General features: G+C 42.4%; 2 protein-coding genes across 2 annotated transcripts; both read left to right on the forward strand.

The window, feature by feature from the left end:
* Positions 1-13397: 13397 nt before the first annotated feature.
* On the forward strand, positions 13398-103622 carry LOC309569101 (high affinity immunoglobulin gamma Fc receptor I-like; the record flags this gene model as incomplete). The annotated part of the gene is made up of 6 exons (XM_082274865.1): positions 13398-13447; positions 84715-84735; positions 87877-88137; positions 92905-93165; positions 94838-95122; positions 103459-103622. Exons 1-6 carry the CDS (start codon positions 13417-13419, stop codon positions 103620-103622), a joined length of 1023 nt encoding a protein of 340 aa, XP_082130991.1. The 5' UTR covers positions 13398-13416.
* On the forward strand, positions 33271-62861 carry LOC309569740 (high affinity immunoglobulin gamma Fc receptor I-like). Its single transcript, XM_082275726.1, has 6 exons — positions 33271-33563; positions 47395-47655; positions 49608-49892; positions 56798-57079; positions 57229-57391; positions 62733-62861. The coding sequence occupies exons 1-6, from the start codon at positions 33287-33289 to the stop codon at positions 62734-62736; spliced, it is 1272 nt and encodes a 423-aa protein (XP_082131852.1). The 5' UTR covers positions 33271-33286; the 3' UTR covers positions 62737-62861.
* Positions 103623-116747: the final 13125 nt, after the last annotated feature.

A 116747-nucleotide genomic window follows, 5' to 3' on the forward strand; every position in this document is an offset into this window, starting at 1 on the left:
TAGTGATGTTTAGGTAATAAATGGGTACCCTGGTTCTCCAGGATGGTGGTTGAATATTAGGGGGCTAACAAACCCATCCTAAAACAAATTTAAATAGAAATCCCAAATCAAGAAGCCAAAGACATTTATGGGCTGTAGTATTATGAGTAAGATTGTTAGATCTGCAAGTCAACACATATTACTTTGTAGTGGAAAAACAAATGTTCATACAGTGTCATACAAATTATGAGGTGGTGTAATATTCAATACATACAGTAATTCTGTGTTGACAAAAAAAATATTATAATTACAATTTTTCAAACATTAAAATTTTTCATAAATTTGTCTTTTTTTGAATTTTTTTTTAAAATTGTTGTTTTTGGATGTTGAAAAATAACAAACGTATTGGCAGGATCAATTAGAATCAGGTATTAACCACTTTACCACCGGAGGATTTTGCTGTCTTCCGTCCAGGCCACTTTTTGCGATTCGGCGCTGTGCGACTTCAACTGACAATTGCGCGGTCGTGCGATGCCGTACCCAAACGAAATTTACGTCCTTTTTTTCCCACAAACAGAGCTTTCTTTTGGTGGTATTTGATCACCTGTGCGATTTTTACTTTTTGCGCTATAAACAAAAAAAGAGCGTTTATTTTGAAAAAATAACAATATTTTTAACATTTTTTTATATGAAATTCCCCCCAAAAAAGATGTAAAAACCAATTTTTTTAAAAATTTTTGGCCAATTTGTTTTCTGCTACCTATGTTTGGTAAAAAAAATTGCAATAAGCGTATTTTGATTGGTTTGCGCAAAAGTTATTGCGTTTACTAACAAAGGGAAAGATTTCTGTCATTTTTGGTGTTTTTTTTTAACGCGTAATGGCGGCGATCTGCGATTTTTTTTGTGGGACTGCGACATTGCGGCGGACAGATCGGACCCTTGACTGACATTTTTGACACTTTTGGGGGTACCAGTGACATTACTGCAGTAATCAGTGCTATAAATATGCACTGTTACTGTAAAAATGACACTGGCAGGGAAGGGGTTAATTTTATTGGAGAGGGAGGGGTTAATGTATGCCTGGTGCTTACTGACGTGTAGGGGGGGAGGTGACTGTGTGAGTCATGGACAGATCGGATGTCCAGCTATGCTGAACACTCCGATCTGTCAGTCCCTGTCACTATGGAGATCCGCCCGCTGTGTTTACACACAGCGGGCGGATCTCCAGACTCGATCCCCGACGATCGGGTAAGAGCAGCGGCGATCGCTGCTGCTCCTCCCCTGGCCCGACTCCCGCTGTGAATGAAAACAGCGGGAACGAGCCTCCGGCGGCGCGCAAGTGCCGCCCAGAAGGGGGAGTGTCCAACGATGTTAATACTACGTGGCTGGACGATAACGAACCACTCTGCCGCAGTAGTATTACTGTGAGCGGTTGTAGAGTGGTTAACCACTTGCCGACCGATCTGGCGATGTAGACCTACGTTGCCAGATACCTCCCTCTCTCGGCGGCGCGCGCGCCGCCGGAGGCTCGCTCCCGCTGTATTCAGACACAGCGGGAGTCGGGCCAGGGGAGGAGAGGCGGTGATCACCGCTGCTCTTCCCCGATCATCGGGGAAAGACTGAGGAAATCTGCCCGCTTGTGTAAACAAAGTGGGCGGATCTCCTCTGTGACATGCAGGGACAGATCACAGGATTCAGCATAGCTGCACCTGCGATCTGTGTCTGCGTCACACAACCCCCTCCCCCCACACATCAGTAAGCATGAGGCGCACATTTAACCCCTTGATCACCAATAGTGTTAACCCCTTCCCTGCCAGTGTCATTATTACAGTAACAGTGCATATTTATAGCACTGATTACTGTAGTAATGTCACTGGTACCCCCAAAAGTGTCAAAAATGTCAGTTAGGGGTCCGTTCTGTCCACCGCAATGTCGCAGTCCCGCAAAATAAATCGCAGATTGCCGCCATTACTAGTAAAAAAAATAAATAAATAAAAATGACATAAATCTTTCCCGTAGTTAGTAAACGCAATAACTTTTGTGCAAACCAATCAAAATACGCTTATTGCAATTTTTTTTTACCAAACATATGTAGCAGAAAACAAATTGGCCTAAAATGATAAAAAAATTTAAATTTTTAATTTTTTTGGGAATGTTATATAGCAGAATGTGAAAAATATTTTTTTTTTTTTCAAAAATTAAAAATCGCACAGGTGATCAAATACCACCAAAAGAAAGCTCTGTTTGTGGGGGGAAAAAAAGAACACAAATTTAATTTGGATACAGCGTCGCACGTCTGCGTAATTGTCATTTAAAGTAACGCAGTGCCCAATCGCAAAATAGGGCCTGGTCATTAAGGGGGGAAATCTTCCGATCTTAAAGTGGTTACATTTTTTTATAAATTTGTCTTTTTTTTGAAAAACTAAATTGTAAAAATTGTTGTTTTTGGATGTTGAAAAATAACAAACGTATTGGCAGGATCAATTAGAATCAGGTATTAAAACTGTTATAAGGGGACTTAAAAATGGTAGAGAAATGGTCAATATAAGTGTGTGGACCACCTATAGACAACACTTTTAATTTTTTAGAGTCAGCAAGTATAGCTTCCGATTGTTTGCCTGTTGGGGAGACTTCCCTCTCACTTCCTGTTGGTCAAAAATAAACATTTAAACAAACTGAAAGTTATTCTTTAGTATTCTTTGGTTGCAAATTTTTAGAGCGCTCAAAATGTTTTTTTTTTTTTTTTTTTTTTTTAGGTGAATCTAAACCAACAGTGATACAGGATATGATCCAGCTAATACTATCAGGATTTCTGTTGATAATTATTGTTCTTTTCATCTTTTATCACAAAAAAATTATCAAATCTCTTGAACCTGTAAATAAAGGACCCAGGGCTCCAAGACTGTGATACCAACCATGGCTTACTATCTACTGGACTGTCAGATTATGTCTACATACATTAGTGATATCCTCTTGGATCACCAGTCTAGTCAAAGAACAATGTTGAGATAAATGTAAAACTATGCTATAAGCAATGTCTGTTCCTAAAATAAAATAGGGGGATGCGGTGAAAGCATAAACCAATGACAAAAGCTATTATACAATTTTTGTTTCAATTTAATTGCATCTGTTGGCCTGCAATGTATTTCAATTGTAGCTCTGGCAGTCTCTTCTTTCAGGAACAGAGAGGATTGTGAAGTATGCAGCTAACATGTTGGATTCAGGCAGATATGAATTATTAAAAGCTAAATTCTGGGTGTGCCTATTTCTGCATAGTTACATTGGTCCAACTTTGACCAACACATTGCTTTCCCTTTTTTTATATAAACATGCAGCGCTTTTTAAAATGGATGGGGAATCAGGTGTTAACATAAAACTGTGAATCCAGAAGCCACCACCAGCAATCACCAGGTGTTCAAGCCTCTTACCGGATCTGACAGACCCCCTTTACAGAGGTCAGTCTAGCGTGCCCAATAAACCTCCTCTCACGTAGAGCCAGCCTCAGGTCCCAAAATCCTCTTATCATGCAGCCCGGTAAATGCACTTAGCAGACCTCAGACCAGAGATAAAAAGTACAGACTCCTCATGGTGTAGTATATCAAACTAGCAGGTTTAATTTGAATAAAAATTGGCCACTTACACAGTATCCAGCAAGTAACAGTAACTCTGGACTCCAGAAAGATGGCCGCAGAATCCTCCGAAGCACCAAGCGCCACGCCAGCCAAACTCCACCCACATGTTTCGTCATAATCAGACGTCATCAGGGGGCATTTTCCATTTTTTTGCCTTAAAGCGGGAATTTACCCATAAAAACTTGATGAAAAATAATGCTCTTCAGCAAGTGTAGTGCTTTCCCAAAAGAGCCGCTGGTGAATTGAGTCCTCTTTCCCCCTTTAGAGCTCACAAAGCCAGGAACACAGCATTCTCCCCCAAGGTTCAAAGATCAGTCTATGGCAGTGATGGCGAACCTTGGCACCCCAGATATTTTGGAACTACATTTCCCATGATGCTCATGCACTGTGCAGTGTAGTTGAACACAATGGGAAATGTAGTTCCAAAACATCTGGGGTGCCAAGGTTCACCATCACTGGTCTAGGGATTTCTTATTGTGATTTTATTTGGGAACGATGAACTTGGATGGAGATAGGGAGCATGGGATACCCTGGAACTGTACAACTTGAGGACTCTTCAACTTTTGGCTGCTTTAATAAAATCTTCTGGTTGGACAATTTCTGGCTGTACTGCACCAAACTTCTGGCTGCATTTGCACAAAACAATGTCCCACAGGATCTCTAGGCTGACTGTGACCTGTAATACCACAAGAGTTTAAAAGCAACACACTGTCACACTTGCAGCACTAGGTACTCATCGGTGTCCTCCTGGCAATATCCACCAGGCTCTACCTAGTGAGGGAGATGAAGGCTCATACCGCCTCTGGAAAACTTGGACTCTCTCTTGCGGCTTCCTCCTGGCTCTCTCCCATGAGCTTTCTTTTGACCTAACGGGATCCTTGGACTAGAACTTTTAAATAGGCTCCCCAGCTAAGCCTAGATGGAACCTTGGTGTCTCCTGGCTGTCTTCCTCCCAGATTTTCCCCAGGGGGAAGAGCACCCTCAACAAGGGTCTCCTCCTACAGAACTGGACCCGGGAACACTGCCCTGGTGCTCAGACTACTAATGGGCTCTCTCATCACCATCTGGGCACACCTCCCCAGGGATTGGCTGGAGTTATTATTATTATACAGGATTTATATAGCACCAACAGTTTGTGCAGCGCTTTAAAATATGAGGGAAGACAATACAGTTACAATACAATTCAATACAGGAGGAATTGGAGTTCCATAAATATTCAGGCTTCAGACAATGTCCTTCCTCCCACAATGTTCTAGAAATCTCCAGGTGACAGGGGGAAGTAACAGAGCAGCAGTCTGTGAAACACTGAGTAGCCCTAAGCAATCAACCCCTGCACCACTGATTACAGAAGACCCAAACTAAGTTTTCCCAGAAGTCTACTCTAGCTAGGAAAGTGCTACACAAGGAACATACATTCCACAATAATAATTATGCTACCAAAATGAGTGTGTGCTGTAAATTGCCTATAGATTTGCCTCTGTTTCCTCTTCCTGGAGGCTGCCATTTTTCTGAAGCTCATAGCTCCTAAGCAGCAGTAAATCTTTATGCTGCCTGGAGATTGGCCAGTTTTTGGCATAGTGCCAAAAAAATAGAGAGCAACTGAGCATGTGCAGAGCTGGGTGAGACAGTGTGTTACTGGATTTTAACCACCGCTGTACCCAAATAAAATCAATGTCTTTTTTCCCCCCCACAAATAAAGCTTTCTTTTGATGGTATTTGATCACCTCTGTGGTTTTTATTTATTTATTTTTTTTTGACAATTGTGAAAAAAATATATATTTTTTACTTTCTGCTGTAAAACATTCCCAATAAAAAAAAATGTAAAAAATAAAATCAATTGAGGCCAAAACGTATTCTGCTACATATTTTTGGTAAAAAAAAAAAATTCTAATAAGTGTATTTTGATAGGTTTGTGAAAAAGTTATCGCGTCTACTAACTGTGGGATAGATTTGTGGACTCTTATTTATTTTTTAATTGTTTTTACTAGTAATGGCGGTGATCAGCGATTTTTAGCGGGACAGCGACATTGCGGCGGCCAAATCTGACATTAAGTGACACTTTTTGGGGACCAGTGACACCAATACAGTGATCAGTGCTAAAATAAACTGCACTGTCACTGTATAAATGATACTGGTAGGAAAGGGGTTAACACTAGGGGTGATCAAGAGGTTAAGTGTGCTCCTAGGGAGTGTTTTCTAACTGTGTAGGGTGGTGGATGCACTAGAAGAAAAGAGAGATCTGTGTTTCAGCTTAGCTGTAACACAAGATCTCTCTCTGCCTCTGTGACAGAACAGCCGTCTGCCTTGTTTACATATGCAGACAGCTGTTTTGTCATTCCCCTGCACGATTGCGGGAGTGGCGCTCCGGCGGCATGCACGCATGTCCCCAAGAACCTGTGCATAAAATCACATACCTATACATGAGTTTGCGTAGCCGGGCCGTCCTGCCGCAGTATATATGCAGTGGGCGCAGGGGGCACTGATAGGGGGGGACAACCAGCCCTCTTGTAGGGGGCCCGAGCACACAGGGGGGCCCACACAGAGAGGGGGATTAGTGATGGACAACAAATACAGAAACTCTTCCTCCAGCACCTGAATCTGATCTGTCCCTCTCCCTGCTATCAGCTTTTATCTGCTGAGAAAGAGACAGTAGTCCCTTCACTAATCCCCCTTCCTGTGTGGCCCCCCTCCCAGCACTGGCTCTAATGTTATCTCTACTCAGGAGTTTATTTGTAACTTTGTTTCTCTCTCTGTCTCTCTGATCACTGAGCTAAAACTGCCCAGCCTGTATATTTTTCACATCTCATCTTCATTTTTATTTAACATCGTTTTTTTTTTTTTAGATTTAGCAGGAATTATGCGAGTTATATTATATTTGTGTCTGCTAATAGTGATTTTGTTGTAATTTTAGCTAAATATATCTTTAATATTTTCTTGGTGGGGGCCCTGCCAGGTAGTCTGTACAGGGGCCCCGCGATTTCCAACAGCAGCCCTGAGTGGGTGGTCCGGAAGTGGTTAACCAGTTCTGGACTGGAAGGATTTGTCCCCCTTCCTGATCAGGCCATTTTTTGTGATTCAGCACTGCTTTAACAAACAATTGCGCAATCGTGCGACGCTGTACCCAAGTAAAATTGATATCCTTTATTTTTCCTACAAAGAGCTTTCTTTTGGTGGTATTTGATCACCTGGGCGATTTTCATTTTTTGCGCTATAAACAAAAAAATGACCGACAATTCTGAAAAAAAAAAAAAAAACAATATTTTTCTCATTCTGCTATATAACATTCCCAATTTTTAAAAAAAATGTAAAAATCAAATGTTTTCACCATTTTAGGCCAATTTGTGGCCTGCTACATATTTTTGGTAAAACAAAATCCTAATAAGCGTATTTCGATTGGCTTACGCAAACGTTATCGCGTCTACAAACTAGGGGAAATTATTATTTTTTTTTTTTACTAGTAATGGCGGCGATCTGTGATTTTTAGCGGGACTGAGACATTGCGGCGGAAAGATCGGACCACTAACTGACATTGACACTTTTGGGTGGACCAGTGACATTACTACAGTAATCAGTGCTAAAAAAAATGCACTGTTACTGTAAAAATGACACTGGCAGGGAGAGGGATTAACCCAGGGGCGATCAAAGGGTTAAGTGTGAGCCTAGGGGGTGTTTTCTAACTGTAAGGGGGATGGACTTGTGGAATTAACACAGAGACCTGTGATCCTAAATAGGGAGGATCATAGGCGCTCTTTGTTCATTCCAGAGAGAAGAGCGGTCTGGTGTGTTTAGAACGGCAGACCGTTGTTCTCTCTCAGCGAGGAGCGATCACGCGTGCCCGGCGGCAATCATGCCCCGTGGATCGGCTTTCCCAATGCCTAATGGGGGGCGCGCGCGCGCGCCTACAGTGGTGCGCATGCGCTCCCGCGAAGTAGCCGAACCAGCCTGCCGCAGTATATCTGCGGCGGGCGGCCGGCATGTGGCTAAACAGTATAGGCCCTTATGTTTAAGGTTTTACATAGCTATACCTGCAAAAGGGGCCAGCCTGAAGTGATCTAGCAGGACTACGACAAGGATATTTCATTTTCATACTTCCTCATTGTGATCCTTCATACATCTGTGGTGTATTACAACATTGCTGCTCTGCCAGCACACATTACTATTTTTGTTACTTCTTCTTTTTGCTATAAGGCTAGTAATGTACAATTTTGGAATACCTAGCAATGCTAGTTGTCACTATTTCCCTTAATTCTGTGGCTTGATTATGCAGATAGGGAAAACTTGGCTATTGTCACACAGAGATGTGGGAGGTTTTAAAGTGGAGACGTTTTAGGGTCTGTTTGTTACCAAAGGGTTAAAATATTGATAAGGTGAAACTGATAACAGAAGATAGCAAAATGGTGATAGATGCCTGCTTGGCATGTACACTATATTACCAAAAGTATTGGGACGCCTGCCTTTACACACACATAAACTTTAATGGCATCCCAGTCTTAGTCCGTAGGGTTCAACATTGAGTTGGCCCATCCTTTGCAGCTATAACAGCTTCAACTCTTCTGGGAAGGCTGTCCACAAGGTTTAGGAGTGTGTCTATGGGAATGTTTAACCATTCTTCCAGAAGGGCATTTGTGAGGTCAGGCACTGATGTTGAACAAGAAGGCCTGGCTCGCAGTCTCCGCTGTAATTTATCCCAATGAATTAAAAAGAAGGTTGGAACTTTAAATAAAAGACATGACCAGGCTGACAGGAAACATTTGAATACATTTATTGTAATGACAGATATCAAACAAAAGCATGACAATATATGAAATGATAAAAGAACTGGTATACTTCAAGGTAGTAAAAACCCAGTATATAATCCCCAGATCTAGTGCAAATAAAGACCAATATGGCAGTTTGACAAAAGTAAGAAGGTAGTTGTATGAAATCACAAATTGGACTCAAATTTCCAACATAAATAGTATAGTATAATCACAACATCAATGAACTCTACGCGTTTCATGGACTAACTGTACCACTTCAACAGGAGTAGATGTCTGATTCATATCTAAAAATATATATATATATGTATGTAAGAAAACAGCAACAGTGGTAATACATGAAGACTGGGTGGGGGAAAAAAGGGAAAACACAGTCCCCAAATAAGCCAACCTTACGTTGTAATTTATCCCAAAGGTGTCCCCCACCCCAAACTCACTCATCCATGTCTTTATGGACCTTGCTTTGTGCACTGGTCCAAATCATTTGGTGAAGGGGGGATTATGGTGTGGGGCTGTTTTTCAGGGGTTGGGCTTGGCCCCTTAGCTCCAGTGAATGGAACTCTTAAGGCGTTTTGGACAATTTCATGCTCCCAATTTTGTGGGAACAGTTTGAAATTGGCCCCTTCCTGGTCAGCACCAGTGCAGGTCAGGACTCTATGCAGGTCAGTCAAGTTCCTCTACCCAAAACTCACTCACCCATGTCTTTATGGACCTTGCTTTGTGCACTGGTTCAAAACATTTGGTGAAGGGGGATTATGGTGTGGAGTTGTTTTTCAGGGGTTGGGCTTGGCCCCTTACATGACCGAGACATTCTGGACAATTTCATGCTCCCAATTTTGTGGGAACATGACTATGGCTCCTTCCTGTTCCAACAAGACTGCGCACCAGTGCACATACAAGGTCCGAAAAGACATGAATGAGCGAGTTTGGGGTGGAGGAACTTGACTGGCCTGCACAGAGTCCTGATCTCAATCAGATAGAAAATCTTTAGGATGAATTAGACTGAAATCTTTAGATTTAGATCTAAAATCTTTAGAATGAATTAGACTGAATGAGACTGGGAGCCAGGCCTTCTCATTCACATCAATGCCTGACCTCACATATGTGCTTCTGGAAGAACATTCAAACATTCCCATAGACACACTCCTAAACCTTGAAGACCTCCTTCCCAGAAGAGTTGAAGCTGGTATAGCTGCAAAGTGGGGACCAACTTTATATGGAACCCTACGGACTAAGACTGGGATGCCATTAAAGTTCTTGTGCGTGTAAAGGCAGGTGTCCCAATACTTTTGGTAATATAGTGTATTTTGTTGAAAAACCATAAGCATTTAAAGCCAATATTTTTCCTTCTGCATATTCAAACTCTCCAATTCTCTTTTTTTTTTTTAAATTTGCTGCCACTGGTTGATAAATAATACTCATGTTGAGTCATTTGTAGAATGCAATGGCTGCACTGTACTAGGCGACACTCACAAAACTTATTGTCCCTGCAGTGTCTCAGTCAAATAAAATAACACCAACTGCTCCACTACTCAAAGAGCAAAGGACATATTCAAAGGAATATTAAAAACATGTACAGTATTTCCTTTTCTTGTTAATTATTTCTTAACCTATCCACCTACGTAACGCAGCAGCAAAGAGGGGTGGGCTTTAATGCCTACACATGGGCACATATGCACCTATAGGCAGCTGAGGATTCAAAGACAGCTCCCGGTCTCTAGTAATGATCTGGAGATGGTAGAACCAGCTTCCAATCATGTGACCACCGTGACAGCCAATCACAGTGGTCATGTGCGATTTTCGTGCGTTTTTGGTGGATGCAGTTTTGATTTGACCTCAGTGTTTTCCGTATACAGGGATGGAGACCAATAGCATGACCTGCTTGTCTCACATAAAGTCCCAAAAGGAAATTAGGGATTGAAAGGCATTGTGCTTTACAGGCCATGCCCCATACATAAAATCCCTTCCTATCTTTATACTGCATCCACCAAGGGGATGGAGGTGTAATGCTTTTCAGCTGGTCTCTTCCAGTTTGTACCATCATTATAACCTAATTATTTGAGTTTTTGAGACAACAGCCAGTCATGGATGAGGGTGGGTTGGGGGAGGTTGGGCTGTCTCCCTCTCACCTGTTCCCCCATCCATCCATTAGCAGCCATGTGCCTCCAGTGTGAGGACACTAAATTAGGAAGTGTTAGGACTGCAGATTTAACAGGGTGCCGTGAAGTGGCTCTGCAGCTTTCACATGCGTTTGCAAATGTGTGTCAACTAAACCCCTGTTCTTTGTACCAAGAGACATGTCTATTTGGTTGGTGACAGACTGGAGGGTGAGTACATCAGACTGGGGGCTGGCTGACTTTCATGCACCTTTTACAATCCTTCAACCTCATTTTTTTTCTAATCCTGGACTCTAAACTATCCAGCCACACATCCAGTCACTCTCCAAAGCTTGCCGCCTCAACCTTCGCAACATCTACAAGATACGCCCCTTCCTAACCAATGATACCACAAAGCTTCTAATCCACTCCCTGGTTATCTCTCGTCTTGATTACTGCAACTCCCTTCTCATTGGCTTACCTTTAAAAAGACAATCCCCCCTTCAGTCCATCATGAACGCTGCTGCCAGGCTCATCCACCTTGCAAACTGCTCTGTGTCTGCTACCCCTCTTTGCCAATCCCTCCATTGGCTGCCACTCAACCAACTAATTAAATTCAAGTTACTAACCATAACTTACAAAGCCATTCATAACCTGGCGCCCAGCTACATCACTATCCTGGTCTTAAAATACCAACCAACTCGTTCTCTTCATTCCTCCCAGGACCTTCTGCTCTCTAGCTCCCTTGTAACCACTTCCTATGCTCGCCTCCAGGACTTCTCCCGAGCCTCTCCCATCCTTTGGAATGCTCTACCCCAATACGTCCGACTATGTCCTACTTTGTCTACTTTCAGACAATCCCTGAAAACACATCTCTTCAGATAAACCTATCTGGCGTCCACCTAACAACTGTACTTTTATTTTCTCCATATAAAAGTTATTACCCTTGTATCTCTTGACCCTCCCTCTTAGATTGCAAGCTCTAACGAGCAGGGCCCTCTGATTCCTTCTGTATTAAAGTGTATTGTATTTGTACTGTCCACCCTCAAGTTATAAAGCGCTGCGTAAAGGCCCCTTTCACACTTGTGCGAATTTAAAGTCGTGCAGTTTTACAGCGATTTTGCTGCCGCGATTTTGACGCGATTTTGATGCGAGTTTGACTGGGCTTGAGTGTCTTTGGCCTTGAAACGCTTCAAAATCATGCCAAAGTAGTGCAGGGACCAGTTTGAAGTCGGTGCGACTTCAAGTCGCACAGATATGAATGGTACTCATTAGAAATAATGGAGAACGACTTGTCATGCGATTTTGCAGTCCCAAGTCGCACAAGTGTGAAAGGGGCAAAACTGTCAGCGCTATATAAACCCTGTATAATAATAATAGTAATAATAATAATAATAATTAGAAGCTACAGAATTACAAATAATAAAAGTGACTTTCAAAATTGCAGTAACATATTAAAGCTTGCATGAGATTTTAGTGATTTGCTTTAAGTATACTTTGGACACAAAATTTGCCATTCATACATCTTGATAAAACAAAATATAATTTTTGATATTTTTCCTGGCAGTAAACTTGTCTTAATGCTATTGTAAATGAGAATATAAATCATATCCTGAATGTATTTAGATCACTATGAAAAATACAGTTTTCATTCTTTCAAACAATTTGATTTATTATGATAGTTCCATAATCAGGTTGAAAAATGTCCATCTAGTTCACCCAACAGAAAAAAAAAAATAAATAAATAAATAGAAGGCCTTCATATACCGTATCCTATATTCACCGTTGACCCAGAGGAAGGCAAAAAAAAAAAAAAAAACCTATAAGACATTCCAAATTATTCCAGTGGGGGGCCTTCTTGATCGTCTTCTACTTAGGCTAACTAGTGTAGCACTCTCCTACATAGACTGTTAGGTAAATTTAGTTTGGAGCTTCTGCTGTAGCTACAGGAGTCAGAATTGTTTTTATTTGGTCTACTCAAGACTCCACAAAGGTGAGAGTTTTATTACCCTCCTCTGACCCTGGATAAAGCTTCTGGAGATTAGGGCAGAGAGATTCAAATACCTGGCTTGAATATTTTGTAGGGCCTATCGAATCCCTGGGAAGCTGTGCCCAGATGGTGGATAGGTTCCTGTTAAATAGGCTGGAGTCCAGAGGAAAGAAAACATAGAAAACAAGAGAAGGGTGCACCGACCTAGTGCAATATCACCAGAAGAGAGTCTTACCCTGAGTGGGAATGGATCCATGAGCTCCAGGGGTCTGTGTGCCCTAGGAGACCCATGGGCCAGATGCTGGACTGCTTTGTTAGGGCTGCACCTATGGACAATATATGCTCTGGGACCCCTGAGTAAACCTTCCTTTCCTTTGATGAAGGTTTCATGGTCCCAAGCTGTGAAATGTGGACTTCTTCAGTCTTCTATGGCTTCCGCTACATTTTCCGGTGCATGGTCTTCAGCCGTGCAAATATAGACTGTCCTAGCCTACTACCATTACCTTGGTGATTACTAGTGCTACTACCAAGATTGAAGTGTCCTCTATTAGCAATCTGTTCCATTTTGGAGTATCCTGCATCACTCCCAGATCCCTTCCACGTGTTCTATTAGCAATAAATTCATCAAAGACACCCCTAGGCTGTTTATTGAGACAGACTGGATGGATGGCTGCTTTGTGCTTGGCTGCTTTGCACTGACTTGGGAAATCCCTACAGGGGTGAGCGCTACACTAGTAAAAAAATATAATTATATACATGACCTGACGTTAGCTAACCAGCTTCTCCATTTTTACATTTTCTTTTTTTAGTAAAATCAGTCCGCAGATTGCAAAAGTCTCTGAAAAAGAAGTTTCTACATTTTCGCTTAACTCTTCCTTGTTAAATACAGGAAGAACATTATGCTTTTTTTCTTCTCCTTTTATTATTTTCATCATTACTTGTATCCACATTGTTCAATCAACATGAATCCAAAATTCTCTGCGCTGCTGATCTGTAAGTAAATTAAATTTCATTTTTTTGATTATTATTGAGTAAATCTATGTTCTTATAGCAATGAAGGCTTAATTACTGTATATAAGAAAATACTAAAGGACAATGAATCATAAACCATAACTAGGGTTGAGCGAACCCAAACTGTAAGGGTTTTTGGTACCCGAACCCGAACATTTTACTGTATGTTCGGAATTAAGTTCAGTGTTCGGCAATTTAATGGTGCGTTTTAAAAGCTGCAGGGCAGCCAATCAACAGGCGTTTAACTCGTGTGCCCTTAGAAGCCATCACAGCCATGCCTTCTAATGGCATGGCTGTGATTGGCCAGAGCATGTGACCCAGCCTCTATATAAGCTGGAATCACATAGCGCCGCATGTCACTCTCCTGTATCTAGTGTAGGGAAAGGCTGCGGCTGCTGCTTTGAGGGAGAGAATAGGACAGAAACAGAATCTTTACGTAGAAGAACTCAGCGATCTACATAGATTTTGTTGTGTGCACAATCTTTTTACCCTGCCCTGAGCCCAGTGGCAGAGAAAAATAACTTTTATCCATCTGTTAGTTAGGTGGGCAGCAGCGGCCATTTTATGCAAGCTCAGTGCACCAGCACTGCATATGTGCTTTTGTGACATTCAAATCCAAGCTTGAAATACTGCAATAATAATCTGGTTTTTAAAAAACACCCTTTTTTGGCAATATCCTACATCTTTTGCTTTTGTAGCATTAGTTAGTGTTCAATTTAAACTAGAAATACAGGTTTAATTTTCTGTGTTTTAAGAAAAAAAAAAACCTTTTAGGGCAAAATACACAATTTTACAGCTCTTGCTGCATATGTGATAAAAACAAGCTTGAAATACTTCAATCATTTTCAGGCTTTGAAAAAACACCCATTTTTGGCAATACCCATCATCTGGGGCCTCTGCCGCATTAGTCAGTGTGCAATTTAAGCTACAAATACAGCTATAATTTTCTGTCTTTTAAAAAACACCCTTTTTGGGCAAAATACTTAATATTGCAGCCTTTGCTGCATCTGTCATTGTGAGATACACCCTTTACATACTGTTGTTCTATTCTGCTATTCAAAAAGCACCCATTTATGGGGGAAAAAAATAATTTTGCAGCGTTTGCTGCATATGTTACTGTGAGATACACCCTTTAGATACCGTTGTTCTATTCTGCTATTCAAAAAACACCCATTTAGGGCAAAAATAATAATTTTGTAGCATTTGCTGCATATGTTACTGTGAGATAAACCCTTTAGATACTCTTGTTCTATTCTGCTATTCAAAAAACACCCATTTAGGGCAAGATCCTAAATTTGAGAAATATGAGGAGAAGGTCAAATAAGGGACGCGGCCCCGGTCATGGTGCTGCTGGTGGAGCTCCTGTTGCAGGGAGAGGATGTGGTCCATCTTTGCCAGCTACACGCACAAGTGAAACACCTTCCTCAGCTGCGAGTAGGCGACAGAACCTGTATTTGGTCGGACCTAATGCGGCTCTATGAATGTTGAGGCCAGAACAAGTACAGGCGATAGTAGATTGGGTTGCTGACAGTGCCTCCAGTTCCTTCACATTGTCTCCCACCCAGTCTCCTGCTGAAAGATCAGAGTTGGAACCTGCAGCCGATGTCCATCAGTCTTTCACCTCACCTCCTTGCAAATCAGCCAAGCAGTCTGAGCCCCAAGTCATGAAGCAGTCTCTTCTGCTATTTGATGACTCTGTTAGCATGGTTTCCCAGGGCCATCCACCTAACCCTGCCCCAGAAGTGGAAGAGATTGAGTGCACTGATGCCCAACCACTTATGTTTCAAGATGAGTACATGGGAGGACCAATGCAGCACGTCTCGGATGATGACGAAACACAGGTGCCAACTGCTGCGGCTTTCGGAATTGGGCAGACCAACAAGGAGGGCAGGGGTGAAGACTGGGTGGAAGATGCAAAAAGGGTGTGTAATTCTCGCGCTGTCTAATGATTGTAACCACCTAAACCTTTAATGCTGCAGGTACTCTTATTGGTAACCACACAATCCAGATCAATGTAACGGGGGGGGAGTACCGCGCTTTAAAGTTGCATCCGTGCTCAAAACTATCTATATGTTACTTCAATATATAAATTTAAAATAATATATTCTATTTTAAAGCGACTCAGTGCTGTAGTATTTGATTAAATATGTATTAAATCATTAATAATGTTAGTTAATAAGTGTATACAAACCATAAATAAATTCAATAATTCAGTAATTATATTCAATAAATAATAAATAATAATGGTGATAGACAAATATAAATTAAACAAAGTGTTCTGTGCTTATAATCTGTTACTGTGTAAATAAATAAATAAATAATCAACGTCTTTGTACACAGGTGGTTCAAATACTATTATTACATTTAAAGTGCTCAAGTGTCCCAAATAATATTAAATGGTGATCAAAATCTTCCTCTTAAAAAATGCATGCAGGTGCTCTTCAGTGCGGTGACCACTAGGTGTCCTAAGCGCTCACCTCAACACAGAGCCACCAGCACAGCAGAAGAGGGAGCAGGGTGCAAAAGCGGAGCTGCGGTCCCCTAGACAGTATGCCTGCTACTGCCCAACGCAGCAAGGGACGGAGCACACCAAAGCTCCCTAGCGTGGCAGTTCTTCAGACAATGTGCTGATGACAGGACACGAGTGGTTTGCACGCTGTGCAATCAGAGCCTGAAGCAAGGCATAAACCTTCTCAACCTGAGCACAACCTGCATGACCAGGCATCTAAGTGCAGAGCACAAGATGCATTGGAGTAGACACCTCAAAAACCAAGAAAGGTCCTGGCTCCTCCTGCTTCCTCTTCTGCTGCAGTCTCTGCCTCTTCATCCACCTCTGTAGTGATACCGGCACCTGCCACCCCACAAACAGAGTATCTGCCAGCAACACCACCACCTGGGTCACCAACAATCTCCACAATGTCCCATGGAAGCATTCAGCTCTCTATCTCCCAAACACTGGAGCGGAAGAGGAAGTATCCCCCCTACCCACCCGTGATCCTTGGCCCTGAATGCCGGCATTTCAAAATTCCTGGCCTTTGAAATGCTGTCATTCCATCTGGCGGAGACGCAGAGTTTTAAAAGCCTTATGGCGCTGGCTGTTGCACAGTATGTCGTGCCCAGCCGCCACTACTTTTCCAGGCGAGCCATCCCTTCCCTGCACAACCAAGTGGGGGACAAAATTATGTGTGCACTGCGCAATGCCATCTGTGGCAAGGTCCACCTAACTACGGATATGTGGACCAGTAAGCACAGTCAGGGACGTTGTATCTCCCTAACGGCACACTGGGTAAATGCAGTGACGGCTGGGCCTGAGGCGGATAGCAGTTGGCGCATGTCCTTCCACCTCCAAGGATTGCAGGGTGCTTCGGTTTGCCTCCTGTTGCTAACCCCTCCTACTCCGCTTCCTCATCCTCTACTGCCTCCTCATCCGGTCAGCGTAACACCTTCATCACCAACTTCAGCACAGCCAGGGGTAAACAACAGCAGGCAGTTTCAAAACTTGTCTGTTTGGGGGAAAAACCCCACACTCCGCAGGAGTTGTGGAGGGGCATTGAACAGCAGACCGATGAGTGGTTGGTGCCAGTGAGCCTCAAGCCCGGCCTGGTGTTGTGCGATAATGGGCGAAATCTCGTAGCAGCTCTGGGCCTAGCCGGTTTGACGCACATCCCTTGCCTGGCGCATGTGCTGAATTTGGTGGTGCAGAGGTTTCTTAAATATTACCCCGATATGTCAGAGCTCCTGCAGAAAGTGCGGGCCGTCTGTGCGCACTTACGGCATTCTCACCCTGCTGCTGCTCGCCTGTCAGCGCTGCAGCGTAACTTCGGCCTTCCCGCTCACCGCCTCATATGTGACGTGCCCACAAGGTGGAACTCCACCTTGCACATGCTGGCCAGACTGTGCGAGCAGCAGCAGGCGATAGTGGAGATTCAGCTGCAGCACGCATGCGTGAGTCGCTCTGCGGAACAGCACCACTTCACCACCAATAACTGGGCCTCCATGCGAGACCTGTGTGCCTTAATGCGCTGTGTTGAGTAATCCACCAACATGGCCAGTGCCGATTACGCCGTTCTCAGCGTTACTATCCCACTTCTATGCCTCCTTGAAAAAAATGCTTTGGGCGATGATGGAAGAGGATGCGGCAGAGTAGGAGGAGGAAGAGGGATCATTTCCAAGGCTTTCAGGGCAGTCATTCACAAGTGGCTCCGAGGGTGGGTTCCTGCATCCACAAACGCCAGGTACACAATTGTCCAGCAAGGGCACAGTTCTGGAGGATGACAAGGTGGAGGATGAGGAGGAGGAGATAGAGGAGGAGGAACCATGTTCACAGCAGGGTGGCACCCAGACCAGCTCATGGCCATCACTGTTGCCTGGCTGGGGGGATACAGAGGACACAGACGATACACCTCCCACAGAGGACAGCTTTTCGTTGCCTCTGGGCAGCCTGGCACACATGAGTGATTACATGCTGCAGTGTCTCCGCAACGACCGCCGAGTTGCCCACATTCTAGCTTGTGCTGATTACTGTGTGGCCACGCTGCTGAATCCCCGTTACAAGGACAACGTATAGTCCTTAATTACCTCACTCACTGGAGCGTGATCGTAAGATGCGCGAGTACAAGCGCATGCTGGTAGACGCGCTGCTGGGGGCATTCCCACCTGACAGCAGGGGCACAGTGGAAGCACAAGGCAAAGGCAGAGGGAGAGGAAGAGGTCGCCAACGCAGCCGGGGCACCGCCAGCACCTCAGAAGGCAGGGTTAGCATGGCTAGAAATGGGTTAGAAATGTGGAAAAGCTTTGTCAGCACACCACAACAACCAGCACCACCAGCTGATATGAAACGTCTTAGCAGGAGGCAGCATTTCACCAACATAGTGGAGCAGTATGTGTGCACACGCCTACATGTAGTGAATGACAGGTCTGCCCAATTCAACTTCTGGGTCTCCAAATTGGGCACATAGCCTGAGCTTGCCCTTTACGCCTTGGAGGTGCTGGCCTGCCCTGCAGCCAGTGTATTATCTGAACGTGTATTTAGCACGGCAGGGGGCGTTATCACAGACAAGCGCAGCCGCCTGTACAGAGCCAATGTGGACAAGCTCACGTTCATTAAAATGAACCAGGCATGGATCCCACAGGACTTGTCCGTACCTTGTGCAGAATAGACATGTATACCGGCCTTACCCAGCCATTGTTGTATTTTTGATCTTTCTCACTCTTTTGGGGTGTACCCTAATTTAAAAAAAATAAAATTAAAAACAAAAACCAGTGTTGGCTACCTCCTCCTCCACCGCCACTTCCACCTACGCCGCCACATCCACTGCCACCTCAACCTCCTACTCCATATGGACTTCGTCCTCCTAGATCAAGATTATTCTTTTTTATTTTTATGTATTTTATGTTATTTTAAGTTATTTTCCTATCCACATTTGTTTTCAGAGCACTTGCCATGCTCTTAACTACATTTTGCTGCCATTTGCAGCCCTCTAGCCCTTTCCATTACTTTTTAAGAGCCATTTTAGTGCTCAAAAGTTCGGGTCCCCATTGACTTCAATGGTGTTTGGGGTCAAGTTCGGGTTAAGTTCGGGTCCCGAACTCAAACTTTTTTGCGCAGTTCGGCCGAACCCGTCGAACCCGAACATCCAGGTGTCCGCTCAACAGTAGTGGCTACCTCTCCCGCTGCCCATAAAAGTGACCCCATGGCAAATCCGCCGCTGGGACCACTGTTATGTTAACGTGGACCGCCTGCTGTGTAAAAAAATACCAGGCTTTCTGCTGCCTCAACCTCGGTATTTAACATCAAAGTAGAGATGTAAATGCACGGTGGGTGGCCAAATAAAGTTCAGCTGTTCTAGTAGGTCTTTCCTGACATTTTTTTAGTTGCATCCTACAGCAAAAGCCATGCTCCGCAGAGAGCTTCCAAAGCATCAGAGGGATCTCATTGTTAAAAGGTATCAGTCAGGAGAAGGGTACAAAAGAATTTCCAAGGCATTAGATATACCATGGAGCACAGTGAAGACGGTCATCATCAAGTGGATAAAATATGGCACAACAGTGACATTACCAAGAACTGGACGTCCCTCCAAATATAATGAAAATACGAGAAGAAGGCCGGTCAGGGAGGTTGCCAACATTAAAGGAGCTGCAGGAATATCTGGCAAGTACTGGCTGTGTGTTCATGTGACCACAATCTCCCGTATTCTTCATAAGTCTGGGCTATGGAGTAGAGTGGCAAGATGAAAGCCTTCTCTTACAAAGAAAAACATCCAAGCCCGGCTAAATTTTGCAAAAACACATCTGAACTCTCCCAAAAGCACGTAGGAAAATATGTAGTGGTCTGATGAAACCAAGATTAAAAAAGAAGGGGGGTCACAACACAATAAACATAATATATAAAATATCACATTAAATTTGTGTGAAAGACACATGACATACAATACAGTAATGAGAGTAATCATGATAAAAACAGATTATTACATATAATACATGAATATCAACATATTGGTACAAAGCATAACATGATTGCACATATTAATGTCAATACTGACCTAAATGTCTCTCTAATCAAACAACAACGTAGGGAATAAAAAAAGCTTAAAAAAAAATACATTTCATAGAGTTATACTGGTAATAAATGTATGATGGTAAGGCGTTACATCTATAATATCTCTACGCGTTTCGTGAATATGTTCACTCAGGAGCAGATGCAAAGTGTATAAATGTACATATCTACAATAGGATACAAATTGGTTAGGTTAATATGCCAGTGGGCCAGAGAAAAAAGTGGGTAAGAAGGAACAAAAAAATAAGGAGAACAAAGGAAATCCCCTAATGATACTTACAGAACTACCAGGGGTATCATATGTAAAAACATAGAAAATATATTATGGAGAAATAGAAGGTGCATGGGGAGCGTCCTTTCCGGGAGCTGTGGCAGTAGGGTTTGTGGAAGCTACTCAATATTGGCAGCACTGGGTGGACAATAAAAATATATAGTAGTAATCCCTAGTAGTGAAAATAAAAATATAAATAATATATCAAAAGAGAGACTTGGAAAAGGTAAAAGAGTATAAAGAAATGTGGTAACAAATATACTCAATTAGAAACAGTGAGCAAGGAAATATGAGTGTAATGGTGACTCAAGATGAAAACAGAAAAATCTACTAAGAAGGAAAAGACATGGATCCCCAGAATTAAGAAATTAAATGATAAGAGAAAGAGAAGAAAAGACGAAATAAATGGAAGAAAACAGTGATAATGTGAGAGGATGATACCTTATGTAGCAATGTGTAGACCATAATCGAGGTAGTGCAAGATTCCAAAAGGAAAAAAAAAGGGGAAATGGAGAAATAAGTTTTTGTTCTAGTGATCGACCGATATCATTTTTTCGTTGCCGATGCCGATACTGATATTTTGCCGATCACATATCGGTATCCGCCGATATTTTCACACATGTAAAAATTACCCAAAAAAGCACAAAATTCAACAGAAATCTCTTAATAAACATCTTAATCTCTATTTATTAACATTTTAACATTAAGTGCTCGTTCATCACACCTTAACTGCATGGTCACCCCTGTTGTGTGGGTGGTTGGCTTGGTGTCACTCACTCACCCTGGCCTGTTGTGGTGGGTAGCTGGCTTGCTGGAACACTGGTCACTGTGGCGGGTGGCTGGCTTGATGTCATCTGGGTGGCTGGTTGTTTGCTCGCTGGGCTGGCACCCTGTTGTGGTGGGTGGCTGAGGCCAGGGCCTGTGGGTGGATGGATGGCTAGCAGCGTGACCGGACCGGACTGCAGCTGGCTGTAACACGAGGCTGTGCGAGGCGTGGGAGGCGGTCTTAGGTGCAGTGCGCGCGGTGAAATGGTGTCACGTACGGGCCGCGCAGGCATGGGAGGTGGTGTTAGAAGGCAGAATGTGTGCGCGCAACATACGGAATGACGTCACGAAAAAATCGGCAATATCATATGTAAAAACATAGAAAAATGAAACCAAGGTTGAATTTTTTGGCCATAATTCCAAAAGATAGGTTTACCGCAAAAATTGCACATCACTAAAAGAACACCATACCCACAGTGAAGCATGGTGGTGGCAGCATCATGCTTTGGGGCTGTTTTTCCTCGGCTGTAACCGAGGCCTTAGTCAAGATAGAGGGAATTATGAACAGTTCCAAATACCAGTCAATATTGGCACAAAACCATCAGGCTTCTGCTAGAAAGCTGAACATGAAGAGGAATTTCATCTTTCAGCATGAAAACATCCAAATCAACAATGAAATGGCTTCACCAGAAGAAGATCAAAGTTTTGGAATGGACCAGCCAGAGCCCAGACCTGAATCCCATTGAAAATTGGTGGGGTGATCTGAAGAGGACTTTGCACAGGAGATGCCCTCTCAATCTGACAGATTTGGAGTGTTTGTGCAAAGAAAAACAGGCAAATATTGCCAAGTCAGGATGTGCCATGCTGATAGACTCATCCCCAAAAAGACTGAGTGCTGTAATAAAATCAAAAGGTGCTTCAACAAAGTATTAGTTTAAGGGTGTGCACACTTTTACAACCATTTTATTTTTGTTTTTTATTTTTACTTCCCTCCACCTAAAAGATTTCAGTTCGTTGTACAGTTTATAGGTCACATTAAAGGTGGGAAAAAGCTCTGAAATTATTTATCTTCGCTTGATTTTTTTACAGAAACCTGACATTTTAACAGGGGTGTGTAGACTTTGTAAATTTAATATTTTAGAATGTATTAAAACGTGAACAGTGTCAGTAGTGCAGTGGATGGTGTCAGTAGTTTTTTATCTTTTTTTTTTTTTTTTTTACAGTATTTTTTACCTACAATTCTTTCAGGAACCCCACTGGGGGCTTTGGTGAAATATCAGGGACCTGAACAGACCCCTGATGTCCCACTTTTGTGACAGAGAAAGGGGCTGAGGACAGAGATTCACCAGCCCCTTTTTTTTGCACCCTCAACTACACTGGACAGTGAATGAATAGGATATTCTCTGTACTGAGCGGCTTCCTGTTCATTCACAAACTGGAGCATAGTTAACATAGTTTACTAGGCTTCTGTCAGGGATCCACTGCCATGCGCAGGCTTACTGGCACAGCAAACCGGCGAATGCCTATGCGCATGCGCGTACGAAGAGGCGCCTTGAATAGCTAGAGGCTACCTTAGAATAGCTCGAGGCTACTTTGCCATAGTTCGAGGCTACCTTGCAATAGTTTGAGGCTACCTTGCAATAGTTTGAGGCTACCTTGGAATAGTCAGAGGCTACCTCGGAATAGTTTGAGGCTACCTTAGAATAGTTTGAGGCTAGCCTCTGAGTATTCCAAGGTAGCCTCAAACTATTGCAAGGTAGCCTCTAACTATTGCACGGTAGCCTCAAGCTATTGCAAGGTAGCCTCGAGCTATTGTAAGATAGCCTCAAGCTATTCTAAGGTAGCCTCTAGCTATTCAAGGCACCTCTTCGTACGCGCATGCGCATAGGCATTCGCCAATTTGCGGCGCCAGTGCAATGGATCCCTGACAGCTTCAGTTATGAATGAACACAGTGAGCAATCTGTACCAATCACTCACTGTGCCCCATTCAGAAAAGAAAGAAGCAGGTAAAGAACACAGGCCTGGGCAGCAGGGGGAATCTATGACACACGGGGGGTGATGAGGGTGTGCCCAGGCACACCTCCTGTGCATGCCTATGCCCTACACCCTTCCCAACCCCCTACTCTTTACCCGCTGTCCTGGGACAAGGACAAGGGGAGGGTGTAGGGCAGCCTTTCTCAACCTTTTCAATACAGAGGAACCCTTGAAATAAATTTCTGGTCTCAGGGAACCCCTGCAAAAAATTTTAAATCTACAACTCATGATACATTAGTGTGACAGTCAGTGGGAAGAATGCTCCTTACTCTTGTCCTCATTGGGAAGAATTACCCCTATACAGATAGCTAAAAGAAACAATGGTGTCATTGGAAACTTATCTGAGAGGCAGAAATTGCCCATTGCTCAAGGAACCCCTAGCAACCTCAGGAGGAACCCTAGGGTCCCACAGAACCCTGGCGGAGAAACCCTGGTGTAGGGTGTTAGTAAAATTATTTCTGAAATGGGGAATTTACATTTTCACTTGTCACCAATACAAAAGGCCATGGGAAATCCACCAGAACAGAAATAATAGAAAAATGTTCCAATAGGGACACCTGTGAGATGACAACTGTCTAGAAGTGGATCCCTTTGGGGATGTTTTACCTTATTTGCTGTCATGTCTCAGAAATTGAAGGGAAATGTTCCCAACCTGACAATTTTGGCTCTAAATAAAGGGAAAACATTTTTTTTTTTTTATTCTTTCTACAAGTTATTTACTTCCTTCCTTGTTATTAACTTCCCCAAACATGCACTTTCTTTTCTTTTCCGAGAATCAGAGAATCAGATTGTACAAAATATGCGGTCTGACCTTGTACTATGAGTGTGGAGTAGGGTTCAGAGTAGGGAGTTGGGCTTGCTCAGTTTCTCAACAGTTACCTGGTCACTTGATCTCTGTTGAAGGAGGAGATTGGAGTTCAGGCTGGTATAAGACTTTTTAACCACTTTACCATCGGAGGATTTTGCTGTCTTACGTCCAGGCCACTTTTTGCGATTCGGCGCTGTGCGACTTTAACTGACAATTGCGCGGTCGTGCGATGCCGTACCCAAACAAAATTTCTGTCCTTTTTTCTCACAAACAGAGCTTTTTTTTGGTGGTATTTGATCACCTGTGCGCTTTTTACTTTTTGCGCTATAAACAAAAAAGGAGCGTTTATTTTGAAAAAAATAACAATATTTTTAAAATTTTTTTATATGAAATTCCCCCCCAAAAAAATGTAAAAATCAATATTTTTTTTAATTTTTGGCCAATTTGTTTTCTGCTACCTATGTTTGGTAAAAAAAAATCATGATAAGCGCATTTTGATTGGTTTGCGCAAAAGTTATTGCATTTACTAACTACGGGAAAGATTTCTGTCATTTTTGGTGTTTTTTTTTTTTAACGCGTAATGTCGGCGATCTGCGATTTTTTTTGCGGGACTGCGACATTGCGGCGGACAGATCGGACCCTTGACTGACATTTTTGACACTTTTGGGGGTACCAGTGACATTACTGCAGTAATCAGTGCTATAAATATGCACTGTTACTGCAAAAATGACACTGGCAGGGAAGGGGTTAATTTTATTGGAGAGGGAGGGGTTAATGTATGCCTGGTGCTTACTAACGTGTGGGGGGGGGGGGGAGGTGACTGAGTGACACAGGGACAGATCGCAGGTTCAGCTATGCTGAACACTCCGATCTGTCACTCCCTGTCACTTAGGAGATTCGCCCGCTCTCTTTACACAGGTGGGCGGATCTCCTCACTCGATTCCCCGACGATCGGGGAAGAGCGGCGGCGATCGCCGCTGCTCCTCCCCTGGCCCAACTCCCGCTGTGACTGAAAACAGCGGGAGCGTGCCTCCGGCAGCGCGCAAGCGCTGCCTACAGGGGGAGGAGTCCAGCGACGTAGGTCTACGTCGCTGGACGGGAACGAGCCACATTGCTGCAGTAGCAGCAATGTGACTGGAGGTAAAGTGGTTAAGGGAACACATGGCCAATGCCTAGGCTCCAATGGAATCCTGGACCAGGAATCTGACTTAGATAAGGCCTGTGTGGTCTCCACTACTGCTTATGGGTTGATATGCTGAGCAAGCGATTAGGAGACTATTTTGATAGGCCTGTTGTAAAACTTGTTTTGTTTAGTTTTGAAGAACATGAGGAAATACTCAAACTAAATATTTTTTTTTTATTATTATTATTATACAGGATTTATATAGCGCCAACAGTTTGCGCAGCGCTTTACAATGTGAAGGAAGACAATACAGTTCAAAACAGGAGGAATTAGTGGGCCCTGCTCATTAGAGCTTACAATCTAGACGGGAGGGTCAAGTGAAACAAAAGGCAATAACCGTGGGGGGTGGGTTGATGGAGAAAATGGAGGTACATTTGTTAGGTGTTGGTAGGATAGGCTTCTCTGAAGAAGAGGGTTTTCAGAGATCACCTAAAAGCTAATAGAGTAGGAGATAATCGGACAGATAAGGGTAAGGAGCTCCATAGGATTGGAGAGGCTCTGGAAAAGTCCTGGAGGCGAGCATGGGAGGAGGTGACGAGGGGGCTAGAGAGCAGGAGGTTTTGAGAGGAACGAAGAGAGTGATTAGGTTGGTATTTTGAGACTAGGCTAGTGATGTAGTTGGGGGCTAAGCTGTGGATGGCTTTGTACGATGTTGTTAGTATTTTGAATTTAATTTGTTGGGTGAGCGGAAGCCAGTGGAGGGCTTGACAGAGAGGAGCGGCGGACACTGAGTGATTGGTAAGATGGATGAGTCTGGCGGCAGCATTCATGATGGATTGAAGGGGGGATAGCCTATGTAGAGGTAAGCCAACGAGAACCTAATCAGGTTTTATTTCTGTCCAGGACCCCATAAGGGAGGTTTCTTCTCACTTTCTGTGTAATCAATAGGACCATAATTAATAAGAATCTCTCCTTAACACAGACAGCAGTCAAATATTTTTAGATGTGGGAAATGGCTATGTTTTATGATATGTCCATGAATGTTTGAGTGAATTCCCAACACATGTGTAGCAGTAAAACACTTTCTATTTATGTAGGGGACTTTTAGCATGTTGTGTTAACATACAGAAAATTATACTCTACTCGTCAAAATAATTAAAGGAACACTTTGAAAACACATCAGATCTCAACTGTGAAAAATATCATGCTGGATATCTGTACTGATATGGACTGGGTAATGTGTTAGGATCTATACTGGTATGGACTGGGTAATGTGTTAGGATCTATACTGGTATGGACTGGGTAATGTGTTAGGATCTATACTGGTATGGACTGGGTAATGTGTTAGGATCTATACTGGTATGGACTGGGTAATGTGTTAGGATCTATACTGGTATGGACTGGGTAATGTGTTAGGATCTATACTGGTATGGACTGGGTAATGTGTTAGGATCTATACTGGTATGGACTGGGTAATGTGTTAGGATCTATACTGGTATGGACTGGGTAATGTGTTAGGATCTATACTGGTATGGACTGGGTAATGTGTTAGGATCTATACTGGTATGGACTGGGAAATGTGTTAGGATCTATACTAATATGGACTGGGTAATGTGTTAGGATGTATACTGGTATGGACTGAGTTATGTGTTAGGATCTATACTGGTATGGACTGGGAAATGTGTTAGGATCTATACTGATATGGACTGGGTAATGTGTTAGGATCTATACAGATATGGACTGGGTAATGTGTTAGGATCTATACTGATATGGACTGGGTAATGTGTTAGGATCTGTACTGGTATGGACTGCGTAGTGTATTAGGAATGAAAGGATGATTAATTGCTTGATGTCACCCTACAGAGGGCTGAATTTAAAGACACCCCAAAAATCAAAGCGAAAAAAATTATGCAGCAGGCTAGTCTATTTTGCTGAAATTTCATTGCAGCAACTCAAAATGGTCCTCAGTAATTTGTATGGCCCCCACATGCTTGTATGCATGCCTGACAATGTCGGGGCATGCTCCTAATGAAACGACAGATGGAGTCCTGAGGTATTTCCTCCCAGATCTGGACCAGGGCATCACTCAGCTCCTGAACAGACTCAGGTGCAACCTGACAGCGTCGGGTGGATGGAAACATAATGTCCCAGAGGTGTTCTATCGGATTTAGGCCAGGCGAGCGTGGGGGTCATTAGCTGGTATCAATTCCTTCATCCTCCAGAAACTGGCTGCATACTCTCACCACATGAGGCCGGGCATTATCGTGCACCAAGAGGAACCCAGGACCCACTGCACTAACGTAGGGTCTGACAATGGATTCAGGGATTTCATCCTAATACCTAATGGCAGTCAAGGTGCCATTGTCCAGCCTGTAGCGGTCTGTGTGTCCCTCCATGGATACGCCTCCCAAGACCATCACTGACCCACCACCAAACCAGTCATGCTGAACGATGTTACAGGCAGCAAAATGTTCTCCACGGCTTCTCCAGACCCTTTCACGTTTGTTACATGTGCTCAGGGTGAACCTGCTTTCATCTGCGAAAAGCACAGGGTGCCAGTGGCGAACCTGACAATTCTGGTGTTCAATGGCAAATGCCAATCGAGTTCCACAGTGCCGGGCAGTGAGCACAGGGTCCACTAGAGAACGTTGGGCCCTCAGGCCACCCTCATGAAGTCTGTTTCTGATTGTTTGGTCAGAGACATTCACACCAGTGGCCTGCTGGAGGTCATTTTGTAGGGCTCTGGAAGTGCTCACCTTGTTCCTCCTTGATCAAAGGAGCAGATACCGGTCCTGCTGATGGGTTAATGATCTTCTACAGCACTATCCAGCTCTCCTAAAGTAACTGACAATCTTCTGGAATATCCTTCATGCTCTTGAGACTGTGCTGGGAAACACAGCAAACATTTTAGCTATGGCACGTATTGATGTGCCATCCTGGAGGAGTTGGGCTGCCTGTGCAACCTCTATAGGGTCCAGGTATCGCCTAATATTACCAGTAGTGACACTGACCCTAGCCAAATGCAAAACTAGTGAAAAACACTGAGAAAAGATGAGTAGGAAAAAAAATGTCAGTGCCCATCACCTACAAAACCATTCCTGCTTTCGAGGCCTTATCATTGTTGCCCATCTAGTGCACCTGTTGTTAATTTTATAAACACTAAAGCAGCTGAAACTGATTAACAACCCCCTTAACTGACCAGATCAATACCCCCGGAGTTTTATTGACTTGATGCTATACTCTAATTAAAAAGTGTTCTTTTAATTTTTTTGAGCAGTGTATAATATTAAATCTCTTTTATTTTCTTATTATTTGTTTAACCACTTGCCGTCTGCTTACGTTGACACTACTGCGGCAAAGTGGTCTGTTATCGTCTGGCGACGTAGACCTACGTCGCCAGACACTCCCCTTTCTCGGCGGCGCACGCGCACCGCCGGAGGCTCGCTCCTGCTGTATTCAGTCACAGCGGGAGTCGGGCCAGGGGAGGAGCAACGGCGATCGCCGCTGCTCTTCCCCGATCGTCGGGGATCTAGTGTGGAGAGCCACCTGCTTGTGTAAACACAAGAGGGCGGATCTCCTAAGTGACAGGCAGTGACAGATTGCAGGGTTCAGCATAGCTGAACATGCGATCTGTCCCTGTGTCACTCAGTCACCTCCCCCCACACACGTCAGTAAGCACCAGGCATACATTAACCCCTCCCTCTCCAATAAAATTAACCCCTTCCCTGCCAGTGTCATTTTTAAAGTAACAGTGCATATATATAGCACTGATTACTGCAGTAATGTCACTGGTACCCCCAAAAGTGTCAAAAATGTCAGTCAAGGGTCCGATCTGTCCGCCGCAATGTCACAGTCCCGCAAAAAAAATCACAGATCGCCGCCATTACTCGTTAAAAAAAAAAAAAACACCAAAAATGACAGAAATCTTTGCCTTAGTTAGTAAACGCAATAACTTTTGCGCAAACCAATCAAAATATGCTTATTGTGATTGTGGCCATCCCCAAAATGTTTCCACAAAGTTGGGAGCATGAAAATGTCCATACTGACTTGGTATGCTGGTACATTAAGAGTTCCCTTCACTGGAACCAAGGGGCCAAGCCCAACCCCTGAAAAACAACCCCTCACAATAATCCCCCCTCGACCGCTGTAACTCCACCCGACACATTTCGTCCAAAAGGACATCATTCAGCGGTTTAGGAGTCATCCCAAGTCTTATACCCCTGGATGACGTCCTATTGGATGAAACACAAGTCTCCTCAGTCTCCTAACTCTTCCCATCGGCTGCAGGGTAAGAGTCTTCTCAGTCTCCTAGCTCTTCCAATCAGTTGCAGGATAACAAGTCTCCTCAGTCTCCTATCTGATCCCATCAGCTGCAGGTAAACAAGTCTCCTCAGTCTCTAGCTCTTCCCATCAGCTGAAGGATAATGAGTCTCTTCAGTCTCTAGCTCTTCCCATCAACTGCAGGGTAACGAGTCTACTCAGTCTCCTAGCTGTTCCTGTCAGCAGCAGGGTAATGAGTCTCCTCAGTCTCTTAACTGTTCCCATCAGCTGCAGGGTAACAAGTCCCCTAGCTATTCCCATTAACTGTGAGGTAGCAAGTCTGATCACACACTCCCTAGCCTGACTGGTGCTCAGCGCAAGAGACGCCTTTTTTTAAACCTCATCTGCCTATGCCTCTGTAAGATAAAATTTTGCATTGACTTTCTCTTTTATTTTTTTTTAGTGGTCATTTTGGACAAAACAGGTAAGTGATGCTCCTTTACCAGATAATGAAAGCTGTAATGATTTAAAATACGTCAATAATGACATAACTGACAGACATCTTTTAAACATGACAACCATATAATTTTATTGAGTCTCCTATGTTAGAAAATTCACTGTGTTTTAGGAGTTCAAAGGGTCCCCATTTATTAGGGCTTGCTCACCATCATCGGGAGCAATCATACTAACTACCCTTCAGGATTCCAACAATGTTATCAGTCCAGTGCCTGTTTTGTTCATAAGTACTAAGCACTTAGTGATGAAAGAACATTGGCTTTTGATGACCTATGAGTCTGAAAAAAATGTAATCTCAACTTTATATGTTCTGTTTTGACTCTTGCCTTCTTGCACACCCAGTTCCTTTCTCAAGCTTAGAGCTCACGTTTGGCCACCGCTCCTTGAAGAGCTGCCTAAGGATATTCATATTCTTTACACTTCTTAAAGCGGTAGTATCCCGCTTTTTTTTCACTTTTAACTACAGGTAAGCCTATAACAAGGCTTTCCTGTAGGAACAATTAATTTATTTGCAGTGCATGCAGCCGCTCATGCGAGCGGCGCATGCAATCTGAAGGTCCGGCGGACCTTCAGCTTCCCTTGCCGGGAGCTTGCCGGAAAATGACTCCCGCGTGCATGCGCGGGAGTGACATCATCAAACCCGGAAGAGACGCCGTGGGATCATGTCAGCTCCCGTAGCGGTGCCTGGGGGTCCATGTCAGGACTTCGTTCTAAGGTAAGTAATTCATAATGAGCTAGTATGCGACGCATACTAGCTCATTATGCCTTTGTCTTGCAGGTTTTTTTATTTTTTTATTTTAGGTTTACAACCGCTTTAACCACTTGCCGACTGCCTAACGACGATTTACGTCGGCAGTCAGCCCCTCACAGGCAAAGTGACGTAGATCTACGTCGCTAGCCTGTGAGGGTCTAGGGAGCGAGCGCGCGCCGCCGGATGTCCGCCGGTCACTCCGCGATCGTCGGGGGAGAGGGAGAAAGTCAGGCGGCTAGTGTAAACAAGCCGCCTGTCATTCTCCCCGGTGTATGAATGATGATCATACGGTTCTACTATGTAGAACCGCTGATCACTGTTCATACATCTCAAGCCACAGCCAATCACAGTTAGAATCACGCCCCTAGGGACACACATAGCCCCTCCCTCTCAAAAAAAGTTAACCCCTTCACTACCAGTGTATTTTTACAGTAACAGTGCATATGTATAGCACTGATTACTGTAGAAATGTCACTGGTAACCCCAAAAGTGTCAAAAATGTCAGTCAAGGGTCCGATCTGTCCGCCGCAATGTCGCAGTACCGCAAAAAAAAAATCGCAGACCTTCAGCTTCCCTTCCCGGGAGCTTGCCGGAAAATGACTCCCGCGCGCATGCGCGGGAGTGACGTCATCGCGGCTCCGGCCAATCACAGCGCCGGAGCCGCCGAACCCGGAAAAGACGCCGTGGGATCATGTCAGCGCCCGTAGCCATTACGCGTTAAAAAAAAAAAACGACAAAAATGACAAAAATCTTTCCCTTAGTTAGTAAACGCGATAACTTTTGCGCAAACCAATCAAAATACGCTTTTTGCGATTTTTTTTACCAAACATAGGTAGCGTAAAACAAATTGGCCGAAAATGTAAAAAAATTTTGATTTTTACATTTTTTTGGGGGGAATTTCATATAAAAAAAATGTGAAAAATATTGCTATTTTTGCAAAATTTACGCTCTTTTTTTGTTTATAGCGCATGATCAAAAAATCACACAGGTGATCAAATACCACCAAAAGAAAGCTCTGTTTGTGGGAAAAAAGGATGCCAAATTCGTTTAGATACAGCGGCGCACGACCGCGCAATTGTCAGTTAAAGTCACGCAGTGCCGAATCGCAAAATACCCCCTGGTCAGGAAGGGGGTAAAATCTTCCGGGGCTTAAGTGGTTAAGACTTGACCGAGAACCATTTCTGGTCAAGATCCTTAAATTATTTTCCGTATCCACGTAGAAATAGATGATTTTAGTGCAAAGCGGACATTGCTTCTGCTTATATCTGCTGCAAAGGTTCTATCTACATGTTTCTCCCACTTTTGTAAATAAGGCAATTTGAAGTCATCTGGTGGTGAAACCAGGAGGAAATCAATTTTATAGAGTGTGTGTCATAGTGCCCTGAACAGTCCCAAATTGTACAAAACTAGTTAACAGACGTCGAAAGTGGTTCAGAGGATCCAAAGAACTGAAGAAGTGTTAAAGCTGTAAGGCCTTCCAGAAGTCCAGGCCATAGCGTCCCGTTGGAGGCATGTCTGTATCATGGGCCATGTAGCCAAGGAACCAGATGGAGCTCTTAAATGAAGGGAAGACCTGGGAATAAAGAAAATTTTTACCCCTTTTTTTAATACACTGGTAAAGAGGAATAGCTTTTTGCTTACAGTTGAGAGGAAGAAACATTGTACCCATCCCAGCTGCATTTTCACCTAAACTTTATGGGAGCTGGTGCTGTGCAAGTGCACTGTGTCCCTCAGGACCAGACTGGTGTTTTGAGAGGGGGGCCCCATATATTTTTCCCCAAAGCAGTGCCAGAAAAAGGACCTCTGGTGCCCAGAAAGAGGACTCTAACAGTGCCCCCACTCCCCCTCCCCAGCTCTCTAATGCTTTAGTGTTTTAAAAAATAAAAGATACATACAAACATGAGGGAAAGGGATGAAGTAATTAAGACTGATAGCTCATTCCTGCATAGTGCAGGATACGACTAGGTGGATGCAAAAGCAGCAGGAGCTCTTGCCTCAGCTGTGCCCCCCACCCAGCACAGCAACCAAGGCTCCTTTTCCTCAGCCCGGTGCTTGGCAGAGCCTCGGCAGTTCTAAACTTTAACCCAATATTTAAGGACATTATAAGAAATTTAAGGACATTATAAGAAATAAAGGAGAAATTTCCACCATGTAAAAATTTAAACATTATTTTTATCAGTCAAAATCTAATTAGAAAAATTGATTTTTGCAGGGTAGTTACACATTACCAGGAAAATATATCCCTGATTTTGTTTCCTTTGCCAAAGCAAGCGGGGTGAACACAAATGAGATAAATAGAGGACAAGTGGCCACATTTTAATTTATTCCAATTCTGATGCCCAAATCCCATGTGGATGCAACAGGCAAAGATTCAGCAGTTGCTCAAGCTTGCACATTTTCTCATGCCTCCAGCACAATCCTACTGGCTGGTGAGGCTGCCCATCACATTGATGAGCCAATAGCAATGTGTGGGGACAGGGCTTAGTGGCAAATCCCAGCGTTATCCATTAGTGTCTAAGCTTTGTGAGTCAGAACTGGCTGACAGGAGGGAGTGTTTGGGAGGGTACTGCAGGTAAGTGCACCTCTAGGTGCCTGCTGTCTTCTTTGTTTTTTCCAAGTCCCTTTATGGAAGTGATGTAGCATGAGGGTTACCTATACAGAAAATTAAATAATTTATAGGCAAAATTTTTATCTGCTGCAAAATAATTAGGTTCCGACTAATAACTCTCATGTACAATGTTCTGTCTTGTAGGGTCTTTGGTGAGACCACCTATAGTGACCTTCAACCCAAACTGGGACAAGATCTTCACAACTGAGTCTCTAACAATGACCTGTAATGTGAGTTCACCTATTCCAGCAGATATGAGCTACACCTGGTACAAGAACAATAACCCAATACACAGAGGACAAAGCTTTGTAATCCAAAATGCAAAAGAAGATAACAGTGGAAATTACCAGTGTAAAGGCACCAACACGAACAAAAGTGACCCTGTCAGACTGGATGTTAGTAATAGTGAGTAAATACTGAGATTTACCCTCCATAGGATTACCCATAGAAACATAAAATATTAACCACTTACGGACCGCCCGCCGAGTATTTACGTTGGTACTTTGGTGTTAAATACCGAGGTTATGGCAGCAGATAGCTGCCATAACCCTGTTATTTTTGTAAATGGCGGGCGGTCCGCTTTTTTTTTTTCTTTCTCTTTGGTGGAGTGGTGGTGGGGGTGGTGGGGGTGGGGTGGGGTGGTGGTGGTGGTGTGGTGGAGGGCAGTCCGCTTTAATATAAGGGTGGTCTTAGTGGCAGGTGCCCCCTCCTCCTGCCGCTTCCTGGTCGTTTTCCCCACTTCACGGACCCGTTGGTCGGGAAGAACGATCCGGTCCGCTGTCCTCTCAGGCAGGAAGTCGAGTGAGGGCAAGATTACCCTCACTCGACTCTATGGCCTTGGAGGACTGGACATCGCTTCCTAGCAACGGATTTAAAGAGCCCATTTTTTTTCATCATGAAAATAGATGACTTTTGTTTTTTTCTTTTTTTAGACTAAATGTAAAATGTGAGGTCTTTTTGACCCCAGATCTCACATTAAAGAGGTCTTGTAAAGCTTATTTCTATTACAAGGGATGTTTTCATTCCTTGTAATAGGAATAAAAATGATCAAAACATTAAAAAGAAAAAAAACAGTGTAAAAATAAAAAATAAGATAAAAAAAATAGGAAAAATAAATTAAAGCGTTCCATCTCTGTTAGCTCGTGCGCAGAAGTGAACGCATACGCAAGTCGCGCCCACATATGTAAACGGTGTTCAAACCACACATGTGATGTATCGCCACGATCGTTAGAGTGAGAGCAATAATCTGAGCCTTAGACCTCCTCCTCCTCTGTAACTCTAAACTATGGGGATTTTTAAGTACCAATGTTTGTCGCTATTCCACGAGCGTGCACAATTTTGAAGCATGACATGTTGGGTATCTATTTACCTGGCTTAACATTATCTTTCACATTATAGAAAAAAATTGGGATAACTTTTCTTATGTTTTTAAATAAAAAAAATATTTTTTTTTCCAAAACAATTGCATTTGTAAGACCGCTGCGCAAATACAGTGTCTCTATTTTATTCTCTAGGGTCTCTGATAAAAAAAAAATCTATATAATGTTTGGGGGTTCTAAGTAGTTTTCTAGCAAAAAAAACTGATTTGAACTTGTAAACAACAATTGTCAGAAAAAGGCCCGGTCCAGAAGTGGTTAAAGGAGAAATAGAGCTAAAGCTTGTTTTTCTGTACTTCTCCTAATAGGAATCTCTGGCTCATTTTTCTTTATTTTCTTAACCTATTAAACATTAATTTTGAACATAGTGTAGCGAAATTCTGTGACAAATGTTTGTAATGTGGGCAGTATGTATGTAGATGGGACTTTACATGGAAGTGGCTTGAGAGTGGGCAGGGACAAAGGGGGCCCCATGATCTCCTCTTGCCCAGGGGCCCCATGAGTTATCAGTCCACCCCTGGTCCTTCCATTGAGTGCTTAGATGGTTTACTTAGGTGGAGGTTCCTATACCTCATGGGTCTGGGGTGTGGTGGTAGATTGTGGACCAAAGGAGCCTGAGAAGCTGGCCAAGGATTTCTGGTAGCTCAGATTTTCCACCAAAAAAGAGAGGAGACAGGAGAGTCCTTATAGTATAGTAGATTAATAACAAGAATGTAGTGCTTCCACAATGAAAGGAAAAAGGTCAAAATGAACATACAACTGTAGAGGCTGCAGTCACTCAACTATGGGGGAACACCTGGCCTTCCTAGTGAAAAAAATCTGTCTCCACTCATGGTCAGTGTGGTGGCTCTCTATGCCTCAGGCATTCCTATCTCGGGAGCTCTTAATGGGTTCTCAGGTGGGTAAACAAAGTAGTAGAAAGAGTCAGCGCAAAAAGGGCCCCTGGGTAGTTTGATTGACAGAGGCGTCAGATGTAGTTATTCAAAGGATAGACACCGGTCATCTGCTTCAGTAAAACTTCCAATTACTTTATTACACCAAATAAAATGCATTTTGTGACTTTAAATTGCCATTTATTCAGTTTAAGGTTATAAAACTGGATCACCTTGAACTGTGAGTGCAGGGATCAGGAGAATGTAATGTACAACACATAATTTACCGGTTTCAGCGCGGTGGTCATGATTATGTAACATACAACATAGTGTATTGGGTGCAGAAAACAAGAATATGTTATATCACTGTACAGTAAGAGTGCAGGGGTCAAGGCTACGTAAAGTACAACAATGCATATACGGTGCAATGGTATGGACTGTGTCATGTACAACACAGTGTCTCCAGTTGGACTGTGCGATGTATAGCATAGCATATACCTTGCAGCGATTAGGGCAATGTAAATACACTATAGCATTTATGGTGCAGGGGTCAGAACTATGTAATGTACAACCCAGTGTGTGAAAAGCTGCAGTCAGGTCTCTGTAATGTATACAGTGGTGATCGAAAGCTTGGGCACCCCAGGGTGCCCAAACTTTTGCAGACGCCATTTTTTTTTGTTTTCTGTTTTTTGAAAGTGTAAATAATGGAAATAAAATCTAACTTTTGTTGACATATAAGAATGTCTAATCTGTAATTTGATGCATTTTGGAGATTTTTCCATCTTTCCTTGGCTTCTTTATGCACATTAATACAAATTTTTACCTGGGGTGCCCAAACTTTCGATCACCACTGTAACACGGCAAATGGAGTGCAGTGGGCAGGACTATGTAACAGACAACACGGCATTTAGAGTACAAGTGTCAGGACTATGTAACATAAAATGAAGGATATAGAGTATGGGGGTTCAGACAACATCCATATAATATATACGGTGCAGGGGTAAGGACTATGGAATGTAGTGGAGGAGTAAGTGTAGCTATACACTGCTGTTTTAGTGGTTTGTGACCCTTATTACATTGGTACTCTGTACTCCTTATTACATTGGTGCTAAGTGGCAATTTAAATGGTGACCAGTGGTTTGGGCCCTTATTGTTGCAGGTCATTACACCTTGTGTTGATGGTCAATAGATTGAGGTGTGTCTAAAAGTAATTTAGAAAATTCAAAAATTTAACACCACAGTACCAACGTCCCCAGATTACATTTTAAATGGGGCATATCTCTGAAATCACAGAGCTCCCGCCTAGGCGAGATGGATGAGGGCTTGGAAAACCAAAGAGTGTGACTTTAACGGTACCAGTAAACATTAAGTATTCACAAAGAGATAAAAAAATATTAGAGCTTTATTCATTTTACATATAAAATCATGAGCTTAGCATAAGCTGGATGAGGGAGATAAAAGATGCAAAAAACAGAAAACAAGAAACAAGACCAAAGAACAGACGTAGTTGGTAGGATAAGTCACATAGGTAGATATAACAATATAAACAAGACCATATATAGGTTATATGCAAGTGGCTACTCCGGTGAACAATCCGGTTCTAGTCCACAGAGCAGCGCCCCAACATGTTTCGCCGGAGGCTTCTTCAGGGCCGTTAATATGTTAGATCAATGGTCATGATACTTAATAGGCAGCTAGTAAGGTTTATCCTTCATATACAGTATATCCTGATACCAATTAGAAATCTTGAATAGATATCATGGGGGTGTGAGCGGGGACACATCAAAGGGTTAGCCTTGGCGATTAGATAAAATGCCACTCTGGACTGATACTTTCAACCCAAATGGCTAGGTCGGTCTTAAGACATAGCATATTCATGGGGACCTGATGCGGGATCACACATCCAGTACGGACTTCATCCCTTACCATCGGCTATGCTTAGGCAACACTCACTAGCATGTGAGTCTCTCTGGCTTTGAGTATGCTATGTCTTAAGCTACACTTACTCCTCCACTACATTCCATAATCCTTACCATTGATGGATGAAGCACCCCAAATATTGCAGAAAAAACATCTTTTAATTGATTCAAATAAACAAGTTGCGCTCAACGTTGAATTATATGTCCATACACCTAAGTGATAGGTGAAACAAAAATTTGCGATAAAACATATATTAATTGAAATAAAAATGTGAGATCAAATAAATGACCATTATAGTCCAAATAAATGTTGATATGTAAAAAACAGTTGATATCAATCCAGACTCCCTATGGTAATGCGCTTACCAGAACATGATATGAATGGAGCAAAGGTTCAAATCAAGGATCCTGACAACTTGTTTGTAGGTATCCGTGCTTAGACTCCCGGACGTGAATAACGTGGAATCATAAAAGAAAAAAGAGGAACGCCATAGCGTAAAACCCCACAAAACATGTATACTAGTATTATTGGTGTGCAAAAAGAAAAAATCATCAGTGAACTTGACCCCAATGTGATTAAACGTGATCAAATCCAAAAACGGAAAAGAAAGTAAATCCTTATAGAGCCAGGGTGATTAGGTGAGTAAGTATCCACCACCAATAATAATGCTGCTTACCAGAACTAAGGATCAATGGGTAGATATAGATAAAGGAATCCCCAATAGAAAAAAAAAAAACCTTCTAGATACTCCTTACCAGAATAAGAGAAAGGTAGACTTGTAGATGTACCAATATACAGGCATGCAATCCACCACCGATATGTACGCCCCTTACGAGACTACAATCTCATCACTAGTATGATATCAAGAAGAAGAGAATGGTAGGCTTGTGAAGAATCCCCCAGGCAGGCCAAGCAATCACCACCGATAAAATAAGCCCCTTACCAGACTGTATTGTTGTCTCACATATGGTATCCTGAGGTCAGATGGATGTTAAGTATTCCCACCAAATGCTCCAGGAAATGTGGCCCCAGTATTCAAAGACATAAAAGGGGAAGAGGCGCCATAGTGTAAAACGTAACAAATGTATTAAAATGAAAGGTAAACAACTCACATGTATAGGAAATATCGTATCGTATGTATCAGCCGCCGGCCGGACGGCTGCGCACATCCGCACAGGCCGGACACTCCAGGAAATGACGTCAGCACAACGTGACCTTACGCCGTTTCGTCACAGATGAAGCTTTCAAAGGTGCGGACGGCGTGCTGACGCCATCTATTTAAGCAACATCTAGCAGGATATCCGGGGGTGAGCGAAGCCAGCTCGGCCATCTTACATGAGGGAGATGACAAACTAATCTGATGCTGGAATATCGCAAAACACCAGGAACCCCCAAAAAACATATTAATGAAGGCAAATTAATAGATTATATACATTGAAGATCGATTTACCCTCAACAAAAATAATCATAAAAAATATATTAAATAAGTGGCCAAAATGGTATTATAAAAATTACATAGTAAGTATAAATGTCCCATAGGTTGTACGACACCATCTAGTGGCCAAGGATCGAATTACAATTATATTGCATACAATTTACAAAAATAGACCAAGGCCCAAAACTAAGTTAGATGATGTGAATGAATATAAATAAATCGAATTAAATGAAATAAATTATATCAAAAACCGATAAGTAAATATAAACCGAAGGACTAACCACTTATATTTGGAATAAATAAATAAATAAAATCAAGTAAATGTATATATCAAATAAGGATCACTGAATCAGTGATTCCAATTAAATGATATCATGCATTATCAATAAAAGCATTTAATTCTACGTCGATATTGAGACCGAACGGCACATAGGTCTTTGCACGATAAATCCATGACATCTCTAACCTAGAGATGCCTCTAATAAGGGGTTCACCCCTCCAGTGTGGTACGAACTTGTGAATTCCTAGAAATAAAGTATTTCTAGGGTCCTTATCATGAACAGCAGCATAGTGCTTTGAGACTGAATGTTTAAGAAAACCCTTCTTTATATTGGATACGTGTTCGTTTAACACATAAGGGGCGCTTGGTCCTCCCAATATATTGATACCCGCATGGGCACTGGAGCAAATAGACCACTCCATTGCTCATGCAGGAAATGAAGGGTTCATTGGTGTGTACCCTACCTGTGCTCTTTGCAACAGATTCTTAACCCTCCTGAGTTTGTTGGAATTTAAGCTGCATATCTGACATCTGTTGCACCTATAAAAACCTGTCAATTGTTGTAAAAAACTAGGTTTAGGGATAGGTGGTTCAAAAACATTTGGTGCCATTTTATCTCTAAGGTTAGGGGCTCCTTTAAAGACCACCCGTGGTCGATCAGGAAGACTTCTACGGAGAATGGGGTCATTATTCAAGATATGCCAATGATGGCCAATAAGATTTTTAATAGACATATGTTGACTAGAAAATGATGTTATAAAAGGCAAATTAGGAGAAGATTTCTCATGATCTGTTCGTTTCTGGTTTTTTAATAATTGGGATCTGTCCATCTGACCAACCTCAGTTAAGGTTTGTTGGAGAAATTCTCTATTGTATCCCTTGTCCAAAAACCTTTCAGTCAGAATCGGGGCTTGAGCCATAAATTCATGGAAGTCAGTGCAATTGCATCTGATACGAAGATATTGACCTTTTGGGATTGCTTGCAATCAGGGAGCATAATGACAACTGTCGACAGGAATATAAGAATTCCTGTCCGTTGGCTTAAAAAACATAGAGGTGATAAATTAACCATCCCTTATAGATATTACCAAGTTCAAAAAATTTATGACAGTTTGACTACATTCATAATTCAACTGTATACCTCTATTGTTAGAGTTTAGTTCGTCTAAAAATGTAATTAACTCCTGGTGTGGGCCATCCCATAGGAGGAGGACATCATCTATATATCTGGCCCAAAGCAATATCTGCGTCCTCCTCCCATTGGGCCATGTCCAAAATAAGTTTTATCCCCTTAGGGACAGTGAGGGCCCTATTAATATTCAACCAATACAGAAACACAACACTCAGCCTCTACAAAAATACACTGTTTCCCAGCGTCCCAGAGAAATTGCACCTGAAAGCTCAAATTGTCTACCTCCCAATAACCCAAGTTTTCCGGGTTGGGGTTTTCCCAGGGGCTACGCAGGGAACCAAACGACCCGCCGACCCTCAAGAGGAAATAGAGGAGGTAGGCGTATTAAATTCAAAAAAGTAAAAACTTAGCAGGCACAGGTGTATTCAATTTACCTTCCGCCCGCTCAGGGATCCCAATGGCTCTGATGTTGCTCCGTCTCATCCTATTCTCCAGGTCATCTAGACGTGCAGCTTGTTGGGCCGAGAGCAGGGCAGTATGTTTCACTTCCCTTTGCAAGGTCACCACATCATCTTCCAGGGAGCTAACCCTGCCCTCCACCACAGCTGTCCTGTGGTGCAGGTGGTTACTGCAGCTATAATATCCCGCAACGTGGGCTCTGTGTCTGGGGTTGGAGATGACTGCCTCAGGGCCTGGTCCACATCTGCAGCCTCCCAATCAGCAATCTGGCGGGAGATATACCCCAGCGGTACAGTGTCATCCGTATCAGAATGGGACCCCGGAGAGCCGGATCAATGGTCCCCAGACTGTATTTGGGGGTCCCGGGAAGCAGGCTTAGCAAACAGCTTCTGTGCAGCTTCCAGATAAGTGGCCTTCTGTGCCGTGCGCTGCGAGGCACCTCCATCTTGGATCGGGCTGGCCTGTGCAGATTTCCCTTCTTTACCCCTCTTAGACATCGTTTTTAGGAAGATTGGGGACTCACCGGGTGATCACAGCACTTCAGGGGACACAAGGCACTGGCGGATGGCAGAAAACGAAGCAGGATACGCTGTTACACAGGATAATGGCAAGGATCAGCAGCGGAGCTCGCAGCATGCACGTCCTCTCACATCCGCAGTTTGGCCACGCCCCCTGGGTGTATTCAATTTAAGTAAGGCAGTGCTGACGGATTCTGAAAAACTTATTTTGGACAATGGCCTAAAATATGCCCCCCCTAAACATTTGGATACATTCCAGACGTATATGGATATCCATGAGTTTATAAGAAAAATAAATTTTGAAAGATATGTTTTGAGCAACCCAATTAAAGATGATCGTGTGGTTAGCACTGAATTCCAACATTCAGGGTTGGCCAACGTATCTTTGTTCAATCCGCCAGGGACTCTGGCCCCATCCCTTAGGGTGTTTAGGGACGTTTTACTTAGGGATTTGGATAAAATCCAGGTGCATAAAACCTCCATGTCTGCTGACCAACAGAAGGGGCTTGATTCCTTGTGTGCTAACAGGGACCTGGTCATTAGGCCAGCGGACAAGGGGGGAGGCATCGTGGTACTTGACAAAAAAGACTATGATATGGAGATGCAACGTATTTTGGGAGATAGGCAAACCTATTTTCAGTTGCCCAAGGATCCTAAAAATTCATATAAAAGGACTTTGGAGGATATTGTTGACAGGGGTTACAAATTTAACATTCTTAATAAAAAAGAAAAGGCATTTATGATTCCCAAATGCCCTCGCACTCCTGTCATCTACTACCTTCCTAAATTGCATAAGAGTCTGACTTCCCCCCGGGTCGCCCCATTGTCAGTGGCATCGACTCTGTGACGTCCCAGGTGGGGAAGTATATAGACTCTTATTTGCAACCCTTGGTTCAAACCACACCTTCATTCATTAAGGACACCAGACATGTGATCAACCTTTTGTCTGGTTTGACTCCAACGGATCATCTCTGGTTAGTTACAGAAAATGTTTCTTCGCTGTACACAGTGATACCCCATGATGTGGGCTTGAGTGCTGTGAATATGTTTTTGGTTCGTGATTCAAACTAACCTAGAGCCCAAATATCCTTTATTATGGAATTGCTGGAATATGCAACACACCATAACTATTTTTGGTACAATGGGCAATTTTTTCGCCAGGTTACTGGCGTGGCCATGGGTGCCAAATATGCCCCGTCTTTGGCCAACCTTTTAATGGCCCAATGGGAGGAGGACGTCATCTATGCTCATCGCAGACCGCAGATATTGCTTTGGGACAGATATATAGATGACGTCCTCCTCCTATGGGATGGCCCACACCAGGAGTTAATTACATTTTTAGACAAGCTAAACTCTAACAATAGAGGTATACAGTTGAATCATGAATGTAGTCAAACTGTCATACATTTTTTGGACTTGGTAATATCTATAAGGGATGGTCAATTTATCAGCTCTACGTTTTTTAAGCCAACGGACAGGAATTCTTTATATTCCTGTCGACAGTTGTCATTATGCTCCCTGGTTGCAAGCAATCCCAAAAGGTCAATATCTTCGTATCAGACGCAATTGCGCTGACATCCATGAATTTATGGCTCAAGCCCAGATTCTGACTGAAAGGTTTTTGGACAAGGGATACAATAGAGAATTTCTCCAACAAACCTTAACTGAGGTTGGTCAGATGGACAGATCCCAACTATTAAAAAACCAGAAACGAACAGATCATGAGAATTCTTCTCCTAATTTGCCTTTTATAACATCATTTTCTAGTCAACATAGGTCTATTACAAATCTTATTGGCCGTCATTGGCATATCTTGAATAATGACCCCATTCTCCGTAGAAGTCTTCCTGATCGATCACGGGTGGTCTTTTTTTTAAATCTCTTTTTATTCAATTTTACAAACCAACAAACCATACAGAATAAATAGAAAACAATCGCAATATCAAAGTCCATTATTCTATAATAGAAGAAAAGAAGAAGAGGAAAAGAAAAAAAAAGAAAAAGAGAGAAAAAAAAGAATATATAGAATATAATTTCTCAACATCCTAGCATAGGCTGGTCCATTTAAGTGATAGTATTAGCACGTCACCCTTATATATATATGGACATAGAGCCTAGATATGAAACAAATATAGATTAATTTGAAGGAAAAAGTGATAACTGTAACAGTAATCAGACCTACAAAACATTTATTTTTAATCTACCCAAAGTTTGTGCTACTTCCGCCTTTAAGTACCAATCCGTATGTCTGAAGGGCTTCATAAAATGTTGAATGTCCTCAACCGTAAGTTCCTGCTCTATAAAGAATTTCCATTTGTCAAATAACTTTTTGGTAAAGATATGGTGTTGTAAGACTGTCCATACGTTCTTTGTACATTAACAACCTGAGCTCCGTCTTAAGGGCAGATAAGGTAGGAGGGTTAGGTTGGATCCGTGATTTTAAGATAGTTCTTTTGACTGCCAAGAAGCATAAATGTGACCACAGGGGGACAGTGGCCAATGGGCTCAAATGATCTATGGTGCTCACGTGGTTAATTCCAAATAGCATAAGATGCAGAGACTTCCGTAAGCGGGTATTCATTACCGTATTGGCATAATGGACCAGCTTGTCCCAAAATGGGATCACTCTGGGACAGGACCAAAATCTATGGGCCAATGTAGGCCTAGTTGACATACATAGGGGGCATACTGCTCTAGTTTTGTTGTCCCTAGTGGTCTTTAAAGGAGCCCCTAACCTTAGAGATAAAGTGGCAACAAATGTTTTGGAACCACCTATCCCTAAACCTAGTTTTTTACAACAATTGACAGGTTTTTATAGGTGCAACAGATGTCAGATATGCAGCTTAAATTCCACCAAACTCAGGAGGGTAAAATAATTTGCTGCAAAGAGCACAGGTAGGGTACACACCATTGAACCCTTCATTTCCTGCATGAGCACTGGAGTGGTCTATTTGCTCCAGTGCCCGTGCGGGTATCAATATATTGGGAGGACAAAGCGCCCCTTATGTGTTAGAATAAACACGTATCCAATATAAAGAAGGGTTTTCTTAAACATTCGGTCTCAAAGCACTATGCTGCTGTTCATGATAAGGACCCTAGAAATACTTTATTTCTAGGAATTGATAAGTTTGTACCACACTGGAGGGGTGAACCCCTTATTAGAGGCATCTCTAGGTTAGAGATGTCATGGATTTATCGTGCAAAGACCTATGTGCCATTCGGTCTCAATATCGACGTAGCATTAAATGCTTTTATTGATAATGCATGATATCATTTAATTGGAATCACTGATTCAGTGATCCTTATTTGATTTATACATTTACTTGATTTTATTTATTTATTTATTCCAAATATAAGTGGTTAGTCCTTCGGTTTATATTTACTTATCGGTTTTTGATATAATTTATTTCATTTAATTTGATTTATTTATATTCATTCACATCATCTAACTTAGTTTTGGGCCTTGGTCTAATTTTGTAAATTGTATGCATTATAATTGCAATTCGATTCTTGGCCACTAGATGGTGTCGTACAACCTATGGGACATTTATACTTACTTTGTAATTTCTATAAGAATACCATTTTGGCCACCTATTTTAAATATTTTTTATGATTATTTTTGTTGAGGGTAAATCGATCTTCAATGTATACAATCTATTAATTTGCCTTCATTATTATGTTTTTTTGGGGGTTCCTGGTGTTTTGCGATATTCCAGCATCAGATTAGTTTGTCATCTCCCTCATGTAAGATGGCCGAGCTGGTTTCGCTCACCCCCGGATATCCTGTTAGTTGTTGCTTAAATAGATGGCGTCTGCACGCCGACCGCACCTTTGAAAACGTCATCTGTGATGAAACGGCGTAAGGTCACGGCGTGCTGACGTCATTTCCTGGAGTGTCCGGTCTGTGCGGACGTGCGCAGCCGTCCGGCCGGCGGCTGATACATACGATACGATATTTCCTATACATGTGAGTTGTTTACCTTTCATTTTAATAAATTTTGTTACGTTTTACACTATGGCGCCTCTTCCCCTTTTATGTCTTTGAATACTGGGGCCACATTTCCTGGAGCATTTCGTGGGAATATTTACCATCCATCTGACCTCAGGATACCATATGTGAGACAACAATACAGTCTGGTAAGGGGCTTACTTTATTGGTGGTGATTGTTTGGCCTGCCTGGTGGATTCTTCACAGGCCTACCATTCTCTTCTTCTTGATATCATACTAGTAATGAGATTGTAGTCTGGTAAGGGGCGTAAATATCGGTGGTGGATTGCATGCCTATATATTGGTGCATCTACAAGTCTACCTTTCTCTTATTCTGGTAAGGAGTATCTAGAAGGTTTTTCCTATTGGGGATTCCTTTATCTATATCTATCCATTGATCCTTAGTTCTGGTAAGCAGCATTATTATTGGTGGTGGATACTTACTCACCCAATCACCCTGGCTCTATAAGGATTCGCTTTCTTTTCCGTTTTTGGATTTGATCACATTTATTCACATTGGTGTCAAGTTCACTGATGATTTTTTTGTTGGGGTTTTATGCTATGGCGTTCCTCTTTTTTCTTTTATGATTCCACGTTATTCACTTCCGGGAGTCTAAGCACAGATATCTACAAACATATCATGTTCTGGTAAGCGCATTACCATAGGGAGTCCGGATTGATATCAACTGTTTTTACATATCAACATTTATTTGGACTATTATGGACATTTATTTGATCTCACATTTTTATTTCAATTGATATATGTTTTATCACTAATTTTTGTTTCACCTATCACTTAGGTGTATGGACATATAATTTAACGTTGAGCGCTTGTTTATTTGTATTTTTGTAAGGGTGTGGTTACACTTGAAGTTGCAGCCTATTTTTGTGATAATTTTCCATTGGCGCGGTTATTTCCATATTATCCCATCTTTTAATTGATAACTAAACACAACTTGTAAGCGCAATTTATCTTTATTTCATCAATTAAAGGATACTTTATCTATACTGTCCTGTGTAGAGTTGAGCGGACACCTGGATGTCCGTGTTCGGCGGGTTCGGCCGAACTTGAAAAAAAAGTCCGGGTCTGCGACCCAGACTTTTTCCGAACTTTACCCGGACACCGAACCCTATTGAAGTCAATGGGGACCCAAACTTTTAGGCACTAAAATGGCTCTAAAAAACCAATGTAAAGGGCTAGAGTGCTGCAAATGACAGCAAAATGTAGTTAAGAGCATGGCAAGTACTCTTAAAAAAAATTCCCCTTTAAATTTGTAATTTTTAAATAGCAGATTAGAACTGCACTCTGTAGTAAAATATAGCTGAATGCTGCACACAACAGACTGATAAAAATATTTTTTTTCTCCCTCCTCCTCCTCCTCCTCAGTGGTCTCAAGTGAGGGCAAAAAGATTGTTCACTGCACCACCCCCCACACAGCAAAATCGATGTAGATCGCTAATGGACGATTGTTCTGTCCTGTGTCTCCTAATCTCTCCCTGGCTAATCTCTCCAGCCTGTCCCTAAAATGCTCAAATATCTTTCCCTGCCTACACTCCGACCTGTCCCTGCATTCATTTCGGGCACAATTTTTCCCTGTCTGTCCCTAATCAGCAGCAGCCAGCACGTATGATGTGTGCTCTCTCCCTACAGCAGAATGACGCACCGCGCTGTGTCTCTCGAGCTTATAAAGACATGGGTCACATGCTTCAGATGGCCAATCACAGCTACTAATACATTAGTAGGCATGGCTGTGATGGCGCACACCAGTTAAACGCTTGTTGATTGGCTGTTGAAAGCCCGCCATTAAAAGCGCGCCATTACATAAAATACAGGAAATAAAATTACTGAACACGGATTTTAAACCCGAACATACAGTAAAGTTTTCGGGTCCGTGTCCGGGTAACAAAAATCCAATTATCCGGTACGGACCCGAACAATACAGTCCGTGTTCGCTCAACACTAGTCCTGTGGGCTCTGTTTTGTTTTACTTCTGCCAGTTAAACATGCCTCTGGATATACATTGAACTTGCAAGGAAGAGATGTCTGCTTTGGTTTCCCTAAGGAGCTCTACATCTCAAGATTTTACCTTTGGTCCAGCAATGTCTACGCACAGCATTATACCATGTCATGGGCAAGGCTGGTACAACATGATAGTCTGAGTGATTTATATAAAGGTTGGGAACAGCTTGAAGGGGTAGAACATTCTTTATGTATATTTGCTCTAATACAGATTGCCTATGGTTCTCTTTTTTTAGACTGGGTGATCCTGCAGGCTCCTCTCTATGTTCATGAAGGTGACGATGCGACTCTGAGATGTCACCATTATCCCGGATATTCTGGAAGACGGACTATATTTTACAAAGATAATGCTGTCATAGAAAATTGGCAATCTGATCCTGAGTTACATATTAATAACATAAATCTGGGAGTATCTCCTGGATATATGTGTAAGAAAGAGGTTTATCACAACCAACTGTATTATAAGCACAGTGGAGGAACTTCTGTATCCGTGATGGGTAAGCCCTGCAAATTTATTGGGGTGGAGTGGAGCAGATTTGTCCTTCTCAAGTGTTAATTATTCGCAGAGATTTGCTCTACTCCTCTAGCTTTGGATCCGGTTAGTGTCTCACTTTGATTCCCCACACAGTCCTGGAGAAAAGTCAGAAAAATTAAGATGACAACACAATATTTATAATGTACTATATGTATATTTGATTATTAAAATTGCAGAACTTGGGAGATAGAGAGGTTGATTTACTAATGACTAATAGGCCTTTCACTTTGCAAGGGAATTTTCCCCAGAGCTTTGTCAATGTGGTGTCATGTCAGTTTGCTTGCACATGATTGGATGATGCAAATGATCAGAACTTTCCCTCATTCACCCAGCTCTGTGTCAAATTTCCTTGCAAAGTGCAACTTTCTTTGCAAAGTGAACAGCCTATTTACCTTTAGTAAATCAACCCTAGGGACTCTGGGATTGTGATTGTGTTTAACTAGCTGGCTCGTCAACTGAGCACCTTGTTCTGGATTACCTCTATTTGTCTGATCCCACATGTCTATATAACAGATTACACTACTGATTGCTGCCTGCCTTGACCCTTACCTGAATAGCAACAGGTTGTTCTACTAATTGTGGCCTGCCCTGGTCCTTGCCTGGATAATGGATTATGCTTCTGCATGCTGCCTGCCTTTACACTTGCATGGATATTGAATTATACTATTGTCTGCTGTCAGCACAGACCACTGCTAACTGGACATCCAGCCAGCCACTAGTCCTGGTCACTCCTGCACGCAACACCTTTGAACCTTTCCCCCGTGAAGCCATCTGGCACAGTACATGAACTATTTCTGTTGTCAAGAGTTGCTGGGAAGCATCTTGGTTCTGCAAATAGAGCATCATGCTTTAAGTCCTGGGGGGCATCCAAGGACTGTTAGAGCATTTTGCCTTCAGGGAAAGACGCCTTGCTATTTTCGCAGAACGGAATGCAAACCAGCAATCCTTACACCATGACCTCAAATGATTGGAGTAAAGACCCTTTGATAAAAGACATAAATAGCAGTTTTGGGGTGGAGTGTCCAGGCCAGGAGGGCAGAACTAGGGTGAGCACTTTATTTGAAGGTACATTTTAAGAAATTATTTTACTTCCCCAGCAAATAATCAATCTGAAGAATGTTTGGAATTAACTCATTGTTGTAAGAAACTGCACAATGTTGTTGACAGGCAGCATAGCTATGGGCAATACTGGGACAGGGTCGTCCAGAGCCCAGGGCAAGGATCCAGAATTGCCTCCCTCCCTCTTCCCCCACTATTAATGAATGCCATAGAATGGGTGTAGTACCCTGCGTCCATTTGTTGCTACTTTGCTTTGCAGTTGCCCCTCTTCGCCATCCCTTGTCCCATCCCTGGCTATTTTCTTGTTTATTATGTATTCAGTCTGACCAGACTTCTGAGGTTGAGCACCCTACCCCCCCACACACACACCTGTCCACAGTATATTATAGGATAGTGGACACTGTGTATATCCACAGTGTCCACTATCAAGTAGATATAGGAGGAGTCCCTTGTAGTGCATTAGCACATCTCTCCCAGCAAGGAGTGTTGTCTCCAAGGGTTAGAGAGGTTGGATTCATCCATTTTTTTATGGATAGTGTAGGACCCACTGACAATGGGGTACTTTGACGTAGTGGTGGGCTTGAGCACGATATGGCCATATGGTGGGACCAAATACACATTTTTATTTATGGATTGTCTTCATATTTGATAGTCATTTCTGTTGCATGTGTGCACTATTCTTTTTTAATATGGGCAATGTGTTCACCACCTGTAAGACAAAGTCAAATTTTAAAAATGCAAAGAAAGTTACATTAATTATCTGAAAAAGATCCTACTAATCTGGTAAAATCTAATGGTTCCTTCATGTCCTGGTGAAAAAAGGGAGGTATACTGTTTATTATTTGTGTTTTATAGAAATCTTCACAACTCCAGAAATAAAAGTGACCCCATTTCCGGTAATGGAAGGAGATAATGTTACTGTGACATGTCACACAAATGTGTCTCCATACAGACCAGAGACAGAACTGCAGTTTGCTTTCTACAAAGATGGAGGAAATATTCTGAGTTTTGGTTCATCTGACAAATATGGATTCCAGTTCGCTAAGGTGAAGAATTCTGGGAAATATTACTGTGAAGCGAAAACAGTTTCAGGCAAAATAATAATGAAGGGGAGTAAAACGTTGAACATCGAATTAAATGGTAAGCATAGATTATGGATTCACAGATATGGTGAAATTTTCAGGCAACTGGTAAGGTTGACCAGGGAGAAATACTTTCTGGGAGCGGCATACAGGCAGCTTGTAAGTAAATAGCAAATATGCAGGAAGCTGACCACTGGGCAGGAATCAATAATGAACACAAATTATGGAAATAAATTTAATAGAAGGAAATCGAAAAATGAATTACTGTATGTGGGTTACTGTTGCTGACCTCCTTCTGACAATGCCAGTCACCTGGCTATCATACCAAGTGAAGCCAGAACTCCCAACCTGTATAATTGTTCTGGGTCAATGACTCCTAGCTAATTAAATAAAGAAGATCTACTGTACCTGAATCAGGCAATGTGTATTTTCCAAGAAAGTTACAATGGCAGTTACACACCTCTATTACATTTAGTTTTATTGAAACTAGGGATGAGATGATCGCAGGGTTCTGCAAACTTTCTTAGGAACCAGTGACAGTGGGAAGCTTATATATATATATATATATATATATATATATATATATATATATATATATACTGCCTGGCCAAAGAAAAAGTTGCCCGTCACACACTAATATTTTGTTGGCCACGCATTCGCTGTGGCATTGTTTCGATAAGCTTCTGCAATGTCACAAGATTTATTTCCGTCCAGTGTTGCGTTCATTTTTCACCAAGATCTTGTATTGATGATGGGAGAGTCGGACCACTAAGCAAAGCCTTCTCCAGTACATCCCAAAGATTCTCAATGGGGATAAGGTCTGGAATCTGTGGTGGCAAATCCATGTGTGAAAATGATGTCTCATGCTCCCTGAACCACTCTTTCCCAATTTGAGACCAATGAATCCTGGCATTGACATCTTGGAATATGCCCGTGCCATCAGGGAAGAAAAAATCCATTGTTGGAATAACCTGGTCATTCCATATATTTAGGTAGTCAGGTTTGCATTGTGTGTGTGGAAATGCTCTTACTTTCACTATTAAACATAGCCCTGAGTTCTACTGTTGTTTTTCTACAATTTGATTTCACCAAACATTTAAGCGATTGCCGATCATGATCAGTCAGGATTTTTTTTACGACCACAATTTTACCTCGAAGACGAAGGTTCCCCACTATCCTTCCAGTTTTTAATAATGCGTTGGACAGTTCTTAATCATAACTCAATTTTAGTCGTTTCTGCAATCTCCTTAGAGGTTTTCTCTGCTTGATGCATGCCAATGATTAGACCCTTCTCAAACAGACTAACATCTTTTCCACGACCACGGGATGTGTTTTTTGACATGGTTGTTTAAGAAATGAGAAGCTACCCATTGCATCAGTTGGGGGTTAAATAACTTATTGCCAGCTGAAAGATAATCGCCCATGCAGTAACTATCCAATAGGAGACTCTTATCTATTTGCTTAGTTAATTCTAGGTGGCGACTTTTTTTTTGGCCAGGCAGTGTATATGGAAAAAATGATACAAATTTAATTTGGATACAGCGTTGCATGACCGCGCATTTACCAGTTCAAGTAGCACAGTGTTAAATAGCAAAAAATGGCCTGGTCATGCAGGGGGTAAAATCTTCTGGAGCTGAATAGGAGAAAATAGGAGTAGTCAAGCACCATCATGATGTTGATTTTTCGAGACAAGAAGCATAATATGCCCAAGTAATAAGCAAATGGTTGACCCATGTTCTTAAGTTATTTATTAATAAAAACCGTGTTCCTAAAACCTCAACATATACTGTGTGTAAGTGAGACTATCACATTCACTCAGGTCGCATTATACCACTAATGCATTTTCGCTACTTTTATTTTCAGCGATCTTCACACAACCAGAAATCATGGTGACCCCAAATCAAATGACAGAAGGGGACAGTATGACCCTCACCTGTCACACAATACGTAGTGAACCCAATAATAAAACAGAACCGGAGTTTGCTTTTTACAGAGATGGACAAAATGTTCAGAAATTCAGTTTATCTAACCGATATGAAGTCCAGTCCGCTGAGCCAAAGCATTCTGGGAATTATTCCTGTAAAGTGAGGGCTTCAACCAGAAATATCACAAGGAGCAGTGAAGAGTTATACATCCAGATACAAGGTGAGCAGAACAGGTGCCATTGTCTTATCATATAAGAGGAAAAATAAGTTTACTATTCACCATACTATCCATTTCTGAATTGTACTTTTTTTTTTTTAAGAAACTTTTTTAAAGTCAATGTGCGATACAAGAGAAAAGGGTATAACATTGTACAATGCATTTTAACATTTTTCGGGGTCGGAAGCTGAGCAATGGAAAGAGCTCATATCTGACCCGGGGGTTTAACAAGTATAACAATCCAGATTCAGAAAAACAAGTATACTAGAACCCTAGTTGGATGGATTTTATGCACCTAAATGGGATTAGCGTCACAGGGGAGAAATTGTGACAAAGGGGGAAAATCGGGGCGGATGAAGGTGAGGGGGAAGGAATATGGAAAGGGGGGGGGGGGTACCTGTGAGATAGAAAAACTTAAGATAAGACACTTAATCTACAGCAGAGAGTTCTCTACCCAGTAACAGCATATACAAATGTATCCGCTACCATTGCAGAGCCGACACTTTTGGGTAGTGAATCCAGGAAATCCTGCCATTTGCAAGAGAAACGATCAGTTGAGGACGAAGAGTTGGAATCCGTATTGAGCCGGTCTTTAGTCATAAGGCTTAAAAGTTTGCGGTGTACTTTTGACACAGTAGGGCCCTCATTTGTAATCCAATTGGCGAGAATAACTCTGTGAGCAGGTAAGGATCCAAATACGAGGGTGAGGTAGAGGACGGCTAGTCCATATTTGCAGATGCTTGTCCCAATATCCAAAGACAAGTAATAGGGGGTCCTTCGGTAGCTGAAGGAGCGTGACTCGTTTGATTAGCACCTGGTCCCAGAATGTACAGATAAAAGAACACGACCAGAATCTGTGGTGTAACGATGGACGGTTAGTTTTGCAAAGAGTGCACAGACGTGTGAAAGGAGCCTGTACGTTGGACGTGAAGGGGATGTAGGCTCTGTGCAGAATGTGAATTGTACTTTATATAATTCTGTATACTGATCCTGTGTGATATGCTTACAGTTATATTAATTTCCTCTACAGAGCTCTTCTCCCAGCCGGAAATTGAGACGGTCCTAGACGTGGACATAGAACGCAATCAAATGATCCTAACATGTAATACAATTGCAACGAGAAATGACATTGAACTGCAGTTCATTTTCTACAAGAATGGACAGAAAATCCAGGAATTCAGTTCATCTCACCAGTATGTAATCCCACCGGCTCAGGTGGACCATTCTGGGAAATATTGTTGTGAAGTAAGAACTTCAAGCAACAGTGTGAAAAAAAGAAGTGAGGAATTAACTGTAGGCGAACAAGGTGATCAAATTGTATTTTTAAATGGCGGCCTCAATAGCAGTTTACTATGTACATGCTGTGCTTACCATCTAGAAGCAAAACATGCTTGGATGTGCTAAAATTTATTATTTATAGGGTTGGCCAAATCTGTTGAGGGTAGAAGGAGGTATGAGCCATTCTTTGAAGCAGCACAAGAAGTTACATTTCTGACAAAGCTCAACATCCAATGCAGTATATTGGTAAATACGGGATATCTATGTATAATATTCCATACTTTCAAGCAAAAATAGAATTCCATATATCTTGGGTTGTAATGATATTCCCAAACCTAAGTCTCCTTCTTGGGAATCCGAGTAATTCTCAATACCCTAACAGATGAGCCATCAGTATGTAATCCCATCAACTCTGCTGGACAATTCTGGAAATTATTACCAACTCTGGTAATTCTGGAACTTCAACCAACAGTGTAAAAAAGAGGAGCGAGGAATTTAAATGTGGGCAAACGAGGTGATCATACTGTACAGGATTATTGAATGAGGCCTCAATAACAATTGGCTATATACAGGTGCATCTCATAAAATTAGAATATCATCAAAAAGTTATTTTATTTCAGTAATTAAATTCAAAAAGTGAAACTCATATATTTTATATAGATGCGTTACACACAGAGTGATATATTTCAAGCATTTCTTTATTTTAATGTTGATTATGGCTTTCAGCTAGAGAAAACCCAAAATTCAGTATCTCAGAAAATGAAAAAATGACATAAGACCAATAAAAAGAAAAAAAAAAAGGATTTTTAATACAGAAATGTTGGCTTACTGAAAAGTATGTCCATTTACATTGTAGTGAGCACTCAATACTTGGTCAGGGCTCCTTTTGCATGAATTACTGCATCAATGCGGCGTGGCATGGATTTTTTTTTAATCAAGGGATATCCCTTCACTGACCGGTGGAAGTAGCAGCCACTACAGATCTAAAAGCTATAGAAAGTTTACCCTAAAAAAATAAAGCTAAAACCCTCAACGTCATACAAATTTGTCAGTGGCATAACAGTATAATAGTATTGGAAAAAAACAGAAATTATGGGGCAACAAGAGGGATTTTGATGGTACTGTCACCAAACAGGTAATCAGACCCAAGAGGCATATATAGAAAATATAACAGAATTTTATTGCATACAAAAGCAGTACATTATACACAAAACACATATATATTTTTGAAAAAATGTTAAAACCCAAATGAAGTTATACACAGTCCAGGAGGGAGGTGATTCTTCTAAAGACTTACCCAATGCAGAAAGAGTCAGTTTAGAAGTTACCAGAAATTCACAACATGTTTCACGATAAACCGCTTCCTCGGGGGAATGGCAAAAAACTAGGAAGAAAAAAACAATCATAAGTAAAATATACAAAAAGTGTGGAAGATAATATGTGAAGACATGTCCGTAAGGGACCAAATGGTTGGAAAGTCATAACCAGTTCTAAACAGCAGTGTTACCTTGTAGGGCAGGGGTAATGAATTAAAATTCAAGGAGGTCCGGTCGCCAAAATTTTCTTTGGGCCGAGGTCCAAATCTGAAGTCTGTGCTATGACTCAGAAAGATGGGCAAAACAAAACGTGTCCATCAGCGTTGCTCTTAACATAAAATATGCCCATTAGAGTGCCCCTTAACATAAAATGTGTCCATCAGCGTGACCCTTAACATAAAATAAGGGGCACTCTGATGAGCACATTTTATGTTAGGGGGCACTCTGATGGGCACATTTTGTTAGGGGGCACTCTGATGGGCACATTTTATGTTAAGGGGCACTCTGATGGGCACATTTTACACATTTTATGTTAGGGGGCACTCTGATGGGCACATTTTATGTTAGGGGCACTCTGATGGGCAAAACAAAACGTGTAAATCAGCGTTGCTCTTAACATAAAATATGCCCATTAGAGTGCCCCTTAACATTAAATATGCCCATTAGACTGCCCCTTAACATAAAATATGCCCATCAGTGTCACCCTTAACATAAAATAAGGGGCACTCTGATGAGCACATTTTATGTTAGGGGGCACTCTGATGGGCACATTTTGTTAGGGGGCACTCTGACGGGCACATTTTATGTTAAGGGGCACTCTGATGGGCACATTTTACACATTTTATGTTAGGGGGCACTCTATTGGGCACATTTTATGTTAGGGGCACTCTGATGGGCAAAACAAAACGTGTAAATCAGCGTTGCTCTTAACATAAAATATGCCCATTAGAGTGCCCCGTTAACATAAAATATGCCCATTAGAGTGCCCCCTAAATTACCAAAAGTGGTAACCCCGAGCCACACTCGGGGTACCGCCAGAAGCATCGCTGGATCCTGTAAAAGAGGTCTCTTACCTTGTCACCGGTATCCAGCGATGTGTCTCGGCAGTGTCTCGCGGCGGATCTTCCTCCCGATCCTCTCCGTGCCCCGGCTTCCGTCTCCTGCGACGTGAAGTTCGCAGGGGGGGTGGAACCGGCGGCAAATTCAAATGTAAAAACTCACTGATGCAATTCAAAATAAAAAAAAAATCAGATTAGTTTGCCCCCCAGTGCCCTTTCCTGCAGTTTTACTGTACTTTTTATGTAAATATATATAGAGTATATATATATATATATATATATATATATATATATATATATATATAGTATATATAAATATATATATACATATATATATATATATATATATATATATACACATATACATATACACATATATATTTTTATATATATATATATATATATATATATATATATACACGTCATTCTTGTGAGTGAGCAGCCCAAACCAACTGTATACATTATATATATATATATATATATATATATATATATATACATAATATATGCATACATACATATATATATATATATATATATAATATATATAATTAATTTATACAGTTGGTTTGGGCTGCTCATTCACAAGAATTACATGCAAAATAATGGTACCGCTTTCAGCACCTAAAATCCAAAAGAATCATACCGCCAGGGAGGTTAAGAAATGAGAAGCTACCCATTGCATCAGTTGGGGTTAAATAACTTGTAGCCAGCTGAAAGATAATCGCTCATGCAGTAACTATCCAATAGGAGGCTCTTACCTATTTGCTTAGTTAATTCCAGGTGGCAACTTTTTTTGGCCAGGCAGAGTATGTGGAAAAAATGATATAAATGTAATTTGGGTGCAGCGTTGCATGACCGCGCAATTACCAGTTAAAGTAGCACAGTGTTAAACGGCAAAAAATGGCCTGGTAATGAAGGGGGTAAAACCTTCTGGAGCTGATGTGGTTAAAATAGGAGGAGTCAAGCACCATCATGATGTTCATTTTTCTAGACAAGAAGCACAACATGCCCAAGTAGTAAGCAAATGGTTGACCCGTGTTCTTAAGTTATTTACTAATAAAAACCGTGTTCCTAAAACCTCAACACATACTGTGTGTAATGGAGACTATCACATTCACTCAGGTCGCATTATACCACTAATGCATTTTCGCTACTTTTATTTTCAGCGATCTTCACACAACCAGAAATCATGGTGACCCCAAATCAAATGACAGAAGGAGACAATATGACCCTGACCTGTCACACAATACGTAGTGAACCCAATAATAAAACAGAACCGGAGTTTGCTTTTTACAGAGATGGACAAAATATTCAGAAATTCAGTTTATCTAACCGATATGAAGTCCAGTCCGCTGAGCCAAAGCATTCTGGGAATTATTCCTGTAAAGTGAGGGCTTCAACCAGAAATATCACAAGGAGCAGTGAAGAGTTATACATCCAGATACAAGGTGAGCAGAACCAGTGCCATTGTCTTATCATATAAGAGGAAAAATAAGTTTACTATTCACCATACTATCCATTTCTGAATTGTACTTTATATAATTCTGTATACTGATCCTGTGTGATATGCTTACAGTTATATTATTTTTCTATACAGAGCTCTTCTCCCAGCCGGAAATTGAGATGGTCCTAGACGTGGACATAGAACGCAATCAAATGATCCTAACATGTAATACAATTGCAATGAGAAATGACATTGAATTGCAGTTCGCTTTCTACAAGAATGGACAGAAAATTCAGGAATTCAGTTCATCTCACCAGTATGTAATCCCACCGTCTCAGGTGGACCATTCTGAGAAATATTATTGTGAAATAACAACTTCAACCAACAGTGTGAAAAAAAGAAGTGATGAATTAACTGTAGATGAACAAGGTGATCAAATTGTATTTTTAAATGGCGGCCTCAATAGCAGTTTACTATGTACATGCTGTGCTTACCATCTAGAAGCAAGACATGCTTGGATGTGCTAAAATGAATTATTTATATGGTTGGCCAAATCTGTTGAGGGTAGAAGGAGGTATGAGACATTCTTTGAAGCAGCACAAGAAGTTACATTTCTGACAAAGCTCATCGTCCAATGCAGTATATTGGTAAATACAGATATCTATGTATAATATTCCATACTTTCAAGCAAAAATAGAATTCCATATATCTTGGGTTGTAATGATATTCCCAAACCTAAGTCTCCTTCTTGGGAATCCGAGTAGTTCTCAATAGCCTAACAGATGAGCCATCAGTATGTAATCCCATCAACTCCGCTGGGCAATTCTGGAAATTATTACCAACTCTGGTAATTCTGGAACTTCAACCAACAGTTTAAAAAACAGGAGTGAGGAACAAATGTGGGCAAACGAGGTGATCATACTGTACAGGATTTTTGAATGAGGCCTCAATAACAATTGGCTATATACAGATGCATCTCATAAAATTAGAATATTATCAAAAAGTTAATTTATTTCAGTAATTAAATTCAAAAAGTGAAACTCATATATTTTATTTAGATTTGTTACACACAGAATGATATATTTCAAGCATTTATTTATTTTAATGTTGATGATTATGGCTTACAGCTAGTGAAAACCCAAAATTCAGTTTCTCAGATAATTAGAATATTGCATAAGGCTAATTTAAAAAAAAAAAAAAGGATTTTTAACCACCTTAGCGGTATCCCCGAGCGTGACTCGGGGTAGATTTTTCAGGCTAGGATCGGTATCCCCGAGTCACGCTCGGGGTAGATGAGCAGAGCGCGCAGCGGTGTCCCTTACCTTCTCCTGGCGATCCAGCGATGATCTCCCATTGCTGTGATCGCCAGCCGAGATCCCCGCCGCTCGTCCATCGGTCTGATGACTTCCTAGTTCCGTTCCCTGCAGCAGCAATGCTGCATGGGAGCGGAACTGGGAGGGAAATTCAAACGTTGCACAAAACACAAACACATAACATTCATATTACATATACATATATATATATATATATATATATATATATATATATATATATTTATATATATATGTGTGTGTGTGTGTATATATATATATATATATATATATGTGTACACATGTATATATATATATATATATATATATATATATATATACACACACACACACACACACATATATATATATAATATATAAAGCATGAATTATAATCTAATCAATAAATCAATAATATAATTTTATAATATAATATAATATATATATATATATATATATATATATATATATATATATGTATTATATTATATTTTATATAATAAAATTATATTATTGATTAGATTATAATTCATGCGTTTGTGTTTCCAATTTATCACATCTGGGATGTCTACTAGAGTCTTGTTTTGGTCAGGTTTAAGTCAGTAATTACTAAGAATTGTAGGCCTATAATACATAACGCCAAATTTCCATGAAAAAAATTGTACCGCTTTCCTGACATAATCATACCACCAGGGAGGTTAATACAGAAATTTGGCTTACTGAAAAGTCTGTCCATGTACAGTATAGTCTGCACTCAATACTTGGTCAAGGCTCATTTTGCATGAATTACTGCATCAATGCGGAGTGGCATGGAGGCGATCAGCCTTTGGCACTGCTGAGGTGTTACCGAAGCCCAGGTTGCTTTGATAGTGACCTTCAGCTTATCTGCATTGTTGGGTCTGGTGTCTCTCATCTTCCTCTTGAAAATACCCCACATATTCTCTATGGGGTTTAGGTCAGAAAAGTTTGCTGGCCAATTAAGCACAGTGATACCATGATCATTAAACCAGGTATTGGTACTTTCGGCAGTGTGGGCGGTGCCAAGTCCTGCTGGAAAATGAAATTAACACCTCCATAAAGCTGGTCAGCAGAGGGAAGCATGAAGTGCTCTAGAATTTCCTGGTAGAGGACTGCGCTGACTTTGGACTTGCTAAAACACAGCGGACCAACACCAGCAGATGACATGGCTCCCCAAATCTTCACTGACTGTGGAAAATTTTGCATTTCATTTGGAATTCAAGGTCCCGAATCTGGAGGAAGAGTGGAGGGGCACAGAATCCAAGTTGCATGAGGTCCAGTTTGAAGTTTCCACAGTCAGTGATGATTTGGGGAGCCGTGTCATCTGCTGGTGTTGGTGTTGGTCCAAAGTCAGCGCAGCCCTCTACCAGGAAATTCTAGAGCACTTCATGCTTCCCTCTGCTGACCAGCTTTATGGAGATGCTGATTTCAATTTCCAACAGTACTTGGCACCGCCCACACTGCCAAAACTATCAATACCTGGTTTAATGATCATGGGATTACTGTGCTTGATTGGCCAGCAAACTCGTCTGACCTAAACCCTTTTGAGAATCTGTGGGGTATTGTCAAGAAGAAGATGAGAGACACCAGACTCAACAATACAGACGAGCTGAAAGCCGCTATCAAAGCACCCTGGGCTTCCATAACACCTCAGCAGTGCCACAGACTGATCACCTCCATGCCACGCCACATTGATGCAGTAATTCATGCAAAAGAAACCCCGACCAAGTATTGAGTGCATACTATACTGTACATGGACATACTTTTCGATAAGCCAACATTTCTGTATTAAAAATCCTTTTTTTTTTATTGGTATTATATAATATTCTAGCTTTATGAGATCCAGAATTTTGGGTTCTCACCGGCTGTAAGTCATTATCCTCAAAATTAAAAGAAAGAAATGCTTAAAATATAGTACTCTGTGTGTAACGCATAAAATATATGAGTTTTACTTTTAGAATTGAAATAAATACTGAAATAAATTAACTTTTTGATATTATTCTAATTTTATGAGATACACTTGTACATGCTGTGCTTACTATCCAGAAAACAAAACATGCTTAGGTATGCTAACACTAATAAATGATTTGATTGGCCACGTCTGTTGAAGGGAGAAGGAGGTACGAGCCATTCTCTGAGGCAGCACAAAACACTGAATTTCTATTAAAGCTCATTCCAAGTAGGGGTATGTTGGTAAATATGGGATATCTACAGTATATATCATATTCATAGAAATACATATTTCCTAAGATGTAAAAAAAAAAAAACCCATACCCAAGACACCTCCATGGAAATAAGACAATGAGACAATCTGCCCGAGTTTGATTCACATAGGATGGGGGGAACTCTGCTTGAAATAAGCGGCTCCCCCCCCCCCCCCCGTACGCAGTGGACTGGGAAAGAGTCAATGGGCAGAGTAAACCTTGGCAAACACGTCATCGAAGCACCTGGTTTGGATAGTCAACCTGCCTGAGTTTGATTCACATAGGATGGGGGGATACTCTGCTTGAAATCAGCGAAGGCCAAACTTCATTGTAAACCCTATTGAAGTCTATAACAGGTAAATCTAGATACTGAATTTTGGCCAATTTCAAAGTGAATAGGCAAGCTATTGTCTAAAAAAGGCACGGGTGTTGGGGTCAGATTGAATACAGTTGTGCGCCTCCATCCCCCCAAACACACACATAATTGTCACTATGTGTCCCCACCAGTGGCACCCAATCTCCCCTCTAACTCCTTTTCTTTTCTCCCTGTTTCTTCTTCCCACCCTTTCTTTGTATCCACTCGTAGTGATCAGATGCCTACTTGGGCACGTTGGGGCCTCCTAGAAAACCTACAAAGAGGTTCCCAATAAGTTCTTGGAATCACCTCTGCTTCAAACTAGCTCCGGGATCCCCTGACGCCCAGACTTTTTACTCTGGAAATACTTCAATTGATGCTGATCACCCCACACCCTCCCACCCCCTTCCTACGATGTTGCTTGGGCTTTGTCGTAGCAGAAGGTCTTCTGAACTGTTTTTTGTAGACCAGAGGTGTAACTAGAACCTTCAGGAATCCAGTGCAAGAAACCATGAAGGGCCCCCCGGACCCCTGGCCGGGGCCTTTCCCTTCAAGCCTGATGTTCTTCCCACTAATACTGGGACCCTTTACTCTCGTTGCGGGGCCCTTTATTACAGTCCTGCAGCGGGACCCATTCACAAGTTCTGCAGTGGGCCCCCTTCCTGCCATCTTGGGGACTCCCCACTGTGGTGGAATGCCAGGGCCCTGTCGCAAGTGTGACCTTTGCGATCCTGGAAGTTCACCCACTGGTGTCAGTCGTTTTTATTTTTTGGTATTTCAATTGTATTATTTTTTATCATTTTATTTAATTTCTTTTTACAATGTCACTGACTATGACTCTGTCCATTCAGAAAAGGAAGGAGCTGGTAAATTACATATTTACCGACCCCTTCCTGGTTCTCTATTGTGACACATCCCCTGCAGCAGCCGGCAGGAGAGGGGAGGGAGCACAGTGGGGGGGGGACAGGGGAGCACACAGGGGCCCAGAGACAGCCAGGGGAGGACTGGGCCATGGGGCAGGGGGGCAATTGCCCCCTGGGCTGCTCTGATGCCCCGTAAAAAGGCTGCACTGCTTCTGCCACAGACTTGCTAAAGTATTCCTGGAGAAGATAAGTAAAACGTCCCTGCCGCTGACCTACTGAGTGCGGTTTGAAGACAAGGACAAAGAGCAGCCCTCGCCCCCCCCAGCATGGATGGTGTAAACTATTTCTGAGCAGAAGCCAATTCCATGACCCACTGGAGACTCTTCTGCCCTTGCCCCAACTGAGCGGTCCCAGCTCCCCCCAACCGCCCCCTGCTGGCCAGGTCGGGAACCCAGATTCAGCCGGTAAGTAGAGAGTCTCTGGTGCAGGGCTTCAGCTTGGAATGGGGGTCAGGAGGAGGATTGGGAGAGTGGGAGGGGGGTGAGGGAAATTGGGAGGGGGGTCGAGTCGCTGCACCATGGGCCTCTGGCTTGTACTTGCCCCCTGGGCCGAAAGCTGCCAGTCTGCCCCTGGAGACAGCAGAACACAAGTGAACTGGATAGGAGGAGAGGCGGGGGCAGCATACAAAGGAACCAATCTCCATTATTAATTTTTATTTTATTTTTTATTATTTTATATTTATTTTTTTAGAGTCGGCAAGTATTACAGCTTCAGATTGGTTGCCTGTTTGGGAGACTTCCCTCTCACTTCCTGTCACTCAAAAACAACAACACATTCAAAGTTAATTATTTGGTATTCTTTGGTTGCAAATTTTTGGAGTGCTCAAAATGTTTTTTTTTTTCCTTAGGTGAATCTAATCCAACAGTGATACAGAACATGATTCAGCTAATACTATCAGGATTTCTGTTGATAATTATTTTTCTTTTCATCTTTTATCACATAAAATTCATCAAATTTCTTGAAGTTGTAAATAAAGAAGCCTATCCAAAGAACAATGTTGAGCTAAATTAGAAACTTTGCTATAAGCAATGTCTGTACTTAAAATAAAATAGGGGGATGCGGTGAAAGCATGAAGAAATGACAAAAGCTATGACAATCTTTGTGTTAATTTCATTACATCTGATGGCCTGTAATGTATTTCATTTGCAGCTCTTGCAGTCCCTTTTTTCAGGAACAGAGAGGATGGGGAAGTAGTATGCAGATAACATGTTGGGTTCAGACAGATATGAATTATTAAAAGCTAAATTCTGGGTATGCATATTTCCGTACAGTTACCTTGGTCCAACTTTGACCAACACATTGCTTTCCCATTATTTTGTCTTAAAGCGGGACTTTACCCATAAAAACTTGATGAAAAATAATATCCTTCAGCAAGTGTAGCGCATCCCCAAAAGAGCCGCTGGTGAATTGAGTCCTATTTCCCCCTTTAGAGCACACAGCCAGGAACACAGCATTCTCCCTCTGGCTCAAAGATCAGTCTAGGGCAGTGATGGCGAACCTTGGTACCCCAGATGTTTTGGGACTACATGTCTTGTACTCTGCAGTGTAGTTGAACACCATGGGAAACGTAGTTCCAAAACATCTGGGGTGCCAAGGTTCACCATCACTGGTCTAGGGGTTTCTTTGTGTGATTGTATTTGGGAACGATGAACTTGGATGGGGAGCATGGGATACCCTGGCACCGTACAACTTGAGGACTCTTCAACTTTTGGCTGCTCTGAACAAACATCTGGTTGTGCAATTTCTGGCTGTACTGCACCAAACTTCTGTATTTTGCACAAACGAATGTCCCACAGGGTTTTTAGGCTGACTGTGACCTGTGCTCCTACAAGAGTTTAAAAGCAACACACTTCCACTTTGTGGCAGCACTAGGTACTCATCGGTGGCCTCCTGGCAATATCCACCAGGCTCTACCTAGTGAGGGAGATGTAGGCTCACACCGCCTCTGGAAACTTGGACTCTCTCCCACGGCTTCCTCCTGGCTCTCTCCCATGAGCTTTCTCCTGACCTAACGGGATCCTTGGACTAGAACTTGTAAATAGACCCTCCAGCTAAACCTAGATGGAACCTTGGTGTCTCCTGGCTGTCTTCCTCCCAGGCCTTTTTCCCCAGGGGGGCAGAGCACCCTCAACAGGGGTCTCCTCCTGCAGAACTGGACCCAGGAACACTGCCCTGCTGCTCAGACTACTAATGGGCTCTCTCATCACCATCTGGGCACACCTCCCCAGGGATTGGCTGGAGTTATTATTATTATACAGGCTTTATATAGCGCCAACAGTTTGCACAGCGCTTTAAAATATAAGGACAAAGACCGACAGAGGCGCCTCTAAGTGTAGACTTTTTTATAACAAGTTTAATGAATAAAATTATACACTCACATTTGTAAGGATATATTCATGCCCATAAACAAGGTTCCAGTGTGGGGAGGTGAACATCATCCGGTCCTAGACATCCATCCTAGCTGGAGCCAAGATCTCCTCGCCGTGGCCGTCTTGTACGGCGGGATGAAAACCAGAAAGTAGGCTCAATGTATTAGCTGAGAGCGAGGCTTGGTAGCTAGTCCAACGAAGATGACGTCATCTGCATGCAACGCGTTTCCGAGCGTGCGGGAGGGGCAGCCGCGCTCCTTCTTCACGGCAAATAGAGTAGCAAATGACAATGGTGTTCATTTAAATAATGGAATGGGAGAGGAGGGGAGGGGGGAAGATGCAAATGAACCAACGAAGGGGGATATATCTATTCAATAATATAGATGGACTGATGATCATATATCAATTATATTAAAAGTCACAAAATTAAGCTAGATTAAAATTCAGCTTAACCATCTGATAAAACAGAGTTGGAGAAATAATACACCAATATTTATATATATATATATAAAATATGTGTATATGACACTAGTAATATTAAGATGTACCAGCTAGCTATGTGTAGCAAACTACCGATGTAAAAATTATAAAATTTTGAATTAAAAGGAATTATTGATTTATAATGTAGAAATGCATAAGAGGAAAAAACATAAGAATGAAATGAATATTAATAAAAGTAAAATAAAAATAAAAATTGGCAAGAAATATATAAATTATAACAAAATATATGTATAAATTGGAATCGCTGTCAGCTAATACATCGAGCCTACTTCCTGGTTTTCATCCCGCCATACAAGCTGGCCACGGCGAGGAGATCTCAGCTCCAGCTAGGATGGATGTCTAGGACCGGATGATGTTCACCTCCCCACACTGGAACCTTGTTTATGGGCATGAATCTATGCTTACATATGTGAGTGTATAATTTTATTCATTAAACTTGTTATAAAAAAGTCTACACTTAAGCCCCGTACACACGTACTGATCGTCGGCCGTGAATATTCGGCCGAGGACCGATTGGCCGATTGTAGGCTTGTTAGTATGAAGCTTCCGACAGCCGACAGCGCATTTTCGGCCGAACAGAATCTGTCGTGCAGGCATTAAAATTTTTGTTGGCCAACACCAGAACGGCCGATTGTTCGCCAGTCAGTACAGAATTCGGCCGACAATCAGCAGATTTGCAAGACTGGGCATGCTCAGAAAAGAAAAAACACGCGGAAAGTTAACCATCACATGACATCACTTCTGCAGTCGGCTGTTGTTGGCCAACAAAATTCGTGTGCAGTCTTTTGCAGTTTTCAACAGACACGACAGCCCTGGACAAAAGACGGCCAATCGTTCGGCCGACGATCGGTACGTGTGTACGGGGCTTTAGAGGCGCCTCTGTCTGTCTTTGTTTTTAGCCCTGTGGAACCCCTGGCTTTTGGTTTCTGGATGGCTGCCCTATATGGTGGACTTTTCCTTCCCCTATGCCATTAATGACTTTTGTACTCCTATGGACTCTTTTCTAATATGTGACTTAAGTGCCTGTTACCATTGTGTCTTTAAAATATGAGAGAAGACAATACAGATACAATACAATTCAATACAGGAGGAATTGGAGTTCCATAAATATTCAGGCTTCAGACTCTGTCCTTCCTCCCACAATGTTCTAGAAATCTCCAGGTGATAGGGGGAAGTAACAGAGCAGCAGTCTGTGAAACACTGAGCAGCCCTAAGCAATCAACCCCTGCACCACTGATTACAAAAAACCCAAACTAAGTTTTCCCAGCAGTCTACTCTAGCTAGGAGAGTGCTACACAAGGAACATACATTCCACAATAATAATTATGCTACAAAAATGAGTGTGTGCTGTAAATTGCCTACAGCATTGCCTCTGTTTCTTCTTGCTGGAGGCTGACATTTTTCTGAAGCCCAGAGCCCCTGAGCAGCAGTAAATCTTTAAGCTGCCAGCAGATTGGCCAGATTTTGGCATATTGCCGAAAAATAGAAAGCAACTGAGCATGTGCAGAGCTGGGTGAGAAAGTGTATTACTGGATTCTAATCGGTATAGGAATTTATTTTTAATGTTTTACATAGCTATACATGCAAAAGTGGCCAGCCTGAAGTGATCTAGCAGGACTACTACAGGGATATTACATTTTTATACTTCCTCATTGTTATCCTCAGTACATCTGTGGTGTATTACAACATTGCTGCTCTGTGTGCACAACGATTCACACGATGTCAAAGTTCCCACACTCATTGTCTGTAATATTGCAATGTACCACTGCAGCAGACATTACTATTTGTGTTAGTTCTTCTTTTTGCTATAAGGCCAGTAATGTACAAATTTGGAATAACTACCAATGCTAGTTGTCACTATTTCCCTTAATTTTCAATAAATGTGGCTTGATTATGCAGATAGGGAAAACTTGGCTATTGTCACACAGAGATGTAGGAGGTTTTAAAGTTGAGAAGGTTTAGAGTCTGTTTGTTACCAAAGGGTCAAAATATTGATAAAGTGAAACTGATAACAGAAGATAGCAAAATGGTGATAGATGCCTGCTTGGCATGTACACTATATTACCAAAAGTATTGGGACGCCTGCCTTTACACGCACATAAAATTTAATGGCATTCCATTCCATGGAGTTGGTCCACCCTAGGGCAGCTATAACCGCTTCAACTCTTCTGGGAAGGCTGTTCACAAGGTTTAGGTTTAGTGTCTATGGGAATGTTTGACCATTTTTCCAGAAGCGCATTTGTGAGGTCAGGCACTGATGTTGAACGAGAAGGCCTGGCTCGCAGTATCTGCTCTAATTTATCCCAAAGGTGTCCTCCACCCCAAATGCGCTCATCCTTGTCTTTATGGCCCTTGGTTTGTGCACTGGTCCAAATCATTTGGTGAAGGGGGGATTATGGTGTGGGGTTGTTTTTCAGGGGTTGGGCTTGGCCACTTAGTTCCAGTGAAGGGAACATCAGCCGCTAGCAATAATTGCAAGTGAATCCGGCAGGCTGGTTGTACCCAAGTTGAACGATCAATCAACTTGGTACATTTAGCCTGCCTACACACGGTTCAAAAACTCAACCTGTTCCTGCTGAACTGGCCTAGATTTAAACCATCTATGGCTGTCCTAACTTACTCCAGCTTGTCCCTGGATATCCTTATTTTCTGTCTGCTGATCCTCTGACCTTTCCCCTTGTTTCTGACTACAATGTGGAAGCTTCTAAGCAGTGGGGAAAGGTGGGCATTTCTTGGTGAAAGCTTCTACCTACCAAGGGTAACAGGAGATTCGCCAAAACCCATGACAACTACCACTAAGTAATAGAAAACATTAATAAAAAATAATTGCTCTTCTATTATTGTTGATCCATGAAGGCCCAGAAGGTAACGCTACTTGATTTAGTGATGAGATGGGTGAGGTCCAATCATCTGGAGACCTATACCAGAAAGAACAAAGCTATCAGAAGGGCCACCAAAGGTTTGCAGTGATGTTTAGACCTAAAATGGGTACCCTGGTTCTCCAGGATGGTGGCTGAATATTGGGGGCTAACAAACCCATCCTGATACAAATTTTAAAAAAGGTTAAATCAAGAGACTAAACCCCTTTATGGGTTGTAGCAATATGAGTAAGATTGTTACTGTAGAATTGGACATCAACACACATTACTTTGTATTGACAAAGCAAATGCAGTATCCCAGTCAAGTTGTAGGGTAGTATGATATTCCATACATTAGTCTGCATTGACAAAAAATATTATTTATACAATGTTTAAAACAATTACAATTTTCGAGTCCGCAGATACAGCCATGTCCTATTGGGACCAGGGGCGGACTGACCATTAGGGCACTCGGGCACTGCCCGAGGGCCCAGGGCTAGTAGGGGGCCCCATGAAAGGCTCCTGGCACCTACCTTCCAAAGCATCTGTGATGATCCCGGAGCCCAGTGCCAGAACAAGTTCCAGCGCTGAGCTCCGGTAACTGGCCTGACAGAGACACACTAGCGTGGGCACTCAGGACACCTTCCCTGCATCTCTTTGAGGGTGCCTGGGCTCCCTCACGCAGCGATCGTCCCTCTGCAGCAGCTGACACTTACATCTGTCCCCCAACTGATGCCTGCACAGTACACAGAGCTCACCAAGGATCCTCCTCCACGGCTCTGAAGTACACAGACAGGAGGAGGAGGAGTAGCCGGGGAGGAGGGACATTAACTTCAAGAGCTGCACTGATTATCTGAGGTATATACTGTACATAGTTTATGGATACGGAAGGGGGACAGATAACAAGGATGCACATATGGAGAAGTGATGGGGGCGGGGGCATATGCTAGGGGGATGCTTTTGGAGGGGGGATGACTTGTGCTAGAAGGTGAGGAGGTGGTGTGAGGGGATTTCAACTCTGACCTCTCCCCTCCAAATGCACCCCCCAGCACATGTTCTCTTACTGCCCCTTCTCCCCAAATCAAAGAGGTGCAGATTGCCACTCATCCCAGGACCCCCTCTCTCCTCATCCCAGGACCCCTCTCTCCTCATCCCAGGACCCCCTCTCTCCTCATCCCAGGACCCCTCTCTCCTCATCCCAGGACCCCCTATCTCCTCATCCCAGGACCCCCTCTCTCCTCATCCCAGGACCCCTCTCTGCTATCATCCCAGGACCCCCTCTCTCCTCATCCCAGGGCCCCCTCTCTCCTCATCCCAGGACCCCTCTCTCCTCATCCCAGGACCCCTCTCTCCTCATCCCAGGACCCCTCTCTCCTCATCCCAGGACCCCTCTCTCCTCATCCCAGGACCCCTCTCTCCTCATCCCAGGACCCCCTATCTCCTCATCCCAGGACCCCCTCTCTCCTCATCCCAGGACCCCTCTCTGCTATCATCCCAGGACCCCCTCTCTCCTCATCCCAGGGCCCCCTCTCTCCTCATCCCAAGACCCCCTCTCTCCTCATCCCAGGACCCCTCTCTGCTATCATCCCAGGACCCCCTCTCTCCTCATCCCAGGACCCCCTATCTCCTCATCCCAGGACCCCCTATCTCCTCATCCCAGGACCCCCTCTCTCCTCATCCCAGGACCCCTCTCTCCTCATCCCAGGACCCCCTATCTCCTCATCCCAGGACCCCCTCTCTCCTCATCCCAGGACCCCCTATCTCCTCATCCCAGGACCCCCTATCTCCTCATCCCAGGACCCCCTCTCTCCTCATCCCAGGACCCCCTATCTCCTCATCCCAGGACCCCTCTCTCCTCATCCCAGGACCCCCTATCTCCTCATCCCAGGACCCCTCTCTCCTCATCCCAGGACCCCCTATCTCCTCATCCCAGGACCCCCTATCTCCTCATCCCAGGACCCCCTCTCTCCTCATCCCAGGACCCCCTATCTCCTCATCCCAGGACCCCTCTCTCCTCATCCCAGGACCCCCTATCTCCTCATCCCAGGACCCCCTCTCTCCTCATCCCAGGACCCCCTCTCTCCTCATCCCAGGACCCCCTCTCTCCTCATCCCAGGGCCCCCTCTCTCCTCATCCCAGGGCCCCCTCTCTCCTCATCCCAGGACCCCCTCTCTCTTCATCCCAGGACCCGTATCTCCTCATCCCAGGACCCCTATCTCCTCATCCCAGGACCCCTCTCTCCTCATCCCAGGACCCCCTCTCTCCTCATCCCAGGACCCCCTCTATCCTCATCCCAGGACCCCTCTCTCCTCATCCCAGGACCCCCACTCTCCTCATCCCAGGACCCCTCTCTGCTGTCATCCCAGGACCCCCTCTTTCCTCATCCCAGGACCCCCTCTCTCCTCCTCCCAGGACCCCCTATCTCCTCATCCCAGGACCCCTCTCTGCTCTCATTCCATGGCCCCCTCTCTGCTCTCATCCTATGGCCCCCTCTCTGCTCACATCCCAGGACCCCCTCTCTGCTCTCATCCCAGGACCCCCTCTCTGCTCTCATCCCAGGACCCCCTCTCTGCTCTCATCCCATGGCCCCCTCTCTGCTCTCATCCCAGGACCCCCTCTCTGCTCTCATCCCAGGACCCCCTCTCTGCTCTCATCCCAGGACCCCCCTCTCTGCTCTCATCCCAGGACCCCCTCTCTGCTCTCATCCCATGGCCCCCTCTCTGCTCTCATCCCAGGACCCCCCTCTCTGCTCTCATCCCAGGACCCCCCCTCTCTGCTCTCATCCCAGGACCCCCTCTCTGCTCTCATCCCATGGCCCCCTCTCTGCTCTCATCCCAGGACCCCCTCTCTGCTCTCATCCCATGGCCCCCTCTCTGCTCTCATCCCAGGACCCCCTCTCTGCTCTCATCCCAGGGGTCTCTCTCAGCTCTCATTCCAGTGTCCCCTCTCTGTTCTCATCTCAGGACCTCCTCTCTGTTCTCATCTCAGGACCCCCTCTCTGCTCTCATCTCAGGACCCCCTCTCTGCTCTCATCTCAGGACCCCCTCTCTGCTCTCATCCCAGGGGTCTCTCTCTGCTCTCATCCCAGGACCCCCTCTCTGCTCTCATCCCATGGCCCCCTCTCTGCTCTCATCCCAGGACCCCCTCTCTGCTCTCATCCCAGGACCCCCCTCTCTGCTCTCATCCCTGCACCCCCCTCTCTGCTCTCATCCCAGGACCCCCTCTCTGCTCTCATCCCAGGGGTCTCTCTCTGCTCTCATCCCAGGGGGTCTCTCTCTGCTCTCATCCCAGGACCCCCTCTCTGCTCTCATTCCAGGGGTCTCTCTCAGCTCTCATCCCAGGGGTCTCTCTCAGCTCTCATCCCAAGGCCCCTCTCTGCTCTCATCCCAGGGGTCTCTCTCAGCTCTCATTCCAGTGTCCCCTCTCTGCTCTCATCTCAGGACCCCCTCTCTGCTCTCATCTCAGGAACCCCTCTCTGCTCTCATCCCTGGACCCCCTCTCTGCTCTCATCGCAGGGGTCTCTCTCAGCTCTCATTCCAGTGTCCCCTCTCTGCTCTCATCTCAGGACCCCCTCTCTGTTCTCATCTCAGGACCCCCTCTCTGTTCTCATCTCAGGACCCCCTCTCTGCTCTCATCTCAGGACCCCCTCTCTGCTCTCCTCTCAGGACCCCCTCTCTGTTCTCATCTCAGGACCCCCTCTCTGCTCTCATCTCAGGACCCCCTCTCTGCTCTCCTCTCAGGACCCCCTCTCTGCTCTCATCTCAGGACCCCCTCTCTGCTCTCATCCCTGGACCCCCTCTCTGCTCTCATATTAGGACCCTCTCTCTGTTCTCATTCCAGGACCCTCTCTGCTCTCATCCCTGGGGCCCCTCTCTGTCCTTATCCCAGGGGTCCCTCTCTGTTCTTATCCCAGGGGCTACTCTCTGTCATTATTCCAAGGGTCACTCTCTGTCTTTATCTCAGGGGTCCCTCTCTGTCCTCTTTCAAGGGGTCCCCTAAACACCAACTGGGATAGGTTGTTCAGGACAGCAAGGGCCTGTTTAAATTTGCAGTTTGGGGGCAGGAAAACCTCAGAATTGAGCCCTGTATTTACTCACCCCCACCACACCCCCTTTAACTGCAAGGGCCAGGGGTGTACACATGTTGCATCCGCATCAGGAATTATATGTCCTGTCACGCTTGGCAGATGTAGCACCTGCCAAGCATAACTCATTCAAGTGAATGGGGCTGCATTGCAAAGGCTGTGCAACCTTGTGCAGTACAGCAAAAAAAAAAAAAAAGGGTTAAAGTAGGCAATGAGAAGGCGTTGTATTGCCTCCTCATCACCTGCTTCAACTCCTTGAATCACACACTAGCATGCTGAAACTATGTGCATTGCACATGGTTGCAGGGTGTTTGCCGAGTGGGCCTCATTCACTTGAATGGGTCACGATAACCCACCAAAAGCAACAGGGGGTTTAACTCCTGCTGCAACATGTGTACTCATGGACATGGACACAGGGGGGCCCCATGATCTCATATTGCCCGGGGGCCCCATAGGTTATCAGTCCGCCCCTGATTGGGACTTTAAGATACAAGAGACTACATTAGTTATCCTCTTCAATTGTGTAGATGGAACATGGAAAATTGATGTAGCGTGCAACCACAGAGGCCTAACAGGAGAAATCCTCCTCCTATATTAGCACAATTTGATCCACTGAAGGAACATCTTCTGCTGTTGGATAGGACTTTGCTTTGAGATATTCATGTCTAAAAAAATTGTTGAAAGGAACCCTCTAATGCAGGGGTCCTCAAACTACGGCCCTCCAACTGTTGCAAAACTACACATCCCATGGGGCATTGTAAAACTCTGACATTCACAGACATGACTAGACATGATGGGAATTGTAGTTCCTGAACAACTGGAGGGCCATAGTTTGAAGACCCCTGCTCTAATGTCTCCTGAAATGTGGCCACCAGGCTTCTCCATGATACAGCGTTGCATAACGTATAGAATCTTGTCCAATATATGTTTATGAGTAGAGCACAACAGATTTTTTTGGATGCCACAAATAAATGTAAGGTCGACCTCTTGTTTTTTTGGTTTCTTTTTCAGCAAAAACGTTAATAAAAATAATTTAATAAAAAATAAAAATTTCCAAATTTGTTTTTGTCTTTTATTGTAACATTTTTTTAATAATTGTTGTTGCCAGGACTTTTTTCTCAGAGAATAGGTGCAGGAACTCCCCCTTCTAAGTTACTTTGTTTCTCCGCCCTCTTCCCACCTCCGAGCACTAACCCTTGGTTCCACCCCTTCCAACCTCCGAGCACTGATCCTTGGTTCCACCCCTTCCAACGTCCGAGCACTTACCCTTGGTTCCACCCCCTACCCAGCTTCCAGTACAGCCCCTTTTAGAGAATATAGAGCCAATTATAATTTTGTATTGGAATGTATAGGATTAGGTTATGATAACAAGAAAAGCTATAAAATAGATCCCCCACAGCCAGCAGCAATAAACTCTCATCAGCAGAAAAAGATCTCCTAGCAGCCAGCATCAATAGACTCTCTAGCAGCCAGCAACAGTGGACCCCTCCCTAAACAGTAGATCCCTTCTAGCAACAATTAACCCTCAGTACCAAAAGATCCTCCACCAACAACAATAGATTGCCACGCAAAAATAGATCCCCTCCAGCAACAATAGATCTCCCAGCAGCCAGCATCAGTAGACCGTCCAGCACCCATTGAAGGTGCCGGAACTGTGTTCCCCCAAGTTCCCGCTGAAAAAAAGCCCTGGTTGTTGCTATACAAAAAGTAATATCTACCAGGGTTGTTGCATGTTATTATTATTTCATTGTTCCTGACCTTATTTTAAACATACAAAAAAAGCATTATATCCCAAAGAGCACCTCAAAACAATTGTTATTGTTCTATGGATGTATTATTAAATCATTCAAAAATCCCCAAGCACTCCATCCAGACAGCCCAATTAAATAAATAAAGATTTCAGGGTAGAGGGTTTGTTTCATAAATTTTCTAATATGTGTAAAGCCGCACTGCTGTGACCGGCACCTCTGCAAAATGCGTTCCCAAACTGTAAACTATCTAAGCTCCCAAGATGGAGGGTAGCCCCATCCTTCTGAAGGATGCAATAAGTCATTGGAAACCCAGATGGGTTGAAGGCAACTGAAGAGCCCATGTGTTAGTCTACAACAGTGTTTCTCAACCTTTTTTCAGCCAAGGCACCCTTTAAAAATTATGGGCAGTCTCGAAGTACCCCATTCTAAAATGTAAAAATTATTCTAATTGTTTTATATAATGCAGCATCATCTACATAAGTAGGACACCCAAGGTTGGAGGTGATTTATTCTTCCAAAGCAAATACACTTTTGCCAACTGGTACTGACTAGTATTCCAAGGTTTCTCTTCTCTTCCTTAGTTTTTCTCTATCATCCCAATGTGAAACCAATGCTGATGGAGAGGGGCAGGGGAGGGTAAAACAAGGATGCTGTGCAGGTGACCGACATCCTCCTCATCAACGGAAGATGCCATTGGCCGTTAGGATGCCGGCAGCTAGAAGGTTGTATTTGTGCACAATGAAAACCTGTGGCTTTGTGTAACTTAAAGGCAGGCCTCATCCACATGCTGGCTTGTATACAATTTGTGGGCACTTTTTAGGCAGTTTGCCAAGGCACCCCTGAAGAGACTTCAAGGTGCCCCAGGATGCCTGGGCACCCTGGTTGAAAAAGGCTGGTCTACAAGATATTCCCCCACCCATGTAAGCCTGTAATTGATGGTAATACATTGTGAACTTGACATTTTTCTTTGCAATGATAAAGTAGATGTAATGACTTACATTTTTCTAAAGCAATGTACATCATTTTAAAAATAAAATTCTAATTTTCACATTTTTTTTTTACCCATTGCTGCATAGCATTACCTTCTTGTCTTCATGCTCTCCAACAATGGTTGCATGGCATTTCTCAAGGTGGGTTTCTTGACATTGACAACAGTTGACCATGCCTGTGTAAGTGTAATGTTTGTTGAAATAAGCACTTGTCTCCATCACAAACCCATGTTAAGGAGTGACAAAGCTGGAGCAAAAGCGTTGTCACTCGAATACAGAAAGTGCCTCAAAAAAGATCCTCATGGTAGTGTATTATTTTTATTAGAAGTTAAAGAATTACTAATAATAAAAGCGACTTTCGAAAATTGCATTAACACATTAAAGCTTGCATGAGATTTTAGTGATTTGCTTTAAGTAAACTGTAACGGATCAACCGTCACCCCGGACTGGGTACCTCCATTGACGGATGCTCCTAGTGCTTCCCGAGGGCTCCAAGCACTCCACCAGACACCATAACCACGTCAGACCCACGAACCGCCGCAGCTTGGTTGGGGTCTCGCCATCTCCTACCCACCCTGGACCTACGACAAGGCTCCAGGTTCCCGTGGGTGACCCTCTCTTTCCCCAGAGAGTGAAACAGGAACAAGCTCTTACACAAGCTCTTACAAGAGCTTAGTGATTATCCAAGGGAGTATGAAGGACATAGCAATACCTTTTAGCATATTCCCCCAATGAGAGACAGGACTCTAGATTGAGGGTGAAGTATAACTCAACTTTATTGAACAAGAAACAGACTTTTATATGGTTTTCCCCCACAAGGTTACCACAGGTGGACCTTGTTGAAAACAGGCCCTGACATTCACAGTCCCATAAAGTGTACACAAAGATATACACTGTGAGGCAATCCCCCCTCCCCCTTAGCAGCCAATGCACATACACATATACATCCCATAATAAGCTTATCTTAAGGCAGACAGAACAATGTGAGGTCATTAACATTTAACAATGAGACAGGCACAATCCACATTCCCTCCCAATACACAAACAATAGTGAAGTCTGCCAATGACAGTCTGTGTGTCTCTCTCACAGACAAGCACATGGAATACACTGTGTAAGGTGATATTAAATCTTCATATTTCTATATGAAGATATGATTGACAAATATTACTGTCCCATCTGAAGCAAAATATAATTTTTGATATTTTTCCTGGCAGCAAACTTGTCTTATAAGTCGTATCTTGAATGTAAAATGTCCACCTAGTTCACCCAACAGAAAAAATAAATAAATAGAAGCCTTTATATACCGTATCCTATACTCACCGCTGACCCAGAGGAAGGCAAAAATAAAAAGAACCTATAAGACATTCCAAATTATTCTAGTGTGGGGGGGGGGGGAAGCCTTGATCCCCTGGGCAATCATTTTCTACTTAGGCTAACTAGTGTAGCACCCTCCTACATAGGCCGTTAGGTAAATTTAGTTTGGAGCTTCTGCTGTAGCTACAGGAGCCAGAATTGTTTAGTTTGGTCTACTCGAGACTCCACAAGGCTGGGAGTTTGATTACCTTCCCCTGACCCTGGATGAAGCTTCTGGAGATATGGGCAGAGAGATTCAAATATCCAGCCTAAATATTTAGTAGTAGCCTATTGAATCCCTGGGGAGCTGTGCCCAGATGGTCCCCAGATGATGGATGTTAAATAGGCTGGAGTCCAGAGAAAAGAAAACATAGAAAACAAGAGAAGGGCGCACCGACCTAGTGCAATATCACAAGATATTTATTGGAAAATTAAAAACATGCCATACATTATACTCACAAGCACATTCTGAAAGTAAGCATAAAAGAAAAATTTCCTTTTGCAATCAGGAGACCACCAAGACAAAGATACTTTTTGGTAAAGCAGGAGGAATGGAAAGCGTCCGTGGTGATGGGGCTGGTGCCTTTCAAGGGAGAACCTTCTTCATCAGAGCCATCAGCCAACACAACACTTGAGCGCAGGAGAGTTTACTTGTCCAGAAGAGAGAGACTTACCCTGAGTGGGAATGGATCCACTAGCTCCAGGGGGCAGTGCGTCCTAGGAGACCCATGGGTTGGATGTTGGACTGCTTTGTTAGGGCTGCACCTATGGACAATATACATTCTGGGACCCCCTGAGTAAAGTTTCCTCTCCTTTGCTGCAGGTTTCATGGTCCCCAGCTGTGAAATGTGGACTACTTCGATATTCTATGACTTCTTCTACATATTTTGGTTCATGGTCTTCAGCTGTGCAAATATAGACTGTCCTAGCTTACTACCATTACCTTGGTGATTACTAGTGCTACTACCAAGATTGAAGTGTCCTCTGTTTGCAGTCTGTTCCATTTTGGAGTATCCTGCATCACTCCCAGATCCCTTCCTCGTGTTCTACTAGCAATACATTCATAAAAGACACCCCTAGGCTGTTTATTGAGACAGACTGGATGGATGGCTGCTGTGTGCTTGGCTGCTTTGCACTAACTTGGGAAATCCCATGGGGAAATCCCTATGGGGGTTAACGCTACACTAGTAAAAAAATATATTCATCTACGTGACCTGATGTTAGAGAGAAGCTAACCAGTTTCTCCATTTTTACATTTTCTTTTTTAGTAAAATCAGTCCGCAGATTGCAAAAGTCTCTGAAAAAAGAAGTTTCTAAATGTTTGCTTAACCCTCCTTGTTAAATACAGGAAGAACATTATGCTTTTTTTTTCTTCTCCTTTTATTATGTTCATCATTACTTGTATCCACATTGTCTAATCAACATGAGTCCAAAATTCTCTGCGCTTCTGATCTGTAAGTAAATTCATTTTCATTTTTTTTCTTATTATAGAGTAAATCTATGTTCTTATAACAATGAAGGTTTAATTATATAAGAAAATACCAAAGGCCGATGGATCATAACCCATAACCAATTATCAATCACCTTTCATCATTGTGAAGGCACTAAATGTATCAAAGGAAAATCTAACGAGGGTTAATGAATTAACAAGTATTATGGCTGCTTTTTGTACTGCATGATGGAATGATGGAACCAAGTTTAGTTAACCACCGCCCCCCCCCCCCCTTCACGACCAGGCTATATTTTGTGATACGACACTACTTATTTTAACTGACAATTACGCAGTCATACAACTATGTATATAAATGAAATTTATGTTCTTTTCCCCCCACAAATAGAGACTTCTTTTGGTGCTATTTGATCACATCTGCGGTTTTATTTTATTATTTTTTTTATTTTTTTTTTAATTTAATTTTACTACAGTTGCGCAGTCCTGCGGCGCTGTACCCAAATAAAATTGATGTCCTTTTTTTAACCACAAATAGAGCTTTCTTTTGGTGGCATTTGAACACCTCTGCATTTTTTTATTTTTCTGCACTATAAACAGAAATGACAGAGAGTTTGAAATATATATACTATATATATATATATATATATATATATATATATATATATATATATATATCTATATATATATATATATATATATATATATATATATATATATATACTTTCTGCTATAAAACATATCTAATAAAAAAAAAATATTTCTTCGTAAATTTAGGCCAATATGAATTCTGCTACATGTTTTTGGTAAAAAAAATTCCAATTAATGTATGTTGATTGGTTTGCGCAAATGTTATCGCATCTACAAACTAGGAGATATATGTCCTTTTTTACCACATATAGAGCTTTCTTTCGGTGACATTTGAACACCTCTGCATTTTTTTCTTTTTTTGCACTATATACAAAAAAAAAAAAAAAACAAAGAGTTTGAAATATATATATATATATATATATATATATATATATATTTCAAACTCTCTGTTTTTTTTTCCATTTTTTCTCATATATATATATATATATATATATATATATTTTTTTTTTTTTTTTTTTTTTTTTTTTTACTTACTGCTATAAAACATACCCAATAAAAAAATATATATATTTTTTTTTTCGTAAATTTAGGCCAACGTATTCTGCTACATGTTTTTGGTTAAAAAAATTCCAATAAGCGTATATTGATTGGTTTGTGCAAATCTTATCACGTCTACAAACTAGGGTATATATGTCCTTTTTTACCACAAATAGAGCTTTCTTTTGGTGGCTTTTGAACACCTTTATATATACTATATATAAAGAGAGAATAAAATGGAGATCATTGCAATATTTTATGTAACGCCGTATTTCTGCAGCAGTCTTACAAACGTAATTTTTTTGGAAAAAAATACACTTTTTTAAATTTAAAAAAAAAAACAGTAAAAGTATTAGTTTAAGGGAGTGCTCACTTTTGCAACCATTCTATTTTTGTTTTTTTAATTTTTACTTCCCTCCACCTAAAAGATTTCAGTTTGTTGTACAGTTTAGAGGTCACATTAAAGGTGGAAAAACATTTCTGAAATTATTTATCTTTGTATCATTTTTATTACAACACAGAAACCTGACATTTTAACAGGGGTGTGTAGACTTTTTATGTCCACTGTAAATGTAATATTTTAAAAATGTATTAAAACGTGGACAATGTCAGTAGTGCAGTGGATGGTGTCAGTAGTTTTTTATTTTTATTTATTTTTTTTTTTTTACAGTATTTTTTACCTACAATTCTTTCAGGAACCCCACTGGGGGCTTAGGTGAAATATCAGGGATCTGAACAGACCCCTGATGTCTCACTTTTGCGACAGAGAAAGGGACTGAGGACAGAGATTCCCCAGACCCTTTTTCTGCCCCCTCAGCTGCACTGGACAGTGAATGAATGGGAAATTCTCTGTACTGAGTGGCTTCCTGTTCATTCACAAACTGGAGCATGGTTAGCACAGTTTACTAGGCTTCAGTTATGAATGAACACAGTGAGCGATCTGTACCAATCACTCACTGTGCCCATTCAGGAAAGAAAGCAGCAGGTAAAGGACACGGGCCTGGGCAGCAGGGGGAATCTATGCCACACAGGGTGATTAGGGTGTGCCCAGGCACCCCTCCTGGGCACGCCTATGCCTTACACCCATCCCACCCCCCTACCCGCTGTTCCAGGACAAGGACATGGGGAGGTTGTAGGGCAGCTTTTCTCAACCTTTTCAACACAGAGGAACCCTTGAAACCCTAGTTGTTAACTCCTTTTGTGGAAGCAGCAGGTAAAGGACACAGGCCTGGGCAGCAGGGGGAATCTATGCCACACAGGGTGATTAGGGTGTGCCCAGGCACCCCTCCTGGGCACGCCTATGCCCTACACCCATCCCACCCCCCTACTCGCTGTTCCAGGACAAGGACATGGGGAGGCTGTAGGGCAGCTTTTCTCAACCTTTTCAACACAGAGGAACCCTTGAAACCCTTGTTGCTAACTCCTTTTGTGGATGGAAAAGGTCAATAGGCTAATATCCAAGAGATTCTCAGACATACAGGCTCCAGAATACCTTCTACAGCAGCCTTTCTCAACCTTTTCAACACAGAGGAACCCTTGAAATAAATTTCTGGTCTCCGGGATCCCCTGCTAAAAATTTCAAATCTACAACTCATGATACATTAGTGTGACAGTCAGTGGGAAGAATGCTCCTTACTCTTGTCATCATTGGGATGAATAACCCCTTACAGATAGCTAAAAGGAACAATGGTGTCATTGGGAACTTATCTGAGAGGTGGAAATTGCCCATTGCTCAAGGAACCCCTAGGAACCTCAGGAGGAACCCTGGTTAAGAAACCCTGGTGTAGGATGTTAGTCCAACTTTTCATTTTTTCTGAAATGACGAATTTACACTTTCACTTGTCACCAAGGAAAAAGGGCATGGAAAATCCACCAGAACAGAAATAATAGAGAAATGTTCCAATGGGGACACCTGTGAGATGACAACTGTCTAGAAGTGGATCCCTTTGGGGATGTTTTATTGTGTCTCCAGGACAGAAATTGAAGGGAAATTTTCCCAACCTGACAATTTTTGCTTTAAATAAAAGGAAACTTTTTTTTGTCATTCTTTCTACAAGTTATTTACTTCCTTCCTTGTTATTAACTTCCCCAAACATGCACTTAATTTTCATTTCTGAAAATCAGATTGTGCAAAATATGCTGTCTAGCCTTGTACTATGAGTGTGGAGTAGGGATCAGAGTAGGGAGTTGGGTTCGCTCAGTTTCTCAACAGTTACCTGGTCAATTGATCTCTGTTGAAGGAGGAGATTGGAGTTCAGGCTGATACGAGACTTTTTAAGGGAACATGTGGCCAATGCCTAGGCTCCAATGGAATCCTGAACCAGGAATCTGACTTAGATAAGGCTTGTGTGGTCTCCACTACTGCTTATGGGTTGAAATGCTGAGCAGGCGATTAGGGGACTATTTTGATAGATCTGTTGTAAAACTTGTTTTGTTTCGTTTTAGAGATCGTGAGGAAATACTCAAACTAATCAAGTTTTATTTCTGTCCAGGACCCCATAAGGGAGGTTTCATCTCACTTCCTGTGTAATCAATAGGACAGTAATTAATAGGAATCTCTTCTCAACACGGACAGCAGTCAAATCATTTTAGACTTTTGGCATGTTGTGTTAACATACAGAAAATTATATACTGCTCAAAAAAATTTAAGGAACACTTTGAAAACACATCAGATCTCAATGGGGAAAAATCTCATGCTGGATACCTATACTGGTATTGACTGGGTAATGTGTTAGGATCTATACTGGTATGGACTGGGTAATTTGTTAAGATCTATACTGGTATGGACTGGGTAATGTGTTAGGATCTATACAGGTATGGACTGGGTAATTTGTTAGGATCTATACTGGTATGGACTGGGTAATGTGTTAGGATCTATACTGGTATGGACTGGGTAATGTGTTAGGATCTATACTGGTATGGACTGGGTAATGTGTTAGGATCTATACTGTTATGGACTGGGTAATGTGTTAGGATCTATACTGGTATGGACTGGGTAATGTGTTAGGATCTATACTGGTATGGACTGGGTAATGTGTTAGGATCTATACTGGTATGGACTGGGTAATGTGTTAGGATCCATACTGGTATGGACTGGGATATTTTTAGGATCTATACTGGTATGGACTGAATAATGTGTTAGGAACGAAAGGATGATTCATTGTTTGATGCAAATTAAAATTATCACTCTACAGAGGGCTGAATTTAAAGACACCCCAAAAATCAAAGTGAAAAAAGATGCAGAAGGCTAGCCCATTTTGCTTAAATTTCACTGCAGCAACTCAAAATGGTACTAAGTAATTTGTATTGCCCCCCCACATGCTTGTATGCATGCCTGACAATGTAGGGGCATGCTCCTAATGAGACGACGGATGGTGTCCTGGGGTAGTTCCTCCCAGATCTGGACCAGGGCATCACTCAGCTCCTGAACAGACTGAGGTGCAACCTGGCAGAGTCGGATGGACAGAAACATAATGTCCCAGAGGTGTCCTTTTGGATTTAGGCCAGGTAGACCTGGGGGCCATTCAATGGTATCAATTCCTTCATCCTCCAGGAACTCTGACCACATGAGGCTGGGCATTGTCGTGCACCAAGAGGAACCCAGGACCCACTGCACTAGCGTAGGGTCTGACACTGGGTCCAATGATTTCATCCTAATACCTAATGTCAGTCAAGGTGCCACTGTCTAGCCTGTAGAGGTCTGTGCATCCCTCCATGGATATGCTTCCAAAGATCATCACTGACCCACCACCAAACCAGTCATGCTGAACGATGTTACAGGCAGCATAATGTTCTCCACGGCTTCTACCGACCCTTTCACGTCTGTCACATGCACTCAGGATGAACCTGCTCTCATCTGTAAAAAGCACAGGGTGCCAGTGGCAGACTTGCCAATTCTGGTGTTCAATGCAAATGCCAATCAAGTGCCACAGTGCCAGGCAGTGAGCACAAGGTCCACTAGAGGACATCTGGCCCTCAGGCCACCCTCATGAAGTCTATACCTGATAGTTTGGTCAGAGACATTCACACCAGTGGCCTACTGGAGGTCATTTTTTAGGGTTCTGACAGTGCTCCCCCTGTTCCTTCTTGATCAAAGGAGCAAATACTGGCCCTGCTGATGGGTTAAGGATTGTCTACGGCCCTGTCCAGCTCTCCTAAAGTAAGCTGCCAGGCTTCTGGAATATCCTCCATGCTCTTTAAACTGTGCTGGGAGACACAGCAAACCTTCTGGCAATGGGACGTAGTGATGTGCCATCCTGGAGGAGTTGGACTGCCTGTGTAACCTCTATAGGGTCCAGTAGTGACACTGACCCTAGCCAAATGCAAAACTAGTCAAAAACACTCAGAAAAGATGAATAGGGAAAAAAATGTCAATGGCCATCACCTGCAAAACCATTCCTGCTTTCGAGGTCTTCTCGTCATTGCCCATCTAGTGCACCTGTTGTTAATTTCATAAACACTAAAGCAGCTGAAACAACCCCCTAACTGATGAGATCAATACCCCAGGAGTTTTATTGACTTGATGCTATACTCTGATTAAAAAGTGTTCCTTTATTTTTTTTTGAGCAGTGTATATTGTTACATAAAATCTCTTTTATTTATTTTTTTTATTATTTGTTTAAAACCAATATAACAACTTTGTTGAGGTTTATACAAACACATTAGCAAAACACATATAATAAATAAATGCCTTCATTTACACTGTATTACCAAAAGTATTGGGCCGCCTGCCTATACACAGACATGAAATTTGATGGAATCCAAGTCTTGGTCCGTAGGGTTCAATATTGAGTTGGCCCATCCTTTGCTGCTTCAACAGCTTCAACTCTTCTGGGAAGGCTGTCCACAAGGTTTAGGAGTGTGTCTATGGGAATGTTTGACCATTCTTCCAGAAGTTCATTTGTGAGTCTCTACTCTAATTCATCCCAAAGGTTTTTTATGGGTTGAGGTAAGGACTCTGTGCAGGGCAGTCAAGTTCCTCCACCCCAAACTCGCTCATCCATGTCTTTATGGACCTTGCTTTGTGCACTGGTGCGCAGTCATGTTGGAACAGAAAGGGGCCATCCCCAAACTGTTCCCACAAAGTTGGGAGCATGAAATTGTCCAAACTATCTTGATATGCTAATGCCTTAAGAGTTCCCTTCACTGGAACTAAGGGGCCAAGCCCAACCCCTGAAAAACAACCCCAAAAAATAATCGACCAAATGATTTGGACCAGTGCACAAAGCAAGATCTTTAAAGACCTGACCTCAACCCAATAGAACACTTTTGGAATAATTTAAAGCGGAGACTGCGAGCCAGGCCTTCCCCTCCACATCAGTGCCTGACCTCACAAATGCGTTTCTGGAAGAATGGTCAAACATTCCCATAGACACTCCATAAACAGTCCATCAATAGATGCTCAGTGCAAACAGTACATCAATAAATGCATGTGTCACTAAAATCCAGTAATCCAGTCTGAAAATACACCACTCCACACTCCAATCACAAGCCGCTTACCAACAGGTAAGACCTCAAGCATGGAGGTCTGGCTTCAATTTCTGGGAGATATCCCACTGGGATGGATGGATGGCTTGCTCCAGGACTCAGGAAAGGGGTTCTCAAATAGCCAGGGAAAAAAATTCCACCATGTATTAAGATAAAAAAATTACTCAGGTAGGTAGGAAATTGCATGTAAAACAGATAAGCACGATTAGCACCCTGGTGGGCATGATTAGGTCACTGCTGTAGCACCACCCAACACGTTTCGTCCAAAGGGACATTATCCAGTGGTATAGGAGTCATCCCAAGTCTTATACCCCCTGGATGACGTCCTGTTGAATGAAACACAAGTCTCAGTCTCCTAACTATTCCCTTTGGCGGCAAGAGTCTTCTCAGTTTCCTAGTTCTTCCAATCAGCTGCAGGATAACAAGCCTCCCCAGTCTCCTATCTGTTCCCATCAGCTGCAGGAAAATAAGTCTCCTCAGTCTCTAGCTCTTCCCATCAGCTGAAGGCTAATGAGTTTCTTCAGTCTCTAGCTTTTCCCATCAGCTGCAGGAAAACAAGTCTCCTCAGTTTCCTGGCTGTTATCATTAACTACAGGGTAATAAGTATCCTCAGCCTCCTAACTGTTCTCTTCAGTTGCAGTATAACAAGTCTTCTTAGTTTCCTAGCTCTTCCCATCAGCTGCAGGGTAACAAATCTCCTAGCTATTTCCATTAGCTGTGAGGTAACAAGTCTGATCACACACTCCCTAGCCTGACTGGTCCTCAGCGCAAGAGACGCCTTATTTAAACCTCATCTGCCTTTGCCTCTGTAAGATAAAATTTTGCAATGACTTTCTCTTTTCTCTTTTTTTTTATTTTTAGTGATCATTTTGGACAAAACAGGTAAGTGATGCTCCTTTACCAGATAATGAAAGCTGTAATGACCTAAAATACGTCAATAATGACATAACTGACAGACATATTTTAAACATGGCAACTGTATAATTTTATTCAGTCTCCTATATTAGAAAATTCAGTGTGTTTTAGAAGTTCAAAGAGTCCCCATTTATTAGGGCTTGCTCACCATCATCTGCAGAAATCATACTAACTACCCCTCAGGATCCCACCAATGTTATCAGTCCAGTGCCTGTTTTACTTGTGTTTTAAATTTTTAAGAAACTCCATGACAGTTGCTAATCCTCCGTAAACTTTTTTCTGCTTTTTTAAGATTTGACAGTTGCTTAGCCCAACCTTTTTGCAGCCACTTCATATACAGTACATCAGTACATGAATAACTCCTTCAAGCAGTCCATTATGAGTGCTTGAGTTAGCGTCTAATGGCACTTTTGTTTTTTGGTATCAATACATTTCTGAGAGATCTTGTGGACCTCTTTCCACAAGAGCTCTAACCGTGGACATGACCAAAATATGTGAAGCAATGTTCCCCTGCTCTTTCTGGTAGTTCCAGCAATGGTCCATGGCTGCAGGGAAGCATGTATGCAGTACCAACAGCGTAAGATACCATCTGGTCAAGATCTTAAAATTATTTTCCGTATCCGCGTAGAAATAGAGGGGACAATGCTTCTGCTTTGATCTGCTGTAAAGGTTCTATCTACATTTTCTCCCACTTTTGTAAATAAGTAGAGTTGAGCGGACACCTGGATGTCCGTGTTCGGCGGGTTCGGCCGAGCTTGAAAAAAAAGTCCAGGTCCGTGTCCCGGACTTTTTTCGAACTTTACCCGGACACCGAACCCCATTGAAGTCAATGGGGACCCGAACTTTCAGGCACTAAAATGGCTCTAAAAAACCAATGGAAAGGGCTAGAGTGCTGCAAATGGCAGCAAAATGCAGTTAAGAGCATGGCAAGTGCTCTTAAAAAAAATTCCCCTTTAAATTTGTAATTTTTAAATAGCAGATTAGAACTGCACTCTGTAGTAAAATATAGCTGAACGCTGCACACAACAGACTGATAAAAAAATATTTTTTTCTCCCTCCTCCTCCTCCTCAGTGGGCTCAAGTGAGGGCAAAAAGATTGTTTACTGCACCACCCCCCACACAGCAAAATCGATGTAGATCGCTAACGGACGATTGTTCTGTCCTGTGTCTCCTATCTGTCCCTGCCTAATCTCTCCAGCCTGTCCCTAAAATGCTTGAGTATCTTTCCCTGCCTACACTCCGACCTGTCCCTGCATTCTTTTCAGCACAATGTTGTTTTTCCCTGTCTGTCCCTAATCAGCAGCAGCCAGCACCGTTGTGTGTGCTCTCTCCCTACACTACAGCAGACTGATGCACCGCGCTGTGTCTCTAGAGCTTATAAAGACATGGGTCACATGCTTCCGCTGGCCAATCACAGCTACTAATACATTAGTAGGCATGGCTGTGATGGCGCACACCAGTTAAATGCTTGTTGATTGGCTGTTGAAAGCCCACCATTAAAAGCGCGCCATTACATACAAAACAGGAAATAAAATTACCGAACGCGGATTTTAAACCCGAACATACAGTAAAGTTTTCGGGTCCGTGTCCGGGTAACAAAAATCCAATTATCCCGTACGGACCCGAATAATACAGTCCGTGTTCGCTCAACACTATAAATAAGGCAATTTGAAGTCATTAGATGGTGAAACCGGGAGGAAATCAAATTTATAGAGAGAGCGTGTCAGAGTGTCGTGATCAGACCAAAATTCTACAAAACTAGTTAATGGGGGTCGAAAACGGTTCAGAGGATCCAAAGGATTGAAGAAGTGCTAAAACTGTAAGGCTTTCCAGAAGTCCAGGCCATAGCGTCCTATTGGGGACATGTCTGTATCATAGGCCATGTTGAACCAGATAGAGCTTTTAAATGAAGGGAAGACCTAGGAATAAAGGAGACCCTTAAAAATAATTTTTACTCCTTTTTTTAATACACTGGTAAAGAGGAATAGCTTTTTGCTTACAATTGAGAGGAAGAAACATTGTACCCACCCCAGCTTCATTTCCACCTGACCTTTATGGGAACTGGAGGTGTGCAAGTGCACTGTGTCCCTCAGGACCAGACTGATTTTTCAAAAGGGGGCCTCATATATTTTTCCCCAAAGAAGTGCCAGAAAAAAGACCTCTGGTGCCCAGAAAAAGGATTCTAAGAGTGCCCCCACTCACCCTCCCCAGGTTCCAAATGCTTTAGTGTTTTAAAAAATAAAAGATACATACAAACATGAGGGAAAGGGACAAAGGAGTTAATAAAAATATGGGCTAAAAAAAGAATTGGGACTCATAACTCAGACCTACAAAGTGCAGGACACAACTGGGTGTGTGCAAAAGCAGCAGGGGCTCTTGTCTCAGCTGCGCCCCCCACCCAGCGCAGCACACAAGGCTCCCTTTGCCTCAGCCGGTGCTTGGCAGAGCCTCGGCAGTTCTAAACTTTAACCTAATATTTAAGGGCATTATAAGATATTTAAGGACATTATAAGGAAAAAAGGAGAAGTTTCCACCAATTAAAAAAGTTAAACATTATTATTACCAGTTTAAAATTGTGAAATCTAATTAGAAAAATAGATTTTTGCAGGATAGTTACACATTACCAGGAAAATATATCCCTGATTTTGTTTCCTTTGCCAAAGCAAGCGGTGTGAACACAAATGAGAAATATAAAGAACAAGTGTCCAAATTTTAATTTGTTCCAAATCTGATGACCAAATCCCATGTGGTTGCGACAGGCAACGATTTAGCAATTGCTCAAGCTTGCGCATTTTCTTGTGCCTCCAGGACAATCGTACTTGCTGGTGAGGCTGCCCATCACATTGATGAGCCAATAGCAATGTGTGGGGACAGGGTTTAGTGGCAAGTCCCAGCGTTATCCAGAAGTGTCTAAGCCTTGTGAGTCAGAACTGGCTGACAGGAGGGAGTGTTTGGAAGGGTACTGCAGGTAAGTGCACCTCTAGGTGCCTGCTGTCTTTGTTTTTTTCCAAGCCCCTTTAAGGAAGGGATGTAGCATTAGGGTTACCTATACAGAAAATTAATTGGATTTCAACTAATAACTCTCATGTACAATGTTCTATCTTGTAGGATCTTTGGTGAGACCACCTATGGTGACCTTCAACCCAAACTGGGACACGATCTTCACAACTGAGTCTCTAACAATGACCTGTAATGTGAGTTCACCTATTCCAGCAGATATGAGCTACACCTGGTACAAGGATAATACCCAGATACACAGAGGACAAAGATTTGTAATCCAAAATGCAAAACAAGATGACAGTGGAAAATACCAGTGTAAAGGCACCAACACAAACAAAAGTGACCCTGTCAGACTGGATGTTAGTCATGGTGAGTAAATACCGAGATTTACCCTCCATAGGATTACCCATAGAAACATAAAATATTAACCACTTACGAACCGCCCGCCGTGTATTTACGTTGGTCCTTTAGCTTAAATACAGAGGTTATGGCAGCAGATAGCTGACATAACCCCAGTATCTTTTTAAACGGCGGGCGGTCCACTTTAACATAAGGGTGGTTCCAGAGGCAGATTCACTGTGGGATCACCCTTATAGGCGGCGGGAGAGGTGCCCCCCTCCCACCGCTTCCTGGTCGTTTTCCCCGCTTACCGGACCCATTGGTAGCGGGAAGAACGATCCGGTCTGCTGTCCCATCAGGCAGGAAGTTGAGTGAGAGCAAGATGGCCCCCACTCGACTCTATGGCCTTGGAGGACAGGAGCAATGTCACACGTCACTTCCTAGCAACGGATTTAAAAAGCTCATTTTTTTTTTTCATCGTGAAAAAAATTAATTTTTTTTCTTTTTTAGTGTAGATGTGAGATGTGAAGTCTTTTTGACCCCAGATCTCACATTAAAGAGGTCCTGTCCTGCTTATTTCTATTACAAGTGATGTTTTCATTTCTTGTAATAGGAATAAAAGTGATCAAAACATAAAAAAAAAACAATGTAAAAATTAAAAATAAAAGATAAAATAAATAGGAGAAAAATTAAAGCGCCCCATCCCCGTTAGCTCATGCATACGCAAGTCACGCCCACATATGTAAACAGTGTGCAAACCACACATGTGAGGTATCGCCGTGATCGTTTGAGTAAGAGCAATAATTCTAGCCCTAGACCTCCTCTGTAACTGTAAACTGGTAACCTGTAGAAATTTTTAAAATGTCGCCAATGGAGATTTTTAAGTACCAATGTTTGTCGTCATTCCATGAGCGTGCGCAATTTTGAAGCATGACATGTTGGGTATCTATTTACTCTGCGTAACATTATCTTTCACATTATAGAAAAAAATTGGGCTAACTTTACTGTTTTCTTTTTTTTTGATTCAAAAAGTAATTTTTTTCCCAAAAAATTGCATTTGTAAGACCACTGCGCAAATACAGTGTGATAAAAAAAATATTGCATTGATCTCCATTTTATTTTCTAGGGTCTCTGCTAATATATATATATATATACACACACATATATATATATATATATATATATATATATATATATATATATATATATATATATAATGTTTAGGGGTTCTATGTAATTTTCTAGCAAAAAAAAAGATTTTAACTTGTAAACAACAATTGTAAGAAAAAGGCCTGGTCCAGCAGTGGTTAAAGGAGAAGTACAGCTCTTAAGCTTGTTTTTCTGTACTTCTCCTAATAGGAATCTCTGGCACATTTTTCTTTATTTTCTTAACTTATTAAACATGTATTTTGAACATAGTGTAGCGAAATTCTGTGACAAACGTTTGTAATGTGGGCAGTATGTATGTAGGTGGGACTTTACATGGGAGTGGCTTGAGAGTGGGCAGGGACACAGGGGCCCCATGGTCTCCTCTTGCCCAGGGGCCCCATGAGTAATTAGTCCGCCCCTGGTCCTTCCATTTAGTGCTTAGGTGGTTCACTTAGGTGGAGGTTCCTATACCTCATGGGTCTGGGGTGTGGTGGTAGATTGTGGACCAAAGGATCCTGAGGAGCTGGCCAAGGATTTCGGGTAGCTCAGATTTTCCACCAAAAAAAGAAAAGAGAGGGAGACAGGAGAGTCCTTATAGTATAGTAGATTAAAAACAAGAATGTAGTGCTTCCACAATGAAAGGAAAAAGGTCAAAATGGACATACAACTGTAGAGGCTGCAGTTACCTAACTATGGGGAACACGTGACCTCCCTAGTGCCTGGGTTGAAAGAAATCACTCTCCACACAGGGTCAGTGTGGTGGCTCTCTATGCCTCAGGTATTCCTATCCCGGGTGCTCTTAAGGGGTTCTCAGGTGGGTGAACAAAGTAGTAGAAAGAGTCAGCGCAAAAAGAGCCCCTGGGTAGTTTCATTGGCAGAGGCGCCAGATGTAGTTATTCAAAGGATAGGCACCAGTCATCTGCTTCAATAAAACATCCAATTACTTTATTTCTCCAAATAAAATGCATTTTGTAACTTTAAATTGCCATTTCCTCAGTTTAAGGTTATAAAACTGGATCACCTTGAACTGTGAGTGCAGGGATCAGGAGAATGTAATGTACAACAAATAATTTACCGTTTTCAGCGCAGTGGTCATGATTATGTAACACAGTGTTACCAACCTACTAGATTTTAATTTACTGACACAACACCCAAAATTTTCTGGCACAGCCAAGTTTTTACTGGCATTTCCAAAAGTTACAAAATTACAGTTTTAAGTGCAAATTTCATTATTTAGGCTACAAACAATTACAATATGCAATAAGCAATGGGATTCAAAGTACAAAGTAGGTATTAACCGCCTTAGCGGTATCCCCGAGCGTGACTCGGGGTAGGAATTTTCTGCTATTAGCGGTATCCCCGAGTCACGCTCGGGGTCAATGAGCAGAGCGTGCAGACAGCGCAGCGGAGCTTCTCTTACCTTATCCTGGCGATCCAGCGATGAGCTCTCATTGCTGTGACCGCCAGCCGAGATCTCCGCTGCTCGTCTGTCGGTAGGAGGACTTCCTAGTTCCGTTCCCTGCAGCAGCAATGCTGCATGGGAGCGGAACTAGAGAGGGAAATTCAAAAAAAAAAAAAAAAAAAACGTTGCACAAAACACATAACACATTTTATATTATATATATGCATATATATATATATATATATATATGCATATATATATATATATATATATATATATATATATATATATATGCATATATATATATATATATATATATATATATATATATATATATATATATATATATATGCATATATATATATATGCAAATATATATATATATATATATACATATATATACCTATATATACACACACACACATATATATATATATATATATATATATATATATATATATATATATATATATATATATATATATATAAAAAATTATATTATTGATTCGATTATAATTCATGCGTTATATGTATATATATATATATATATATATACACACACACATATATATATATATATATATATATATATATATATATATCTATATACACACATATATATATAATATATAACGCATGAATTATAATCTAATCAATAATATAATTTTATTATATATATTATATATTAAATAATAAAATAATATTATTGATTCGATTATAATTCACTTGTTTGTGTTTCAAATTTATCACATCTGGGATGTCTACTAGAGACTTGTTTTGGTCAGGTTTAAGTCAGTAATTACTAAGAATTGTAGGCCTATAATACATAACGCCAAATTTCCATGAAAAGAATTGTACCGCTTTTGGAACAGAATTCCTGACAGAATCATACCGCCAGGGAGGTTAAAGCAAAAAAAAAACATTTTTTATTATATTTTCAATATATCTTTACAAAATATATATATATACTGTATATGTAGTAATTAGCTTAGGGACAGGACACTGTGGCAGGCACTCGAATGGTCTCATCCAACTCTGGTTCCAAGCCAAGCATCACATATTTTTTACTGGCAACTTTTTCCTGTCACTGGCATTTACTGGCATGAGAAAAATGCCCATTTTTTACTGACTGCCAGTAAAAATACTGACAGTTGGCAACACTGATGTAGCATACAACATAGCGTATTGGGTGCAGAAAACAAGACTATGTTATATCACTGTACACTAAGAGTGCAGGGGTCAAGGCTACGTAAAGTACAACAATGCATATACAGTGCATTGGTATGGACTGTGTAATGTACAACACAGTGTCTACAGTGTAGTGGTCAGGACTATGCGATTTACAGCATAGCATATACCCTGCAGCGATTAGGGCAATGGTAAATACACTATAGCATTTATCGCGCAGGATTCAGAACTATGTAATGTACAACCCAGTGTGTGTGAAAAGCTGAAGTCAGGTCTCTGTAATGTATAACATGGCAAATGGAGTGCAGTGGTCAAGACTATGTAACAGACAGCACAGCATTTAGAGTACAAGTGTCAGGAATATGTAACATATAATGTAGGATATAGAGTATGGGGGTTTAGACAACATCCACTATAATATATATGGTGCAGGGGTAAGGACTATGGAATGTAGTGGTGAGGAGTAAGTGTTCCTATTCACTGCTGTTTAGTGGTCTGTGACCCTTATTACATTGGTACTCTGTACTCATTATTACATTGGTGCTAAGTGGACCTTTAAATGGTGACCAGTGGTTTGGGCCCTTATTGTTGCAGGTCATTGCACCTTGTGTTGGTGGTCAGTGTTCTTTGCTGCTTGCATTGTTGGATGAAGCACCCCAAATATTGCACAAAAAACATCTTTTAATTGATAAAATATTGATAATTAGTCACAACTTGTAAGTGCAATTTATCTTAATTTCATCAATTAAAGAATATTTTATCTGTACTGTCCTGTGGGCTCTGCTTTTTTTTTACTTCTTCTGCCAGTTAAGCACGTCTCTGGATATACGTTGAACTTGCAAGGAAGAGATGTCTGCTTTGGTTTCCCTAAGAAGCTCTACATCTCAAGATTTTACCTTTGGTCCAGCAATGTCTATGCACAGCATTATAACATGTCATGGGCAAGGCTGGTGCAACATGATAGTCTGAGTGATTTATATAAAGGGTGGGAACAGCATGAAGGGGTAGAACATTCTTTAAGTATATTTGCTCTAATTGCCTATGGTTCTTTTTTTTAGACTGGGTGATCCTGCAGGCTCCTCTCTATGTTCATGAAGGTGACAATGTGACTCTGAGATGTCACCATTATCCCACATATTTTGGAGGACAAACTATATTTTACAAAGATAATGCTGTCATAAAAAATTGGCATTCTGATCCTAAGTTACATATTAATAACATAAATCTGGGAGGATCTCGTGGATATAAATGTACGAAAGTGGTTTATCACCACCTCGCGTATTATCAGCACAGTGGAGGAACTTCTATATCCATGATGGGTAAGCCCTGAAAATTGATTGGGGTGGAGTGGGGCAGATTTGACCTCCTCAAGTGTTAATTATTCCCAGAGATTTCCTCTACTCCTCTAGCTTTGGATCCGGTTAGTGTCTCACTTTGATTCCCCACACAGTCCTGGGAAAAAGTAAAAAAAATTAAGATGACAACACAATATTTATAATGTACTGTATGTATATTTGACAATTAGAGACAGAGGGGTTGATTTACTAATGACTAATAGGCCTTTCACTCGCCAAGGAAATTTGCCCAAGAGCTTTGTCAATGTGGTGTCATGTCAGTTTGCTTTCACATGGTTGGATGATGCAAATGAGCAGAACTTCCCCTCATTCACCAAGCTCTGTGTCAAATGTCCTTGTAAAGTGCAAATTTCTTTGCAAAGTGAACAGCCTATTTGCCTTTAGTAAATCAACCTTAGGGACTCTGGGATTGTAATTGTGATTGTGTTTAGCTAGATTGCTCGTCAACTGAGCGCCTTGTTCTGGATTACCTCCATTTGTCTGACCCCCCCTGTCTATATAATAGATTACACTACTGATTGCTGCCTGCCTTGACCCTTACCTGAATAACAGGTTATTCTACTAATTGTGGCCTGCCCTGCTCCCTTCCTGGATAATGGATTATGCTTCTGAAAGTTGCCTGCCTTGACCCTTACCTGAATAGCAACAGGTTATTCTACTAATTGTTGCCTGCCCTGGTCCCTGCCTGGATAATGGATTATGCTTCTGAATGTTGCCTGCCTTGACCCTTGCCTGGATATTGAATTATACATTTGTCTGCTGCCAGCACAGACCACTGCTAACTAGACGTCCAGCCAGCCACTAGTCCTGGTCACTCCTGCACGCAACACCTTTGAACCTTTCCCCTGTGAAACCATCTGGCACAGTACATGAACTATTTCTGTTGTCTAGGGTTGTTGGGAAGCATCTTGGTTCTGCAAATAGAGCATCATGCTTTAAGTCCTGGGTGGCATCCAAGGACTGTTAGAGCTTTTTGCCTTCAGGGAAAGACGCCTTGCTAACCTTACACCGTGACCTCAAATGATTGGAATAAAGACCCTTTGATAAAAGATATAAATAGCAGTTGAAAAAAAATACTGGGGTTGGGGTGTCCAGGGTAGGGGGTTGGAACTAGGGGTGGGGCACATTTATTTGAAGTTAAATTTTAAGAAATGCTTTACTTCCCCAACAAATAATCAATCTGTAGACTGTATGGAATTATCTGATGTTCTTACTAAGAACATATTAGCAATCCAGGCTCATTGTTGTAAAAAACTGAACAATGTCGTCGAAAGGCAGCATACCTATGGGCAGTACCGGGACAGGGTCGTCCAGAGCCCAGGGCAATGATCCAGAATTGCGTTCCCTTCCCCCATTGTTAATGAATGCCATAGAATGGGTGTAGTACCCTGTGCCCATTTATTGCTACTTTGCTTCACTGCGCCCAAGACAGTTGCCCCTCCTCGCCACTCCTTGTCCCATCCCTGGCTATGGGCAATGTGTTCACCACCTGTAAAACAAAGTCATATTTTAAAGATGCAATGAAAATTACATTAAATAATTACAGACACTCCTACTGAATCTGGTAAAATCTAATGGTTCCTTCATGTCCTGGTGAAAAAAAGGAGGTTAGCTGTTTAATATTTGTGTTTTATAGAAATCTTCACAACTCCAGAAATAGAAGTGACCCCATTTCCGGTAATGGAAGGAGATAATGTCACTGTGTCATGTCACACGAATGTGTCTCCATACAGGCCAGAGACAGAGCTGCAGTTTGCTTTCTACAAAGATGGACGAAATATTCAGAGTTTTAATTCATCTGACAAATATGGATTCCAGTTCGCTAAGGTGGAGAATTCTGGGAAATATTACTGTGTAGCGAAAACAGTTTCAGGCAAAATAATAATGAAGAGGAGTAACACATTGAACATCGAATTAAATGGTAAGTATAGATTATGGATTCACAGATATAGTGAAATTTCAGGCAACTGGTAAGGTTGACCAAGGAGAAATACTTTCTGGGAGCGGCATATAGACAGTAAGGATGATCGAACTTTTGAAAAGTTCGGTTCGGCCAGAACATCCGAACTTCCCGAAAGTTCGGCCCGGATTTCAGAACCCCATTGACATCAATGGGACCAGAACTTCGGTAATCAAAAAACACAATTTTTAAGCCCTAAAACCCAATAAACGCCCCTAAAAAGTGCCCAGGGTTCTGGGTCATGCCCCATTAACTATTAATCACACAAAAAAAGTTCTTAAAAATTGTCATTTTTGAAGAGATTTTTTGATTTTGACTTTGGATTTAGTATCTGGGGGGTCTAAAAGGTGTACATGTGAAGTTTCAGCTCTGTAGCATGTCCAGAACCATGAAAAAAAAGATTGTTTGTATTAGAACACTTTCTTTCAGGACAGGTAGTTAGCTTCTCTCCCGGTTTAATAGAAGGCATTTTTTGGGGTTCTTTGCAGTCAGGAAAAACATCTGAACTTGTGTATAGTGGTACTGTGCACAAGTTCTGATGTTTTGCCTGCCTCCAAAAACCCCCAAAAAATGGCAGCAAAAACACACCTGGGCATTTTTTTTTTGGACGCTAGGCATTTTTTTGGGTTCTTTTGAGGCAGGCAAAACATCTGAAACATCTTGTCTATAGTGGTATATATACACACATACTTATATGTTTATATACACCTAGACATATATAGGTGTGATAGTAGCAGAAATATATTACTGTAAATGATTTCATTAGCGCAAGCATTTATTTCTGCTACTATCACACCTATATATGTCTAGGGGTATATATACAGATATATGTGTATATATATCCCCTATACACATGTTCAGATGTCATGTCTGAAATCAAACATGTCCTCAAAAAAGCACTGACAGTGGCAGCCCCTGCAGCATAAAAAATGCTTGGCTGTGAGTACGCTAATTTGTGTTAAGCCTGCTCCCCCTTTGTTCCCCAAATTTTTGTTCACGTGTTTCTTACTCTGTATGTTTGAAAAATCAATAAAAACTATTTGAAAGAATAAAAAATGCTTGGCTGGTGAGAAGCCATAAGGGTGTCCCGAAGCAACTCAGAGAAATGATCATTTCTCTATAGCGGTCATAATGAATGGGGGTTATTGCGCTCAGCTGTGAACTCACAATAAAGTGCTAATGCATAAACAAAGTTATGTCTCACATAAACTTATGAACCAATATATTGTAGGTGAATAGTTCAATATACATCAATAAATAGGTGAATATATCAATAAACATAGTCCTTGAAAAGTGCTCGGTGCAAACTATTTGTTCCAGCAGCAAAGAATGGACTTGATGTAAATGCCTTCACCAATCACCATACACCCAGTGCTCGGATAAAATACTTCTTACCAGAAGAAGTTGACCCCTTAGTTATAGGGGGTCATGCCCAGCATATATCTCCACAAGAGCTCCAAAGTTTTCCTGTTGCTATCTCCACATCCAGTATGTATTAAGCCAGAAGTATAAAGGCAACTTCGAGACTCCGGGTAACATGTTGTAGGAAATAAGGAGACTCCAATAGTGTAATATTGCCAGTAATCAGATTTAATTAAAAAGTATTGCACTTACTATATAGCGGTAAGTAGAACGCCAAAGTGATACAAATCGTTCAGCTTCTCCTGGTGGATGGGACGCTGCTTCCGCGTCTGCGCACCACCTCACTGGAACTCTACGGTCTCACGTTCCCGACGCACGTTTCGTTAGGCGTGCTAACGTCATCAGGGGATCATGTGACCGTACATTTCCTCACATCTTATATGGAGGCCAACCCAGCTCGCAGCATCCAATCACCAGTCGCCGGAGTAAGAACCGCCCATTCTCTGATGGATTGTTAGGTTCATCCCTTCAGTAAGGGTGCCTCACGGGGACATATTCAGTTGAAAATATTGGAACGCCTTTTACCTATGGTTACCGTTGAATTTAACCCTTGGTTCGCTAGAACATTCAATGCCATAGTGGTATTAATTCCTATATTCTTATTAACAGTTCTAATTCGTGAATGGTGTATTATAGGATGGGATGCTGTGTGCTGAAACATTTACCAGTAAGCCAATCATTTCAAATAACAGTTTGCCTATATAGTGGTGATCTTTCTGGAGAACTTTCCATTCTAGAGCTACTGGCCAAAGATTTCAAATCAATAAATTGATATCATGTAGATCCACCTACGTGACCTACTTAATTAGTTGCCCTTGTGGGCTACAGTACATTGGCAGGACCACACGCCAATTGTCTGTGAGGATTAACGAACATGTGGGTAATGTGAGGAGAGGCTTTCCCAAACATAGCCTCTCCAACCATTTCCGCCTGTATCACAATAGGGACCCCTCGCTTATGTCCTTTTGTGGCATAGACAGAGTGGATAACCACTGGAGAGGAGGAAACATGACCAAAAAAGTCTCCATGAATGAGACCCAATGGATATATAGAATGAAGATGCTAGAACCATTGGGAATGAATATTGATATTGATTTGAATTGTTTTATTTCTAATTTTTAAGTTTAATACATAACATACATTTCCCATCATTTTCAACCTGGTTTTATGCTTCTTTAGAGTAAAGGGAATCCTTTTTATTATTATTAATATTATTATTAATATTAATAATTTTATGTGATTTTTCATGTAATTTTATGTTATTTTAGGATGTTAGATTAAAATGTTTATTAAAATGTATTTAATAATAATTTAATAATTTAGCTATATAGGCAAACTGTCATTTGAAATGATTGGCTTATTGGTAAATGTTTCAGCACACAGCATCCCATCCTATAATACACTATTCACGAATTAGAACTGTTAATAAGAATATAGGAATTCATACCACTATGGCATTGAATGTTCTAGCGAATCAAGGGTTAAATTCAACGGTAACCATAGGTAAAAGGCGTTCCAATATTTTCAACTGAATATGCCCCGTGAGGCACCCTTACTGAAGGGATGAACCTAACAATCCATCAGAGAATGGGCGGTTCTTACTCCGGCGACTGGTGATTGGATGCTGCGAGCTGGGTTGGCCTCCATATAAGATGTGAGGAAATGTACGGTCACATGATCCCCTGATGACGTTAGCACGCCTAACGAAACGTGCGTCGGGAACGTGAGACCGTAGAGTTCCGGTGAGGTGGTGCGCAGACGCGGAAGCGGCGTCCCATCCACCAGGAGAAGCTGAACGATTTGTATCACTTTGGCGTTCTACTTACCGCTATATAGTAAGTGCAATACTTTTTAATTAAATCTGATTACTGGCAATATTACACTATTGGAGTCTCCTTATTTCCTACAACATGTTACCCGGAGTCTTGAAGTTGCCTTTATACTTCTGGCTTAATACATACTGGATGTGGAGATAGCAACAGGAAAACTTTGGAGCTCTTGTGGAGATATATGCTGGGCATGACCCCCTATAACTAAGGGGTCAACTTCTTCTGGTAAGAAGTATTTTATCCGAGCACTGGGTGTATGGTGATTGGTGAAGGCATTTACATCAAGTCCATTCTTTGCTGCTGGAACAAATAGTTTGCACCGAGCACTTTTCAAGGACTATGTTTATTGATATATTCACCTATTTATTGATGTGTATTGAACTATTCACCTACAATATATTGGTTCATAAGTTTATGTGAGACATAACTTTGTTTATGCATTAGCACTTTATTGTGAGTTCACAGCTGAGCGCAATAACCCCCATTCATTATCACATATTGCGTTATCACGTTTTTATTGCCGCTCGCTAGAGGAAGAAATTCCCTAATTTTTCACATTTATAATTTTTCACATTTATATATTTATTGTCAAATATCACTCCGTTTGCGCAGTTCCCCCTTTTTTGGTTTTTACCGAATTTTGTTTTCTTCTCTCTATAGCGGTCACCCTGCTATGGAAGGGTTTGGTCACCCTGCCATAGCAGTCACTGTCAGTTAACCCTACACTACATTACGGTCACCCTGACACTTCATACTTTCCCTACAGAAACTACATTTTTGAAGCTAACTTAAGTGTAAAGGAGCACTCTAACTACACTAGATATCCATTTCCTCACACTAAAAATAGCTAAATGACACTTTTAAAGTAAAATTAACAGAACTGCTTCCACTCTCTTGCATGTCCAGTATAAGAATGCTAGGAATATGGCGGGGGCGATCTTATATACTGGGGGGCGTATTCACTAATGATTGGGACCCCCTAGTCACTCCAATCACATTCCTAGCATTCTCCTGCCCCCTCAATTGGCTTTTGCTAATGGTTTTGGTCCAATCACGGGCTTTTAAAGCCCATTTCCTGAAGCATTGCATTTTGGGCGGTTCTGGTTGCCGAATTCCGAACTTTTTGGGCAAAAAGTTCTAAATTCGGCCGAACCTCGAACACCCAATGTTCGGGCTGAACCGATGGTCGACCCGAACCGTTCGATCATCCCTATTATTGATTAGATTATAATTCATGCGTTTGTGTTTCCAATTTATCACATCTGGGATGTCTTGTTTTGGTCAGGTTTAAGTCAGTAATTACTAAGAATTGTAGGCCTATAATACATAACGCCAAATTTCCATGCAAAAAATTGTACCGCTTTTGGTACATAATTCCTGACATAATCATACCGCCAGGGAGGTTAATACAGAAATGTGGCTTACTGAAAAGTCTGTCCATGTACAGTATAGTATGCACTTAATACTTGGTCAAGGCTCATTTTGCATGAATTACTGCATCAATGCGGAGTGGCATGGAGGGGATCAGCCTTTGGCACTGCTGAGGTGTTACCGAAGCCCAGGTTGCTTTGATAGCGACCTTCAGCTTATCTGCATTATTGGGTCTGGTGTCTCTCATCTTCCTCTTGACAATACCCCACAGATTCTCTATGGGGTTTAGGTCAGATAAGTTTGCTGGCCAATCAAGCACAGTGATACCATGATCATGTGACCAGGTATTGGTACTTTCGGCAGTGTGGGCGGTGCCAAGTCCTGCTGGAAAATGAAATCAACATCTCCATAAAGCTGGTCAGCAGAGGGAAGCATGAAGTGCTCTAGAATTTCCAGGTAGAGGACTGCGCTGACTTTGGACTTGCTAAAACACGGTGGACCAACACCAGCAGATGACACGGCTCCCCAAATCATCACGGACTGTGGAAAATTTTGCATTTCATTTGGAATTCAAGGTCCCGAGTCTGGAGGAAGAGTGGAGGGGCACAGAATGCAAGTTGCATGAGGTCCAGTTTGAAGTTTCCACAGTCAGTGATGATTTGGGGAGCCATGTCATCTGCTGGTGTTGGTCCACTGTGTTTTATCAAGTCCAAAGTCAGTGCAGCCCTCTACTAGGAAATTCTAGAGCACTTCATGCTTCCCTCCACTGACCAGCTTTATGGAGATGCTAATTTAATTTTCCAACAGTACTTGGCTCACACTGCTAAAACTACCAATACCTGGATTAATGATCATGGTATCACTGCACTTGATTGGCCAGAAAACTCGCCTGACCTAAACCCCATAGAGAATCTGTGGGGAATTGTCAAGAAGAGGATGAGAGACACCAGACCCAACAATACAGACAAGCTGAAAGCCGCTATCAAAGCAACCTGGGCTTCCATAACACCTCAGCAGTGACGCAGGCTGATCGCCTCCATGCCACGCCGCATTGATGCAGTATTTCATGCAAATAAAGCCCCGACCAAGTATTGAGCACATACTATACTGTACATGGAAAACTTTTCGGTAAGCCAACATTTCTGTATTAAAAACCTTTTATTTTTTTATTGGTATTATGTAATATTCTAGCTTTATGAGATCCAGAATTTTAGGTTTTCGCTAGCTGTAAGCCATGACCATAAAAATTAAAAGAAAGAAATGCTTAAAATATATCACTCTGTGTGTAACGCATAAAATATATGAGTTTTACTTTTAGAATTGAATTACTGAAATAAATTAACTTTTTGATGATATTCTAATTTTATGAGATACACTTGTATATGCTGTGCTTACTATCCAGAAAACAAAACATGCTTAGATATGCTAACACTAATAAATGATTTGATTGGCCACGTCTGTTGAAGGGAGAAGGAGGTACGAGCCATTTTCGGAGGCAGCACAAAACACTGAATTTCTATTAAAGCTCATTCCAAGTAGGGGTATGTTGGTAAATATGGGGTATCTACAGTATATATCATATTCATAGAAATACACATTTCCTAAGATGTAAAAAAAAAAAACCCATACCCAAGACACCTCCATGGAAATAAGACAATGAGACAATCTGCCCGAGTTTGATTCACATAGGATGGGGGGAACTCTGCTTGAAATAAGCGGCTCCCCCCGTACGCAGTGGACTGGGAAAGAGTCAATGGGCAGAGTAAACCTTGGCAAACACGTCATCGAAGCACCTGGTTTGGATAGTCAACCTGCCTGAGTTTGATTCACATAGGATGGGGGGATACTCTGCTTGAAATCAGCGAAGGCCAAACTTCATTGTAAACCCTATTGAAGTCTATAACAGGTAAATCTAGATACTGAATTTTGGCCAATTTCAAAGTGAATAGGCAAGCTATTGTCTAAAAAAGGCACGGGTGTTGGGGTCAGATTGAATACAGTTGTGCGCCTCCATCCCCCCAAACACACACATAATTGTCACTATGTGTCCCCACCAGTGGCACCCAATCTCCCCTCTAACTCCTTTTCTTTTCTCCCTGTTTCTTCTTCCCACCCTTTCTTTGTATCCACTCGTAGTGATCAGATGCCTACTTGGGCACGTTGGGGCCTCCTAGAAAACCTACAAAGAGGTTCCCAATAAGTTCTTGGAATCACCTCTGCTTCAAACTAGCTCCGGGATCCCCTGACGCCCAGACTTTTTACTCTGGAAATACTTCAATTGATGCTGATCACCCCACACCCTCCCACCCCCTTCCTACGATGTTGCTTGGGCTTTGTCGTAGCAGAAGGTCTTCTGAACTGTTTTTTGTAGACCAGAGGTGTAACTAGAACCTTCAGGAATCCAGTGCAAGAAACCATGAAGGGCCCCCCGGACCCCTGGCCGGGGCCTTTCCCTTCAAGCCTGACGTTCTTCCCACTAATACTGGGACCCTTTACTCTCGTTGCGGGGCCCTTTATTACAGTCCTGCAGCGGGACCCATTCACAAGTTCTGCAGTGGGCCCCCTTCCTGCCATCTTGGGGACTCCCCACTGTGGTGGAATGCCAGGGCCCTGTCGCAAGTGTGACCTTTGCGATCCTGGAAGTTCACCCACTGGTGTCAGTCGTTTTTATTTTTTGGTATTTCAATTGTATTATTTTTTATCATTTTATTTAATTTCTTTTTACAATGTCACTGACTATGACTCTGTCCATTCAGAAAAGGAAGGAGCTGGTAAATTACATATTTACCGACCCCTTCCTGGTTCTCTATTGTGACACATCCCCTGCAGCAGCCGGCAGGAGAGGGGAGGGAGCACAGTGGGGGGGGGACAGGGGAGCACACAGGGGCCCAGAGACAGCCAGGGGAGGACTGGGCCATGGGGCAGGGGGGCAATTGCCCCCTGGGCTGCTCTGATGCCCCGTAAAAAGGCTGCACTGCTTCTGCCACAGACTTGCTAAAGTATTCCTGGAGAAGATAAGTAAAACGTCCCTGCCGCTGACCTACTGAGTGCGGTTTGAAGACAAGGACAAAGAGCAGCCCTCGCCCCCCCCAGCATGGATGGTGTAAACTATTTCTGAGCAGAAGCCAATTCCATGACCCACTGGAGACTCTTCTGCCCTTGCCCCAACTGAGCGGTCCCAGCTCCCCCCAACCGCCCCCTGCTGGCCAGGTCGGGAACCCAGATTCAGCCGGTAAGTAGAGAGTCTCTGGTGCAGGGCTTCAGCTTGGAATGGGGGTCAGGAGGAGGATTGGGAGAGTGGGAGGGGGGTGAGGGAAATTGGGAGGGGGGTCGAGTCGCTGCACCATGGGCCTCTGGCTTGTACTTGCCCCCTGGGCCGAAAGCTGCCAGTCTGCCCCTGGAGACAGCAGAACACAAGTGAACTGGATAGGAGGAGAGGCGGGGGCAGCATACAAAGGAACCAATCTCCATTATTAATTTTTATTTTATTTTTTATTATTTTATATTTATTTTTTTAGAGTCGGCAAGTATTACAGCTTCAGATTGGTTGCCTGTTTGGGAGACTTCCCTCTCACTTCCTGTCACTCAAAAACAACAACACATTCAAAGTTAATTATTTGGTATTCTTTGGTTGCAAATTTTTGGAGTGCTCAAAATGTTTTTTTTTTTCCTTAGGTGAATCTAATCCAACAGTGATACAGAACATGATTCAGCTAATACTATCAGGATTTCTGTTGATAATTATTTTTCTTTTCATCTTTTATCACATAAAATTCATCAAATTTCTTGAAGTTGTAAATAAAGAAGCCTATCCAAAGAACAATGTTGAGCTAAATTAGAAACTTTGCTATAAGCAATGTCTGTACTTAAAATAAAATAGGGGGATGCGGTGAAAGCATGAAGAAATGACAAAAGCTATGACAATCTTTGTGTTAATTTCATTACATCTGATGGCCTGTAATGTATTTCATTTGCAGCTCTTGCAGTCCCTTTTTTCAGGAACAGAGAGGATGGGGAAGTAGTATGCAGATAACATGTTGGGTTCAGACAGATATGAATTATTAAAAGCTAAATTCTGGGTATGCATATTTCCGTACAGTTACCTTGGTCCAACTTTGACCAACACATTGCTTTCCCATTATTTTGTCTTAAAGCGGGACTTTACCCATAAAAACTTGATGAAAAATAATATCCTTCAGCAAGTGTAGCGCATCCCCAAAAGAGCCGCTGGTGAATTGATTCCTATTTCCCCCTTTAGAGAACACAGCCAGGAACACAGCATTCTCCCTCTGGCTCAAAGATCAGTCTAGGGCAGTGATGGCGAACCTTGGTACCCCAGATGTTTTGGGACTACATGTCTTGTACTCTGCAGTGTAGTTGAACACCATGGGAAACGTAGTTCCAAGACATCTGGGGTGCCAAGGTTCACCATCACTGATCTAGGGGTTTCTTTGTGTGATTGTATTTGGGAACGATGAACTTGGATGGGGAGCATGGGATACCCTGGAACCGTACAACTTGAGGACTCTTCAACTTTTGGCTGCTCTGAACAAACATCTGGTTGTGCAATTTCTGGCTGTACTGCACCAAACTTCTGTATTTTGCACAAACGAATGTCCCACAGGGTTTTTAGGCTGACTGTGACCTGTGCTCCTACAAGAGTTTAAAAGCAACACACTTCCACTTTGTGGCAGCACTAGGTACTCATCGGTGGCCTCCTGGCAATATCCACCAGGCTAGTGAGGGAGATGTAGGCTCACACCGCCTCTGGAAACTTGGACTCTCTCCCACGGCTTCCTCCTGGCTCTCTCCCATGAGCTTTCTCCTGACCTAACGGGATCCTTGGACTAGAACTTGTAAATAGACCCTCCAGCTAAACCTAGATGGAACCTTGGTGTCTCCTGGCTGTCTTCCTCCCAGGCCTTTTTCCCCAGGGGGGCAGAGCACCCTCAACAGGGGTCTCCTCCTGCAGAACTGGACCCGGGAACACTGCCCTGCTGCTCAGACTACTAATGGGCTCTCTCATCACCATCTGGGCACACCTCCCCAGGGATTGGCTGGAGTTATTATTATTATACAGGCTTTTTATAGCGCCAACAGTTTGCACAGCGCTTTAAAATATAAGGACAAAGACAGACAGAGGCGCCTCTAAGTGTAGACTTTTTATAACAAGTTTAATGAATAAAATTATACACTCACATTTGTAAGGATATATTCATGCCCATAAACAAGGTTCCAGTGTGGGGAGGTGAACATCATCCGGTCCTAGATATCCATCCTAGCTGGAGCCAAGATCTCCTCCTCGTGGCCGGCTTGTACGGCGGGATGAAAACCAGAAAGTAGGCTCAATGTATTAGCTGACAGCGAGGCTTGGTAGCTAGTCCAACGAAGATGACGTCATCTGCATGCAACGAGTTTCCGAGCGTACGTGCTGCCTGGGGGAGGGGCAGCCGCACTCCTTTTTCACGGCAAATAGAGTAGCAAATGACAATGGTGTTCATTTAAATAATGGAATGGGAGAGGAGGGGGGAAGATGCAAATGATCCAACGAAGGGGGATATATCTATTCAATAATATAGATGGACTGATGATCATATATCAATTGTATTAAAAGTCACAAAATGGGCGGCACAGTGGTGTAGTGGTTAGCACTTTCACCTAGCAGCAAGAGGGTCGCTGGTTCGAATCCCAACCACGACACTACCTGCCTGGAGTTTGCATGTTCTCCCTGTGCCTGCGTGGGTTTCCTCCAGGTACTCCGGCTTCATACCACACTCCAAAGACATGCTGGTAGGTTAATTGGATCCTGTATAAAAAAAATAAATTGACCCTACTATGTATGTATGAATGTGAGTTAGGGACCTTAGATTGTAAGCTCCTTGAGGGCAGGGACTGATGTGAATGTGCAATGTATATGTAAAGTGCTGCGTAAATTGACAGAGCTATATAAGTACCTGAAATAAATAAAATAAATAATAAAATTAAGCTAGATTAAAATTCAGCTTAACCATCTGATAAAACAGAGTTGGAGAAATAATACACCAATATTTATATATAAAAAATATGTGTATATGACACTAGTAATATTAAGATGTACCAGCTAGCTATGTGTAGCAAACTACCGATGTAAAAATTATAAAATTATGAATTAAAAGGAATTATTGATTTATGATGTAGAAATGCATAAGAGGAAAAAACATAAGAATTAAATGAATATTAATAAAAATAAAATACAAATAAAAATTGGCAAGAAATATATAAATTAGAACAAAATATATGTATAAATTGGAATCGCTGTCAGCTAATACATCGAGCCTACTTCCTGGTTTTCATCCCGCCCAAACAAGCCGGCCACGGCGAGGAGATCTCAGCTCCAGCTAGGATGGATGTCTAGGACCGGATGATGTTCACCTCCCCACACTGGAACCTTGTTTATGGGCATGAATCTATGCTTACATATGTGAGTGTATAATTTTATTCATTAAACTTGTTATAAAAAAGTCTACACTTAAGCCCCGTACACACATACCGATCGTCGGCCGTAAATATTCGGCCGACGACCGATCGGCCGATTGTAGGCTTGTTAGTATGATGCTTCCGACAGCCGACAGCGCATTTTCGGCCGAACAGAATCTGTCATGCAGGCATTAAAATTTTTGTTGGCCAACACCAGAACGGCCGATTGTTCGCCAGTCAGTACAGAATTCGGCCGACAATCAGCAGATTTGCAAGACTGGGCATGCTCAGAAAAGAAAAAACACACGGAAAGTTAACCATCACATGACAACACTTCTGCAGTCGGCTGTTGTTGGCCGACAAAATTTGTGTGCAGTCTTTTGCAGTTTTCAACAGACACGACAGCCCTGGACAAAAGACGGCCGATCGTTCGGCCGACGATCGGTACGTGTGTACGGGGCTTTAGAGGCGCCTCTGTCTGTCTTTGTTTTTAGCCTGTGGAACCCCTGGCTTTTGGTTTCTGGATGGCTGCCCTATATGGTGGACTTTTTTCTTCCCCTATGCCATTAATGACTTTTGTACTCCTATGGACTCTGGTCTAATATGTGACTTAAGCGCCTGTTACCATTGTGTCTTTAAAATATGAGAGAAGACAATACAGATACAATACAATTCAATACAGGAGGAATTGAAGTTCCATAAATATTCAGGCTTCAGACAATGTCCTTTCTCCCACAATGTTCTAGAAATCTCCAGGTGACAGGGGGAAGTAACAGAGCAGCAGTCTGTGAAACACTGAGCAGCCCTAAGCAATCAACCCCTGCACCACTGATTACAGAAGACCCAAATTAAGTTTTCCCAGCAGTCTCTGCTAGGAGAGTGCTACACAAGGAACATACATTCCACAATAATAATTATGCTACAAAAATGAGTGAGTGCTGTAAATTGCCTACAGCATTGCCTCTGTTTCTTCTTGCTGGAGGCTGACATTTTTCTGAAGCCCAGAGCCCCTGAGCAGCAGTAAATCTTTAAGCTGCCAGCAGATTGGCCAGATTTTGCCATATTGCCGAAAAATAGAGAGCAACTGAGCATGTGCAGAGCTGGGTGAGAAAGTGTATTACTGGATTCTAATCGGTATAGGAATTTATTTTTAATGTTTTACATAGCTATACATGCAAAAGTGGCCAGCCTGAAATGATCTAGCAGTACTACTACAGAGATATTACATTTTTATACTTCCTCATTGTTATCCTCAGTACATCTGTGGTGTATTACAACATTGCTGCTCTGTGTGCACAACGATTCACACGATGTCAAAGTTCCCACACTCATTGTCTGTAATATTGCAATGTACCACTGCAGCAGACATTACTATTTGTGTTAGTTCTTCTTTTTGCTATAAGGCCAGTAATGTACATATTTGGAATAACTACCAATGCTAGTTGTCACTATTTCCCTTAATTTTCAATAAATGTGGCTTGATTATGCAGATAGGGAAAACATGGCTATTGTCACACAGAGATGTAGGAGGTTTTAAAGTTGAGAAGGTTTGTTTGTTACCAAAGGGTCAAAATATTGATAAAGTGAAACTGATAACAGAAGATAGCAAAATGGTGATAGATGCCTGCTTGGCATGTACACTATATTACCAAAAGTATTGGGACGCCTGCCTTTACATGCACATAAACTTTAATGGCATCCCAGTCTTAGTCTGTAGGGTTTAATATTGAGTTGGTCCACCCTAGGGCAGCTATAACCGCTTCAACTCTTCTGGGAAGGCTGTTCACAAGGTTTAGGTTTAGTGTCTATGGGAATGTTTGACCATTTTTCCAGAAGCACATTTGTGAGGTCAGGCACTGATGTTGAACGAGAAGGCCTGGCTTGCAGTCTCTGCTCTAATTTATCCCAAAGGTGTCCTCCACCCCAAATGCGCTCATCCTTGTCTTTATGGCCCTTGCTTTGTGCACTGGTCCAAATCATTTGGTGAAGGGGGGATTATGGTGTGGGGTTGTTTTTCAGGGGCTGGGCTTGGCCACTTAGTTCCAGTGAAGGGAACTCTTAAGGCATCAGCATACCAAGACATTTTGGACAATTGCATGCTCCCAACTTTGTGGCAACAGTTTGGAATTGGCCCCTTTCTGTTCCAACATGACTGCACACCAGTCACGTTCCACCACCCAAAACTCGCTCATCCATGTCTTTATGAACCTTGCAATGTGCAATGGTCAAAATCATTTGGTAAAGGGGGGATTGTGGTGTGGGGTTTTTTTTTCAGGGGTTGGTCTTGGCCCCTTACATTACCAAGAAATTTTAGACAATTTCATGCTCCCAACTTTGTGGGAACAGTTTGTGAATGGCCCCTTCCTGTTCCAACATGACTGCGCACCAGTGCACAAACAAGGTCCGAAAAGACATGGATGAGCGAGTTTGGGGTGGAGGAACTTGACTGGCCTCCACAGAGTCCTGATCTCAACCAGATAGAACATCTTTGGAATGAATTTGATCGGAGACCGTGAGCCAGGTCTTCTCATTCACATCAATGCCTGACCTCACATATGTGCTTCTGGAAGAAATTTCAAACATTCCCATAGACACACTCTTAAACCTTGTAGACCTCCTTCCCAGAAGAGTTGAAGTTCATTGGCTGCAAAGGGTGGGCCAACTCAATATTGAACCCTACGGACTAAGACTGGGATGACATTAAACTTCTTGTGTGTGTAAAGGCAGGCGTCCCAATACTTTTGATAATATAGTGTACTTGGTTGAAAAACCATGAGCACTTAAGGCCAATTATTTTTCCTTCTAAAAATTAAAACTCCCCAGTTCTCTTTTTATTTTAAATTTGCTTCCACTGGCTGACAAATAATACCCATGTTGATTCATTTGTAGAGTGCTATGGCTGCACTGTACTAGGCGACACTCACAAAACTTATTGTCCCTGCATTGTCTTAGTATAAAAAACAACACCAACTGCTCCACTACTGAAAGAGCAAGGGGCATTTTCAAAAGAATAGTAAAAACATGTACAGTATTTCCTTTCTTGTTGATCACTTCTTAACCTTTCCACCTACATAACGCAGCAGCAAAGAGGGGTGGGCTTTAATGCCTACACATGGCACATATGCACCTATAGGCAGCTGAGGATTCAAAGACAGCTCGCGTTCTCTAGTAATGATCTGGAGATGGTAGAACCAGCTTCCAATCATGTGACCACTGTGACAGCCAATCACAGTGGTCACGTGATTAGGCAGTCCTTCTCAACCATCGGCTGTAACGACTATGTTGAAGAGACACCATGAATGGACGGGAAGATGTTATTGAAAGTCTACTTTTTCTTCCCTACATAAAGCATTCTGTTCCATCATACCTCTTTATTTTTGCTGATCAAAAAATGCAATCAGCCAAAGCATATAACCATGATTAGGATTTGGGGACAGAGTGAAACACGTTGGGGGCATGGCCTGGCCGGAGCCCAGGCAGAGGCTGCCACTTACTCTTTCACAGTGAATTTGAAGCAATGTGTGACTTTTGCGATACTTTCTTTGCGACATGTTGATGTCTGGAGCTGAGACAAGCTCCGTTCCCAGCTGAAACTCCTAGCAGTTGGTGTTGAACTAAGACCCTTCAGAGCCTGAGCGGCACCTACATATTTTTACATTGGTTCACAGCCAAAGCATACCTCTATATGGCTGTGAATGGCTGGCATCGCCCACTTACTGCTCGTCTAAGACCATAGGTCCTTCATGCCCCCCTCCCCCTCGATCTGCTCACAGCTCACTGGTATCCTCTTGTCCATGCTGGGCACTCTTGCTAGGCATTCATGAGTCCCCTTTGCTTAATTAAATATTTATCTTCCTGCAAGTCTAATTTTAGGGTCATTAAAAGCTTCTTTCTTTGCGACATGTTGATGTCTGGAGCTGAGACAAGCTGTGTTCCCAGCTGAAACTCCTAGCAGTTGGTGTTGAACTAAGACCCTTCAAAGCCTGAGCGGTACCTACATATTTTTACATTGGTTCACAGCCAAAGCATACCTCTATACGGCTGTGAATGGCTGGCATCGCCCACTTACTGCTCGTCTAAGACCATAGGTCCTTCATGCCCCCCTCCCCCTCGATCTGCTCACAGCTCACTGGTATCCTCTTGTCCATGCTGGGCACTCTTGCTAGGCATTCATGAGTCCCCTTTGCTTAATGAAATATTTATCTTTCTGCAAGTCTACTTTCAGGATCGTTCAATTCCCCCATCAACACAGACAGTGCTGACAGGGGAATCCGTTCTGCCAAACAATTCTCTGCTCCTGACGGGAGGGGGGTGAGGCGTCCTCACCAGGAAAAGACAGTAAATATTGCTAGCGGCTACATCAGCCGCTATCAAAAATTGCAAATGAATCTGGCAGGCTGGTTGTACCCAAGTTGAACGATCAATCAACTTGGTACATTCAGCCTTACCTACACACGGTTCAAAAATTCGACCTGTTCCTGCTGAACTGGCCTAGATTCAAACTGTCTATGGCTGGCCTAATTGACTCCAGCTTGTCCCTGGATATCCTTATTTTCTGTCTGCTGATCCTCTGACCTTTCCCCTTGTTTCTGACTACAACGTGGAAGCTGCTAAGCAGTGGGGAAAGGTGGGCATTTCTTGGTGAAAAACTTACCAAGGGTAACAGGAGATCCACCAAAACCCATGATAACTACCACTAAGTAATAGAAAACATTAATAAAAAATAATTGCTCTTCTATTATTGTTGATCCATGAAGGCCCAGAAGGTAACGCTACTTGATTTAGTGATGAGATGGGTGAGGTCCAATCATCTGGAGACCTATACCAGAAAGAACAAAGCTATCAGAAGGGCCACCAAAGGTTTGCAGTGATGTTTAGACCTAAAATGGGTACCCTGGTTCTCCAGGATGGTGGCTGAATATTGGGGGCTAACAAACCCATCCTGATACAAATTTTAAAAAAGGTTAAATCAAGAGGCCAAACCCTTTTATGGGTTTTAGCAATATGAGTAAGATTGTTAGTGTAGAATTGGACATCAACACCACGTATTACTTTGTATTGACAAAAAAATGTTGTATCCTAGTCAAGTTGTAGGGTGGTATGACATTCCATACATTAGTCTGCATTGACAAAAAATATTATTTATACAATGTTTAAAACAATTACAATTTTCGAGTCCGCAGATACAGCCATGTCATATTGGGACTTTAAAATATAAGAGACTTCATTAGTTATCCTCCTCAACTGTGTAGATGGAACATGGAAAATTGATGTAGCGCGCTTCCCCAGAGGCCTAACAGGAGAGATCCTCCTCCTATATTAGCACAATTTGATCCACTGAGGGAACATCTTCTGCTGTTGGATAGGACTTTGCTTTGAGATATTCAGTCTAAAAAATTGTTAAAAGGAACCCTCTAATGCAGGGGTCCTCAAACTACGGCCCTCCAGCTGTTGCAAAACTACACATCCCATGGGGCATTGTAAAACTCTGACAATCACAGACATGACTAGACATGATGGGAATTGTAGTCTCCTGAAATGTGGCCACCAGGCTTCTCCATGATACAGCATTGCATAACGTATAGAATCTTGTCCAATATATGTTTATGAGTAGAGCACAACAGATTTTTTTTGGATGCCACAAATAAATGTAAGGTCGACCTCTTTGTTGTTTTGTTCCTTTTTCAGCAAAAAAGTTAATAAAAATAATTTAATAAAAAAATACAAATTTCCCAATTTGTTTTTGTGTTTTATTGTAACATTTTTTTTTTAATAATTGTTGTTGCCAGGGCTTTTTTTCTCAGAGAATAGGTGCAGGAACTCCCCCTTCTAAGTTATTTTCCGTCTCCGCCCCCTACCCACCTCCGAGCACTAACCCTTGGTTCCACCCCTTCCAACCTCCGAGCACTGATCCTTGGTTCCACCCCTTCCAACGTCCGAGCACTTACCCTTGGTTCCACCCCCTACCCAGCTTCCAGTACAGCCCCTTTTAGAGAATATAGAGCCAATTATAATTTTGTATTGGAATGTATAGGATTAGGTTATGATAACAAGAAAAGCTATAAAATAGATCCCCCACAGCCAGCAGCAATAAACTCTCATCAGCAGCAAAAGATCTCTTAGCAGCCAGCATCAAAAGACTCTCTAGCAGCCAGCAACAGTGGACCCCCCCCTAAACAGTAGATCCCTTCTAGCAACAGTTAACCCTCAGTACCAAAAGATCCTCCACCAACAACAATAGATTGCCACGCAAAAATAGATCCCCTCCAGCAACAATAGATCTCCCAGCAGCCAGCATCAGTAGACCGTCCAGCACCCATTGAAGGTGCCGGAACTGTGTTCCCCCAAGTTCCCGCTGAAAAAAAGCCCTGGTTGTTGCTATACAAAAAGTAATATCTACCAGGGTGGTTGCATGTTATTATTATTTCATTGTTCCTGACCTTATTTTAAACATACAAAAAAAGCATTATATCCCAAAGAGCACCTCAAAACAATTGTTATTGTTCTATGGATGTATTATTAAATCATTCAAAAATCCCCAAGCACTCCATCCAGACAGCCCAATTAAATAAATAAAGATTTCAGGGTAGAGGGTTTGTTTCATAAATTTTCTAATATGTGTAAAGCCGCACTGCTGTGACCGGCACCTCTGCAAAATGCGTTCCCGAACTGTAAACTATCTAAGCTCCCAAGATGGAGGGTAGCCCCATCCTTCTGAAGGATGCAATAAGACATTGGAAACCCAGATGGGTTGAAGGCAACTGAAGAGCCCATGTGTTAGTCTACAACAGTGTTTCTCAACCTTTTTTCAGCCAAGGCACCCTTTAAAAATTATGGACAGTCTCGAAGCACCCCATTCTAAAATGTAAAAACTATTCTAATTGTTTTATATAATGCAGCATCATCTACATAAGTAGGACACCCAAGGTTGGAGGTGATTTATTCTTCCAAAGCAAATACACTTTTGCCAACTGGTACTGACTAGTATTCCAAGGTTTCTCTTCTCCCTTAGTTTTTCTCTATCATCCCAATGTGAAACCAATGCTGATGGAGAGGGGCAGGGGAGGGTAAAACAAGGATGCTGTGCAGGTGACCGACATCCTCCTCATCAACGGAAGATGCCATTGGCCGTTAGGATGCCGGCAGCTAGAAGGTTGTATTGGTGCACAATGAAAACCTGTGGCTTTGTGTAACTTAAAGGCAGGCTTCATCCACATGCTGACTTGTATACAATTTGTGGGCAATTTTTAGGCATTTTGCCAAGGCACCCCTGAAGAGACTTCAAGGTGCCCCAGGATGCCTGGGCACCCTGGTTGAAAAAGGCTGGTCTACAAGATATTCCCCTACCCATGTAAGCCTGTACTTTGATGGTAATAAATTGCGAACTTTACATTTTTCTTTGCAATGGTAAAGTAGAAGTAATGACTTAATAAAAATAAAGATACAAATTTTCACATTTTTTTCACCCATTGCTGCATAGCAGTACCTTCTTGTCTTCATGCTCTCCAACAATGGTTGCATGGCATTTCTTAAGGTGGGTTTCTTGACAATGACAACAGTTGACCATGCTTGTGTAATGTTTGTTGAAATAAGCACTTGTAGTCTCCATCACAAACCCATGCTAAGGAGTGACAACAAGGGAGGGCAATTACAAAGCTGGAGCAAGAGCGTTGTCACACTAATACAGGAAATGCCTCCACAAAGATCCTCATGGTTGTGTATTATTTTTATTAGAAGTTACAGAATTACTAGTAATAAAATGACTTTCGAAATTGCATTAACACATTAAAGCTTGCATGAGATTTTAGTAATTTGCTTTAAGTAAACTGTAACGGATCAACCGGCACCCAGGATTGGGTACCTCCATTGATGGATGCTCCTAGTGCTTCCTGAGGGCTCCAAGCACTCCACCAGACACCATAACCACGTCAGACCCCACGAACCACCGCAGCTTGGTTGGGGTCTCGCCATCTCTTACCCACCCTGGACCTACGACAAGGCTCCAGGTTCCCGTGGGTGACCCTCTCTTTCCCCAGACAGCAAAACAGGAACAAGCTGTTACACAAGCTCTTACAAGAGCTTAGTGATTATTCAAGGGAGTATGAAGGACATAGCAATTCCTTGTAGCATATTCCCCCAACGAGAAATAGGACTCTAGATTGAGGGTGAAGTATAACTCAACTTTATTGAACAAGAAACAGACTTTTATACGGTTTTCCCCCACAAGGTTACCGCCCAGCTGGACCTTGTTGAAAACAGGCCCTGACATTCACATTCCAATGAAAAGAGAGTTTTACACTCCCATACAGTGTACACAAAGATATACACTGTGGGACAATCTCCCCCTCCCCCTTAGCAGCCAGTCCACATACACATATACATCCCATAATAAGCTTATCTTAAGGCAGACAGAACAATGTGAGGTCATTAACATTTAACAATGAGACAGGCACAATCCACATTCCCTCCCAATAAACAATAGGGAAGTCTGCCAATGACAGTCTGTGTGTCTCTCTCACAGACAAGCACATGGAATACATTGTGTAAGATGGTATTAAATCTTCATATTTCTATATGAAGATATGGTTGACAAATATTACTGTCCCATCTGAAGAAATTTAAACCATTAAGTATCTGCTCCTCACCTCCAGTGACGGTGAATACGACACATAAACTTTAAACACAAAATTTGCCATTCATACATCTTAATAAAACAAAATATAATTGTTTATATTTTTCCTGGCAGCAAACTTGTCTTAATGCTATTGTAACTGAGAATATAAGTCGCATCCTGAATGTATTTAGATCACTATGAAAAATACAATTTTCATTCTTTCAAACAATTTGAGTTATTATGATAGTTCCATAATTAGGTTGAAAAATGTCCATCTAGTTCACCCAACAGAAAAAATAAATAAATACATAAATAAATAGAAGGCCTTTATATATACCATATCCTATACTCACCGTTGACACAGAGGAAGGCAAAAAAAAAAAAAAAATCCTATAAGACATTCCAAATTATTCTAGTGGGGGGGGGGGGAGCCTTCTTGATCCCCTGGGTACTCATCTTCTACTTAGGCTAACTAGTGTAGCACCCTCCTGCATAGGCTGTTAGGTAAATTTAGTTAGGAGCTTTTGCTGTAGCTACAGGAGCCAGAATTGTTTAGTTTGATCTACTCGAGACTCCACAAGGCTGGGAGTTTGATTACCTTCCCCTGACCCTAGATGAAGCTTCTGGAGATTAGGGCAGAAAGAGATTAAAATACCCAGCCTAAATATTTAGTAGGGTCTATCGAATCCCTGGGGAGCTGTGCCCAGATGGTGGATGGGTTTCTGTTAAATAGGCTGGAGTCCAGAGGAGAGAAAACATAGAAAACAAGAGAAGGGCGCACCGACCTAGTGCAATATCACAAGATATTTATTGGAAAATTAAAAACATGCCATACATTATACTCACAAGCATATGCTGAAAGTAAGCATAAAAGAAAAAGTTAATTTTGCAATCAGGAGACCACCAAGACAAAGATGCTTTTTGGTAAAGCAGGAAAACTGGAAAGCATCCGTATTGATGGGGCTGGCGCATTTCAAGGGAGAACCCTCTTCATCAGAGCCATCAGCCAACACAGCACTTGAGCGCAGGAGAGTTTACTTGTCCAGAGGGGAGAGACTTACCCTGAGTGGGAATGAATCCATGAGCTCCAGGGGGCTGTGCGCCCTAGGAAACCCATGGGCTGGATGCTGGACTGCTTTGTTAGGGCTGCACCTATGGACAATATACATTCTGGGACCCCCTGAGTAAAGCTTTCTCTCCTTTGCTGCAGGTTTCATGGTCCCCAGCTGTGAAATGTGGACTACTTCAGTCTCCTATGACTTCCTCTACATTTTTTTGGTTCATGGTCTTCAGCTGTGCAAATACAGACTGTCCTAGCTTGGCCTCTTCATCAGAGCCATCAGCCAACACAGCACTTGAGCGCAGGAGAGTTTACTTGTCCAGAGGAGAGAGTCTTGCCCTGAGTGGGAATGGATCCATGAGCTCCAGGGGGCCGTGTGCCCTAGGAAACCCATGGGCTGGATGCTGGACTGCTTTGTTAGGGCTGCACCTATGGACAATATACATTTTGGGACCCCCTGAGTAAAGCTTCCTCTCCTTTGCTGCAGGTTTCATGGTCCCCAGCTGTGAAATGTGGACTACTTCGGTCTCCTATGACTTCTTCTACATATTTTGGTTCATGGTCTTCAGCTGTGCAAATATAGATTGTCCTTGCTTGGCCTCTTCATCAGAGCCATCAGCCAACACAGCACTTGAGCGCAGGAGAGTTTACTTGTACAGAGGAGAGAGACTTACCCTGAGTGGGAATGGATCCATGAGCTCCAGGGGGCTATGTGCCCTAGGAAACCCATGGGCTGGATGCTGGACTGCTTTGTTAGGCCTGCACCTATGGAGAATATACGTTCTGGGACTCCCTGAGTAAAGCTTCCTCTCCTTTGCTGCAGGTTTCATGGTC

Source organism: Pelophylax lessonae, assembly GCF_965119305.1.
Source record: "Pelophylax lessonae genome assembly, chromosome: 13".
In the NCBI taxonomy this organism is placed as follows: domain Eukaryota; kingdom Metazoa; phylum Chordata; class Amphibia; order Anura; family Ranidae; genus Pelophylax; species Pelophylax lessonae.

What these genes read in the sequence shown, in the direction of transcription:
- LOC309569740 (XM_082275726.1), top strand. Translation starts at nt 33,287, where the DNA reads ATGTTCTGTCTTGTAGGGTCTTTGGTGAGACCACCTATAGTGACCTTC. An exon ending in AACTTCTGTATCCGTGATGG is followed by an intron (nt 47,656 to 49,607) that starts GTAAGCCCTGCA and finishes TGTGTTTTATAG; the next exon opens with AAATCTTCACAACTCCAGAA. An exon ending in GTTGAACATCGAATTAAATG is followed by an intron (nt 49,893 to 56,797) that starts GTAAGCATAGAT and finishes TTTTATTTTCAG; the next exon opens with CGATCTTCACACAACCAGAA.